At 43.6% G+C, this 121896-nt stretch overlaps 4 protein-coding genes across 6 annotated transcripts in view; 1 reads left to right on the top strand and 3 right to left on the bottom strand.

The window, feature by feature from the left end:
- The first annotated feature begins 2229 nt into the window (after positions 1-2229).
- DRP2 (dystrophin related protein 2) lies at positions 2230-43274 on the top strand. 3 transcript variants are annotated; one of them, XM_032390029.1, is made up of 23 exons: positions 2230-2885; positions 13946-14122; positions 18163-18326; positions 19926-20082; positions 21925-22045; positions 23501-23769; positions 24138-24284; positions 24719-24797; positions 26456-26516; positions 26828-26889; positions 27917-27991; positions 28625-28826; positions 29049-29134; positions 30749-30906; positions 31230-31396; positions 33567-33678; positions 35067-35203; positions 35510-35575; positions 35830-35895; positions 36755-36898; positions 38482-38719; positions 40535-40655; positions 40978-43274. In XM_032390029.1, the coding sequence occupies exons 2-23, from the start codon at positions 14006-14008 to the stop codon at positions 41100-41102; spliced, it is 2874 nt and encodes a 957-aa protein (XP_032245920.1). In that variant the 5' UTR covers positions 2230-2885; positions 13946-14005; the 3' UTR covers positions 41103-43274. The 3 variants fall into 3 exon arrangements, with proteins under 3 accessions (XP_032245920.1, XP_032245921.1, XP_032245922.1); XM_032390030.1 differs by lacking the exon at positions 2230-2885 and adding an exon at positions 2956-2976; XM_032390031.1 differs by lacking the exons at positions 2230-2885; positions 18163-18326 and having other exon boundaries at positions 13964-14122.
- A 4893-nt stretch (positions 43275-48167) lies between these two features.
- TAF7L (TATA-box binding protein associated factor 7 like) lies at positions 48168-66932 on the bottom strand. Its single transcript, XM_032390092.1, has 13 exons — positions 66674-66932; positions 63575-63642; positions 62678-62756; positions 61238-61371; positions 60243-60369; positions 59941-59996; positions 56580-56621; positions 55633-55780; positions 55181-55294; positions 54503-54754; positions 54194-54306; positions 52961-53020; positions 48168-49127 (listed from the first exon to the last, which is right to left on the bottom strand). Exons 1-13 carry the CDS (start codon positions 66930-66932, stop codon positions 49086-49088), a joined length of 1494 nt encoding a protein of 497 aa, XP_032245983.1. The 3' UTR covers positions 48168-49085.
- Positions 66933-103896: 36964 nt separating this feature from the next.
- Positions 103897-106902, bottom strand: TIMM8A (translocase of inner mitochondrial membrane 8A). The gene is made up of 2 exons (XM_032390091.1): positions 106671-106902; positions 103897-104957 (listed from the first exon to the last, which is right to left on the bottom strand). The coding sequence occupies exons 1-2, from the start codon at positions 106800-106802 to the stop codon at positions 104796-104798; spliced, it is 294 nt and encodes a 97-aa protein (XP_032245982.1). The 5' UTR covers positions 106803-106902; the 3' UTR covers positions 103897-104795.
- Positions 106903-107592: 690 nt separating this feature from the next.
- Positions 107593-121896, bottom strand: part of BTK (Bruton tyrosine kinase) — a 31963-nt gene continuing 17659 nt past the window's right edge. Inside the window, exons 6-19 of the mRNA XM_032390007.1 lie at positions 118651-118779; positions 118296-118363; positions 116940-117127; positions 116459-116521; positions 115823-115877; positions 115531-115610; positions 115237-115364; positions 114335-114409; positions 113679-113850; positions 112945-113161; positions 111833-111897; positions 111112-111230; positions 110424-110581; positions 107593-108095 (exon numbers count right to left, since the gene is read on the bottom strand). Of these exons, the coding sequence (XP_032245898.1) occupies positions 108024-108095; positions 110424-110581; positions 111112-111230; positions 111833-111897; positions 112945-113161; positions 113679-113850; positions 114335-114409; positions 115237-115364; positions 115531-115610; positions 115823-115877; positions 116459-116521; positions 116940-117127; positions 118296-118363; positions 118651-118779 (1589 nt within the window). The 3' untranslated portion in view covers positions 107593-108023. The remainder of the gene's footprint in view (positions 108096-110423; positions 110582-111111; positions 111231-111832; positions 111898-112944; positions 113162-113678; positions 113851-114334; positions 114410-115236; positions 115365-115530; positions 115611-115822; positions 115878-116458; positions 116522-116939; positions 117128-118295; positions 118364-118650; positions 118780-121896) is intronic.

Here is a 121896-nt window from a genome sequence, read left to right as displayed (position 1 = left end):
GGTCCCTGTGTCACTAACCAAAGGACGGGAGGCAGTTTGAGTAGAGGAAATAGCTTGAGAAAGGCACAAAGGATAGAATAACTATCTGGGGAATTCTTCTGCTCTAATCACATTTGTCTCAGTGACCTACCTAGGCCTGGCATCTGTTCAGGCCAGGACTGGATGAACGGAAGCCCTTAGCAGTGGTTCATCAGGTGGACGTTGCCCAGAGAGATCAGGGATAAGTCAACCTCCATCACACATCAGCTGTGTGACCTTAGACAAGTCATTTAACCTCACTATGTCACAGTGCTTTATCTGTAAAGTGGGGACGATACGAGAAGCTATTTTAAGTGTGTGGTGAGGATAACATGAGCAAATAATGTGTGCAAAGCCCTTCCCATTTTCACAGGGACCGTTGATGCCTTAAACAGAAATAAGGAAGGGAGGTCTTGTCCATCGTGATGGGGTCAGTGGGAAAGAGATTTGGGGAAGTCTTTTCTTATACCCCTCAAAACAAACTCTGTGGGCTTATTTTCGTGGAGGCAGATACTGTCCTTTTCTATCTGCAGGGTGAATGCTTTCTCTTGAGGTAGAAAAAGAAAAAGATTATTCCAAGGGCCCCTTGTGATGTGGATAAGGTCACCTGCAGCCAAAGAGGGAGCAAGTACCCCATCCTCCTCACTCTCCTTCCTCCGTCTAGACCTAGACTCTGGTTGTGTTTGGCCTACTGGTGAGCTGGTGCCAGGGTGAGTAGTGAGTCCGGGTGAGTAGGGTTTGGTGTATGTCTGTTGTGGTCATTCTGCATCTGTGCTGGCCCAAATAATTTCTCAGATTGTTCCCTCCGGTCGTTCTTCGAGCCAACTCTCCCTTCCAGGTCATTCCAAGTCAGTTGTAAAGGACTCCTGGGGCCCTAGGTCTGGATGGTGTTGAGAAGCCCTGCAAGCTGCCAGGGCTAAGCCTGGGGCTGGGACTCAGGGCCAGTCCCGGGCTAGGCTGCGGAGCTAAGAAATGCTCCGTTGAGGGTGTGTAGATTGAGAAGCTGGATGTGCTTCCAAAAGTTCCTTCAGAAATCAAAGGCCCTTTCTGTGCCTTCGTGGAGGCCTGGCTGCTCCTGGTTTGGCCAAGCAGGAAGGGCAAACAGCTCTGAAAGCCTATCTGGGGGGCGGGGAGGGGGCATTTGGTTCCCATTTTGTTTGCTTGTTTTATAGAGATTAGGCCTTATCGTTAAACTTGTACTGGAAACAGCAGCTGAAGTTTTTAAAAATCTCATCTCAAAAGAAAACACACACATAACTTACACACTAATTATTTCCTAGCTGAGGATTTTCAACAACAACAACAACAACAACAACAACAATTCTCAATCCCTGTAGACACTCTGTAAACACTAGACCCAGGTCTTATGTTCTGATCTACATTCCAGTGCCATCAGAGCTTATAGAATTTTTAGATGCAAATCACTGAAGTTAAGCAACACCCCCAACCCCCCCCATACCAATCTGTTTCTCTTCTTTCATGCACCCTGTTCTCAGAAGTGGAAGGAGGAAAGAAGAATGCTTCTCTTATCCTTTTCCCTGGCCTGAAGCTGCTAGAGCTTTACATATGAGTATGTTTGTTTGTGTAGGAGGATGGGGATGGTGACTTTTTTTTTTTTAAAGATTATTTATTTATTTGACAGAGGGAGAGAGAGTGTGTGCGTGCACACAAGCAGGGCGGGGGGCAGAGGGAGAGGGAGAAGCAGGCCCCTCAAGGAACAGGGGGCCCCACACAGGCTCGATCCCAGGACCCTGAGATCATGACCTGAGCTGAAGTCAGACACTTAACGACTGAGCCACCGAGGCGCCCCTAGCGATGGTGACTTTTTGACTGCTATTCAATCCATCCATCCATCCTTCCATCCATCCATCCATCCATGCATGCATCCACCCAATTTACTCATTTAACAAATATTAAGTAACCTACTGTGTGCCGGGCACTCTGTAAAGGGATATAATCCCCTCTGTCCATTGCGTGGATCTTCCGAATTCTCTCAGGATGTTTGGGGCTTATACCCTCTTCTCTTCAACAGGGGTGATAGAGGAGTAGGGGGCTGGTGTGGACAGAAGCGGGGAGAATGACGGGGGTCGTTGCTGAGGCGAGGCATGGAGGAAATATATTCTCTCCAATCATTCAGGGTCCACTTTGTTTCCTTCATCGTGGAGGTTTTTTCCTCCATGTAGCTCTAACAGGGGTGAGCCGAGAACTTCGGGGATGACTGGAGGTCTGCCCTGGCCCAAGGCTGTGCCTTGGGTACCAGTGACAATTCTAGAGCAGAGTGTTTCAACCTCCAACACAGAAGCCGAATCCTGGACTGGCTACTGAGGGACGCTGCCAGCTTCTGGCTCTGAAGTTGGCTTTGGCTCTGGGCTAGATCTGGGGAAGTTGGGGCCCAGGCTCCTCACTCAGCCGCTCGTATTGATCTCCGGGCCTCTTTTGTCTCCTCCTCCCCAGTGGAAGCCTCCCCCCCCCCCATCTCCCCCTCTGCCTCTCAGCCTCTTCCGCTTTCCTCCTCTGCTTCTCAAGAACTGAAATCTCCGCGAGAGCCGCTGAGGCTCTGGTAGTTTCACAAAACTGTCCTTGCGCTTTCTGCATTCGCCCAGTCAAGGGTACCTTTGCCGGAGGTCAGAGCAACGCTGTTAGTCCTGATGCGATTGCATAGCAACACCCAGGGGCTCTGAGAGCCGAGGGGGAGGGGGAGACAGCGAAGAGGGCAGCAAGGTGGGAGAGACGGAGGGAGAGTGTGCCTCCAGCAGCTGGCAGCATCCCTGTCTCAGGGACTCCTTTGCTGATTCACAGAGGCAGCCCCGCGCCGGCCTGCCGGCGGCCAGTTGCAGCCTGCTCCTCAGACCTGCCGGAATCCGAAGGTAGGCCACGGAGAGATGATGCCCCAGCCTTGCCCTTTCTCCTTATTCGGCTGGCTGAGGGGAAAGGACTGAGGGAAGGGACGCGCCGGAGGTACTGTGTGTGTGTGTGTGTGCGCGCGCGCGTGTCTGTGTGTGTGTGTGTGTGTCCCCCTACCTGCTGCCTGCATGTGCCTTTGGGGGGAAACTTGCATTAAAAACAAATGCCCACGATGAAGTGGCCACTGCTTGGACTCCGGCGGGGGGGGGGGTGCGGACAAAAAGGTGCCCAGGAACAACAGAAACTCAAGCCAATGTGAGCAACTAATGAATAAGAGGAAGGTCCACAGTTTGCTTCTTAGAGAGGAGAGGGCTATTCTTCCTTTCTTTGTTTGCTTGCTTGTTTGTTTGTTCATTTGTGTTTGTTCTCAATGACATGCCTTTCGTCCAAGGGTGGATTTCCTGGCGGGAGGGAAGGGAAGGGGTGTGGAAAGCACTGGCTGCAAAGAGAGGAGAGAGGAAACGTGGGACCTCAGAGCAGGTCTCCTGAGCAGATGAATGTCTAGTCCGCACACAGGATGCAGGAGTGCCTCCCTGGAGTAGACTGGGCTCTGCCTTAGGAGCCTGGTGCTGAAGGCGCATCCTACTCTCCGCCCTTGCTTCCTGGTTCAATCCGTCTTCCCTGAAGCCCTCTGCTTCTTCCCTTGCTTTCCTTCCTACCCCATGCGTTCAGGAGGTACCTCTGCACTCCTGAAAGTGTAGCTTGGCGTGCTGTGCAATGGGGCTCACCTCTCCTGGAGTCAAGCACCCTGCTCCTTCTGGGCTCCGTACCTTTCCTGGCACCGGGCCCAACGCCCCAGCCTGGGAAGCGGGCCCGAGACTGTGTGGGTAGCTACGGTTTATCCCGCCTTTGGTAGGCAGGCAGGGCTAGGCCTCTGGGCGTTGGGGACAAGCAGGTAGCTGGGCTGGCCTGGGGCGGGGTGGAATTGAGACAGCAGCTGCCGCCTGTTTCCATCGAGAGCACGGTGCATGCCGAATGCAAGAGAACGGACTTTTCTGTTTTCTTTTTGATCGTTCAAAAGAACCGAAAGCCTTTAAAAGGCTCTAGGTCTAGTTCACCTGAGTTCCTGACTTGTCCAAAGGAATCCTTGTTTCTAGACTAAAGGCCCTCAGGTACATCACCTTTTAAGAGGCCCTGTGGGATATGGTTCCAGAGAACTTGGGAGCCTTCTAAGGAAACCCTCCCTGAAAAGGAGGTGCTGCGAGTGAAAGTGATAAGTGTCGTGTCCCTGAAAGAAGACAGAGTCCCTCTTTTCCTGGCTGGGTCCTCGTCTTGCTTGCAGTCCTGCTTCCTGCAAACTCTTGCAGGGGGTGGGGGGAGAAGACACATGGAAAGTTGTTCCCCTAGGCACTCTGCTCTCCTGCCAAGTATCTCTGGAGCTCTGCGCCAGAGCACCCTTCAGTTCCAAAATCACCCAGAGGAGGAAGTATGGCTTGAAGCAGCAAATTTAACAGAGGCCCAAGAGCCAGAATTAGAGAGTGTATTTGCGATGCAGCACTTCTAAGTATAGATCCCCAGAAGTTTCTGATGTTCAGTCTGCCACAGAGCCAGATAGGAGGGGCTGTCACTCATGAAGCCCAAGCAGATAATCCTTCTCAACTGGCCAGGGACACTCAGAAGAAACCCATTCTATGGGGAGCTATACCGTGAGACGCCATTCCTCCCTTATAAGGGATTCTAACCCCACATCCGCAACTGAAATAGCAAGTGAGACAAATTCCTTCTTGGACAGCACTGAGCACGCTGATGTCTCACAGAACACTGTTCTGAGAGAATGTTAATAGATTCTGTTTTTAAAATAAGGAGTGGTGGTGGTGGTAGTGTGGGGGTGCATTCCGTGGTCCAATATTTTTTTTGTTTTTGAAAATGCTTCAAAACCGAATTCTCCTCTTAAGAGAGTCACAATGTATATATAAGCATATTAAAAGGCTCTGAGCTGGACTGCCATAAATAAATCCATTTACTTTTGTTTAACCCAGTAGATCCCAAACGGATTTGACCAGGGAATGCTTTTCTACATGGAAAACACTGTAGCAGACACAGTTTTGGGACTTGCTGCTCAAAAACCCAGAACCAAAAAAACCTGGGAGAAATTGTCATGTGGAAAAAAACTTATCAGATAATCTAGTCCAATACTGCCTTTTTAAATGTGAGAAAAATTGACAGACTAATCAAATTGTTCTCCTTTCCAAAGCTGATGAGTATCCGAGAGAGTGGAACCCTCATCTCCTGATTCTCGGTCTACTGCTGCTTCTCCGGCAGGTTCCCTCCTGTGAAACTAGTCCCAGGAAAATGAAACAGATTTAAGGAATATTCCTGTCACTTGGAGGGCAGCATTTGGATCTTATACATTTCTTTTGTTATTTTGTTACATCCCAAAAGTGTGGATTCTTTTCACCATGAGATTTGTTGCATTCTTTCAACCAGTGTGCTGTGAAAATTTTTTCTATGCTCAAAAAGATACAAAGAATGACATAATAAGAATCCGAATACCCACCATCCAGATTAAGAAAAAAACATCACCAGTAGACTTGAAACCCTCTGTCTATCCTTCTATGATTAAAACTCCCTCCCCCCCCACCTCCCTCCGAAGTAACCACTCTCCTGGATTTGGTGTTTATGATTCTCATGCACTTCTTTATACTTTTACTACATACGTATGTGTCTTTAAACAGCATATACCACTTCTTCGCGTGGTTTAAAAATTTATATCAATGGGATATATTCTGGTCCAATTTTTTAAAATTCACTGTTATATTTGTGAATCATCCATGTTGTGACATGTGACTCTAGGTCATATTTTTTTCGCCATTGTATAGCATTCCATTTAATGAATATGCCATGATTTATTTATCCGTTCTGCTGTTTATGGACATTTAGGCTGTTTCCAGATTTTGGCTCACAGTTAGGGCTATTATGATCAGTCTTTTATAGATATTCTTAGGTGACTGTTGGGTATATATCTAGAAAGGAATCGTTCCATCACAGGGGATGAGAATCTTCACCTTTGGGAGATATTGTCAGATTGCTGTCCAAAATGGTTTACTAACTTATACTCCCACCAGCAGTGTATAGAGGTTTCAGATGTATTGCATTAATTGGCCTTAGAATAAAATGCTCCCCATGGGGATGTATCTCTGATTCTTTTCACTGGAGAATAAACTTCATTTCTCCAGATTGCTTGACAACTAACTTCTCAGGAACCCATTTCATTCTTTCTGTTTGTAAATGAGGGGGTTGGGGGCGCCTGGGTGGCTCAGTCGGTTAAGCGTCTGCCTTGGGCTCAGGTCAGGATCCCAGGGGCCTGGGATGGAGCCCCACATCGGGCTCCCAGGGAGCCTGCTTCTCCCTCTCCCTCTGCCATTCCCCCTGCTTGTGCTCTCTGGCTCTCTCTATCTCTCTGTCCAATAAAGAAATAAAATCTTTAAAAAAAATAAATGAGGGGATTGGTCTAGATAATCTTTAAGGTCCCTTCCAGTTTGACAATCCGAGTCTCCATGATTTATTCATTAAGGGAGAGCATCTGAAGCAGAACCTCAGTTTTTGGCTCCCTTGCAAGAATTATTTTAGGAACACATAACAAGGTTCGGTACCAATGAGATGTGTGTCTTCTCTCTTAGTGCCATGCTGTCAGGTAGAAAGGCAGTGCTGTGAGAGGGGGTGCCATCATTCAGTGTTACCTTGGATTGAGAGAGGAATCTGTAGCACATGGGAGGGGGGTCTTCTTCCCACTGCCTTGTTCTTTGCCAAGCCTCTCATGATTTAAAAGTCTTCCCTATTTATTTATTTTTCTCCCAAGAATAATAAATGCTTGTTATAAAATACATACATATAAATGTATGTGTATGTATATATGTATACATATGTTTGTGTATATACACACACACATATATATATATACACATACACGAAGTGTATAAAGTCAAAGGGAGAATCCCCCTCACACAACTCCCCAGAAATAATGTTGCTGAGCGGTTTTGTGTCTCCTTGCAGGCTTTCTTCCTATGCATATGCACATGTAGATTTTTTTCAAAAGCTTTTTGCATAATTGATGTTCTCTCAGACATATTATTCTGAACTTGTTTTCTTTTATCTAAAATATATATCTTCAATATCTGTTCACATCAGTGTATATAGATCTACCTTTCTTTTTTAAAGATTTTATTTATTCATTTGAGAGAGAGAGACAAAGAGAGCACAAGCAGAGGGAGAGGCAGAGGGAAAGGGAGAAGCAGACTCCCCGCTGAGCAGGGAGCCCGATGTGGGGCTCGATCCCAGGACCCTGGGATCACGACCTGAGCCGAAGGCAGATGCTTAACCGACTGAGCCACCCAGGCGCCTGATCTACCTCTTTTTAACAGCTACATAATATTTCATCTCATGAGTGGCTGTAGTAATAGGTAAGATGTGAGTACTTACTAGATGTCAGAAACCATGAATGAGCTCCTTGCAACCAGGCTATGAGGTAGGTCTTTTCGTTATCCCTGGTTTACGGATGCAGGGACTGACGCCCAGTAAGGTCGGGGGGGCTTGTCCAAACCTGTGCTGATAAGTAGTGGAGCCAGGATGCAAACCTGGGTGTCCTGGCTCAGAGCCCACATCCCTAACTGTCACGCTGTGCCGCGTCTCTTGACAGTAGCCCACTTATCCGGTCCCCTGGTAAAGACCACTTGAGTTGATTGCAGAGTTTTGCGACTGCAAACAATACTGCAGCAGATATCCTCATCCATTTCTGCAAGTATTTCTGTAGGATAGGTGCCTAGACTGCTCTAGTTTCTAGGTAGACTTTATTCGTTCATTAAAAAAAATATATATATCTACTGAGTTCTAAAGGCACGGGAGGAGCTCAGAGGTGAGACTAGGAGAGTTGACCAGAATTTTACTTCTCGGATGTCCTAGGAAAGTCATCGAAATGTAGGATTTGCCAGCTGGGTGATCCCCCAGACCTCCAGACTCACTGCATCCTCTTAATTGCTTGTGCCTTTGCCCGGGTGTGGCATGACTGAGCCAAGTGCTTGGGCTCCCCCCTGGTGGCCCACAGCCAAAAACAAAATCTCTGCTTGCTAGGGGTCAGTGACTACAGTGCCTCAGGGCCTGGGTTCTAGAAGTTCCAGAGGCGGAATAGTGTAAACAGTGAAGAACTTGTGTTCTGGGACACATCTGCCCCGGATACAAATCCCAGCTCCTCACCCCATAATTCACAATATCACTTTGAACCGGTTACTTACTGCCTCTGTTCCGCTGTGTTCCTATCCGCACCATGAAGACAACAGCAACCCCTTCATGGGATTGTCGTGAAGATTAAGTGACTTGATTATATAGACTGATTAATGATGAAAAGCCTGGAATACAATAAGTTTTAACTGTTATTATTTATTTGGCTGTGGAAAAGCCGCTGCACTAATTTTTACAGAAAACTGCTGAAGACGTCCACGGCATGTTAGTGAGGAGTGGGAAGGAAGGGAGGAAGTGCCTGTTAAAGAGCTAATATATTGACAGGGTACAGAAGGATATTCAGTAAAAACTGCATCTCTTGTGGGTGGCACAGGGCTTTTGTGGGTGTGGGTAATGGTTCTATTTTTCAACCCCAGCAGTGACTATATGGGAATTTGCTTTATGATATTTCAGTATATTTTACACATCTGTTTTACGCACTCTTTGTTAAGTGTATTATATTTCTCAGTTTTAAAGAGAGAAAATCCCAAAAGAATGGAGGGAATTCTCCCACCTCTGTCTGGTAGTCACTTGGCTCCCTTCTCCAAAGCCAATCAATATTAACAGATTCTTTTGTATGCTTTTATTTTATCCCATGTAATTGTTTTGCATCGATAAGCACATACTCTCCTTTTGGTTTTACACAAATGTAAACTAACCACCTTATTTTTTCTTCTTTTCTTTTTACTTAAAATTATGTCCTAAGAGATACATAAAGTGTTCTTAATTACGTTTTTAACCGCTGTATAGAATTCCATTGTATGGATATACCAGTATTTATTTATTTATTTAGAAAAGATTTTATTTATTTATCTGACACAGAGAAAGAGAGACAGCCAGAGAGGGAACACAAGCAGGGGGAGTGGGAGAGGGAGAAGCAGGCTTCCCATGGAGCAGGGAGCCCGATGCGGGGCTTGATCCCAGGACCCTGGGATCATGACCTGAGCCAAAGGCAGATGCTTAAAGACTGAGCCACCCAGGTGCCCCTATACCAGTATTTATTTAACTAGTCCCCTAGTAATGGAAATTTAGGTTGTTTACTTTTTTTTTTTTTTTTGCCGTTTCAAGGCTTGCTTCAAATGCTAACATTCTGTATACATCACTTTACACAAATGCAAATAAATACATGTATCCAAAGTGTTTTCCTTTATGCCTTCTGGGATTTGTACCTACAAAGTTGAGGACCTGTACACTGACCTAGTTGGAGTTCAATTCCATAAATCAAGTCAGGAAACATTCACCGAGTGCCTGCTGTGTACTTGCCACCATCTTAAAAAAAAATACGTGAGATAGAAATAAATATCAGATATAGACCTTGTCCTCCAACAGCCAATAATTTTGCTTTCATGTTAGAATCCTGGTATTTCCCAAATGTTTTTAAAGCTTTTATCTCTGCCTAAGAGAAATAATGTCTCCCCCCCTGAATCTTTCTGGAAGGGCCTGTGTGTGGCTTTGAAAACCAGGAAGAACATTCCTAGTAGCAAAAAGCCACAGCTTGGTATCGAGCAGGATCCCTAGGGGAGGGCACCAAAGAGCTAGCTCCACCCCGAAAGCATCCTTCGCACTACTCCATGTGTACAAATCTTCTCTCTCACCTTAGCTCAAAAGGATCTCTTCCATAAATACATCCTAAATCCCTCCAATTTAAGACGAACACTTCCTCCTCTGTGACCTCTCATGGCATGGTTTCTGTGTCCCACATAAGGTATGAATCATCTTTTCTCTTAAGTTATACTTCTTAAAAATATGTCTTATCTCCTACACTTGGCCATCTGGGGACTGAGATTCATCTCCAATTCCTCCCAGCCTCTGCAAATTAAAAGGAAGGATAGGAAGAGAATTGGGGGGTGCCTGGGTGGCTCAGTCGTTAAGCGTCTGCCTTTGGCTCAGGTCACAATCCCAGGGTCCTGGGATCGAGCCCCGCATCAGGCTCCTGCTCAGCGGGGTGGGGGGGGACGAAGAGAATCAGTATGTACAGGTGGTAATGTGGGACATTATGGAGATAAATAGGCAGAAGGAAGAATGCTTTTGTAGAACAAAGGGCACTGGCCAGGGGTCAGGAGGCCCGGCTCACTTGTGTCTCAGCATCTTCGTCTCTCAAATAGGATCATAATTCTGGCTGGGCCAAACCTTACCAGGTTGCACGGAGGACCAAGAAAGACAATACGGCAGGCTCTACAAACACAGGGGATGCTAGTATTCTGATGTTTGACAACTCTTACACATTAACGTTTTACAGGCTAGCAAACCAAGGTCTAGAGAGGTGAAATGACTTGACGTCACAGTCAGTGGCAAAGCCTGAAAACAGCAGAGGATAATCAAGGTAGGACCAGAAGGGGTTTATGCCTTCTCTGCCTGCACTGGGATGAGAAGATCTGAATTCTCTGACTCCTGTTTGCTTTATTTTTGTTTTGTGAAGCATCAACCTGACATCAGGTCAGTAGAGGAATAAGAAGGAAGGAAGTTATAATTTGTAGAGAGGTGAACCTTGGAAGAGATAAAGAGATAGTTCATGAAAGAAGAAACACAACTGGTCACTAAAAATGTAGGGTTAAGCATCTTTAGTAATTAAAAAATACAGAGAACTCCTCAAGATGCCATCTTCTCTTATAAAATTGGCAAAGATATTTTAAAAATAAGAATATTCACTGTATTTGGGGCGCCTGGGTGGCTCAGTCATTGGGCATCTGCCTTCAGCTCAGGTCATGATCCTGGGGTCCTGGGACCGAGCCCCGCATCGGGCTCCCTGTTCCGCGGGAAGCCTGCTTCTCCCTCTCCCACTCCCCCTGCTTGTGTTCTCTCTCTCGCTGTGTCTCTCTCTGTCAAGTAAATAAATAAAATCTTAAAAAATAAAAATAAATAAAAATAAAAATAAGAATACTCACTGTTGGCAAGTGTGTTGGGAAACTGGCACTCCCATACATTGCTGGTGTTAGTATAAAGTGATCTAACTATTTTTTCTAGGGCAATTTAGAAGTATGCATCACAAGCCTGAAATTGGTTCATACCCTTTGGTCCAGGAATTCTCCCTTCTAGGAAATTATCATAAGAAAAGAATCACAGATATGCACAAGGCTGTTCATTGCAGTATGTCTACTCGTTAAAATTATGGTATATCCATTCAACTGAGTAGTATACAACAATGATTCCAGCTAACATTTATTGAGCAGTATACTATTGCCAGACGCTATGCGAAGTTGTTAAAACTCATTATTAATTTTAATAATTAGAATAATTCTTTGAAGGCAGTATCATTGTCATCTCCATTTTGCAGATGAGAACACTGAAGCTCAGAGAGGCTAACTCATCCCAGGCCATACTGCTATTAGGATGAAGAGTGTGGGTTTGGTTCTAGGTCTGTGTGATGCCAGAGCCCATGGCCTCGACTGTAGTGCTCTATCACAGTTACAGCCATTAGAAATCAGGTTTTAGAGGAATAGTTAGTGACATTCTAAAATGATCATGATATAAATGGCAAGTGAAAAAATCACAATACAAAATGATATATATCATAGGATGACAATTGGAGATTTATGGACATATATTTTTTTCATAGAAAAACTACTGCAAGGCTTCACGCCTATTAGTAGTAGCTATTTCTGGGTGGTAGTATTATAGGTAATTTTAATTTTCATCCTTATGATTTTTTTGGGTTTTCCAGTTTTTCTATAAAGAACATGCATGACTTGTGTAATCAGCAAAAATAAAAATGTTAATATAAAAAGAGGTCTGAAGGCAAGCCTTTTGTAGCCTTCACACTTATAACACACCTAGAGTGATACCTTGGTTTTTATCTGAATTACTAATTATTTTATGTTGGTGTCAGATAAGAGGGGGCCATCTGTTCAGCCATTCTTTGGAGAATCTCTTTGGGCATGAGGAGCTATGTAGCTGTGTAATCTCTTGAGACTTTGAGTACAAGAAAGTGTCCTTCAGACCATAAACTCTTGCATCTTTATGATCTGTAGCAGTCCCCAGTCTTGAACCAAGGACCCCTGAGGAGGATGGAAGGGCACTCAGTGCAAGAAATCCACAGATCTTTAAATGTTTAAGTGCTTTTTCTCGCTCTGTAAGTACTGAAAGTACAGCTACTATTGTAGGTATGAGTGGGTGAAGTGCGATTCTTTTTTTTTTTAATCTTAAGGGGCCCTTACACCTAAACTGTTGGGAACCACTGAAATAGAGACGAAAAATGGTGGCTCTTTAATCATCAACATCAGGAGTCAAAGATGCTCACACTCCCTACTCTTTGAATCAGGGTTTGCATGCCCAACACTAAAAGCATGCACTAAAACCACTTTTAACATTTGCAAGCATTGTCTTTGTTACTCATTCTCATCCCACTTGTATACATCCACTAAACTGTTGACTGATTTGTACATCTAACTTTTTCACTCATGTCTTCCTTTTCTCAGCTCATCCAAAGCTGAATGTGTCTCAAGCATAGCTTACTATGGCACACTGCCCTCACCCCCTACCACACCAAATTTGTTCCTTCTCCTGTCTTCCCTCTCTTGCTGTTGGCAACATTATGCACCCAGCTCCCAAATTAGAAACTTTTCACTCCTCCACCTCCTTCACCCTTCACATTCAATTGATCACCGAGCTCCATGTATTTTACCTCTTCAGTAAGTATCTCATAAGCCGTGCTCTCTGCTCCCTCCTCTCTGCAACTGCTTGCCAATTATAACAGCTTCTCAAGGGGTTCTTCCCCAGGGAGAATCACTCCACAAGGCAGCCAGAGGGCTCTTTCTGAAAGGCAAATCTGGTCGAGTCACCTTTCTGCTTAAAATCTTCAGTGCCTCCCTATTGTCTACAAAATAAAGCCCAGAATTCTCTGCTTATCATTCAAGGCATGACCCGATCTGGCCACGGCCAGCCTCGTCTACTGCTTCCCATGCCATACATTTCATTTTGTGCTGTTTAGAATTATTATTATTACCATTATTATTATTATTACTTTGTCTTATCTCCCCCGCCTAATGACAATCTTGATTTCTCATTCATGGCTCACCTCAAGTGTATTTCGTCTGGGGATACTTTTCCTGATATGACCAGGTAGAACTCACCTCATCTATCCCTTCACTCCATCCCATAAATACTTCTATTATTAATGCAAGTAGCACTTCATGGCTTGACTTTTCCCATGTCTATTCTTTCTATATGTGAACTCTTCGGGGGCAGGCACTGTGTCTTTTTCAACTCTGTGCCTCCTAAACTCTAGCCACGTGGCACTTACTGTACTCTGAACATGCTATGCTTTTTTGGGTGACATCCACTTTTGCATAGGTGGGTTCCTCTTCTGGGAACACCCTTCTCCCTTTTTCCCCTTCTCTGCATAGGCAAACATCTACTTGTCCTTTGAGACTCATCTCAAATGCCATCTCTCTGAAATCTTTGCACATTCTCAGAGTTAGCTGTTCCTCTGTCTGTGCTCCCCTAGCCTTCTGGTCAAATCTCGATTATAACACTTGCCACATAAGCATTTTATTATAGTTATGGGCTTATATGACTGCCTCCCCTCACCCTGATCTCCCCCACCCTCTTCTCTAGGCTGTGAGATCTCAGACAGCAAATCATTTTGGTGTCTCTAGCACAAAGCACAATAGATAAACAATAAATACTTCTTTGGTCAATAATTAAATAAAGTCCCTTATGGTATATGGCGGCCTGGGAAAAAAACTACTGGGTAGACCAGTAAGCTTTGAATACTTATTTACATAACCTGTCAAGGCACCGTTGGGTAAGTGTTGGGCTCGTAGGCCTTTTCTGGGTCTTGACTCTGAATCTCTCCTTGTTACTTTTCCAGGTGCTTATGGTCAACAGTCGGTGCACTGCCCATTCTCACCCCACATGAGCCTTGGTTCTGATGCAACCTATGGTCATGCAGGGATGCCCTTATACCCTCCCACGATGTCATGAATGGCGGGCAGCTGACCAGTTCCATCACAGCAGCAGCCTCCGAAGCACCTGCCCCCAGCCTCAGGTAAGAGGCTGAGAGCAAGACAAAGTCCTGTGGAGAAAGAGTGGACACAGGATCTGTGTGTGTTCTTGTGGGTGTCCATGCTTCCTAAGGCTCTGGAGCACTCTCTATATAGATGAAACCCTTTGGAGGGCATGGGACCTCTTTCTGGCTCATCCCTTGTCACTCATGAAGCCTTTTATAGGGGGCATAGGGCAAGGAAATGTGTTGGGCTGGGCAGGGCCCCCATGGCTGAGGGGGACTAGTTCCATGTTAACCTCCCAAGGGAGGTCCCAGAACAGTGACCCTTCAGGGTGTGACCTAGGACAAGGCAGGACCTTCCTTTGCCTTAGCTTCTTTATGGCATACTTTATATTCTGCACCTACAGAATATTCTCTCTCCTTCCATTGGCTCTTCCTCTCAAGTCTTTAGTCTTACAGCTCCTGGCTCAGCCCCACTTCGAGTCCCTTGACCTTCGTACCTGTCTCTCCTTTCCACTCTCCTCCCTAGGAGTAGAATGATGGTGCTATGTGTTCCTGCCTATGTATGTTGGTGGGTGGGTAGAGGACGTATGAGAGGCAGTAATCCCAAGAAGATAGCCCCTTTTCCTGACAATGAGGGAGGTCCATGGGAAGTTAACTGGACAAGGGGGAGGCATAAACATGTTTTGGCTTGTTCTACAATGTTTTGGGGTCCAGAGGCCATGAGGGTGTGAAAAAGTACTATGTCTCCTAGTATCTCACAGATGCGCTGTGGTGCTGAGTCACTGCTGGGGGTGCAGACAGCAGCAGAATATACAAGGAGGAGGAAGGGAGGGAGAACGGCAGCAGGGATGGAGAATGTGGGTGCTGGGGAGTCCATTTTTGCAGAGAACAATGAGGGAAAGGTCCAGAGAGGCATAACAGCCAGGTCTTCCTGAGCTGTCTTCCCACATCTAACCAGAGAGAAATTGCTGCCTCTAACATATTCTCAAGCCAGTGTCAACTTAGCATCCCCCAGTGTACCCACCCCTTCCCCAGAGTGGGACTGACATATAGGGTCAAGGGATGGAGAAGCCTGGGCCCTTCCAAAACGCTTGCCCTGCACATCATCCACCCCTCTCCAAGCTTCACCACCTCGGCAGAGGGACCTGAGGGCTTCACTTTGTGATTGAGAATAGTGAGACCAACCCCTCTCCTCTGCCACTGTTCAGTTTCTTCTCTTCCTTCCCAATGGCCCCGACTTTGTCTTAAAGTTTCAAGAGATCAGAAGAGAGCCCTCTGGGGATTGGGGTGAGAAGCAAACATCTTGACCACAAAAGCCAGAAGTAGAAGGCCAGTGGTAGGGAACGAAAAATGTTGTTATTCATCAGTTGCCTATTGTGTGCCTGGCTCTGCTAGGGGGACTTGTGAATATAAGAGGGAACTAGGAAGGGAGAACAGGGTAATGGGGGTATAGTAAGGGAGCCAAATGGGGATTTTGGAAACTAAAAAGTCTGAAGGGAATGACAGCCTAATATGGGTGGAGCCCAGTTCATTGTGGGCGCTCCTCTCAGAAACAAGAAAACTTGGTTGTTGCTGGGTCACAAGGAGCCATTTCGCGCTCTGGGGCATTCCCAGTCTAGGGGACTCTGTGAGACTGGCTTGAGCCCAATTATCCCAGCATAAGCAAAGCTGTGACCCGGAGCTAGAGCCCCTCCCTGCTCTTGGCCTGCCATCCCCTGCCATCCCCCATCCACCCAGAATGGCTCCACCCCAGACCCCCAGAAAGGGTCAGGCAGCTGCTCCAACTATTCCTGTAGGTGGGCCTCAGCATGGAAACAATGTGGAACTGTGGAAAGCCCAGAAGACTCTGTGGGAGATAAATGAGGATGGGAACAGAACCCTTTTTTGGTAAAAACGAAGTGTTTTCCCTCAGGGCCAAGGGGTGGGGGCCTAGCTAGGGAATGTTAACCTTTCCCCCAGGCAAGTCTGCTGGAGAAAGAGAAGAGGGGTCACTTCCAGGAGGGGCCCTGCCCTTCAGGCCTGTGGCCCAGGGCAGCACAGCAGGGCACTGGATCCTCAGAGCTGCTGGGTTCCATTCTGCCCTCTCCCTTCCCTGCAGCGGTCCAAGGGGATGCCCATAGACCCATCTATTTCCCCCTAGCCTTAGAGTGCAAGGAGAGGTCTGGGGGGTGGAAAATGACTCTCCCTCCTCTCAGCTCTTCCTCCCAAAGGCAGGGCAGAGCACCCCCTTGTTTTCACAGTGGGCTTAGACGAATCTTCTGCTGTCCAACTTCCTGACCCTGCCTTCCCATGGCTCCGTCCCCAGGTGCGCCAACACCCACTACTCACTGCCTCTGGGCACACACTTACTTAGTTAAAGACAAGGCTTATTTCCAAGCCCATCCTCCTGCCAGGCTTTGGGGAAATAGCTTACCAGAGGTTTGTCACCCAAGTGGGCTGATCTTTTCTTCTATCTCGGGGTGGGGGGGCTGGAGGCAGTGAGTCCTTGGTGTCTTCCATGGAAAGGGAGAACAGATCAAGAGAAACTACCCTGTGCATGCCCCTCCTCAGCACCATGGAATGCCCAGTCCCACTCCCGCCATCCTTGCCAGCCTGGGAGGGTCCTCCTGGCCCCGGTGTGGCAGGCCCAGTTGGGAGCGAGCTGGAATTCCCCAGGGACAAAGCTCTGATTCACCGGCTGAGCCCTGACAGAGCCGCCCCCTCCAGATTCCTGGGGGGTCAGTAAACAAACAGGGTGACAACTCCCGCCTCCTGACCTGGCTCAGCTCTGCTGGCCTCCCCTGAGGGAGCCTGCTTAGAGCCTGTTGGGACTCTGCCTGCGGCTCACCAGACACTGATTCTGGACATGAGCTGAGGGATCATCATGGAGCTGCCGAATCCTGCAATGGAGTCCCCAGGCAGCACAGGTAGGGTCAGCTCATGGGGACCCAGGGTGACTGAATTCAGAACTTTGCCCTTGAGCTGGGTTGCTCCCTCACTTCCCTTTCAGTATGTGGCTGTGAGCTGTGGTTTTAATGGGATGATTGGTTTCCTAGATTGCCTGGAGGGCCTTGTGTGGGAAGGAAGTATGGTTTTGGGGGACAGGGAGACTAGAAGAGTCTCAGCCACCCCCAGAACCATGTTCTCTCTGCAAAAGGCAAGCAGGTAGATAGGCGGATGGGCAGGTGAGTTTCCCCAGGCTGGGATTGAGTGGCACAGGCTGAGATTTCCTCCCCCATACTTTCCTTCCCTCTATCCCCCTCTGCCCCTGGCTGGGCAGTCCTGGCACTGTGCTAGAGGTAGCTAGCTACTTAAGGGCTATTTGGCACTACCCTCATTCCCCTAAACCTTATGATACCCTGCAGGGCGAGCAAGTGATAGGCTCTGAGCTTAAGGGCACAAGGCGAGCCTTTGGCAGACTCTATGGCTGGTCCTTTTAGCTGCTGACTCCGTTCAGGGTCCTTTGGAGATCAGGATCAAAAATGTGGCTTTAGCTCTTTCTCCACCCATGGAAGATGAACAGTGCTCTTTAGGACCATTTCTAGGCTTCCTGACTGGTGGAAAATGCAGGTGGGGAAGAGGGAGAGGGAACACCAAGGAAGGCCTAGATTCATTTGGGAAGTCGGACATCTATTACCAGTAGCTCTCTCTGGCTGGTCTGCTCTCTGTCTCCCTGAATCTCTGAGGCAGCCCATCAGCTTTCTTTTCTAGCAGGTTGGGTAAACTGGGGGACACTGAAGCATGACCCTACGGCTTACCTTGAATGCTGTGGTTGCCAGTGTTTGGGCTATTCTGAGCAGCTCTTATCTAAAGCAAGTACTTCCAGAATCCCATCCGGGCAGTAAGTAGTCTTGGCAGAACTCACAGTAATAAGAGTAATAATGATAATAGTGAGCAGTTCAAAGTCACTGACCTGGGCCAAGAGAGGACCTTGCAATGAACAGAGCCACAGAGTCTTCCTTTATCTCACCCCGCCCCCCCCAACACACCCTGGGACAAGCCTTTCTCTCCCCCTGTTCACATTTGTCCCATCCTTGGCTTGGTGCAGACCAGGGTGTGACACACTCCGGGGATCGCAGGATGTCTGTGTTTCTGTCCAGGTTAGAGCTGCTGCTACCGCCCCTGCGCCTCCTCAGGATGGTGCTGGGGGTTCCTGCCTAAGCCCAAAGCTCTTCAACGGGTCTGTTGGTGCCGCTGGACCCCTAGAACCACCAGCCATGAATCTGTGTTGGAATGAAATCAAAAAGAAGTCTCACAACCTCCGGTAAGGCCTGGCCCCTAGAAACAGGAGCCTTAGGCGATTGGCTGGGACAGTGTTGGGCTCCTTTTGCTGCTGCAACTTGTCATTCTCCTCTCAGCCTGTGTGTCACCCTCTCGTCAGCCTCATCATCCACTTCTCCCTTTCCTTCTCTGGACTTTGGAAAGGACCCTGGGTCGGAAGTCAGGAGATTTAGATTTGAGCCTTGGATTTTAAGTAGCTTGATTTTAAGTAGTTGTGTCACCTTGGATACATGGTTTGAGCTATCTGAATTTCACTTTTGTTTTCTTTCTTTTTTTTAAGAAAAAAAAAACAAGTGAAGGAACTGTCCTAACTACCTCACAGTGCTGTTGTGAGGATTCTTATAAGATAGGAAAATGCTTTCTGAACTTAAAAGCACTGATGTATAAATGAAGGATATGACTACTCCCTCCTCCTCTTCCTCTCGTAATTGCCCTCCATCTCAGTAGATCTTATCTGCTCTCTTTCCTGTCCTTTTATGCCTTCTACTCCCATCCATTGGTTATCAGCCCACCTATTCCTCCCCAAACTGAGGGCAAATCAGTAAGAGCATGAAAGCGATTCCTATATCAGTTGTCCCTCTTCTCCCTACCCTTCTATATAACCTACCCCTCACACTTTTCCTCTCCACTCCCTATTATCAAAGCCCAAACTCCTGCCTGTTGGTAGGCTTTGGCTGGAATGAGGTGGCATAGAGAAGTTGAAAGAATGCAGGCTCTGGAGTAAATAAACCGGAGTTCAAATCATAGCTCTACCGGTTATTTAACTGTGTGACCTTGGGCCAATTACTTAACCTCCCTACTTCATAAGGTTGCTGCTCTGAGAATTAGTGGAAGCAATCATTTAGGTAAGGGCTTAGCCCAGGTAGTAGGGAGGCAATGAATAGTTATTATTGTCAGCTATGGGGAATGGGCTTGATGGCTGTACCTAGGCTGGCCTCCAGCTTCCTACCGCTTGGTCCTCAGCTCACGTTTCATTTGTGGAGGGAGGCATACTGAGATGACTATAGTGTGCGCATTTTTCTCCTTCCATATGTCAAATCTCTAGCCTATGGTGCTGTCATCTTTTGGGACCCTTGGGCTGCGTATATTTGTGTGTGTCCTCACACATGTGAGTGCCCGCATTCAGTCACCTGACTTAGCCTTTCTACTTACTGTATCCTTTTCTGCTCAGAGGGCAGGCTCTGAGAAGCCTCTGTTGATGAGTAATTTGGCATGATTTGAGTTCCTCCAAGGCAAGACGGCAACCAGACAGCTATCTCCCCTAATGCCCTTGCTCAGTTTCCTCCCCTTCCCAGCCTGATGCTGGGCATGCAACTGAATTAACTGACGTCCACGCTGACGCTTCCCACTCATGGACCTACCCATTGGTTTTTAGTACTGCACTCCATGTGAAGGTGCCTTGAACCTCTGTGGGTGAGGAGGAGGGAGGGCTCTGGGCCTCCTCCCACTTCAACCAGAGCAGCTCCTCTTTAATTTGTTTTATGCATTAAAGTAACACGTAAGTATTTGGGGGAAAAGATGTTTTGCCACTTAAAAAAAAAAAAGAAGATTGAAAATCACTGGTCTTACGCCTTGTGTGCAGTGCTCGCCTAGAGGCCTTCTCAGACCACAGTGGAAAGCTTCAGCTCCCTCTCCAAGAGATTATTGACTGGCTCAGCCAAAAAGATGAAGAATTGTCAGCTCAGCTGCCCTTGCAAGGGGACGTGGCCCTGGTGCAACAGGAGAAGGAGACACATGCGGTAGGTTTGAGTTACGGAGGCTGCCGTGTGTAGCCTCTCAGCTGGGAAGGGATCTTTTTTGCCGGATTCTGACAGATGGGCACCTAGCCTCTGCTTAGACACCTGAAGTAACAGAAGGCTGGATCCAGTTTTACTGGTTTTTGGATAAAAATCCACCAGAGTAAGTCAAACCTTTTCTCCTTAGCCGTTTCATCAGAAATTGGCCTCCCTTTAAAATCCTGCCCTGATTTTCAGTGGGAACGTGGGAAAATGAACATACTATAATGTTAAGTGAAAAAAACATAAACATAGGATACAGAGCTATATCCAGGTGGATCTCAATTGTACAAAAATCTACATAGATGTGTGTGCACATATACACATATACAAAAACATAAGAAAGAACTATATCAAAAAGTTCACAATGGTTAATGCTAGGTGATGAAATTAGAGTTCTTTTTAATTTTCTTCTTCATACTTTTCTGAAATTTCTAGGATTTCTGTGACATATATTACCTCTTATAATCAGAAACTAGCAACAGATATTTCTTAAGAATGAATACAGAATGCACTAGAAGAAATACTTACGTGATACAACAGAGGTGTAGCTAAGGGGACAATGGCAACCATATTGCAATAGAAATGTATCAAATCAATATGTTGTATACCTTAAATTTATACAATTGTATATTCGATTATATCTCAATTTAAAAGGTGGATACAGAACAGAATACAGTACAGCAAGAAAATAAACTATAACTCCATGCCACAGCATAGATGACTCTTAAAAACAGTATGTTTAGGGGCGCCTGGGTGGCTCAGTCGTTAAGCGTCTGCCTTCGGCTCAGGTCATGATCCCGGGGTCCTGGGATCGAGCCCCGCATCGGGCTCCCTGCTCGGCGGGAAGCCTGCTTCTCCCTTTCCCACTCCCCTTGCTTGTGTTCCCTCTCTCGCTGTGTCTCTCTCTGTCAAATAAATAAATAAAATCTTTAAAAAAACAAACAAACAAAAGTATGTTTAGTGAAAAAAAACCAGATACAAAAAGAGTACTGTAATGTATAATACCATTTATATGAATTTCAAAAAGGACCAAACTAATCAGTGGTATTACAAGTCAGGACAGTGGTTACCTAAAGGGGAAGGATGAGATAGTGGCCAGAAGGGGTCATTGAGTGTGCCTTCTGGGATGCTGGTAGAGTTCTGTTTCTTGATCTCAGTACTGATTACAGATATGGAATCAGTTTATGGAAATTCCCCAAGCTGTACGCTTTTGATTTGTGTACTCTTCTCTATATTTCAACAAAAAATTTAATTAAAATTATAATATAGGGGTGCCTGGGTGGCTCAGTCGGTTAAGTATCTGCCTTCAGCTCAGGTCATGATCCTGGGGTCCTGGGATTGAGCCCCATGTCGGGCTCCCTGCTCAATGGGGAGTCTGCTTCTCTCTCTCCCTCTGCCTCTCCCTCTGCTTGTGCTCTCTCTCTCTGTCAAACAAATAAATAAAATCTTTAAAAAAATTATAATATAAATCCTGCTTATCTGGTTTTGATTTCTCTAAGCCCCTTACAGGGGACTTTCTGGGTCTTCCAGAGAACCAAGATTCCCACCCCAAATGTCCGCATTTCTCTCTATCTTGTGGCATAAACAGACCCATTTCATACTAAATAGACGTCCCAGTGTCAGAGTCATTCTTCTGGCTATAGGGAGGACTGCACCCCTTTCTGTCTGGGTAGCCCGAAGATACATGATAATGCTTAAGGATCAAGTTGCACCGAAGAGAAGAAAGGTTGTCAATTGCAGAGTGGAATTTAAAGCAATTGAAAGATTTTACTTCCCTGCTGACCATGTTGCTAAACTTCATAGGCCTTTATGGAAGATGTCAAGTCTCGGGGCCCCTATATCTACTCTGTGCTGGAGTCAGCTCAGGCCTTCCTGTCCCAGCACCCATTTGAGGAATTAGAGGAACCTCGTTCTGAGAGCAAAGGTGGGTGGTCTTCCTCTCTTTTGCTTTCTTCTTAGCTATGAACTGCTAAACACCTTCCTGCCTTCCCCAAACTCATTTTCTCAGCTGTTCTCTAGGAGGCTAATTTTCTCTTAGGGGTCCAAAGTTGGGAAGAAGCAAGATTCACATTGCAGGCAAAAGCAAAGAGAACAGAACCTGGAGTAGGGGAGACCAACGTGTGGCCCAAAGCTGTATGTGGCTCTGTGGGGCATCATGTGTGGCCTTCTAATGAGACATAAAAAGGAAAAAACACAAAAGGCTCGAACACATTGAGCTGACTCAGTGAATAAAAGTAGTAGTAGTATGTCCTTTAAAAACGTACTGCTTCATTCCAACATAGAGAGACATGCAGTGATGCTCTGATCAATAAAAAAAAAAAAAAAATCTTTCTAAAATCTAAAAAGCTGGGGCGCCTGGGTGGCTCAGTCGTTAAGCGTCTGCCTTCGGCTCAGGTCGTGATCCCAGGGTCCTGGGATCGAGCCCCGCATCGGGCTTCCTGCTCACCGGGGGGCCTGCTTCTCCCTCTCCCACTCCCCCTGCTTGTGTTCCTGTTCTCGCTGTCTCTCTCTGTCAAATAAATAAATAAAATCTTTAAAAAAAATAAATAAATAAAATAAAATCTAAAAAGCTAGGAGAAAAATTTATCATGGGTCTTTGCTACTGACCCTGGTGACTTCTGGCCCCTTTTCTCAGTAGAAGTAGGCCACTCTAGGTTTAGGTTCAAATAAGGTAGCATCGGGGGATTCATGGTGATTCGGTCTGTGGTAGCTCAGCAGGTCCTCTCCTCCAGGAAGTCTTTGCCTTTCAAGACTGGCTATGAATAGCCTGGAAGGACCCTTTGTTAATTGAGCCCTTTGGTAAAGCTGTTGACTTGCTCAGTTTACTTTCAGCCCCTCAGTAGGAGGCCAGTAGTCAATTTACTGCCCAGTGGGCCTCAGATAAGACCAGCCTGGAGTTTTGGGGGTCTGAATCTACTCCTGAGGGGAAATCTGGGGGAGGAAGAAGAAACCCCCAATTTAGGTGCCTCGGTGGAAAAGCTAGGCAAGTTATGCTAACCTCTCCTGGGCATAAAATGCCTCCTTCCTTTGGATGGAAGTGGGCAGCAGACACTAATGCAAAATAGTGCTCTAGAGTCATGTGAATAGGACTCTGGATGATTTACCTCACGGCACCTCTTAAAATATTTTACCTTGCCCATTTTTTGAGAATATGAGGAAATCCTCATAGTAGGGCAAAAGTAACAATATGGCGTCTTGACTGTGGTGGGGGATCCATGAACCTACACGTGTGATAAATCACATAGTGCTAAACACACACACACACACACACACACACACACACACACACACATTTTACAAAGGTCTCTCTTTGTCCCTGTCTTTCCCTGGGCTGCCCCTGCCAGGTTGGCCTGACCTGGCTTCCTGCTTGCTCTTACAGATACCTCTCCCAGACAGCGGATCCAGAACCTTAGCCGCTTTGTGTGGAAGCAGGCAACAGTGGCCAGTGAACTATGGGAGAAGCTGACAGCCCGCTGTGTGGACCAGCACCGCCATATTGAGCGCACTCTGGAGCAGCTGTTGGAGATCCAAGGGGCAATGGAGGAATTAAGCAATACTCTGACCCAGGCTGAGGGAGTCCGAGCCACATGGGAGCCCATTGGGGATCTCTTCATTGATTCACTCCCTGAGCACATCCAGGCTATTAAGGTATGCAGGCACCTAACCTGGCTATGGCCCACCCTGAGACCTGACACTCCTCCCAGTCCCTGCTACTGAAGCTTCACTGTTGGCCCAGACTGCAACTGAGCCTTTTCCAGTTTATGTGCTGGCTTTGGCAGCTGGTTTAGCTGGAGTCTCCTCTGTCCTCCCACTGTCTTCTCTTCCCCTGGCGTTTTCTGAGAATGGGAAAGGAAGAGAATAAGGACAGTGGCCCCCCACACCTGAATCCAAATGGCTTAATAGCAAGCACCTGTGTCATGCTGTTGGTCGTGAAGAGGGAGGAGTTGAGGTGAATGACTAATGGTTCCTCTTTCCCACTCTCTGTTTGCTGTGGGACTTGGGTTCTGGTTCTGTAGCTGTTCAAAGAAGAATTCTCCCCCATGAAAGATGGAGTGAAATTGGTGAATGATCTGGCCCACCAACTCGCCATTTCTGATGTACACTTGTCAATGGAGAATTCCCGAGCCCTGGAGCAGATCAATGTCCGGTGGAAACAGCTACAGGTAGAAGAGAAGCCTGGAGTGAGCCATAGGGAAGAGCTTTGATATAACTAGGCTTGGGGGAAATCTTCAGGCCAAAAGAAAGTGAAGGGGCATTAAAGTGGGACCTACATGGGAAAAGAATAGTAGAGAATTTCAGGCCAGGGAACAGTCTTCTCAACCTCTAGGCTGCAGGGAGTAATTGAAAAATGAAGATCTGAGAGGGACCTGTCTAAATGTAGGCATTCAGGGTGGACAGGGGCAGATGAAGAGTGACTATGGCCTGGAATTAAGGATGCTTTTCTCTGACCCTTGGGAGTGATGTGGAAGGGCTAGGAGTTGGGCAGCTGTGGGAGGAGCTAGCCTGTAAAGGACTTCACAAAGATTTCCAGAGGTGCCTGGAAATCCCACACTAAATATCTGGAATGAATTCACTGACTTTCTGCCTCTTTCCGCAGGTGTCAGTTGGTGAGAGGCTTAAGCAGCTCCAGGATGCCCACCGGGACTTCGGGCCTGGGTCACAGCACTTCCTGTCCTGTACGTGAGACAAACTAGACTTCACTTAGCAGAACCTCAGATACCTTCCAAGAGAGTCTACTCTCGTCCCTTGGGGACCTGGTGGGAGCCCAGGATATCATGGCATCCAAGAAGCAGTAAGGATAAAGCAGCATAGTTTAGCGGTTGAAAGGACAGGCTGTCACGTCGGAGAGGCCAGGGTCTGAGTCACTGCTCCTTGACTTCATAGCTGGGCAAGCTTGAAAAAAATAGCTTAACCTTTCTGGCCATCAATCTTCCCCACATGTAAAAAGAGGAGAAAATATTACCTAACTCACAGGGTTACGGGAGTCAAATAGCTTCATTTTTTCAACATTGATTGAGGACCTGATGTGGGCCCAGTAGTGTTTCAGGCACTGAAGCCGCCTCAGTGAACGAAACAGACAAAAGTCTTTAGACTTGCTGAGCTTATCCACTAGTAGGGGAAGCCAGAACGTAAACAAACAAGTACAATATATATAAGGTAAACTGGTGACCAGTGCTGTGGTAGAAGGTAAAGCAGGGAAAGCATGAAAAGGCAGTGCTGGACTCGATGAGGGAGGCATTGCAATTTTCAATAGGATGGTCAGGAAAGACCTCACTGAGAGCAGGGCAATTGAGTAGCACCCTCAAGGAGACGAAGCCATGAGCCCCGTGGATAGCTGAGGTCAGAGCACACCAGGCAGAGGGAACAGCAGCTTCTAGGACCTTAAGGCAGGGGCATGCCTGAGGAACAAGAAGGAGGCTGGTGTACAAGTAAGAAGGAGAGGAGAAAATGGGAGATCAGAAGGGTAGCAGGAGACCAGAGCACCGAGGACCCTTGTAGGGCATGGTCAGACCTTGGGATTTAACTCTAAATGGAATGGAGAGCCTTTGCAGGGTTTGGGCAGAAAGATGACATGATCTGACAGAGTCAGAGTGTTGGGGGGCAAGAGCGGGAGCAGGAAGACCTGTTAGGGAACATATTGTAATCATCCAGGTGAGGGATTATGGTGACCCAAGTCGGGGTGGCGGCAGTGGAGATGGTGAGAATGTCCGGATATGAAAATCAGCTATGTCCACAAAGCACTTAGCAGAGTCTCTGGCTCATAGTAGGAACTCAATAAACATTAATGGCGGGTAGAACTCTTGCTCTTATGATCGCTGGCATGTAGCTGTACCTCCCGTGGGCTCTTATACCCAGGGAAACTGCGGTGAGGTTGGCCAAGTCACGAAGCCTCTCCTCAAACATCTGGAAGATAAAGACATGGAGCAGAGAAGGGCATCCTTTTCCAGAATTCCTCGCCAGAGAGAAATGGGCAATACCATTCCCCATTGCCCCACAGGACCGAGAAGCTTGACCTTGTGGGGGAAGGGGTTTGGGGGTCCCCTTCGTATCCACAACAGCCGAATGGGTAGAAATGGCAGACTGCTCAAGGAAGAGTTTGTCAGGGTGGCTGAAACATGAGGGTATCAGTGACAATTTCTTCTTCCCTTGCCCTAACATCAGGGAGAGAAGTGCAGTTTTTGTCCCACCTTCAGGGGCTGTTAAGAGCTGGCAGGGCGAGTCAGGAATCCCCTTTTGGGCTTGACCGCCTGCTCAGGAGGATAGAGCAGGGGAGTCCCTGGGGGTCTGAAGAGCATAAGTGGCCAACTTCTTTCTCTCTCTTCTCTTTTACCAGCCTCTGTGCAGGTTCCCTGGGAAAGAGCAATTTCACCCAATAAAGTTCCCTACTACATCAAGTGAGTGACCATCTGAATTAGAAGCGGGTCATTCACCTGCCCAACCCCCCTCCCTTGCCTGTCTTTTTTTCTCCCTGTCCCTCCTTATCTGTTGGGATTCCTCCATCCAGTCCAGTTTTTCCTCCTACTCATCTCAAGAGCTCAAGATTCTACCTGGGTAAAGGTGAACACTTGTGCTTTGGGATCTTCATGGTTCACCCTGGGATCCTGAAGCTCCTTGCATCCAACCTATCACTGAGTGATGCACACATGTGTAGGGGGCTTGGGGGGGGTGGCATGGACCCTGGTATTATTGATGCTTCTGTTTGTAGCCACCAGGCTCAGACCACTTGCTGGGACCATCCCAAGATGACGGAATTATACCAAACCCTGGGTAAGAATTCGGGATTCCTGTATAGGGTGGAGATCTATACAGCTGTCTTTTTCCTATAAGAACAGAAGGGAATTCCATTCAACAAGCAGGTGGGGGGCAGAAGTGAGTGCCTTCTCGTTTCTCCAGCAGCCTTCCTTCCTTTCCCCTCTGCACCCCCACCCTCAACTGGAGGCTCTACATTCCTCCTGGACCATTTACTATCACATTAGGGACTTAAGCTTAGAGATGTGAACCAGCTCTGCTTTTAAAGACACTGTCCAGGCTATGATGAGTGTGACTTTCATGTGCCTTAGTGTTGGCTACTAAGAGAGAGTCATCATTAGGTTGCAAATATTGTCCATGTTGATGTGTGTAAATATTGTTCATTCATTCTCCCTGCCATAGAGTGTTCCATTATATATACCACAGTTTCTTCATCCAGTCTACTGTTGATGGACTTTTGGGTTGTTTATCATTAGGAACTCATAAAGGACAGTGCTGTTAAAGAGCTCTTGAAGACACGTTCTGTGCATGTCTTTCAGTCTACAGGTCTAACATCATTTCAGTGCATCATGAATAGACTAGGAAATTTGAAAGTGCAACAGATCCTTAGCAAGAGTCCTATTTGCTCGGAATTTGTTATGTTTTTACTTTACCAAATCTAGCAAGGCACTGTTTCCTGAAATGTTTCGTTCAGTTATTTATACATGCACACATGGGTGTCCATATTGGACCGTGATGCCAAATGAATTTCTTACCATGCGTCTTAGTCAATAAATGTTTGAAAATCACTGCTGTAGGGATACACAGCCAGCAGGTTGCAGGATACGTGACTGTTCAATTTTACGAGGTAATGCCAAGTTGTTTTCTGAGGTGATTGTATCAGTTCATGCTTCCACCAGCCCTCCTCATTTGTCCACGTCTTTTCTGACACCTGCTATTGTCAGACTTTAATCTCTTGCCAAGCTGGTGGGTGTGATACGGTATCTTGTGGTGGTTTTAATGTGCATTTCCCCGATCTGAGTGTGGCTCTTTCCATTCTTTGCAGCTGATCTGAACAACATTAAGTTCTCAGCTTACCGCACTGCCATGAAGCTACGCAGAGTCCAGAAGGCACTGCGTTGTAAGTTTCCCCTCACATCTCTCCGTGGCCTTCACCCCCACTCCCACTCTTCCTCATCTGTTTCCTGTTCTCCATTTTTATCCCACCTCAGGCCCGGGGTGTTGATTGGCTTGGCGGGAATTCTCCAAAGGCTGGGAGATGCTGGCTGTGGGTACCTGCTCTTTCCAGGCGCCCCTGATGGCTCCAAACCTTGGACTGGGATACTTCTGGCCACAAAATAGTTGCTTGACTCTCCATGTTGGGCAGGGAAGGGACAAGGAGGAGGAGGATTATGGTTATTTTGGAAACAAGTCTGGGGTTTGGGGACAATGGAAGGCGCCTGGAAATGGGACTTGACCCCTTAGGAGTTCATACAACAAAGAAGGTGAATTTACTCACCTCCTACCATCTTCTTGAAACTGATGTCAAAGAACGTAGGGGTATATACACATTTTAGGTTAATTTAGGGGGCCTTTCGCTGCCATCCCCCTCTTTGGGATAAGGGTCTTGGTGAAGGGCAATCTTGTATCCTACTTACAAATGGTGGGTCTGGAGATGGAGTCAAATTTGGTGATGGTGGTGTGTTAACTCCTTGACTAGTCTTGGGAGTTCTACTTTTGGCTATCCTTTCCCCCTGTCTCTTTTCCTTCCCAGTGGACCTGGTAACTTTAACCACAGCCCTGGAGATCTTCAATGAGCATGATCTGCAGGCCAGTGAGCATGTGATGGATGTGGTAGAGGTCATTCACTGCCTGACGGCCTTATATGAACGGCTGGAGGAAGAAAGAGGCATCCTGGTCAACGTGCCACTCTGTGTGGACATGAGCCTCAACTGGCTCCTCAATGTTTTTGATAGGTGAGGGCTTGTACCCCTGGAAGCCTCCAGGATGAAATCCAATGGGACATCGGAAGTGGGCATGGTGAGAAGGGCTTGCTCCCACAGTGGACTCAGACTTAGCTCAGCTTGGGGCATGGTTGGCACAGAGCCCTGCTGGGATCAACTCTGTGAGGGGAATTAATGCCAAGATGTTAACTCGTTCCGTATAGTCATGTTCTCAGTCTCTTCTCTTAAACCTAGTGGTCGCAGTGGGAAGATGCGGGCATTGTCCTTTAAGACCGGCATTGCATGCCTGTGCGGCACAGAAGTGAAGGAAAAATTGCAGTGTGAGTACAGCTCCAAAGTCTGGAGTGGAGTTGGGTGAAGGGAGAGGTGTAGTGGGAGGAGGAAGGGTGAAAATAAGCAGAAGGTAGGTCTTATGACTAGTCAGCAGAGTACAACTCGGGCTACATTATAATGGTGGTCCAGGCTATGCAAAGAACGCACAACAGCCAAAGGCTAAGATGGGTCTAAGGCCTGTTACTATTTCCAGTGTCACTCCAAGGGGGTTGGCTTCTTCTGATCTAATGTAATTAGTTGACCAAGTTCTGAGTTGGCATCCTGGGGTATCCAAGGGTCCGACTTCCTAGTGCCCTTCCCCTGTGGCCTATCGGGCTTAGCCCTCTCCCAGTCTGAAGCTCAAGCCATGTCACACATTCTACTGGAGACTTCCCATGTGATTGCATGGGGCGGGCAGGGGGCGCACACTAATCCCCATCGGGATTATTATTGGGAGGTGAATAGTAGGTACGCCTGTAGTTTTTAACCTCTCTGGTTTCTAGTACCTTTGCTTTTCCCTCCATCCTCCATCTTCTCTACAGCATTTTGTGCTTTTCTGTGCTAAGTGCGGTGAGTACAAGGTGCAAGTAGACACGGTCCCTGCTCAAGTTGTTGACGGTCCAGAGGTGGTGATGGAAGTCCACAGAAAGCATTTTTGAAAGTGCTAATTAGAATAATCTGAATGGCAAAGGGTATGTGCTATATCAGATCATAGAAGAGGGATGACGGATCTGGGAAAGCTTTGCAGGGAAGGAGACAGAACAAAGCAAGGTCATAGCAACGATATTATTGATTTCTCCCAACATCCCTTTGAAAAGGACTGGGCAGTGATTATTTCTCCTAAGTTTACAAGTAAGGGAACTGCAGCAGAGAGAGGTTCCTCACTTACCCAAGGTCCTCCAAGCTAGTCAGTCATGGATCCAGAACTAAAACTCAGGCCGTCTGCCTTCTACTTCTGAGTATTTTCTAAGCCATAGGCGATGTATGAGACAGACAAGAACCTTTGAAGGAGCTTTTCTAAGGTTGGGGTAGGATGGGGGTAGTTCGCACAGGGCAGATAGAGCCCCGATTCAAATATAAGTACCATGGTCTATTCCACAATCACTTAGAGGTAATTCTTAGATGATCATCTCCTGTCTGCGGATTATCCGTGCCAGTGTTTCTTTCCATTTGAGTGGAGAGTTGAGAGCTTACTGCAGTGTCAGGCTCCGTGAGCTACATGAGCAGGAGGGGACTCATGTTCAGGCACCCCTAAACCCCACGCCCCTTCATCTTGCTACTTGAGTCTGTTTTCCCAACAGTGTCATATCTGTGTCTGGCATTGGTCTCACATGCAACCTGCTCTCTGTCTACATCTCTCTCTCTCTCCCTCTGTTTCTGATGTGCCCTCTCTCTCCCTCTCTCTCTTTGTGTCTTTTTCTCTCTGAACTCAGAGAATGCTCTTTTTAGAACTCATGGGCTTCTAGAAGGTCAGGGATGGACCTTTAAGTATTCCAGTTTTGAAAGTTATTAGCTAAGTCGATGTGCTCTTTCCCTGTCTTCCTTTTCTGCTCCTTCTCCTTACACCATTCTCTGGCCATTCCTGCTTCGGGGTGGGCCATGACTTATGGTGTGGCCCACAGACCTCTTCAGCCAAGTAGCCAACTCAGGCAGCCAGTGTGACCAGCGCCACCTCGGCGTCCTGCTTCATGAGGCCATTCAGGTGCCCCGTCAGCTGGGGGAAGTGGCAGCCTTTGGGGGCAGCAATGTGGAGCCCAGTGTCCGTAGTTGCTTCCGTTTTGTGAGTATGGAACTGGGGAGGGATGATGAGAGGGAGGGTGGGAGGAAGGGAGGGAGAACTAAGAGCGAGGTTTCCGATCTGAACTACTCAGATGTAAGGGAGTTTGCTCAGATGGAATAACAAAGCAGAAGGTTCTCTGGGCTTTTAAGGCCAGAGTCCTGCGGGGGCGGGGAGCGATGCCAGCTCAACTAGCAGAAGGTGGACACCTCTGTAGAATAGGCCATAGGCCAGCCCAGGTCTTGCTGGTTCTCCTGCCCCTCTGCGGGCTGCCAATCTGGGGACAAGGGCCTCAGTCATTGTCATTGGGTTTCTTGTTTCCCTAGAGCACTGGGAAGCCAGTCATTGAAGCTTCACAGTTCCTAGAGTGGGTCAACTTGGAGCCCCAGTCCATGGTGTGGCTAGCTGTTCTGCATCGGGTCACCATTGCTGAGCAAGTGAAGCATCAGACCAAGTGCTCTATCTGTAGGCAGTGCCCCATCAAGGGCTTCAGGTAAGGAAGGCAACACCTGCTGGACTGATAATAATAAAGGGGCCACGTTACATATAGAAGCACATATTATGAAACAATGTATTCTGTAATTATATAATTACAGCTCATCTACAGCACACTGTTCTATGTTGTTTTAATCCTTTCCACTGCAGAATGTTCGACGTTTTAAAAAAATCGGCAATGGTGAAATACTTTCTTTTGTTTTCGTCTATATTACAAAGTAGTCCAGACCTACCAAGAATGTATAGAAAAGTGAAAAGGGGGTCGGCTGGGGGTGGGGAAACAGCACAGAGAGGGAAGTAGTTTGTTCATTGTGTCCCAGGGAACGTTAAGTAGAACCCAGAAGCCCCAGCATCCTGACATATAAGAACACTTCTGTACCAAATGATATGCTGGCAAATGGTTCACAAGGGACTCCCCAGAAAGCAAGAGAAACAAACAGAAACCCAAACCTGATTTGTAGTATTTGCTAATTTCCATGACGTAAATACTCCCACCGTGGCTGATGTCCAGCTACCCACAAGAGGTTGAGAAGAGATGCATTGGTTGGATACTATTTTTTAAAGATTTTATTTATTATTTGTCAGAGAGAGAGTGAGAGAGAGAGAGGGAGTGAGCACAAGCAGGGGAGAAGCAGGCAGAGGGAGAAGCAGACTCTCTGCTGAGCAAGGAGCCTGATGTGGGACTCGATCCCAGGACCCTGAGATCATGACCTGAGCTGAAGGCAAACGCTTAACCGACTGGGCCACCCAGGCATCGTCCCTGGTTGTATACTATTGACAGCATTTCCACATTACAGATACAATAGACTGAACCTCAAGAGCATAGATAATAGAAAAATAATCAGGAGGTGGTGAGTTCTGAGTAATTGTTACCTTTGTTTTTAATATCATTTACTTAATTGTGAGTTTATATATATTTTTTGTAATGGTTGTGTTTAACAACTGGCTTGGAAAAAATCCCTGAAATTTTAACAACTGGCTCTCATGAGCTGGTTTGAGCCAGCTCTAGCCCGCAGAAGTGTGCACCCACCACCAAGGCGAAGAAAGAAAGCACGATCGCAATACATTTAAAGTTTCCCTGGTTACATTCCCCTTCTCCTCCCACTACCCTGAATTTGGCTTTCATCATAAAATGCTCAAGTTTTCAACTTTTGAAAGCATGAAGGCACTCTCTTTACAAAGGCCCTGCTTTTTATAAGCAAATGAGGCACGCAGGTGTCATGTGACTTGCCCAAGTTCACACAGTTGGTGAATGTAGATCCAGGACTAGATGTTGGCTCCTCTGACTTCCATAAGTCTAGGCATTTCACCTTTCTGTACTACTAGGTCTGGGCAGTTCAGCCAGGCTTTGGACCTGCTTCTGAAGAGCTAGTCAATATTCAGTAATAATAGAATTATTATTATACTTATTTATTATTTTTTTTTTAGAGAGAGAACATGAGCAGTGGCTGGGGCGGGGCAGAGGGAGAGGGAGAGAATCTTTAAGCAGGCTGACGCCTGAGCGGAGCCCAGAGCGGAGCCTGACTCGGGGCTCAATCTCACAACCCCGAGATCCTGACCTGAGTCAAAATCAAGAGTCGGACGCTTAACTGACTGAGCCACCCAGGCACTCCGAGTTATTATTATAAACAAGTTTTGGAAATAACTTAGCCAACTTGCCCAAGGCTGGTAGAATAAGAGCCTTCGTATTGGAAGTGTAACTTCTCCAACGTAGATGGTGGTACCTGTGAGACAGGACCCTTCGGAGACATCTTCGTTTAGAAAGCTATTTGCGGGGCGCCTGGGTGGCTCAGTCGGTTAAACGTCTGTCTTTGGCTCGGATCATGATCCTGGGGTCCTGGGATCGGGCCCCGCATGGGCTCCTTGCTCAGCGGGGAGCCTGCTTCTCCCTTTCCTGCCACTCCCCCTGCTTGTGCTCTCTCTCTCTCTGTGTCAAATAAATAAATAAAATCTTTTAAAAAATGTAAAAGAAAGAAAGAAAAAAAAAAAAGAATAAGGCTAGTCATCTAGTGAGGACGCAGCCACTGTTACGTATGGGAGGTTGAGCCCATTATGACTCCATGCCTCGCCCCCTTCTAACGTGTGTGTGTATATCTGGAAGTTAGGGAAATGGGGAGGTCACTACGGTCCGCTGGATTCTCTGTCCTACCACCTCTCGTCTCCCCAAGGTACCGGAGTCTGAAACAATTTAATGTGGACATCTGCCAGACCTGCTTCCTGACAGGCAGGGCCAGCAAAGGCAACAAACTTCACTACCCCATCATGGAGTATTACACACCGGTACGGAGCCTCTGGGCGGAGCAGGTTGGGGAGGCAGCAGTCAGCTTCTAGGCCCTTGATCTGCTTGGCCGAGCATGGACTAGCTATATTCCGTTCTCCTTTGGGGAGCATTCTCCGAGCAGTCCTGGTGATTCACCAGTTTGGGGGATTCCTGGCTATAGCAGCCCAGGACACTCATGGCCATTTAAAAGGCATTTACTATTTTCCTGCAGCGCAAAGTCTCAGGAAAAAAAAATAGAGAGAGCAAGACAGTTCCAGGCAACTGGCCTTCCTTCCATTGCTCACTTTAATTTTTCCTGCCTAGCTTCCTGCATTGCTCCCATCAACCTGGTCTTCACCGGCTACTTTGTCATTTCTTCCATCCCTCCTAGTCAATTCCAAAGTTTGTGCTCAAATCAATTACTCAGTCTCTTGGAGGTAAAAAAAAAAAAAGAAAAAAAGAGTATGCTCTTTACCCGGGTCCCCAAATTAACTTGGTTTTCATTGGAGAAGAGATGACGATTTGGAGAGATGGATTATGGGGAACCGCGTTGAAAGGTGGGGAGGTGGGGTGGGAGAGAACATTGGGGGGAGCTGGCAATATGCTTGGGACTTGGGAGTATCTGTGGGGCAGAAAAGGATAAAAGAGCTTGGGGAGTAGAGTCCACTCAGGGAGCTAAGCTTGGAGTTTTGGGTCCTGAACACAACAGAGGAGAAATTCTGTGAGTGGATTTCAGGAATGCTGACCAACCTGGGCTCAGGTAGCTATGAAGGGCAGAGTTTCACCAGTTTGGGGGATTCCTGGCTATAACTTTGAGCATTCCTGCAACCTAGTCTTCACCGGCTACTTTGTCATTTCTTCCATTCCCGCTAGTCAAGTTTGTGCTCAAATCAATTACTCAGTCTCTTGGAGGTAAAAAAAAAAAAAAAAAGTCCCTCATGTTCTCACTGGATGTGTCACCCAGTGGGAACAGGGGGCTTGCCTTTATTTTTCTTCTATTATCATTTCAAAATAAACATACAGAGAAAACTGGCTTGAGATGGTAGACTGATAATCCTCTACCTCCTGCTCATCTTCTGCACCCCTAGGATTTATATAAAGATCCTTTAGAAAATAACAAATATATGCTTACTGCAAAAATTCCAATTCCTTAGAGGTGTATAAAGTCCAAAACGAAAGTCCCCCTCTCTCCTCAGCCTCGCCCCCACCTCTCCAGTCCCACTTCCCAGAGGCAGCCAGTGTTCACAGTTTGGCAGTACATCCTTCTTGACCTTTTTCTGGGAGTGGAGCGTGGTGGGCATGAACAAGAGTAGATGACCGGTCATGTTCCCTGCTCTGGGGGAGCATCCCCACTTCCCCAGCACCCCGAAGCCATTAAGATGGGTCCCTCTGCCCTGTCTGCCCCTAGACCACATCCAGTGAGAACATGAGGGACTTCGCCACGACCTTAAAGAACAAATTCCGCTCAAAGCATTACTTCAGCAGACACCCTCAGCGAGGTTATCTGCCCGTGCAGTCGGTGCTGGAGGCGGACTACAGTGAGACGTGAGTACCAGGTGCTGAGCGGAGGGGCTGCGGGCCCTGGCGGGCTGGGGGTGGGATGCACCGTGTAGGGGCGGAGGAGTATTCCGAGGCCAACCTGACTAGCAACAGGGAGGGTCAGCTTGGGCCTGGCTAGGGAGCTGGCCCGAGAAATAGATTAGAATCCAGCCCCTGCATCCTGTTCCCATCAACTCTTGGCCATCTGCCTAGTTTAGTGGGGGGGTGGGAGGGGTGGAGAGGGTGGTGATAAGGAAACAGACTGCTCAGCTGCCCATGCCTTGGTCCTCTGAGTCCGCTGCTTTCTTCTAGGCTGGCTTCTTCCCCGACGTTGCCACACGCCGACACACACTCCCGCATTGAGCATTTTGCCAGCAGGTACCACCAGGTTCGGGGGAGGGAGATTTTAAAGAGTCTAAGGGGGAGGGGGTCTTCAGTCAGGGCAAAGAGAATGGCGTCTAGACCAGGGGGGTGTGCACAGTGGGGTATGTGGCAGCCAGCGAGGCCCAACACTCCAGGGTGGTTGGGGCAGCCCCCCAAAGCTAATGATCCTATTGTGGGATTAGAGTCCTTGAGATGAAAGCAAGCCCCCACATCCTGCTTTCCCTTCTGTTCCTGCTTTTTCTTCTCAGGCTTGCTGAGATGGAAAGTCAGAATTGTTCCTTCTTTAATGACAGCCTGTCCCCAGATGACAGCATGTAAGTTTTCACAGCTGCGTATTTTCCAGAAAGAGTTCTCCTTAGGATCCCTCTGCCACCATTTGGGAAGGATATATCCTCCAGGAGAGGGACGTGTGGTGGCCAGGGTCCCAGAGGCCCCAAGGAAGGAAGGCTGCTTTCTGGGCACAGTGTTTAGTAATAGAAGCCCTCTATCGACTGACTGAGCCGCCGTATGCCCAGGTCCCTTCCTCTTGCAAGATCCCGTCCTTCCATGCCTAACTCTGAAGGAAGGAGAATATGCCCTCATCTAAAGTTGCAGAAATGAGCCATTATCTCCGCTCAAGGTGCCAAAGCCCCGTCCAGTGCCACACCCTGGGGAGACACCAGGGACTTGACTGAAGTGTGGCCAGAGGGATTCCCTGGTGCTATAGCTCAGAGAAGGGGCCCCTTATCCCTAGGGAGGTCCCTGACAAGCTCAGGGGGCTTAGGAGCTACTGGCCAATGGATGAGGCTGGCCCCGATGGAACTTAGACAGGCAGTGAGCCCCCTGGCGGGGGGGGAGGGGGGGTGAGGAAGCAAAGGAGGACGAGGTCAGGGAACAGCACACACCGGGAAGTGATTTGCTCATTGTTTCCCAGGGGGCTTTAGGTAGAACCCAGAAGCCCCAGCATCCCGAAAACACTCCCTCCTATACCCTCAACCACGACCTCTGCCACCTTTAAACACCTTTATCCCTCTTAAACCTGAATATATAGGCTTTCCCTCTCTATGTGACTTAGAAGTGAATCTTCCAGCCTATGTCTCCTGGGGCCTGAGCTGGGAGCTGAGAACTCCTGCCCTGAGATGTTTCTTGGTTCACTGCCTGGCCACCTCCTCTTCTCTCCCCACACCCGCGCAGAGATGAGGACCAGTACCTGCTGCGGCACTCCAGCCCCATTACAGACCGGGAGCCGGCCTTTGGACAGCAGGCTCCGTGCAGCATGGCCACAGAAAGCAAGGGGGAGCTAGAGAAGATCCTGGCCCACTTAGAGGATGAGAACCGGTGGGTGCGGTGATGGCACAGATCTGTGCGGGTGGGAGAGTCAAACAGTTTAATTTCGAGTCTTGACACTTCCACATCCTAGCTATGTGACTTCTACTCAGTGATCCCCCATTTCCTCATTTATAAAATAAGGATGACGATAATAGTATCTACCTCCTAGGGTCACTTGTGAATTTCCAATGAAATCAGGCATATAAATGCGTTAGCCAGTACCTGGCTTATCGTAGGGTTCAATAAATGCTAGCAATTCTAATCATAATTGGAATCCTTTTAACCCAACCCAAATATTTTCAAGTACCCAGTAGATGCAAGCAGAGAGAGTGCAAACACAGAGAATACAGAAGAGAGAATGCATGTCTCTGCCCTCGAGGAACTTTCAGTGTTGGAAAAGGAAAGAGGCACTTATCACTCACTGAAAGTAATAAAACAAGAGAAGGGTGACATTGCATGGAGTATGTGAGGACTGGAAGAGGGAAGGTGAAGATTACGAGGATGACATTAATCTCCATAAAGTACGGGTTTCGGTACTTTTCAGCCTGTGTCAAAGGGTCCAAGCCACTTTGGGGGCATTCGATAAAACCCAAAGGATTCCTCAGACCAGTGCTTCTCGAACCTTAGTGTGCATACAAGTCACTTGGGGAGCTGGGTAAAACGCAGATTTTGATTCACAGGTCTGGGGTGGGGCCTGAGTTCTGCATTTTTAACCGGCTCCCAGGGGATGCCCATGGTGCTGGCCCCCAGACTACTTGGAGTGGCAAGTCCTTAGAACAGGGCCGGTCTGCCAAGTGTTCGCTAACTGGTTCAAGACAAGATAAATACAGACATAGAAAGTCAGCTTCTAGAAACCTTTAGAGCAATTCGACATGGCCATGTGTTCCAGGCACATAATTAGTGGACTTTTCATGGAATCAGCCATAGACCCATTTGCGTGCTGTTGAACTTGTGTGGCAAGTCACGTGTGATGGGAGCTGTGTGCTGGCCTTAGGCATTTGGACCACTTATTGGTCCACAGTGATTGAACCCCCACCTCCCCTGGTTTTCTGCTACGGATAGTTTGAGAAGCACTGCGTTAGATCAGCAGTGGGCAGGCCCGGGGGAAGCATTGGTGAGAGAGCGATTCTGTTTCCTGATGACTCAACAGGGGTATTCAAAGGGGGCCAAACAGGAGGGTAGGTGGAGAGAAGAGGCAAGATGGGTGATCTTTTGTTTGTCTTCCGCTGGAATCTAAAAATCTAAAAATGGAGTAGGTGAATCTGTGGCCCTAATGCCTCATTTATTTGCAGACTATGTTTCTGCCTGATTTTAAGGTCAGAATTAATCCCTGAAGCAGCACATCAAAGCCCTGAGACCTTTGTTAGATGAAATGTCAGCTCTCTCTGCTCTGAGGCCCGAGGATGGCAGAGTAAATGACATGTGTGCTGGAGAAGAATGGATATGGCCATTCGAGCCCGAACATGGCTGGGGTGGGGGTGGGGCTGGGAGAGCAAAGGGACCGCACACCACTAGGTAGGAGGGGACATCTGGGACCCAGACAGTCAGTACTTTGTTAGGGCCATAGGTCTTGGCTCCTGTCTCCTTGGCAGGATTCTCCAGGGAGAGCTGAAGCGCTTGAAGTGGCAGCATGAGGAGGCTGCCGAGGCCCCCACCCTGGCTGAGGGCTCTGCCGAGGTAGCACAGGACCACCGCAACGAGGAGCTCCTGGCCGAGGCCCGGATCCTTCGGCAGCACAAGAGCCGCCTGGAGACACGCATGCAGATCCTCGAGGACCACAACAAGCAACTGGAGTCTCAGCTGCAGCGCTTAAGGGAGCTGCTCCTGCAGGTGAGGCTGGAGCCTGGGGGGGGGGGGGGGGGGGGGGGAGGACCAGAGCTGCTGACTGCCCCCCCCCACCTCCTGGACGTGGGGAGCTGGGGAGTGCAGCAAAGGGCAGGAACGAAAGCGCTCCTTGGCGGTGGCTGTTGTTGGATGACTTTCTGAAGAGAACTGGGCTGACGACGATTAGGGAAGGGGACTCGGGAAGGGGCCGGTGTGCTCTTGGCCAAGTCTGAGTGCTCACTTCCCCACGACCCATCTGAATCTGGTATCGAGAGGACGAAGCTCAAAGAATCATCCAAAACATTGATTTCGCTACCGTGATGTTTGCTGGAAAGAAGCAGGTTTGGACATGCTGGGGGAGACAATGATGTTTGCCGGGAAGGGAGCTCTTCGTTCCTGTTTGTCCCTTTCCTCCTTGAGGGGTTGTATATATGGCATGGTGTAGCTCTGGAGTCGGACAGCCCTGGGTTCGAATGTGGCTGTGCCAATTCATGACTGTCAGGTGTTAGGCAAGTTACTTGGCCTCACTTACCCCAGTTCCCTCATCTGTAAAACAGGGATAATAACATCCCAACTTCGTGGAATTGTGAACCTAAGATGCGATAATGTATTTAAAGAATTTAGCACGATGCCAAGAATGTAGGGAATACTTTGTAAACGTTACCTATTACAGTTGACCCTTGAACAACACAGGTTTGGACTGTGTGGGTCCACTTATATGCGGATTTTTAAAAGATTTTGTTTATTTATTTGAGAAAGAGATCGCGTGAGCATGCATGAGGGGGGGAGGGGCAGAGGCAGAGGGAGAAGCAGACTCCCCGCTGAGCAGGGAGCCCGATGTGGGGATGTGGGGCTGGATCCCAGGACCCCAGGATCATGACCTGAGCCGAAGGTAGATGCTTAACTGACTGAGCCACCCAGGTGCCCCTATATGCGGATTTTTTACTGTACAGTACTGTAAATGTATTTTCCCTTCCTTATGGTTTTCTTTTTCTTTTTTTTTTTTAGAGGGAAAGTGAGGGAGAGGGGCAGAAGGAGAGGGAGAGAGAGAGACCCTTAAGTGCGGAGCCCAACTTGGGGCTTGATTTCACAACCTCGAGATCATGACCTGAGCCAAAACCAAGAGTCAGACGCTCAACTGACTGAGCCACCCAGGCGCCCCTTATGATTTTCTTAATAACATTTTCTTTTCTTTTGCTGACTTTATTGTAAAAATGTAGTATATAATGCATACAAACTAAATGTTTAGTGTTTATGTTACCAGTAAGGCTTCTGGTCAACGGTAGGCTATTAGCAGTTAAGTTTTGGGGGAGTCAAAATTATATGTGGATTTTTGACTGCACGGGGGTGGTCAGTGCCCCTAACCCCCACATTTTTCAAGGGTCAACTGTATAATCACTATATGTACCAATAATACCACCCCATGCCTCTTCCCCAGATCCTCTGAGGGATAGCCTCTAGATGAATTCCTAAAGGTCTTAACATATATCATGAACTGAGGATCAGGTGTGTAACGCTATATTTTCAGGGAGATCCGGGTTCTAAATAGCTTAATTATAGCTGAGATGGACAGCAAGAGACCTTTAGGTGCAACTGGGAGTCTTTGACACATGTTGAAGGAGGAAGGTTAACTGGTAACTGAATATTCTAAGAAGTTTCTTCAAAGGGGAAGCCACTGTTTGGGGCACTACCGAAAACTTCTTAAAGTCCCAGGGCAAAGGGATGGGCACGAGGTCTCTAAAACCCCTTCTAAGCTCAGGAGTCTGTTAAAGTGAGGTCAGAAAAGCAAAGCCACCTAAGTCATGCCTTACCTCTTGCCAGCCACCCACCGAATCAGATGGCAATGGTTCTGCAGGCTCGTCCCTAGCTTCCTCTCCGCAGCAGTCAGAAGGCAGTCACCCCCAGGAGAAGGGACAGACCACTCCAGATACTGAAGCTGCAGGTAAGTTCCCCCTGGCCCCTCCCAGCCCCTTCCTCCATGGCTTCATCCTGCCCCAGATCTGCCCAAGGTCCTGCTAGGGCTGGACCATGGGTTTCCCCTCGTGGCTTTGAGCTTAGTGTCAGGGATACTGGCTTATCGACTGAAGCGTTTGTTTGCTTATTCTACACGTGTATATTGAGCACCTCCTATGTTCTAGGCGTTGTGCTGGGAAGACACAAACGCTGTGGGGTTTCGTCCTTCAGCGGGCAGCCTCCCGCCTCAGCCCCTTGGCCTCAGCAGGGAATCCCTAGTTCTCTCCCCAAATCTCTCTTTTCCAACTTAGATGATGTGGGGTCCAAGAGCCACGATGTCAGCCTGTGCTTGGAGGACATTATGGAGAAGCTCCGCCACGCCTTCCCCGGTGTGCAAAGCTCTGATGGGACTGCCAACCCCCTGTTGGCCTCTTGATGGAGCCAGATCCCCATCCTATAATCCACAGTCCTCTCCCGGTTCTGGTCCAAGTCTTCCTTCACGCCTTCACCCAACCTTTCCGGTCCCTCCCGGGCCCACATTCCTCAGCCAGAGTTATCTGGGCTCGGGGCAGCAGCAGGGATCTGCCCATGTGTGAAGTGGATGCTTCAGGGCTGGGAGAGGGAGAGGCATGATTCCCCCAACTCTAGAAACGTGCCCTTTAATCCTCAAGTTTGAGACCAGTCCCTTATGTATGTTTCTGTCGCGGTGCGGGCAGATGGGGAGCAGAGAAGCTGCCTTGCAGAACTAAGCAGTGCCCATTGGCCCCTTTCCCTTCTCCATGGCATTATGGAGATAAGGAAGCCGCATGACCCCACGGTTCCAGCATTAGGAACCCACAGGGGTTAGCCCTACTCTCTGGCCCAACTCAGGGAGGCAGAAGGGCATCCCCAAGACACAACCCCCCCAAAAAAAAGTGCCCCTGAAAATGTCTGGGCAGCATGTGTCCTATTACTTTAGTTTGACGGCGTCTCTCTCTAGCCATCCTGATGCTCCCTAGATGTTGTTTCCCCTTTGAATATCTTCAGTTCCTTCTGCCTCAGGCCTTGGCCGCCCTTGCTCAAGTTCATTCTGATTCTTACTTACACCATACACTTGGAAACATTAAAGAGATACTTATGGGCTTAGTTCCCACCCCACCCCCCACCCCGACCCTCCTCCTTCCTGAAGGCCTCAGCCTCCTGAGACACCAGAAGTTGCTCCGGAAATCCAGCTGAAGCCACCCTTCACTCTTCCGGGTCTGCCCTCACAGCCCTGGGGCAGAGGCAGCTGCTTGCTCAGCAAGGGGGTCTTGCTCTCCTTGGGTGAGGAAGGGGAAGCCACTCACTAGCCTGGAGGAGTGTGACTGCCCAACACTCTTGCAGGCTGTGACCCTTGTTTCTTTCAGGCGGAATCAGATGAGGCGGCTGATTGTCCCCAGCTAATCACAAGGCAGATGCAAGCAGCAGCCCTAAATAGTGGTCCCTTCCCAGGAACCGCTGGCCACAAATCAGGAAGCTGGCCACTTCCCACCCAGACAACAGCAAGGCCTTCCTTTGCATAAAACTGTTCTTTCTAACTCTGGAAGGTGAACCCGATCCTCCAAGTAAACTAACTCTTGCTAGGCTGCCTAGACCATAATCCCTTTATCCAGAAACCGTTCAGAGTAGATAGCAGGGGGTGGGGGTGGGGCGCGGGGGAGTGGGCTTGGGGAATTTGAACAGAGTCAGAGCGCACTTAGGCAGCTTTCTGCAAAAGAAGCTTTATAACCCAGAGCCCTGCAGCTGATTTAATTTGCCTAAGTTTATATACATACATATCTGTCCTGCAGAGGTACTGTACAGCGGTACTCCCCTGGCCTCACTCACACATTAAATTCTAATACCTCTTAAAGTATTAATGTTCTGCCTTGCTCTTTGTTAGCCCCAGCCTCCGGCTGGACAGAGACATGCAACCTGGCCGCTCCCCTAGGATGTCTCTCCATTCATGTTTGGGGTGAGCTGTCCTCCAGACCAAAGCAAGAGAAGCCTGTGGCCACAGTGGGATCTAACGGGAAGAGTCACTCTGTTTTCTTCACTCGTTCCAAATCTTGTTCCCTTGAGACCTGGGCCTTGGATGAACTTTTCCTGGGCTTCCCCTTAAACAACGGTTCAGGTGCCAAAACAGAACAGAGGCAAGCTCTACTCATCCCATGCAGACAAGAAGGAACAGATGGGCTTTTGTTGGCCTTTGCCAGGCTAAGACACAGAGAACACCCTCCAGCCCCTTCCAGGTCCTAAGTCTGCCTCAGGGTCTTAAAGAAAGCAGTGGCTGCCACCAAGGTCAGGAGGGTATGAGATAGGTGGGGTGCTCTGTTATAATCACGTAGTGCATCCGTCCATGGGTAGAACTGCTGGGAAGTTAGATTTCTCTGCTGCAGGGGAGGGAGGGCAGTAGCTTGGGTCCAGAAGCCTAGGATTGCTTCCTTCTCGAATGGCCAGGGAGCACTAGGCCACAGGTCTGGGGTATCAGACCTAACCATGACATCTGCCTCAGTGTTCATGAGGTGTCTGGATGGGAGGACTGGGTATCTGGATGTATGGTGAACAGGTAGTAGGCAGGCATCAGACACAGACCATGGGCATCTGTCCATGGCGGGGGTGGGGGGTTGGGGGTGGGTGTGGGGGTGGCAGAAGGAGGCCATATTTGTAGGGCCCTATTTTGTGGGCAGGAATGGGATAGAAGAAATGTGCTAAAGGTCAGGGAGCTCAGGGTCTTTGAGGCATATCCTGCCCAAGCCTTAGGAGGGCAGATGTTATGAAACAATCTTTTACCAGGGAAGTCCTAGAAAACCCTTTCTATACGCCCCCCCGCACCTCACCCAAGAGATCTTGGGCTGCTGAGGGCCTGTGGCAGCCGCAGTGGGCTAGGCATGGTAGGGAAGACGTAGATCTTGCTATGTAGGATTTGTGCTGTGGGTGGACCGAAGCAGCAGGATAAGAGTTGAATTCTCACTAGTGGGGCCGCTGACACTTTGTGTGCGGTCCTGTGTGTACCTGTGTGTGTGCCCGAGGTATGTCACTCAAGAGTCCAGTGACAGTCACTGCAACATGTGTGGGCCGTCTGCCCACAGTGAGGTAAATGGATCCTTGGGCACCGTGAATCCAAATCAGGGTGAGATTTACTGAGATGTGTTGCAGGTTGTGAGGCATCTGTCTCCTAGAGGTATCTTTTGCGATGCTGCATTAATTTATGGCCCTGTGCTGGAGGAGTGGTAAAGGGAGTTTCCGGGGAGGCAGCCTAAAGAAAACCTCTGACGTGAGATCAGCATCCATGCGAAGGAATGTGAGTGTTTGCCGGGGTGGTTGTCAAATAGTATCAGGCAATAGGTAGAATCGAAAGGCGACTGATTCTCGACGGAATCTGACAGAGGCCAAGAAAGCCGTTACGAGGGGGCCTCTGCTCCGAATGAGGGCAGAGTGGAGTCATGTTGACTGGGAACTTGTCAGAAAAGGCTGACTGGCTGCAGAACACCAAGCTGTCTGCTGTACGGTTCCCTGATGGGGGGCCCTTCCCCGGGAGGACACGTGCCCTTCCCTCCAGGATGGCAAGGCTGAGATCAAGGCTCTCAAGTGCCCATTTCCTTCAAGGCCCAAACTTTGGAAATATGTCCCTGTAGAGAAACCTGTTGTTGAGTTTCTTGGGCTCCAGGAACTGGGCTGGCAGGCCACAGTAATGAGAAACCCTGAGGTCAGGCAGAGGCCTGTGCTGGGAGAGGTTTTCCCCTCCAGGTTAATTTTAAGGAATACCCATGCTGCCTGAGGTGTGTGTTTGGGATCTGGGCTCCATCCATGTCCAGCTTCATGCCAGAACATTCCTTGAGCACGCAGTCTCAGTGGCCGGCTCATGGCCTCTGACACGGTTTCAGGCCAAGAATCTCATTAAAGTTCCCTTGACATGGGTGACAGCTGGTCCAGAAAAGTAAGCTGCCTTAAGATAAACAGTCCCGGGGGAGAGCCTGGGGGCCCTGCCCTAGGGTCGTGGCGGCTTAGCTGCTCAGCTGGGCAGCTCTATCTCTAGGCCTCCCTGTCGAAATCTTGCCCTGGGAACAAAGGAATACTTCAGCTCCTTACTCTTTTAACACCACCAGCTGCGGGAGAGGGAAAGGCTCAAGGCCAGGGCTCAGCTCCCTGCCTCCATCTCCTCCCACAGCTGCTGCATTTGGGGGAGACCTGCTGAATGTCCTTGCTGTCCCCAGGGCAGTACTGAGGCCAGAGTGGAGCCTGCTCTGCTGCTTGCTGGCTGCAAGAACTGGTCTCGGGAATGGAAGCAATGGAAGCTGGGGAAGGGATCCAGGGGACAGGGAGGTGGCAAGGGTGGCACACAAGTCTAGAAAAGTTTGGGACAAAGGGGCGGGGCTGGGAACAAACTGGTTAACTTTGCCACTCACCGTGGTGCTTTTCCCCTTTCCCTGGAACTCTGCTTTGAAAATAATAAATTTGTATTTGTTTACTTTGGTTCTTCCGGTTATACTCTGATATTCCACACCCTTCCCTTATTTGGGTGTGGGAAGAGAGCGTGGGCCAAGAAGCCACAGGAATACTAAAAAACATAGGCTACCAGATGAGTTCAACACCTGCCGGACAAGAAAGAGGGAGAGAGAGAAAGAAGAAAGGAAGGAAGGAAGGAAGGAAGGAAAGAAGATAAAAGAAAAGAAAAGAAAAAAGAAACCCACCTGCACTAGCCCCATCCACTATTGTTACCTGGATTGGTTGCCTCTCAAGGTCCCACACAAATTAGCCAGTTATCCCCTCCTAGGTGGAGCTCTCTACACCAACAGTACTTAAATACCATCCTCAACAATCTGAGGGATTTTTCACCAGCCTGAAGCAATATGAGAAAAATCAGGACAATGCAGTGAGTTTCCATAGAGTTACATTTATTCAATTTAAAGGTCTGTCCTTCATTATGGGTATTTACATATATTTGGAGTGTTAAAATGTCCCTGTAACTATGGGAATAAAACTATGAACATAGTTTTTTTAAAATGCCATTTTCTGGCAAAATAAAACCCTGTGAGTCCCTCTTCCCCACCACCAGTTTTTTTTCTCACCAATCTATAAAAGCACTGCCCAATAGAAATATAATGTAAGCCATGTACACAAATTTTCTAGCAGCCAAATTTTAAAAAAAATAAACAGGTGAAATTCATTTTTTTTAAAGGTTTTATTTATTTATTTGAGAGAGAGAGAATGAGAGCACATGAGAGGGGGGAGGGTCAGAGGGAGAAGCACACTCCCTGCCTAGCAGGGAGCCCGATGTGGGACTCGATCCAGAGACTCCAGGATCATGACCTGAGCCGAAGGCAGTCGCTTAACCAACTGAGCCACCCAGGTGCCCCCAGGTGAAATTCATTTTAACATTTAACCCAGTATATCCGAAACATCATTTCCACGTGTTATCGGTATAAAACAATTATTAAGATACTTTGTAATCCTTTTTTTTTTTTTTTAACTAAGTCCTAGAAATTGCCAAGCAGGTTGACAGATTCAGCTGGGAAAAAACCAAAACAAAACAAAGTAAGAAACCCACATATATCCCGACAATTTATTACTCATATAGACAGCAAAAGCAAGATCGGCAATGGTATCACCTCCCTGCATTCCTCGTCCCACAGGATGACGCCGCGACAGAAGGGGCCCAAGGACACGCAACATGAATGGTGGGACACCCTATTGCTGAGTGGCCAATTCCACACTGCCGCTAAGCAGTTTTATGGCCTTTACCCTGCACCCTTTGCGGGTGGTGTGGCAGGCCAAAAGCTCTGTGCCTCACCCGAATGAGGGAGGCCGATGAGAAACAGCCTCCCAGAAGCTTCCCTCGAGATAGGGAGGTGAATGAGAAATGGTCTTGCAGCGACTTCTCATGAGACGGCCTATCTTCCCGTGTTGCGGCGGGAGGATCACGGGGCATTCTGCCAAGGCCGGGGGCAGCCTGCCGTGGAGCCTCGCCTACGTGGCCTGTGTTAATAGTGCAAGGTCAGCAGGGCCCGAGCCCGGAGCAGTCCCCCTGCAGAAACCCAGAGTGTATTTTACACTCACTGCATGTCTCAGTTCGAGCTAGCCAAATGTCAAGGCCTCGAAGCCTGCGTGTGGCTGGTGGGTACCATATTGGCCAGCGCAGGTCTGTACCATGCAAAATTCAGAATCACGGGACTGTAGAAAAAGAACACCTCATGAGGTATCACGTGTGTGTGTGTGGGAGGGGGGTAAGGTGGACAGTCAGGGCGGCAGTAAGCCTTGGGGGACTGGAGGGCAGTGGTGAAGCAGTTACCCTGGGTTACGGTGAGATGCGGCAGCAAAGGGAATGGAAGGTCACTGCCGACACGTGGATTTGCCCTTGCCCCTTGGCTGCTGTCTTCCCTTCCATCCTGCCTCTCGGCAGCACAGTTCTGGCTGCTCTTGGGCTGTAGTATTGGACAAGATGCTGAACTAGGGCGCTTCTACCTCTCTCACCTCTAGGTGTCACCTCGCTAGCCTCAGTCTCTCCAGCCATGTCCCCAGGGGGCTTTCTATCTGTTTCTGCTCCAGTCCCCTGCCTTCCTTCATCTGGGAAGGCCTGTCTTCTTTGCAAACCTTGCTTCTTCCCCCACACCTTCTGCCTCTGACACTCAATTCCTTTCCCCCACTCTCCTTCTCATCTTTTAAAGCCTGGGTTTCTGAAAAAAAAAAAAAAATCGAGAATGAGAGAGAGAGAGACCGCGAGAGCACAGGGAAAGGGGCAGAGAGAGAATCCCAAGTAGGCTCCACGCTCAGCATGGAGCCTGACGTGGGGCTCAATCCCATGACCCTGAGACCATGACCTGAGCGGAAACCAAGAGTCAGACACACAACCGACTGAGCCACCCAGGCGCCCCTGAAAAAAAAAAATCGTTTTTATATCGTCTTGGTTTTCAAGCTGTCCTCTAACTTCTCTCCTAATCTTAACTTCATTTCATTTGCCCTTAACATGTCTAGCCCCCTTAGTCCCACTTCTTCCCTGCATTTGCCCCCAGCATTCCTTCCGTCTTCCATCCTCCTCCGCGGGCCCTGCCCATACACACTGACCTGCTCTTCATTGCCCCTGGCTTATTAACTTCAACTTGGAACGGGAGCACTAAAAGTGGCACAGAAAACTTGGGAGTACATTTCCTAGAGCAGCACTGACTCCATCAATTGGGACCAGACCTGGGTCTAGCTGAACGACCTCCAGAAAACCCCCAGATGCCTCTTGGTCATAAGCATTATCACCCTTGATTTCCAGATGAGAAAATAACAGAGGCTCTAAGGGATGGAGGGACTTGCCCAAGGTGAACGGCAGAGCCAGGACTCCAACCTTGTGTTCTTTCCACTACAACGTACTTTGACGCAAATACGGGAGCTGCCATTCTTATCGCTTCTCTATACTCTTTCTCGAAATTCCAGTGTTAGATGGTTGATAGGAGATGATTTGCTTGGTTCATTAGGAGTTATCCCAAGGGCTCTTTAGAAGGATGCCCCAGTACGGACACCATCTTCTGTCATTTCCTAATGGTAGAGTTTATTGCCTGTCTCTCCAGTTTCCTTTTGGATAGGAGTGCACTCCTCATGGGAGCAGTTTCATAAAGTGACAGCAATCCATTTAAAATGAGAAATTCATTTATTGCTTAAAGAACACAGACCAGAAAACTTTAACAATACAGCAGAAAACAAACAAACCCACCCAGGGTTTTTAAGGGAGGCTTCACAGGCATCTGATTTTTCCTAACCTTTTCTGGCAGGGGTTAGGATGAAGAGGCTCAGAATAAGGATAACAGCTCAGAATTTCATCTCTGCTCTAACTATTCTCTTAGCTGGCAAATAATAACCAGACACAATCCTAAAAATGCAACAGAACAAAGATAGCAGCAGCAAGAAATCATCCCTGAGCAGGAAAGCAGCTCCTATTACCTTAACAGAGACAGGACGAAACCTAGCATTAACTGCTGCGAGGTAGGCACTCAATTCACTGTGGCAGGTCCTAGCCTTTGGTAGAAATGATTCATTCCATGTCTTAGGAAATATTTAAAATTAACAGGAGAAGGGAACTGGAAACATATGCAAACCAGCTGTGTGGCCTTCAAGCGGGACTATCTGCTTTGGCAAGCGTGGCTGAATCATTTGATGGCACCAACAGAACAGAAGCAATATAAGCAATTCTCAAATTGATAAAGAGAAGCAAAGTTCCATACTGAGTTGGGTTTTTAGGTCTACTACTTTTTTATATTCTGTCCCTTTCTACGCAACCTGCTAAACTCCAAATTTGACTAGCAAACAGAGATTCAGATAAACAAATACAAATGACTCGACATAAGGCAACAAAAGGGGCAGAAACACGTACAATTCATCCAGTCTTCAGCGGTCTAGACAGTGAATCCCAGGCTCATGGGCCAGGCTGAATGCTCTCTCACTTCAAAAAATATTTCAGTTGTTCCCGTAGGGAAACGAGCTGTAGGGAGAGGCGGGAAAACGTGAAAAAGTCATCTGAAATCTTAAGTTCCGTTACTTGATCTAGAATTTACTTGTAGGAACCAAAAAGAACTACTGTGACTTGGTATTTATAAGGTTATCTTAGTCTTGCAATGTTCCAAAGCACAGCACGTGGTTGTGAATTCATGTACAATGCTGAGTGCGGTTTTTATTGCGCCAGACTTATAAAAGGAAGCTTTAAAGTTGAATCTGCTTAAAAATGAAATATGCTTGCTGTTAAGACTCTGGGCTTCTGGGAAGAGTGTACAGGGGGGGATCACTGTAGCCATATTCAAAGAGTCAGAAAATAAAGCAGCTGGGATAGCCTTTTGTCTCCCTGAACACGCTGACTCTTAAACTAGTCTTAGCTGCTGCTTCTTGCCATGTTATGAGACACTGAGAAACTGAGCCAGAGACCCGACCAGTCAGGAGCCTGATGATGTTCTAGCTGTTTGGGGTCTTTCTAAGTCAGAAGTCCTGAACCTTTCGTGGCATAGGATTTATTTATTTATTTTTTTTTTTTTTTTTACTTGAAATGGCAAAGTGACCAATAACATTAAGAGAGGTATACTATCTTTGGGGCAAAGATTGTTTCTGAGTGTTACTCAATTTAGGTCACTCCATACCAAGTGTAGATTTTCATTCTGTGAAATGAAAGGAACGGAACATTATAAAATGATTCTATGCTGCACATCACCTACCGAATTACTAGAATTGCTCCCTACGGTAATTTGGAGGCTCTTTACACTCAAATGCTGACATGATTACAACCACTGACTGTTCCAGTTCTTTCCCCTTTGTGGGCTCTTTCTCTCACCACCCCCAGGTTCAGACTTCTTGCTAAACAGTCGCCCTGGCTAACTCATCTATCCCCACAGCTTCAATGATCATTTCTCTGCATGAGCCAACCTCTGCTCTCCCATTTTCCAAAAGTGCTTCCATTGCACCGTGCTTCCAATTTAGCTCATCACCTTCTCCACCAACACCCCACAACGCCCCCTAATAATCCCCTTCCTGGTGTCTTCTGTTAGTGCCATACCATTTTCCAGGTGCTCAGGCTTTGGACTCCTCTTTGTTCTCCTTTTTGCCCCGTAAATCCAATCAATTGTTAAGCTCTGATTCCTTCTGTCACTTGGATCTTCCTCTAGTCTCTCCCCACTCTTAATTTCTCCTACCTACTGCTGGCAGAGAAGTCTTCTTGAGTTACTCCCCGGATAGAAAAGCTTTGATGGCTCATTATGCCCTATGCCAAAAGTCTCAACTCTAGCCTGTCCACTGCCCCTCTGAGCCACTGTGCTTTCTGTAGAGAACGCCCTCCTTTCCCTATATCCTTCTTAAAACCCCACCCACCTTTGAAGGCTCCAGCCAAACACCATTTCTCTATGAAGTCTTTCCCTAATCTCTATGGACAAAAGTGAGCCCTCATTCCTTTAAATTCCTGTCCCTCTCATGGATCTCTCCCCAGATGGAGGCAGAGACTGGGTGGCAAGCATTTTGTACCTCCCTGCAGAACCTAGCTTAAGGCAGGCATCCATCTACGCTGACTAAATGAACTAACATAAAGGACTGTGGGTGAATAAAGTTTACAGCTACATTTCTGTGTTGAAAATAGCACTTCCCAGGGGCGCCTGGGTGGCTCAGTTGGTTAAGCGACTGCCTTCGGCTCAGGTCATGATCTCAGGGTCCTGGGATCGAGCCCCGCATCGGGCTCCCTGCTCGGCGGGAAGCCTGCTTCTCCCTCTCCCACTCCCCCTGTTTGTGTTCCCTCTCTCGCTGCCTCTCTCTGTCAAATAAATAAATAAAATATTTAAAAAAAAATAAAAAAAAAAAAAAAAGAAAATAGCACTTCCCCAATACTATTTATGTGAATGAAAACAAAGACGTTTGGTGGGTGCTAAAGCAATTTGGCACTAATTGTTCACATGGTTGTTTATAAGCAGTACTTGGTTAAGTGATCTGCTGAGGGGAAGGGAATATATGGAAGAATTCCCCTCGCCTTGCTGGCATGTGGAATGGGGATGAGGGATGGTGTCTCTACCTTCAGAGCCTCATGCGAAGCCCATCAGCATATGACCTCCGGTTCCTTTAAAACTGTTACCCTCAATTTTCTAGGGCTGAAGTCAGCATACATTTTCTGTACAGCTACTTGACCCTCACTTATCCCAAGTTACCCTCTTCTCTTTGCACTCTGGTCACTCTCTTGTGGCTTTAAATAATACAGTTGTTCAAGTTAGAAATCTGGCATGCATCCTTAACACTTCCTTCAACACCCACTAATTCACCCAAGTCCTATCAATTCTATTTTTAAAATACATTCTCTCATATATGAATGTTTGTGGCAGCATTATTCATGATAGCTGAAAAGGGGACACCACCCAACTGTCCATCGATGGATGAATGGATAAACAAAACATGGTATGTGTGGTATGGTATGCACACACACACACACACACACACACACACACACACACACACACCATGGAATACTAGGATATTATTCACCCACAAAATGGAATAAACTACTGATACATGCCACAACATGGATTAAATTTGAAAACATTACGCTAAGAGAAAGAACCAGATACAAAAGACCACATATTATGTGTTTCCCTTTAGATAAAATAAGCAGAATAGGGACAGTAGATGAGTAGAAAGTACATTTGTGGTTGCCTAGGTCCGGCAGGTGGGAGGAATCCAGAAGAAATGGGGAGTGGCTGCTAATGAGTACAGGTTTCTTTCTGGGGTGATGAAAATGTTCTAAAATTGATTGTGGTGATGGCTGCATGATTCTGTGAATACACTAAAAGCCACTGAACTGTACAGTTCAAATGTGTGGTATGTGTGTTATATCTCAACAAAGCTGTCATAGAAACCTTTTTATTGCAGTTAAAAAATATTATATTCTTCCCAAATCCACCACCACCACCTTAGTTCAAGTTGTCACCACCTCTTATGAGAGACCACCACACAGCCTCCTAAGTGGCCTCCCTGCTTCTAGTCCTCCCCCCTGTAATCCATTCTCCCGATAATAATCAGGGTGTTCTTTAAAAAGCTTAAATTAAATGTGACCCTCCTATCGCTTCTCGGCCTTTTGGCTAGGATCAAGTGTAAACGTGACTCTCCTGCTTAAAACTCTTCATGGGTTTCCCACCGCACTTCACACGAGAACCCATCCTCCTCACCGTGGCCTGCAAGGGACCATACGCTATGGCCTCTGCCTACTTCGGCAACCTCATGTTAAGTCACTCTCTTCCTTGCTTTAAATACTCCAGAGGTCCTCCAAGAGGCCAGGTTCTTCCCCAGTGTGGGACCTGGCATATGCTTCACCCAAGAGGCTCTCCATTCCCTCTTTACCTGGACTTATCCTGTAGGTCAAAGCTGAAATATCACTTCCTCAGAAAGGCCGATCATTTTAATTTAATTCAATTTAATGCACAACTCTTTTTACTCAAATAGAACCACGGATTTTTTTTTTCTCCTTCACAGCACTTCTTCACGATTTGCACGTTTAGATCTGTCTGTTAATTTGTTCACTGCCAGTCTTCTGTGCTAGACAGTTAGCTCCATGAGGACAAGCGCTCTGTCTTATTCAACGCTGTCTGTACATCTTGTGCTTTTCACTTAATAGACATTCGATATCTGTTGAGTGAGTGAATTTTCACAAAAACCTTGTTCCGACCTGCTACCCTTCATTTAGAAGATTTGGCCATTACTACTCCTGCGACAGGAGCGGCCAGAAATGACCCTGGGGGTGGGGGTGGGGAAGTCTTTGTATCAAATGTTTCCCGGGTGATTTGAAAACACACTTCTCACCTGCTCATTTTTTTGTATTTCCTGTAACTCAAGCTGCTCCAGGACAGACTGTAAATGAGTCTGGAAAACAAATTGTATAAATGATGAGTGCTGAGTCTCAAGGGAAAAGAGAACCAAGCGAGACAAAGAGTTCGGCAAATAATTTGAAAAGAAAATGGTCAGTTGTAACACAAGAGCACTCTTTTTAAAGGATTTAGAGTCTAAGAACTTGTACCCCCTAACTACAGAACCATCTGATTGGATTTTATAACCCTACACACAGCATTTTTTTTCTTGCCCTAAAATAAATGGTTGGAGTGCCTTCACGGTACCTTTCTTTAGTTTTAGCACAAATCCTTTGACTGTGGTGAACTATTTAAAAAGCTGGCTTGGAATGTGATGCTGACTCATTCATTTCCCTGCACTAGGGCAGAAGAGTACTATTCCCAACTAGTACTTCATGCAACATCCTAATAATACCATACAGCTGTATCTTCCAAAGTGTGTCCACATCTATCATCTTACTTGGTTATTCTAAAGGACAACACTCTAAAGAGGTATAGTTCTGTGTCACGTTGCTCCATTTTGATGACTACAGCTCTCCAGAAAATGAAATCTGGCAAGGAATCTTCCAGATTCTTCAGAATTTCCCTCACTATAAAAAAGGATGCAAACATGGCCTAAACATACATTTTCCTTTGGTTGAAATATGTGTTAACAAAAATAAAGCAAGATAATTATTCTTGTTAAGGCATGCATCATAACATTTAAAAATGAATTTAGTTAATTTTCTTTCACTGCAATGAATACATTTTGGTACAAACAACAGGATTCAATCTATGTCTTACCACTTACTGTGGTCCTCGGCAAGTTACTTAACCTCTTTGAATTTCCAATTCCTTATCTATCAAATAGGACTAGTGACAGTACCTGTGTTTCAGGAATGCAAGGATGAAATGAGATGATACGTAGAAAATGGTTAGCTCTTTATGTGCCTTTCACATAACAAATGCTCAGCATCGGTAATTATTATCTCAGGTCTCCTGGTCTCTTCCCAAAATTGCTTATGCGAGATGATCAAAATTACTCAGGTAAAAGGAATAGGGCTATGTTTTATTAGGGGTTTCTAAGAGGTTGTTTTAGGTGTGCAAATGAATAAGAATGCTGCACAGAGATAACATGAGTAGAAACACAAAGATGGGATTTTGAAAGTAAGATTTCAAGATATCTTTATCCCAGCCAACAGGAATTTACCTTGAGCATCAGGTTTTCCACTTTCATTATGAGATGCCTCTGTCTTTGTGCTTTGCATCGAATCACTTGGAGCTTTTTCTCCATGTAATGAATCTGCTTCTGAATATCCATGACTAACAGAGATAGACAGAAATTTTATCTAAACATAGCCTAAACTAGTGGACCGAGATCAAAATCAACTAAAACTCCACTACACATTTCAGCAATAACTTCTCAAACTTAGCCTTGCATCTAACACGTGTTTAGAGTCCATCTTCAGCACTGCCACCCACTCTGTCCCATCCCTTTGGTTTTTCCTCTGTAACTTACCTATTGAACTGGCTCCTTCCTTTGCCTCATACTGGCCAGATGCAAAGAACTTGGCTTGTAGCTCCCTTTCCAGATCCTCTTCATAATAATCTTCCTCAACTTCGTACTCATCATCATAGTCATCCTCTTCATCCTCATCCTCCTCATCCTCATCGTCATCATCCTCATCCTCATCCTCATCCTCATCCTCATCCTCATCATCATCACTGTTACTGCTAGAATCACTGAACACCTCCCGAAGCATACCATAATCTATTGGTTTTAAGGAAGAGGAAGATAAAACTCTATGAATCTTCAAATGACTCCCACTCTAGCTGCAGTTATACTCCCTCCCCTCAAATTCACTCAACCAATGAATTTTATAAATAATTTTCTTGACGGAAGATTATTCCCTTCCTAGAACAATGACAGGAAATGCAAAACACTAACATTCATTCATGTATTCAATGATCAAGACATTTAGAGTATCAAAGGGCCTCTAGGAATTTAGGATACCAGGGATGGGTGGGAGATTAGAACATCAATCTAAAACCCCTGAAGCACTGAGGGACCAATAAGAGGAAAGAAGGGCAAAGGCCTCCTTTTTCTGTGATTGGCCTGTGAGTCTACGGAGACTGGCCTTTTACACAGTCAACACCTGCACTTTCTGAAGCTCCTGTTTCGCTTTTATAGACATACCTGATGAGACACGATCCTGCTTATAGTCACTCATTCCTGAGGATATTGCAAAGCCTGGGATAGAGCCTTGACTCTCTATTTCCTTGGTTTCATCTTCAGCAATTACTTCCCATCCTGAAAGGTGGGTCAGTTAAGGAACAAGCAGAAAGAAAGGAGAAGGCCCAGTTGAAAGGGAAGAAGCTCTCTGGCTGAAAATGCTATTTAATTTAGTCCAACTTCAGGCCATTTGTATCTGAATTCCTAGTATGAAGAAGTACCTTATACTGAGTTACACAAGTAAATACATTTCTATCATGTGAATTTACTGTTCCTAGCTAGGAAATAACATCTCCAAAAAATCTTAAGTTCCACACATCACAATTCGCACACGAATACCAGAAGTGAGGGCTTGGTCAGCAAGTGCACGTGGGGTGGAAGAGACTACATGGAAAATATTTAGTATAAAAGGATACGAGCACTGACAGCTTCAGCATCTGAACCCAGAAGTCTTTTCACTTCCTTTTCCACATCGGGAGACTCGATGTACTGAACCAAAGTGGGGGAAGGGGGAATATCAGTAAGGTCATCTAACACCCCGTGTTTTGCAGGAATGCCCTTTACCTACGTACAAATGAATTCAAATAATTAGGCCTCTTCAACATGCATACAACCAAATTTCAACTTTAAATAATGCTATTTACGAAGGAATCTTTGACCAGGGTCTAGGTTTTTGTACGATAAGCTTATTTTTTTCCCCATTCAAACAAATTACTTGAGACATTTAATCTTTTCAATCTGCAACTCTGTGTTAAAGACCTCTCTCAAAGGCACAACCCTTGGGTCTCGGTTATTAATTATTTGCCCTGGCCCATGTTGGCAAAGAACTACAATTCCTTATTTGTTATTTAACAGTAAGTTGGTCTAAAGATCCAAATTCCCAGGGTTCACTTCTCCACATCTTTATTATTAAAGATTTTCCTATAAAAACTGGGTCTTAGCTACATGTTCTCCCTTAAATCCAATTTTAGACAATTATCTCCACAGCAACCAATTCGTCATGCCACAAATAGAAATTAGAACTTTGAGGGGGAATAAGCAATTGCAAAAAACTGCTGGTAAAAGTGAACCCTGGCTTCCAAGAAATGGCTTTTAAAATAAGCACCAGAGGAAAAAAAAGCAGATTAGAATACAGAGTCACTAGCCAAATTGTATCTTTTCCTCTAGGAGTTAGCACACATTAAACAATGAATCCATTTTTAAGTGAATCAAATTCAGTGTCTGTGCATGACAGCAGCAGTTAGAGATACGAAGGCAGGCTTAAAAGTAACCTTTATGGTTTCTTTGATTTGCTTGAAAGTAATAAGCAATGAAATAAAACCCACCAAGGGTCAACAATAAAGTTATATTATGATTGCTCTACCTCCGGAAAGCTGATTTCTTCAATTTGTTTGAAATCAGTCAGCTACGAAATAAAACACAAACAATGAAGTTATATTACGATTGTTCTCCTTCACTAAAGCTTAAAGAATTGTAAAATTATTCTTAACTTAGTTTTATATTTAGTAGGCACTCAGTACATGCTGTTGACTGACAGTAGAAAAGCCAAGGCAACTGTGTTCATAGAGTGAGAGAGTCAACGCAATAAAGCTGTCAATTCTCCCCAAATTGATCTCTATATAGGTTTAATGCAATTCCTACCAAAATTCCAACAAGGTTTTCTATAGACATAGAAAACTTTTTCTAAACTTCAAACATACTCTAAAATTTATGTGGAAAGGTAAAGGCTCTAGAATGGCTACAAGAATCTTGACAAAGAAAAATAAAGAACAGTCTTGCTGATTTCAAGACTTATATAGCTGCACTGTGATATCAGAAGAAGGATCAACATATAGATCAATGGAACAGAATAGGGAACCCAGAAACAGACACGCACAAATATGCTCAAGTGATTTTTGACAAGGTGCAAAAGCAATACAATGGCAGAAGGATAGTCTTTTTAACAAATGGTGTGGGAGGAACTGGACATGCAAAATGCAAGAAAAAAAATGAACCTTGAACTAGGGGTGTCTGGGTGGCTCAGTCGGTTAAGCATCTGCCTTCAGCTCAGGTCATGATCCCAGGGTCCTGCTCAGTGGGGAGTCTGCTTCTCCCTCTGCCCCTCCCCTCACTCGTTCTCTCAATCTCTCTCTCTCTCTCTCTCAAATAAATTTAAAAAACCTTCAAAAATTAGCTCAAAAATGGATTGCAGGCTTAAATGTAAAATGTTAAACTTTAGAAAAAAAGAAATAGAAAATCTTCAGGATCTGGGCTAGGCAAAGAGTTCTTAAACCTGATGCAAAGGCAAGATCCTTAAAAGGAAAAATCAATACTTTGGACTTAACCAAACAAAAAACTTTTTGCTCTTTGAAAGACCCTGTGGAGAAGATGAAAAGACAAACTATAGACTAGGAGAAAATATTTGCAAATATCTACAAATTTCTACAGACAAGACTAGTATTTGGAATATTAAAAGAACTCTTAAAACTCAATAATAACAAATCCATTTAGAAAATGGGCAAAAGGCACGAACAGACATTTCACTAAAGTGAACTATATGGATGGCAAAAAAACATATGAGAAGATATTTGACACCATTAACTATCAGGGAAATACAAATTAATACCACAATTAGATCACTACATCTATCAGAATGGCTAAAATAAAAAAAATAGTGACAGACACCTAATTCTGATGAGAATGTAGAGTAGCTGGATCACACCTACGCTGCTGGTGGGAATGTACAATGTTAAAGCCACTTTGGGGGGCGCCTGGGTGGCTCAGTCGTTAAGCGTCTGCCTTCGGCTCAGGTCATGATCCCAGGGTCCTGGGATCGAGCCCTGCATCGGGCTCCCTGCTCAGTGGAAAGCCTGCTTCTCCCTCTCCCACTCCCCCTGCTTGTGTTCTCTCTCTCGCTGTGTCTCTCTCTGTCAGATAAATAAATAAAATCTTTAAAAAAAAAAAAAAAGCCACTTTGGAAACAGTATGGTAGTTTCTTATAAAACTCAGCATTCAAGGGGCACCTGGTGGCTCAGTCGGTTAAGCGTCTGACTCTTGATTTCGGCTCAGATCAGGATCTCAGGGTTGTGAGATCAAGGCCCACGGTCGGGCTCTGCACCGGGCATGGAGCCTGCTTAAGATTCTCTCTCTCAGGGTGCCCGGGTGGCGCAGTCAGTTGAGCATCCGACTCTTGGTTTCGGCTCAGGTTATGATCTCATGGGTCGGGGGATGGAGCCCAGCATCAGGCTCCACACTTAGTGAGGAGCCTGCTTGTGTCTCTCCCTCTCCCTCTGCTCCTCCCCCCTCCACCCGCCCGTGCTCTCTCTAATAAATCTTAAAAAAAAAAAAGATTCTCACTCACCCTCTCCTTCTGCCCCTCCCCCTTCTGAAAACAAAACAAAACTAAACATTCAAGTACCAGAGGACCCAGCAATTGCACTCCTGGGCATTTATCCCAAAGATACAAATATTTATGTTCACACAAAAACCTGCTTGCAACTTTATTTATAATAGTAAAAAACTGCAAACAACTCAAATGTCCTCCAATGGGTGAACAGTTCAACAAGCTGTGGTACATCCGTAAGATGGAATACTACTCAGCATTGACAGGAACGAACTACTGATACATGCAACAACTTGCATGGATCTTAAGGGAATTATGTTTAGTTGGGGGGGGGAAGCCAGTAAAATGTTACACATTGTATGACTCCAACTATATGACATTCTGAAAATGACATTACAGAGATGGAGAACACAACAGTGATTGCCAGGGGTTAGAGACTGTGGGAGTGGGGTAGGAGGGAGATGAGTGTGACTATAAAAGGGCGATGGGGTGCCTGGGTCGCTCAGTCGGTTGAGCGTCTGACTCTTGGTTTCAGCTCGGGTCATGATCTCAGGGTCTTGAGATCAAGCCCCGCATCGGGCTCCACACTCAGCGGTGGGTCTGCTTGAAGATTCTCTCCCTCTGCCCCTTCCCCCGTTCATTCTCTTTCTCTAAAATAAATAAATAAATCTTTAAAAAATCTTTAAAAAATGGGTGAGATGAGGGATCCTTGTGGTAACAGAACTGCACAGTATTTTGACTGTGTAGGCAGATACACGAACATACACATGGGATAAAACTGCACAGAACTAAACATACACACACACACACACACAAACACAAGTACAAGTAAAACTGGAGAAATTTTAATAAGATTGGTGAATTGTATAATATCAATTTCCTGTTTGTGATAATGTACCATAGTTTTGCAAAAAGTCACAATGATGAAAACTGGATAAAGGGTACATGGTATCTCTCTTTTATTTCTTACAACTGCATGTGAACCTACAATTATTTCAAAATCAAAAGTTAATTTAAAAAAGAAGAAGCCAAGCCACAATAATCCTGTAGCTTGCCCAAGGTTCTACAAGTCTGAGGTAAGGTTAGGAATATAACCACAGTTCTCAATTCTCAGGTTCTAGATGGGTTCACCGTAAAAGTAGGTCTTGCAATTGAAAACTGAAAGCATTAGCAGAAGTTTCAAATTCATGACACATCCAGATCCCTAAATGATCAGGTCTGGTTTTTGTTCACTATAGAATCCCAACTGCTACCACACAGTGCCTGGCATTTAGCTCACAATAACATATTGAACATATAAAGGAATGAACAAATTAATCCCCAACTGACTGTCTCCCTTTCCTCCCCACTCATAATCCTCTTCCAATCCACCCAGTAGACACAGAAGTAGCATGCAACTAACCTTTTTTGTTGTTTTGCGGAACCTTTTCTTTCTGACATTCTTAAGTGGTGGAGTAACTAAAATAAATTCAACATGGTGAAATGTATATATGACTGTTGGTAGTCACACATCTATCTGAATTTGATAAAGAGAAAGGTCACGCTATAAGCCACTAGCTCATGACATGACCTGTTCCTTGAAGAGTGTCTGGATGCCTAACGAACCAAACACCTAAGTGTGGTAACAGGTCCCTGGCTCATGAGTAATTAGGATTCAGCAGATAAATGTAGTCAGCCAGAATGAGCAAGGGGCTGGTGACTTACTGCCATGCTTCCAGACATATTGTTTCTGTCTCTTTTTTTCATTTTTCCTGATTACTTTAAGATCAGTAGAGGTAACTGGTTCTTCCGGAGAAGGATGGAGATCACCATCAGCAGTGCACACAAGCATCTACATTTAACAAAGATAAAGAAGTTGATTACAGCCACAAATCTTGGGTTAGTAATGAATTGTGATGATTTTTACTACCAGAAATCCTGGAGCACAGAAGTAAGGAGAATGTTACTTGGCATTTCCAGAAAACCAAGTATTAATATACATACATATTCATTCTCTCTGTCTGTCTTGGCAGCATTGTATATGGATTCTGGGTTTTCTTTTTATTTGTTTGTTTGTTTTAGCTCAAATGCTTACCACTGCAGAGGAAATATGTTCAAAACAAATACGTCTTAGCATTTTGATTTAGAAGACAAACAAGAAATCAACAACAAGATGATGAAAAGAACAAATATAATCTCCAGAGTTCACAGCATCTTGCTTTAGCAGAAAGTTCAGAAGATCCCAGATCCTCGGGCGCCTGGGTGGCTCAGATGGTTAAGCGTCTGCCTTCAGCTCAGGTCATGATCCCAGACTCCTGGGATTGAGTCCTGCATCGGGCTCCCTGCTCAGCGGGGAGCCTGCTTCTCCCTCTGCCTCTCTCTCTCTCTGTCTCTTATGAATAAATAAATAAAATCTTTAAAAAAAAAAAAAAAAAAGAAGATCCCAGATCCTCATTTTTTTCAGATGAAAATCATTATAAATGGCAAACATAAACCTTTATTATCTAAAAGCTATTTGGATAAAATTAAGTAGTCAAAAGTTATGGCTCAAACACCAAACCAGAACACGACATTGTATTCCTGTGCAATTGAGCTGGAATTAGAAATGATAAGCAGCCGTTCACCAAGTGGGAAGGAGCACTGAAAGAAAGAGAAAAGTAGGGAGAAAGGGATTCCTTGAACGATGTAAGAGCTAGTAGATTAAGAAAACTCGTCCATACCTGAGAAATATCTGCTGTTTTATAAAAAGTTTTTTTATCAAGACTTTTCAGGCTTCCAATAACGCATGGCAAATCAACCACCTTTGCAGCTAGCGAGACATCTTCTACCTGAACAACTGCATGACGTCCATCAGCTGAAGAGAGGTAGGAAAAATTAAAGTTGACATCTTCCCAATGCATTCTTAAGCTTCCTAGAGTTTGAGTAATGAAGACTTACGTGGGACAGACTAGTCTTTCAGCGAACCCTACTATTTCTCATAATGCTAGAATTGTGTATGTAATTAGTAACTTCCCAGAGAAAAGAAGGCAGGGTATATGTTTATGCTACTTGATCAAAAGTAGCTAAGTTTCTTTGTAATCACTGTGAACTAAATGCGGATGAAGTGGTAAGTGCTTCATTCTCCTCCTGAAGGGCAAACTCCATTCAAACCCATTCATTTTGACACCATCAGAAGCACTCACTTACGTCATTGCACATGGGTATGTCGAGTGAAGGGTTGAGTGAAGGAAGGGTTGATCCCAGAATGGTGCTAGTAAATCTGAAGTTACAATCTCTAGTTACCTTCACAAAGATATTAGTCTACACAATATCCATATACGGTAGGAATATATATATATATATATATTCATATACTGACAACCTGACTCCTGCCCAGATGTCTCAAACATGAATGTCCTTTAACACAAGAAGATTCAAGTGAAATCTTCTAATAGTAAGTGAAAAAGAAAAAAATGCAGAATGATGTTGGACATGATTCTTTTTGTGTCTTTAATTCTTTAAAGTAACTTTAAAGATATAGATGATTTAAATGTTGGTATTGTGCATAAAAATTTTGTCTGTAAGGAAACACAAGGAGAAACAATTATTATTAGTTATCTTTGGCATTAACATTGGAGCACTGCAAAGGAGAGGTTCACTCTTCTTTTTGAACTCTTCTGTTTTATTTGAATTTTCTAACCATGAACTTGTATTACCTTTTTAAAAATGTTAATAAGGGCTACCTGAGTGATGGTATTATAGACCATTTTAAATTTTCTTCTTTATATACTTCTCTGTACTTAAAACACCTAATAAATATTATTTAAAAGAGAGAAAGATATGTCACTTTTATAAACAAAGAACAGTATTCATTTGTCATTCCCCTGGACAGTTAGAAATCACAAAGCCAAACAGCAGTAGACAAATCGCACAGTTGGCCCCCATGTTTTTCCTTATACACACTATAATAATTACCTCAAATTACATAATTTCTACTTCCTTTCCTCAGTAAGAAGCTATGAAAGTGACTTAAAGCTTCTTAAGACTTCTTAGAGTCTATCGAGGCAGAGACCATATTCTGTTCTTTGTCATATCCTTAGTATCTAGTATAGTGTCTGGCACATAGCAATCCCAGAATAAATTACTGTTCAATGTATGGTAAATGGACAGTCACTACTTACAAGATAAGTCAATTTTGAGTTTATCCTTCATGGCAACACTTCTAGAATGTAGTATCTTCCTGACAGTAGATGCATGTTCCTAAAAAGAAGGGAGGTTGAAAAATCAGAAGGATGAATTGTCTACTTGGCAACTAATAGAAGAGATATGTCACAGACAGTCCTCCCTTAAATAAAGCCTTAAACCTGCCAAACGTTAAGAACAATGCCATGCACCATGGCATACCGTGCACTGTGTAAGACAAGTTAGGATGAGGCTGACTCTAGTCTCAGTGTTGTTTCTTAGTAGCTACAGTTAATGCCTTCTTCTAGCTCTACATTCCTGCCTCTCACGGCTGCCCTTCAGTTGTAGTTGCTAAGGAAAGGCTTAGCTGCAGTTTACTGGGTATATTAAGTAGCCCTAATTGGGAAAATACCTTTCTGAAACCCGTCTTTAATATAGCTTTCTTAGACTAAATACGACTTGAATCCAGGTATCAAAGGGAGAAGAGACCCTAACACAATGTTAAGATGAGCTTCAACAGCCTGGCATGGTGATAAATTTGAGGAAATAGTGATGGTCCTTCTCACTGCCCCTTTGGAGGTGACAGGATTTTAAAAGAGTCTTATCTTGGCTGTCCAGTGAACAGGCTGTTAGCACCTCTGGTAAGTGACTGAATCCCTCACTGTCACAGCCGTTTGCCAGGAAATCAGCCCACATGATAGGCAGCATGTACAGGATGAAAGAAATTCTGCTAAAAGAGTACACACTAGGATAGGACTGTTGAATAGAATGTGATTCCTAGGAAACAAATGTCCTTAGTTTTTATAGCATACCTTAAATAGAAATACCACAGAATCCAAGCAGAGCTAATACATATGCACTGAAGATATTTGGTCTGAGATACAAGGGTTTCTTACCGGAGGCAGACGCAATATAAACTGGTTCTCAAGTTCGTGAGGAGGTTCATCCTGGCTTTTACTCATCTCTTTGTTTTTGAGTTCATGAAAGCAAAAACAAAATCGACAGAAAGTGACCAAAAACTCATCTTGCTCCCTCTGCTGACCACTTCTGGTAGCACTGGTTACATTATACAAGATCTTGCCCATAACCCTCACTGGAATGATGTGTGCACAGCTCTGAAGTATCTTATTTGACATAACTTGATTATTTCTAAAAGTCACCTTATCTCCCCTCTAATATATGCAGACTTTCCAAGGATAGTCCAAATTACATGATAACAAATGAAGTAATAGTTGTTATGAAACATGATTTAGTCTTCTTAATGATATTCTTAGACTCTTAGGTAAAGGACCACAATTCATCAACTCAGTGGTGGCTACCAAAGCAAACTACATGCCTCTGCAGGGAAGAGTGCCAACCAAAGGCCAAAATCAACCAAAACCACGGGCAGAAATGTTCTATGATGATTTGAAGGAAAGAGCATAATTTTTAATATTTCATTCACCTTAATGGATTGGTAGGAATTAAGCCCATGGGATAGCAGGTAGCTTTTACAACTCTAAAGTCAGCATCAACGGCTCTGGGCTATCTTGGAGAAAAGTTAGGAGTCCAGTTCTTATGGCTAGGCCATCTATATGAGTACACTTAAGTTCACGGAATAGACACTTTCTTGAAGGGGTGATATAAAAGATCAGAAAACCCAATTAATCAATTCATTACTAACATTTACTGTGTACATTCTATATGCCAGGCACTTCACTGAGTGCATTAGGTCTATTATTTCATTTAATCCTCATAACCACCACTTACTTGAAATGCCCCTAAAAGTTATTTAAAGGAATCTTAAGATGGATCCCTTTATTTAAAAAAAAAAAAAAAAACTTCTGTAAAGTGAATAATCTCATCAACGTTCATCTTAATTTTTAATTTTACTTTCCATCTATTTGGGATATATCTGTAAGTGACTTGCATGTTGGGCTCACACTTCTGAGGAAATTTTTTCTCAAAAGGTGGAAAGAAAGCAATATACATATATGAAACCTGACAAGGTCTTCCTATGCTCTAAGGACATTATGCTATACACCAAGTTATAAAATATTATACCTTAAATTAGATTAAAATCTCCAGTTAAGCACAGCTCCCAATACTCCCAATACACAGTAAACCATATGAATCTCACTTAAAAGCATTGGAACCATTTTTAAAAACACATGCAAGTGAGTCTGAGATCCTATTATGGTGAAATCATTCACCAGTCCTTTAGTATGACTTCGGAAACTACCAGAAAGGCACTGAAAGCAAAAGAGAGGTCAGCCGTGGAAAAGGAGACACCCAGGATGAGAAAAAGATTGATTATTTGTGATAGTCGATTCTTCTCTTCCTGCTTATATAGTTATATATTTATATATATACACACACACAGAGAGAGAGAGAGAGAGAGAAAGAAAGAAAGAAACTGTGAACATAAGGAAAAAATTAATTAAAATAAATTAAATAAAAATCTTGGGGCTGGGCACACTGCCTAACAGAACGAAAAGTAGCAAATATAAGGTTGGGGGCAGAAATACAGATTATTTGAAGAACTAGCTGCTAAGCAAGATTTTATCAGATCAGAAGTAACTTTTAGAGTTTTCAGCAGAACTAAGACTAGGGCATTTTGTTCATTTCAATGCCTTTCTGGCAACTCCTCTCTTAAGAGAGAAAGAATGTAAGAATCAAAACTATCTCAGAGAAGGTGGACGACCCTAGGTGAAACGAGTTTTAATTATTTGTAAAATTTGTTACCTTTTACTTTCATTTACCCAATGAACCCGGTGTACCGTATATCTTTTAAAAAAAGGCATCCATTTTTTTTTTTTTTTTTTCAGACAAGCACTCTTCGATAAGTAATTAAACTAACAGGACCGCTCTCCACCATTCATCCCCAGCTCCATCTCGTTTCAGCGAAATCAGAATTGGAATTAGAATTACAGCTAGCTGGAGGGTGCCTAACAGCATGCTCCAGGCAGCACAAGTCAGCACAAGCGTAAATTGGTATTTTCTCAAGTTCATAGCCGCTGGCTGCAATTTGGAGGCAATGACCACCCCATCCTTATCCCAGGGGCACTCAGCTTCCAAGGAAGAGTCCAGCTCCTAGGCCCTGATCCAATTTTCCTGGAAAACCTCCCGCGGGGCCCAGGGTCCCGAGCCTTCGCGCCTCGCCGTCCAGGCGGGCTGGGGAGGGAAGTGCGGCGCGCGGTAGCTGGGCGCTGACCCGGCCGGGGAACCCTCTGCCGGCCCCGACTCACCCGCTGCTCCGCTGACTCGCGCCAGGACCGGAGAGGCTGCGCGCGGGGAGCGGGGCGGCGGGGGGACCCGCCTCTCTTCTCTGGGTTGGGGGTGGGGGCGGGTTCCGGCGAGGGCGTGAGTGGGCTCACGGGCAGCGGGCGTGGAGGCGGGCTGCGGACCGACGGCGTGGCGACAGGTAGGAGCCGCGCGCGCCGCCCCTCCCCGCCTAGCCACGCCTCCTGGGCCGCGGCCCGACTGGACCCGCGGGTGGCCTCGTGAAGGCGGCCAGTTCACCGCGTGCCAGGGCGGGGGGGCTTGAAAGGCGCTGAGCGCGGCGGGGACCTTGCTGAGCAAAGCTTCCAAACAAACTCCTTTTACAGGGAGGCGACCTTCGGGGCGGCCGCGGGAGTCTTAGCGGTACATAGTGGCATTTGTAAAAGGGGCGGTACATTCGCTTGCTCCTCGAAGCCGTTAGGTTGGACCGATTTGTTCCTTGGCGAGACGACCTCGCCTGGTGACAAATACGCCGCCGCGCAAAACCATTAAATAACTGGAATCCGCGCCCAAACTACTCTCACCTAATTAGCCGCTCTCTTCTCCTCAAGAGAGTCACCACTGTACATCTTTCAGACAGGGACACCAGTGACACGGCTTATTTCTCCTAAAGGGAGTCTCAGTTCAAATAAACTTTTAGCAGTTTTCTCCCCCAAAATATCCTTAACCTATGAGGAAAAATAAATACATACATACATACATACATACATACATACATACATAAAGCCCCTTACCTTTCCCTTCTGGTAAGTTTTCCGGAGGAGCTGTGGCACCAGCCTGGGCGCCGCTGTCGGCATCCGCTTGGGTGACATGGTCGGCAGCAGTTTGGGTGACTTGGTAGCTGGCATTTTCGGCGCCCTGGACGCCGACGGTTTCCGCCCCGTTGTCGACAGAAATTTGGGGATCTTGCAAGCCGGTTACTTCTGATGTTGAAACTCTCAGTGTGGAATCATTTTCTAACGGATCCGGAGGCTGTCCCTCAGGGTGCTCCATGGTCTACTCCTCGAGGTTGTAAAATGGCTTCCGACTTAGTCATGTGACCCTGAAGGTTCCAGAACTTTAATTGATGTCAAAGGTATCCTCCTTAAAGACATAGGGATAATATTAAGGGACATTACCGGTGCCTGTTAAAGAAGATGGCGGTGAAATCTCTACTGCCTAATACATATCTAAACTTAATCATATGGGATAAATATTTTTGGAAGACTCATTATTGTACAGTCATTTCTTCTGGGTAAGATTTTCATTCAGTGAAGCTAAATTATCCAAAGTTTCAGACCTAGACAAAATTGTTTTGGTCCCTTTTGGAATCCATCCACTGATCTTTATATCAAGGCTTGTAATACAAAATAGACCAATGGCTCAGTCAGTAGAGCTGTAGTGTACTATATTCTTGAAAGCATTTATATCACATAATATTTCTTTAATGTAGTGTACTATATTCTTGAAAGCATTTATATCACATAATATTTCTTTAATAATTCAAAGGAGGGGGGTGCCTGGGTGGTTCAGTGGGTTAGGCATCTGCCTCAGGTCATGATCCCGGCGTCCTGCGTGCTCAGCGCCACCTAGGGCTCCCTGCCCAGCGGGAGCGCGCTTCTCCTTAGGCCTCAGCCTGCGGCTCCCCTTGCTTGTGTGCTCTCTCTCTCCCTCTCTCTCTCGCTCTCTGTGTGTGTCAAGTAAATAAATAAAATCTAAAAAAAAAATAATTCAAAGGAAAAATTCCTTTTTTGGTAACTGAAATAGCTGAGTAATTGTGTTTTGAATCATATAGACCATGTGAATTATGTAATTAACATTCCTTGTGATAGCTGCTAGGGAAGCTCAGAACCAATTTTACAATCCACCTCGAACCACTGTGAACTTTATTGGCATATGCTGATCTTTCTGTTATCTTAAATAACCATATCCCCTCTGGGGCGCTTGGGTGGCTCAGTCGTTTAGCATCTGCCTTCGGCTCAGGTCATGATCCCAGGGTCCTGGGATCGAGCCCGGCATCGGGCTCCCTGCTCAGCGGGGGGGGGGGGGGGTGTCCTGCTTCTCCCTCTTCCACTCTCCCTGCTTCTGTTCCCTCTTTCGCTGTGTCTCTCTCTGTCAAATAAATAAATAAAATCTTCAAAAAAAAAAAAAATAACCATATTCTCTCCCAATCCCCTAATTATTTTTATCTTGTGCAGTAACACTGAAGGCTGCTTCAAAACGTTTTTTTTATTTTTTAAAGATTTTATTTATTTATTTGACAGAGAGAGAGAGCACAAACAGGAACAGCAGGCAGAGGGAGAAGCAGACTCTCCGCTGAGCAGCAGGGAGCCCAACACGGGGCTCGATCCCAGGACCCTGGGATCACGACCTGAGCCAAAGGCAGAGGCTTAACCTACTGAGCCACCCAGGTGCCCCAGGTTTTTATTTTTTATTTTTTAAAGTAATCTCTACACCCATTGTGGGGCTCAAACTCAAGACCCTGAGATCAAGAGTCTACTGACTGAGCCAGCCAGGCACCCCTCAAAACTTTTTTAAAAAGAGAATCAGAGAGGGGCGCCTGGGTGGCTCAGTCAGTTAAGCATCTGTCTTGGGCTGAGGTCATGACCCCAGGGACCTAGGACGGATAGCCCCATGTAGGGCTCTCGGCTCTGCCGGGAGCCTGCTTCTCCCTCTCCCTCTGCCTGCAGCTCCCCCTGCTTGTGATCTCTTTCTGTCAAATAAATAAATAAAATATTTTTTTAAAAAGAGAGAATCAGAGAGGTGCCTGGCTGGCTCAGTCAGTAGAGTGTGTGACTCTTGATCTTGGGAGTCCTGAGTTCAAGCCCCACTTGGGTGTAGAGATCACTTTAATCACTTTAAAAACATTAAAAGAGGAGAGTCAGATATAAATAGTAGATAAATAAAAATAGTACTCTGACAAGTGTTATGGGGTACATCCCTATAGGAAGGGAACATAGTAACTATTCACGTATAAATTCAATCATCCAACAAATGTTAGTTGGAAATCTCACGTGCCAGACTAGATTTTAAATATTTATTAGATGCTTAAAATATGGTAAGAGTTTCATGGAAGGAGGCAAAAATTACCCTTAAGATACAGGCATACATATATGTAATTTTTCCTCTATTGCCAGATTTCCAGCCCCTTCTTAAGGAAGAAGGGGATAAAATGTGCAAGAAGAAAAAGGGCATGAAAATTGTGGTTCATCTTGCTAGAAGAGAGCTGATCCAAGAAGTAGCACTGATGTACAGATAAAAAACCTGTCATACGCATATTATCATATTGTCAAATAGATACAGAATATATTTCTGGGCTCTGTTCTGTCATGTTGCTGTCTTTCCAATAAGTTCTTCTGGACCCCATCCTCTCCCCCAACTGTGACTTTGATCAATTTCATCATTATAGCAAGTATGCAGTTGCATGTTTTCCTTCAACAGAAATGTATTCAGTTATGTGCCAGAAACCACTCTAAGATTAATAATAGCTAACATTCATTGAGCACTTATTAGATGCTAAGCTCCTTACTAAGCACTTTGTATGTATTATTTCATCTAACCCCCACAATTGCTCTGTGAGTTTGGTGTGACTATGAACCTGGGGTTTTTTTCCAGATAAACTGAGATTTGGAAAGGTTAATTAACTTGACCCATGTCACACATGTAGTAAATGGTGGAGCCAATACGTAATGTAATCCCAGGTCCCTTGACTGTGTTGATGTTTACAAAGACTTCCCCTACACAATTAGATGTACAGTTATTCCCCCATTTTCTGCTCCCCCCAGCCCCTAGTAACTTCTATTCCACTTTCTGCTTCTATGAGTTTGCCTGCTCTAGGTACCTCATATAAGTAGAGTCATAATATTTGTCCTTTTGTATCTGGATTCTTTCACTTACTCATACAATGAGTTGGGAAGTATTTTCTCCTCGTATATTTTGGAATAGTTTGGAAAATGTAGGAATTAATATGTTTAATGTTTGGTAGAATTAATCAGTGAGGCCATCTGATTCAGAGTTTTTCTTTGTTGGGAGGTTTTTGATACTGACTTCATCTCCTTATTGGTAATAAATCTGTTGAGATTTTCTATTTCTTTATAATTCAGTTTCAGCAGCTGTGTGTTTCTAGGAATCTTTCCATCTCATCTAGGCTCTCCAACTTGCTGATATATAATTGTTAATAGCATTCTCTTGTAATCCTTTTTATTTCTGTAAAATCGACAGTAATGTCCCCAGCTTCTTTTCTGGTGTTATTGATTTAAGTCTTCTCTCTTTTTTGTCTTAGTCTAGCTAAAGATTTTTCAATTTTGTTGATAACTTCAAAAAATCTACTTTTGGTTTCATTGATTTTCTCCATTGTTTTTCTATTCTCTATTTTATTTATCTTTGCTCTAATCTTTAATATTTTCTTCCCTCTGTTAGCTTTAGGTTTAGTTTGTTCTTCTTTTTCTTGTTCTTTAAAGTGTAAAGTAAGGTTGTTGATTTAAGATGTTTCTAAATGTGTTTTTAGCTAAAACTTTCCCTCTTAGCACTACTTCTGCTACATCCCATAAGTTTTATTATGTTGTGTTTTCATTTTCATTGGTCTCAAGTTATTTTCTAATTTTCCTTGTGATTTCTTCTTTTGCCCAATAGTTATTTATTCTGCCAATCTTTCTGCCTTTTGACTGAAGAATTTAATCCATTTGCATTTAAAGTAAATTCTAATAAGAAAGGACTTCTGACATCTTGCTATTTGTTTTCTACATGACTTATAGGGTTTTTTTTTTTTTTGTCCCTGATTTCCCTTTGTGTTTAGTTCCTTTTTTGTAGTGACACGTTTTGGTTCCCTTCCCTTTCTTCTATAGATATTTCCTTAGTGGTTACCATGGGGAACACATATAACATCTTAAAGTTATAAAAATCTAATTTTAATTGATACCAACTCGACTTCAATTGTATAAAAAATTCTACTTCTATTTATAGCTCTGTCCTACCCTTTATGTTCTCAATGTCACAAATTACACCTTTATAAATTGTGTGCTCAATAACATAGACTTATAATTATTGCTCTGTGTTTGTCTTTTAAATACTGTAGAAGATGAAAAGAGGAGTTACAAACCAAAAATATGATAATACTGGCTTTTGCATTTGCCTCTGTAGCTACCTTTGCTTTGTTCCTTATTTTATCATATGGCTTTGAGTTATTGTCTAATGTCCTTTCATTTCAGCCTGAAGGACTCTGTAGCATTTCTTGTAGGGCAGGTCTATTAGTAACAAATTAAGTTTTTTGTTTATCTGGGAATGTCTTAATTTCTACTTAATTTCTGAAGTGTAGTTTGACAGATACAGAATTCTTGCTTGACAAGTTTTTTTTTCAACACTTTGAATATGTGACCCCATTGCCTTCTGGCCTCCATGATTTCTGAAGAGAAATAGACTGTTAATCATATTGAGTCTGTCATGTACATCATGAGTTGCTTCTTTCTTTATGCTTTCAAAATTATCTCTTTGGCTTTGGCTTTTGACCATCTGACTATAATGTATCTGTGTGGGTCCCTTGAGTTTATCCTGCTTGGAGTTTGTTAGCTTCTTGGCCTGTAGATTCATGTATTTCATCAAATTTGAGAAGGTATCAGCTATACTTTCTTCAAATATTCTTTATTCCCCCCTTTCTCTCTTCTCTCCCTCTGGAAATCCCATTATTTATATGTTAATATGTTTGATAGTGTCCCACTAGTTCCTTAGGCTCTATTAATTTTTCTTCATTCTTTTTTCTTCCTGCTCCTGAGAGTGGATAATCTGGATTGATCTATCTCCAGTTTCACTGACTCTTTCTTCTGCTAGCCCAAATCTTGCTCAAAACTCTCTCCTCTAGGGAATTTTTCTTTTTTTTTAATTTTTATTTTATTTATTTTTAAATTTAAATTCAATTAATTAACATATAATGTATTATTGGTTTCAGAGGTAGAGGTCAGTGATTCATCAGTCTTATATAATACCCAGTGCTCATTACATTGCATGCCCTCCTTAATGTCCATCACCCAGTTACCCCATCCCCCCACCCCCTCCCCTCCAGTACCCTCAGTTTGTTTCCTATGATTAAGAGTCTCTTATGGTTTGTCTCCCTCTCTGATTTTGTCTTGTTTTATTTTTTCCTCTCTTCTCCTATGATCCTCTGTTTTGTATCTTAAATTCCACATATGAGTGAGATCATATGAAAATTGTCTTTCTCTGATTGATTTATTTCGCTTAGCATAATACTCTCTAGTTCCATCCATGTCCTTGCAAATAGCAAGATTTCATTACTTTGATGGCTGAGTACTATTCCATTGTGTGTGTGTGTGTGTGTGTGTGTGTGTGTGTATGTATATGTGTGTGTGTATATATATAATCACTTCTTCTTTATCCATTTATCTGTTGATGGACACCTGGGCTCTTTCCATAGTTTGGCTATTGTGGACATTGCTGCTTTAAACATTGGTGTGCAGGTGCCCCTTCGGATCACTACATTTGTATCTTTGGGGTAACACCCAGTAGTGCAATTGCTGGGTTGTAGGGTAGCTCTATTTTCAACTTTTTGAGGAACCTCCATACTGTTTTCCAGAGTGGCTGTACCAGCTTGCATTCCCACCAACAGTGTAAGAGGGTTCCCCTTTCTCCATATCCTTGCGAACATCTGTCATTTCCTGACTTGTTAATTTTAACCATTCTGACTGGTGTGAGGTGGTATCTCATTGTGGTTTTGATTTGTATTTTCTAGGGAATTTTTCATTTCACTTATTGTACTTTTCAACTCCAGAATTTCTTTTTGGTTCCTTTTTATAATTTCTATCTCTTTATTGATAATCTCTATTTGGTTTGACATTCTTCTACTGGTTTCCTATAATTCTTTGCTCTTGGCTTCCTTTAGCTCTTTGGATGTATTTAAGACAGTTGATTTAAAGTCTTTGTCTAGTAAATCCAATGTTTCTTCAAGGAGCTTCTTCAGGAAGTTTCTATTAATTTCTTTTTATCTTTGAATTGGCCATACTTTCTGCTTTCTTTGCATGCCTTGCAATTTTTGTTGAAAACTGGATGTTCTAAATATTATAATATGGGAACCCTTGGAATATTATTTTCCCCACTCCCCAGGGTGTGTTTTTGCTTGTTGTTGTAGGTGGTTATTGTTTGTTTGTTTAATAGTCTAAACTATTTTTGTAAAGTCTCTATTCTGGAATATGGCCAATGAAACTTGTATTCCATTAGCTTAGTGGTCAACTAGTATTTTGACAGAATTTCCTTAAATGTCTGGAATCATGGAAAGAAAAACAGAAGAGGAAAAAGAGAAAGAAAAAAGTACTCTCCCAATTTTTGGAGACTGGTTCTGTGTTGGGGGACTCTTTCGATGCTTAGCCAAACCCAGTTACAATTCTGCGTTAACCTTCAGTTCTCACTGGCACAAATCCTGAAGGTCAGCCAGAGTGAAAGCGTAGGTCTTCTCAGGCCTTTTCTGAGCATGTGTGCAGCTCTGCGCATGCATGTGGCTTTCTCAATTTCCCAGTATACATGAGAGCTGTTAAAAACACTTATTCTCCCACATATTTCCTTTTGCAGCCTCCCATCTAATTAGTTGTTTTGTGAAGAGATGGAACCCTGGGATTCCCTAGTCTGCAATTTTTGGTGATGTCACTCAACAAGCATAGTTGCTGTAAATTTGTTATTATCTTCCAGAGTTCTTAAAAAGCTGATTTTGAGAGTGTTTGCCAGTTTATTTCCTGCTTTTGTGAAGAGAAGGACTTTTGGAGTTTCCTACTCTGTCATTTTTGCTGATGTCACTCAAACACAGGAATTTTTTGTATCTGGACAAATTGCCCATCCCAGTATTTTATCCCACCAGAGAATCATTGCTGGAAGGAAACAAAGTCTGGTCACTCTGTTGTCTATATTAGCCTAGTGTTGGCTCTCAGCTCCAGCATTTTCATTGGAGGAAGCTCTATCTTAAAGAAGATAGGACTTATTAAAATGACCAGCAGTACTTCTATTAGAGAAATCTCTACATTAAAAAAGAAAAAAGATTATTTAGGGGCACCTGGATGCCTCAGTCAGAAGAGCGTGCATCTCTTGATCTTGGGGTTGTGAGTTCAAGCCCCATGTTGGGTGTAGAGATTACTTAAAAATAAATAAACTTTTAAAGAATAATCAAAAAATAAAAATAAAAAGGTTATTTAGCTTTTCTTCTCTCCCTCTTGCTTTTCTTTCCATTAGCACATTTCCTTCCTTTTACTTGTCTGTATTTTCCTGTTTCTTTGCAGTTAACATACATGTCAATTTTATAATCTGAAAAAAATCAAGCTTCTTCAAAAACAGGTAAATATCTTGTTTCATAATTGGAATAAAAGAAGTTTCATGAATGTGATAGGAAGCATCCAAGCTCCTTACTAATGCTCATGAAGAACATTACATTTTTCAATTATCTTTTCACCTGAGGAAAAATATAAATAGTTGAAGTATTACTTTATTATATTACAGTGTTCTAGAATTGATAGTTAATAAATTTTTGGCCTTTCTTTAGGTCATGGTGGTCATACATACCTGAAAGAATGGTTCTGGTGGGTTGAACTAATATTCAGTAAGCACTCTTCAGTTTATAACCTATTGGAATTACATTTAACCCAATGCTCATATTAAAAAAACTGAGTTTATTTTTTTCGGAGATCACAGTCAGGTTTAGAATAAGCCAACAGAGATTCAGGATTTCTCTTTTTCTCAGATATTTTCAGTAAAATATCATTTCCTCCCATAATTACCTGTATACTCATATACACAGAAATAGTCACATAAACATTATTTACTTTTCTATAATAAAAAATTATCTCAAGAGTCTATTTTTGTCTCTGCCCTACATTCAGATCCGTTTCTGTGTAGCTAAGTCAAAAGCAAATTTAACTTCAGCTCTCGTTGACTTGGCTTAGAGTTATAGCTGAGTCTCACTGTTCAAGGCCTACACTATGGGTAAACAACTTTCCCAGAAAAGGTCTCCAAATGAGGGAGCATTTTGGGAACAAATAACAGAAAGAGATAAGGATAATGTTGATGTCAGACTCTAGAAATTGAGACTGTCTGTGAACCTTTCAATAAAATCCTGCCTTTTTGGTCTTCTTTTCTGGCAGAAGTAGAGCTTTCTTAATCATAGTGAAATAGAAATTAAATGCTTATCTACTGCTCATTTCTCTGGAAAACATGATGTATTTTCTTCTCATTTACCAGTCATTTACACGTATTTGCGGATACTTTGATTGGTGGGTCATAACATGTTAGAAATTATCAGCCTAAAAAAACCTATCAATCTTGGCTCACTGGAATAATGATAACTACTAGAGCATCAGTAAGAACTATCCTATTTTATAGCTACTGTGGAATTTTATTGAATTGGGAAAAAACATAGCACTAAACTGGAATTTGGTAGATGTTCAGAGTTTATTTAGCACAAATGTATGTATAAGAGCTTTTGATTCTTTACATGGGCTGGACTTGACTTGAGGAAGTGCAGTGTATGTAAAAAATAGTACAGATATGCCAAGTTTTGTTTATAGTCATGTTCCCTCACTTAGTCATGAACTTCATGTCTCCTTTGCAGTGGGAATTGGAACAGCTACCAATTTTGTAGCCTGTGCCTTTGCACTAGCATCCCCTGGGTGCACTGAGTATATTAGTCAGGTAAGCAGAATTAAGATGCTTTATCTGGGACTTCTGTTAACATCATCATAATTTTTATTCTATCTTTCTCATTCTTATTTTTAATTTTTATACTCCCAAATTAGTTCTGATAGTATTTTACTTCTGCCAAAGATGGTCTTTTATTTTCCTTATCTCTTCATTTAGGAGAAATTTTAAATTTTATTGTGTTTAGAAGATACTATATATTTCAACAAATATTTGCCCTTATATAAAGCCCTCCAACTATAACATTCCTTAAATTGTTACTTGTACAATAACATTTCTTTAGTTAATTTATCTGCCTTACATGCCCTTTGCTGCTTCTTACTTTGTTCCTAGGACCATTTTTATTCCTATCAGCCATTTTTATTCCTATCAAAACACTGGGGAAAAAAATCTGTATGGTATAAGGAAATTGTAGTAGACTTGGTCATTTTTACCAAGAATTTTTCCAAGAGTTGCCTAACCTATGTTTGGTTTATTTACTTTTTATCTGTTTCACCCTAGTTCACTTTTATCTTCATACTTTTTTTTAAAGATTTTATTTATTTATTTGAGAGAGAATGAGATAGAGAGAGAGCATGAGAGGGGGGAGGGTCAGAGGGAGAAGCAGACTCCCTGCCGAGCAGGGAGCCCGATGCGGGACTCGATCCCGGGACTCCAGGATCATGACCTGAGCCGAAGGCAGTCGCTTAACCAACTGAGCCACCCAGGTGCCCCTATCTTCATACTTTTTGAATGAAGTAATTGATTATGCATAGAAAGATGGGCTACATCCTGAGTGTTCTGGGCTCTACAGTAATAATGATCTATGCCCAAAAGGGGCAGCAGAATTCTACCTTGTCATAGGTGGTGGAGAAATTGAAAGATCCAAATACTGACTGAAGAAACTAAAACATAATTTCTGGTTAAAAATCACTTCAAAATTTTTATTTTAAAATTACTTAATAATAAGTATGACCAAATATGGTTTATTCCAGTAATGAGGGTGGTTAGATATAAGAAAATCTATCATCATAATCCATTGTATCACCAAATTAAAGGAGAAAGCCCTATGATCACGTTCATAGTGAAAAGGAATTTGATAAAATTCAGCAGGAATTCCTAATAAAAACTCTAAGTAAAATAGGAATAGAAAAACCCTAAATAATAGTATATTTACCAAAAACCAACAACAAAGAGTATCCTAAGTAGCAAAAGACAAAACATTTTGTTTAAAAGCAGGAACTATACAGGGGCACCATGGTGGCTCAGTTGGTTAAGCATCTGACACTTGGTTTTGGCTCAGGTCATGATCTCATGGGTCATGAGACTGAGCCCCACATTGGGCTCTGCACTCAGCGGGGAGTCTACTTGAGATTCTTTCCCTCAGTCCTTCGTCCCACTCACTCTCTCTCTTTCTCTCTCTCTGAAAGAAATAAATATATAAATCTTTTTAAAAACCAAAGAACTAGGGGCGCCTGGGTGGCTCAGTCGTTAAGCATCTGCCGTCGGCTCAGGTCATGGTCCCAGGGTCCTGGGATCGAGCCCCGCATCGGGCTCTCCACTCCGCGGGAAGCCTGCTTCTCCCTTCCCCACTCCCCCTGCTTGTGTTTCCTCTCTCACTGTGTGTCTCTCTCTCTCTGTCAAATAAATAAATAAAATCTTTAAAAAAAAAAAACCCAAAGAACTATACAGATATCCCTACTATTATTATTATTCAACATTAGATATTTCATACCTGTGCTGTTCAGTATGATCGCTACCAGTCATATGTGGCTATCTACATTTAAATTAATTAAAATTACATAAAATTTTAAATGTAGTTCTTCGGTCTCACTAGACACATTGAAAGTGCTCAGTAGCTACATGTGTCTAGTTGCTACTCTATGAGACAGCACAGCTATAGAACATTTCCATCCTCACAGAACATTCCACTAGACAGTGCTATTCTGAGAATGAAGTAAGATAAGAAAATCTGTGTATATACTGTGAAAGATGAGATTAAATGATCTTTTTTTCCTCGTGTATACTTATATACATGGCAAACCCAAGACTTCAGTAACAAAAACTCTGTAATTATTAAAAGAGTTTGGATTCAAGATAAATACACACAATAAACAATTTTCTGTACCATAGCTATACATACCTAGAAATGGAAATGAGAAAAAATGTCACACTTACCATAGCAGAAAAAAAGAGCCCCTAAGCCAGACAAAGGAATACAAATACTGCGTGATTTCACCTATATGTGAAATCCAAAAAAATCAAGCTCATAAAAACAGAGAGTAGAATGGTGGCTCCCAGGGTCTGGGGAGAGGACATGGGGGAAACGGAGAGATGCTGGTCAAAGGTGACAGAGGTTCATTAATGTAGGATGAATATGTTCTGGAGATCTAATGTCTAGAATGACGACTATAGTTAGTAATACTGTATTGTATTCTTGAAATTTACTAAGAGATTTTCCTAAGTTTTTATGTAAATTCCCGTTAGTTACCATACAGTATAATGTTAGTTTCAGGTGTATGATATAGTGATTCAACACTCCCATACAACACCTGGTGCTCATCACAAGTGCCCTCCTTAATTCCCTTCACCTATTTCACCCATCCCCCCACCCACCTCCCCTCTGATAACCATCAGTTTGTTTTCTATAGTTAAGAGTCTGTTCTGGGTGCCTGGATGGCTCAGTTGTTGGGCATCTGCCTTCTGCTCCGGTCATGATCCCAGGGTCCTGGGATTGAGCCCCGCATCGGGCTCCCTGTTCGGCGGGAAACCTGCTTCTCCCTCTCCCACTCCCCCTGCTTGTGTTTCTGCTCTCACTATCTCTCTGTCAAATAAATAAAATAAATCTTTAAAAAGAAAAAAAAGAGTCTGTTTCTTGGTTTGCCTCACTCTCTTTTTTTTCCCTTTGCTCATTTGTTTTGTTTCTTAAATTCCACATATGAGTGAAATCATATGGTATTTGTCTTTCTCTGACTGGCTTATTTCACTTAGTATAATGCTCTCAGCTCCATTCCATGTCATTGCAAATGGCAAGATTTCGTTCTTTTTTATGGCTGAGTAATATTCCTGTGTGTGTGTGTGTAACACATCTTCTTTTTTTCTCATTTATTTTTTTAATTAACATATAACGTATTATTTGTTTCAGGTGTAACACATCTTCTTTATCCATTCATTAGTCAATGGACACTTGGGCTGTTTCCATAGTTTGGCTATTGTAGATAATGCTGCTATAAACATAGGTGTTCATGCATCCCTTTGAATTAGTATTTTTGTATTCCTTGGGTAAATACCCAGTAGTGCAATTGCTGGATCATAGGGTACTTCTATTTTTAACTTTTTGAGGAACCTCCATACTGTTTTCCAGAGTGGCTGCACCAGCTTGCATTCCCACCAACAGTGCAAGAGGGTTCCCCTTTCTCCGCATCCTCGCCAACACCTGTAGTTTCTTATCCTGTTGATTTTAGCCATTCTGACAGGTGTAAGGGGATAGTTTTGATTTGTATTTCCCTCATAATAAGTGATATTGAGCATCTTTTCATGTGTCTGTCTTCTTTGGAAAAATGTCTATTCATGTCTTCTGCTCATTTTTAATCAGATTATTTGTTTTTTGGGTGTTGAGTTTTATAAGTTCATAATAGATTTTGGATACTAACCCTTCATCATATACGTCATTTCAAATATCTTCTCCCATTCCATAGGTTGTCATTTGGTTTTGTTGATTGTTTCATTTCCTGTGCAGAAGCTTTTTATTGTGACAGAATCCCAGTGGTTTATTCTTGCTTTTGTTTCTCTTGCTTCAGGAGACATATCCAGAAAGAAGTTGGCTATGGCCAAATTCAAAGACATTACTGCCTGTGATCTCCTCTAGGATTTTTATGGTTTCAGGTCTTACATTTAGGTCTTTAATCCACTTTGAATTTATTTTTGTGTATGGTGGGAAAGTGGCCCATGTTCATTCTTTTGCATGTTGCTGTCCAGTCCTCCCAACACCATTTGTTGAAGATGCTGTCTCTTTCCCATTGGATATTCTTTCCTGCTTTGTCAAAGACTAATTGACCTTATAGTTGTGGGTTATTTCTGGATTTTCTATTCTGTTCCATTGATCCGTGTATCTGTTTTTGTGCCGGTACCATACTGTTTTGATCTCTACAACTTTGTAATATAACTTAAGTCCAGAATTGTGATACCTCCAGCTTTGCTTTGCTTTTTCAAGGTTACTTTGGCTATTTGGAGTCTTTTGTGGTTCCATACAAATTTTAGGATTGTTTGTTCTAGCTCTGTGAAAAATGTTGTTGGTATTTTGATAGGGATTGCATTAAATGTGTAGATTGCTTTGGGTAGTATAGACATTTTAACAGTATTTGTTCTTCCAATCCATGAGCATGGAATATCTTTCCATTTCTTTGTGTCATCTTAAATTTCTTTCATCAGTGTTTTATAGTTTTCAGAGTACAGGGCTTTCATTTCTTTGGTTAGGTTTATTCCTAGGTGTTTTATTGTTTTAGGTACAATTATTGATTCCTTAATTTCTCTTTCTGCTGCTTCATTGTTGGTGTATAGAAATGCAACAGATTTCTGTACAGTGCTTTTGTATCCTGTGACTTTACTGAATTCATTTATCAATTCTAATAGTTTTTTGGTGGAGTCTTTAGGGTTTTCTGTATATAGTATCATGTCATCTGCAAATGGTGAAAGTTTGACTTCTTCCTTGCTGATTTAGATGCCTTTTATTTCTTTTTTGCTGTGGCTAGGAATTCCAGTACTATGTTGAATAAAAGTGGTAAGAGTGGATATCCCTGTCTTGTTCCTGACTGTAGAGGAAAATTCTCAGTTTTTCCCCATGGAGGATATTAGCTGTGGGATTTTCATATATGGCCTTTATTATGTTGACATATGTTCCCTCTAAACCTACTTTATTGAGGGTTTTTTTTTTTATCATGAATGGATGTTGTACTTTGTCAAATTGTTTCTCTGCATCTATTGAGATGATCATATGTTTCTTATCCTTTCTTTTACTTATGTGGTATATCACGTTGATTGATTTGTGAATATTGAACCACCCTTGCAACCTAGCAATAATTCCCACTTGATCATGGTAAATGATTTTTTAAGTGTATTGTTGGATTTGGTTTGTTAGTATTTTTTAAAAGATTTTGTTTGTAAAGATTTTGTTTATTTATTTGACAGAGAGAGAGAGCACAAGCAGGTGGAGCGGCAGACAGAGGGAGAGGGAGAAGCAGGCTCCCTGCGGAGCAGGGAGCCCCACGCGGGGCTTGATCCCAGGACCCTGGGATCATGACCCGAGCTGAAGGCAGATGCTTAACTGATTGAACCACCCAAGAGCTCCTCGGTTTGTTAGTATTTTATTGAGAATTTTTGCATCCATATTCATCAAGGATATTGGCCTATAGTTCTCTTTTTTAGTGGAGTCTTTATCTGGTTTTGGTATCAGAGTAATGCTGGCCTCATAGAATGAATTTGGAAGTTTTCCTTCCTTTTCTATTGTTTGGAATAGTTTGAGAAGAATGGGTATTAACTTCTTTAAATAGTAGAATTCACCTGTGAAGCCATTTGGCCCTGGACTTTTGTTTGTTGGGAGTTTTTTTTTTATTACTGATTCAGTTTCTTTGCTGGTTTTCAGTCTGTTCAAATTTTATATTTTCTCCTGTTTCAGTTTTGGTAGTTTATATGTTTCTAGGAATTTATCCATTTCTTCCAGGTTGTCCAATTTGTTGGCATATAGTTTTTCATAATAATCTCTCGTAATTGTTTGTATTTCCATGGTGTTGGTTGTTATTTCTCCTCTCTCATTTGTGATTTTATTTATTTGGGTCCTTTCCCTCTTCTTTTTGATAAGTCTGGCGAGGAGTTTATCAATTTTATTAATTTTTCCAAAGAGCCGGCTCCTGGTTTAATTGTTCTGTTCTCTTGTTTTTTAGTTTCCATATCATTTATTTCTGCCCTAATCATTATTTTCTTCCTTCTGCTGGCTTTAGGTTTTGTTTGTTGTTCTTTTTCTAGCTCCTTTAGGTGTCAGGATAGGTTATTTGAGATTTTTCTTGCTTCTTGAGTTAGGCCTGTATTGCTATATACTTCCCTCTTAGGACCACATTTGCTGCATCCCAAAGGTTTTGGACTGTTGTGTTTTCATTTTCATTTGTTTCCATGTATTTTTTAATTTCTTCTTTGATTTCCTGGTTGACCCATTCATTGTTTAGTAGCATGTTGTTTAACCTCCATGTATTAGTGGTCTTTCAAAATGCTTTCTTGTGTTTGACTTCCAGTTTCATTGTGTTGTGGTCAGAAAAGGGGCATGGTATGATTTCACTCTTTTTTGTATTTGTTGAGGTCTGATTTGTGACCTAATATGTGATGTATTCTGGAGAATGTCCCATATGCATTTGAAAAGAATGTGTATTCTGCTGTTTTAGGATGGAATGTTCTGAATATATCTGTTAAGTCCATCTGGTCCAGTGTATCATTCAAAGCCATCGTTTCCTTATTGATTTTCTGTTTAGATGATCTCTCCATTGATGTAAGTGGGGTGTTAAAATCCCCTATTATTATTGTATTAGGATGAATTAGGTCCTTTATGTTTGTTATTGTTTTATATATTTGGTTGCTCCCATGTTGAGTGCATAGATATTTACAATTGCTATATCTTCTTGTTGGATTGTCCCCTTTATTATGATATAGTGCCCTTCTTTGTCTCTTGTTACACTCTGTTTTAAAGTCTAGTTTGTCCAATGTAAGTATTGCTACTCCAGCTTTCTTTTGACAGCCATTTGTATGATAAATCTCTCCACCCCTCACTTTCAATCTGCAGGTGTCTTTAGGTCTAAAACGAGTCTCTTGTAGGCAGCATACAGATGGGTCTCTTTTCATCCATTCTGACACCCTATGTCCTTTCATTGGAGCATTTAGTCCATTTACATATAGAGTAATTATTAATAGATATGTATTTAGTGCCATTTTATTACTTGTTTTGTCATTGTTTCTGGAGATTTCTCTGATCCTTTCTTGTCTTTGTCACTTTTGGTCTCTTCATTCAAAGAGTCCCCTTTAATATTTCTTGCAGGGCTAGTTTAGTGGTCACAAATTCCTTTAGTTTTTGTTTGTCTAGGAAACTCTATCTCTTCTTGTATTCTGAATGATAACCTTAATGGGTAGCTTATTCTTGGCTGCAGATTTTTCCCATTCAGCACTTTGAATATATCATGCCACTCACTTCTGGCTTGCCAACTTTCTGTTGAGAAATTTCCAGCTAGCCTTATGGGTCCTCCCTTGTAAGTTAAGGACTACTTTTGACTTGCTGCTTTTAAGATTTTTTCTTTATTACTATATTTTGCAAATTTAACTACAGTATGTCCTGGTGTTGGCCTGCTTTTGTTGATTTTGATGGGGATTCTCTGTGCCTCCTGGGTCTAGATGCCTGTTTCCTTCCCCAGATTAGGAAAGTTTCACCTATTATTTCTTCAAATAATTTTTCTGCTGCCTTTTCTCTCTTCTTCTTCTTCTGGGACTCCTATAATACGAATGTTATTACGTTTGATGGTGTCACTGAGATCCCTTAGCCTTATTCTCATGTTGCATAATTCTTTCTCTCTTCTGTTCAGCTTCATTATTTTCTATTATTTCATCTTCTAGGTCACTAATTCATTCCTCTGCCTCTTTCAATCTGCTGTTCATTCCCTCAAGCCCATTTCCAATCTTATTTGTTGCACTCTTCATCTCTGATTCTTTTTTAATTTTTATGTCTGTGGTATGGGTCTCACTGATGTCTTCTATTCCTTTCTCAAGCTCTGTATCTTATGATTATTGTTTTTAATTCCCCATCAGACATGTTACTTATATCTGTTTCACCTAGATCTCTGGCCGTGGCCTTATCTTGTTCTTTCATTTGGGATAAATTCCTCTGTCCTGGCATTTTGTCTAAGTCTCTCCCTTCTTCTCTGTGTTAGAAAAGCCAGTTATGTCTCCTGCTCCTTCTTCATTGTGGTCTCTTCTCTTCCTTTATTTGTGGTTTGTTCTGTCCAAAATTTACTAAGAGATTTAATCTTAAATGTTCTCACCACACAAACACACATACACACACAAAACATAACTATGTGAAGTGACATATATGTCAATTAACTTGATTGTGGCAATAATTTCACAATGTATACATATATCAAAACATCATCTTGTACACCTTAAATATATACAAATTTCATTTGTCAAGTATGCCTCAATACAGATGGTAAAAAATGTTTAAAGAACTTATAAAATATTTGGAATACATTTAAACATAAACACACAGGACTTATTTGAAAAAAAACTATAAAGGACTTCTAGTACTATGTTGAACAACAGTGGTGAGAGTGGGCACCCTTGACGTGTTCCTGATCTTAAGGGAAAGGCTCTCAGCTTTTCCCCATTGAGGATGATATTCGCTGTGGGTTTTTCATAGATGGATTTTATGAGCTTGAGGAATGTTCCCTCTATCCCTATACTCTGGAGAGTTTTAATCAGGAAAGGATGTTGTATTTTGTCAAATGCTTTTTCTGCATCAATTGAGAGGACCATATGGTTCTTCTCCCTCCTCTTATTAATGTGTTCTATCACATTGATTGATTTGCGAATGTTGAACCACCCTTGCATCCCGGGGATAAATCCCACTTGGTCATGGTGGATGATCCTTTTAATGTATTGTTGGATCCTATTAGCTAGGATTTTGTTGAGGATTTTGGAATCCATATTCATCAGGGATATCGGTCTGAAATTCTCCTTTTTGATGGGGTCTTTGCCTGGTTTGGGGATTAAGGTAATGCTGGCCTCATAGAATGAGCTTGGAAGTTTTCCTTCTGTTTCTATTTTTTGAAACAGCTTCAGTAGAATAGGTATTATTTCTTCTTTGAATGTTTGGTAGAATTCCCCAGGGAATCCATCAGGCCCTGGACTCTTGTTTTTTGGGAGGTTTTTGATCACTGCTTCAATCTCATTACTGGTTATTGGCCTATTCAGGTTGTCCATTTCTTCCTGTTTCAGTCTTGGCAGCTTATAGGTCTCCAGGATGGCCTCCATTTCATCCAGATTGCTCAGTTTATTGGCATATAGTTGTTGATAATAATTTCTAATAATTGTTTCTATTTCCTTGGTGTTAGTCGTGAACTCTCCCCTTTCATTCATAATTTTATTAATTTGGGTCCTTTCTCTTTTCTTTTGGATAAGTCTGGCCAGTGGTTTATCAATCTTATTAATTCTTTCAAAGAACCAACTTCTGGTTTCGTTAATCTGATCTACTGTGTTTCTGGTTTCTAATTCATTGATTTCTGCTCTAATTTTAATTATTTCTCTTCTAATGCATGGCTTAGGAGTCGTTTGTTGCTTTTTCTCTAGTTCTTTAAGGTGTAGAGTTAGTTGGTGAATTCGGGATTTTTCTATTTTTTTGAGTGAGGCTTGGATGGTTCTGTATTTCCCCCTTAGGACCGCCTTTGCAGTATCCCATAGGTTTTGGACCGATGTGTTTTCATTCTCATTGATTTCCATGAATTGTTTAAGTTCTTCTTTGATTTCTTGGTTGACCCAAACATTCTGGAGCAGACTGGTCTTTAGCTTCCAAGTGTTTGAATTTCTGCCAAATTTTTTCTTGTGATTGAGTTCCAGTTTTAGAGCATTGTGGTCTGAGAATATGCAGGGAATAATCTCAATCTTTTGGTATCGGTTGAGACCTGATTTGTGACCCAGTATATGGTCTATTCTGGAGTTCCATGTGCACTCGAGAAGAGTGAGTATTCTGTTGTTTTAGGGTGGAATGTTCTTAAATATCTATGAGGTCCATCTGGTCCAATGTATCATTCAAAGCTCTTGTTGCCTTGTTGATTTTCTGCTTAGATGATCTGTCCATTGCTGAGACTGGAGTATTGAGATCTCCTACAATTCACGTATTGTTATCAATATGACTCTTTATTTTGGTTAACAGTTGGCTTATGTAGATGGCTGCTCCCATGTTGGGGGCATAGATATTTACAATTGTTAGATCTTCTTGTTGGATAGACCCTTTAAGAATGATATAGTGTCCTTCTGTGTCTCTTATTACAGACTTTAGTTTAAAATCTAATTCGTCTGATATAAGAATTGCTACCCCAGCTTTCTTTTGAGGTCTGCTGGCATGGAAGATGGATCTCCATCCCTTCACTTTCAGTCTGGATGTATCTTTAGGTTCAAAATGAGTCTCTTGTAGACAGCATATGGATGGGTCCTGTCTTTTTATCCAATCTGCAACCCTGTGCCGTTTTATGGGAGCATTTAGGCCATTCACGTTGAGAGTGATTATTGAAAGATATGCAGAAGAATGAAACTCGACCATTCTCTAACACCACTCACAAAGATAAACTCAAAGTGGATGAAAGACCTCAATGTGAGACAGGAATCCATCCAAATCCTAGAGGAGAACATAGGCAGTAACCTCTTTGACATTGGCCACAGCAACTTCTTTCAAGATACATCTCCAAAAGCTAGTGAAACAAAAGCAAAAATGAACTTTGGGGACTTCATCAAGATAAAAAGCTTCTGCACAGCAAAGGAAACAGTCAACAAAACAAAGAGGCAACCCACAGAATGGGAGAAGATATTTGCAAATGACACTACAGATAAAGGGCTGGTATCCAAAATCTATAAAGAACTTCTCAAACTCAACACCCAAAAAACAAATAATCAAGTCAAAAAGTGGGCAGAAGAGATGAACAGACACTTCTCTGAAGAAGACATACAAATGGCTAACAGACACATGTAAAAATGTTCATCATCATTAGCCATCAGGGAAATCCAAATCAAAACCACACTGAGATACCACCTTACACCAGTTAGAATGGCCAAAATGGACAGGGCAAGAAACAACAAATGTTGGAGAGGTTGTGGAGAAAGGGGAACCCTCTTACACTGTTGGTGGGAATGCAAGTTGGTACAGCCACTTTAGAAAACAGTGTGGAGGTTCCTCAAAAATTTAAAAATAGAGCTACCCTATGACCCAGCAATTGCACTCCTGGGTATTTACCCCAACGATACAGATGTAGTGAAAAGAAGGGCCATATGCACCCCAATGTTCATAGCAGCAATGCCCGCAATAGCCAAACTGTGGAAAGAGCCGAGATGCCCTTCAACAGATGAATGGATAAAGAAGATGTGGTCCATATATACAATGGAATATTACTCAGCCATCAGAAAAGATGAATACCCAACTTTTACATCAACATGGATGGGACTGGAGGAGATTATGCTAAGTCAAATAAGTCAAGCAGAGAAAGTCAATTATCATATGGTTTCACTTATTTGTGGAATATAAGGAATAACATGGAGGACATTAGGAGAAGGAAGGGAAAAACGGCGGGGGGCGGAATTGGAGGGAGAGATGAACCATGAGAGACTATGGACCTGAGAAACAAACAGGGTTCTAGAGGGGAGGGGGGAGGGGGGATTGGTTAGCCCAGTGATGGGTATTAAGGAGGGCACGTACTGCATGGAGCACTGGGTGTTATACGAAAACAATGGATCGTGGATCACTACATCAAAAACTAATAATGTATTGTATGGTGACTAACATAATATAATAAAATTAAAAACTACAAAAAAAAATAAAAAAATAAAATGTTTAAAACATCAAAAAAAACTATAAAATCTCATTATAAATATTTTATAAATATGAAACAATCTCATGAACTCATGAAAAGCCACATGCAGTCTTCTCAAATGGGGAGACTTAATGTCATAAAAATGTTGATTCTCCTGGAATTAACATATGAATGTAATGCAATTCTTTTTTTTTTTTTTTAAAGATTTTTTTTTTTTTTTTTTTTTTTTTATTTGACAGAGAGAGAGATAGCGAGAGCAGGAACACAAGCAGAGGGAGTGGGAGAGGGAGAAGCAGGCCTCCCGCCGAGCAGGGAGCTGGACGTGGGACCTGATCCCAGGACCCTGGGATCATGACCTGAGCCGAAGGCAGACGCCCAATGACTGAGCCACCCAGGCACCCCGAATGTAATGCAATTCTGATTAGAATCCCCACAAGATTTTTTTTAGAGGGAATTGGATATAATGAGTAGCCAAGAAAAGTATAAAAAATAAGAACACTGAGGGAGGGTTTGCCTTCCTAGGTATTAGGAAATACTATTAAGCCAGTGTGATCCAATCAGCATAATAGTAATACAAGATTAGACAGGTCAATGTAACAGAATAACAAATCCAGAATGAGACTCCAGGGTATGTGAAAAGTTAATGTATGACCAAGTCAGTAGTTCAGTGGGAAAAGGGTAGATTATTTAATAATTGAAACTGGCACAATTGGCTATCCATTTGGAAGAAAATAAAAATGGATTCTTACACAATTTCAAAAATAAATTCCAGATGTCTTAATACTTAATATAAAAGTAAAATGGTACACATGGAGAGTCTGGCAGATTGGGGGTACAGGGCAGTGGCAGAAGAAATCTTTCTAATAATGACTGGATATGGCTTATGGATATAATAAGCTACCTAAAAGAAGAGCTAGACCTATTCAACTATACAAATATTAGAAGTATATTTTTTTCAAAAAAGAAAAATAAATTAGTTCATTCTGGTATTTCCAGTTCAAAATTAAGATCATAGAATTTGTACTCAACTTTTTTGATTTTATAATTGTATCTCTTTTCTCTTATGCTGAAATCTCAGTTGCTAGTGACATTAACATAATTATTTATTTACTTTATTCTACTAAATATCTAATAGTTTTAAAATATCAATTCTAGTATTATTGCTAACAAATATGATTATTGAATTAATTTAATATTTCTGTGTGATTATTTTTGTCTTTGGAGCATAGCCCATCAGTTTAGTCAAATTGCTGTGCTTTAAAGAAAACTGGAATAATTCTCTGTGTAGTTCTGCCAACAGCTAATATATATTTAGAGTCGTTTGTTGTATTTTTGTTTTGTTTTGTTTTGTTTTCAACTTTTATGGGCTTTTGGTTTAAGTTTTGTTATAATCATGAAAAAAATTTACATGATTCCAAAGTCAAAACTATGAAAGACACATTCAGAGAAGTCTGACAGCCTGTTCCTTCTTCTTAGATGTAACTGTTTTTATTAGCTCTTAGTTTATACTTTCATTGTTTATTTTTGAAAACATAAATAGCTATATATGTTCTTATATCCCCCCTTTATTTCATAAAAATTAACATACTGTAAAACTGCTCTGCACTCTGCTTTTTCACTTAACGGTATATACTGGAGATCACGCCTTAGCAGCATATAGAAACCTTTCTTATTTATTTTTACAGCTGTATGGTCTTCTGTTGTTCCAATGTACCATATTTTACCCAGAAAATCTCCTATGATGGAAATTTGGGTGATTTAAGACTGGCTATATGAGGAAAGGGTATTGTGAAATAATAGAAAACATATATGTTGATCTCTGTCCCCAGTTCCTGGCATAAAGCTCCTAAAACCCTTGTAATTTTCTAAGTGATAAGAGCATCAGTAGGATTTTTTCCCCTAATATTTGGTTTTTAACCCCAGTTCCTGACACAGAGCTCCTATATCCCTTGTAATTTCCTGGGTGATAAGGCTGTCTTTTATTCTAACAAGGCAACACTTAGTGGACTCCTGAATGCCTTCATGATTGGAGCTAGCCATCAGAAAAACCAGGCCATGATTACAAGCTTAGAACTTTCGTCCCGGCCCCCCATCCTCCAGGAAGGGGAAAGGGGCTGGAAACGGAATCAACAATCCATCATCCTATGTAATGAAGCCTCCATAAAAATCCCAATCATATAGGGCTTAAAGAGCTTCTGAGTTTTACACATTTACATACCTGGGGGGAGGGTGGCACATCCCAACTCAACAGGGACGAAAGCTCCTGTGTTCAGGACCCTTCGGACCTTGCCCTATGTTTCTCTTCATCTAGCTCAGTCATAGCATTTATTATATCCTTTACAATAAACCGTTAAACCTAATTAAGTGTTTCCCTGAGTTCCATGAGCCATTCTAGCAAATTATCAAACCAAAGGAAGGGGTCATGGGAACCCCAATTTATAGCTGGTCAGTCAGAAGTTCAGGTGACAACCTGGGACTTTGAACTGGTGTCTGAAGTGGGGCAGTCTTGTGGGAGTGAGCCCTTAACTTGTGGGATCTGATGCCAACTCTAGGTAGTGTTGGAACCGAATTGAATTGTAAGACACCCACCTGGTGTCAGAGAATTGCCTGATGTGTGGAAAACCCACACATCTGGTGTCAGAAGTATTATGCGGTAGTAGTGTGAGAGTAAAGAGAAACACAGGAAGAAGAGTATTTTTTTTCCATGTAAGTATTCTTACACATTGATGGTAGAAATATTTAGTATCATAGTCATGGTAAGCAATCTGGCAATATCAAAAATGTTAAAGATGCATATAATACGATCCCATTTTTTAAAACAATCTATGATCAAAATCATATCTATCTGTCTATCTTTCTATCTATCCTTATCTACGTACGGGGGAGTAGAAAGATATATATTAAGTTGTTAATATGTGTGACAAGGGTAGAAATGAAGAAGAGTTGGGGTAGCCAAGCCAAAAAAAAGGAAAAAGAAAAGAAAAGAGAGGGAAGAAAAGAAAAGAAAAAAAAAAAAAGACTGTGGTTAATAAATAAAGCATCCATGTATTCACATTTACACATTTAGGTAAAATTGTGTGGATATATGTGAAAATATTTTTTAATTATTTAGAAAATATAATGGGGGAAAAAAGATCCCATGTCCTATAGCAGTGTAAAACTTTAAACATTTTTCTTTGTTTAAAGATTTTATTTATTTATTTGAGAGAAAGAGCTAGCAAGCGAGAGAGCATGAGCGGGGTGAGGGGCAGAGGGAGAAGCAGACTCCCTGCTGAGCAGGGAGCTCGATGCAGGCCTCCATCCAGGGCTCGATCCTGGGACTCCGGGATCATGACCTGATCCAAAGGCAGACACTTAACCAACTGAGCCACCCAGGCACCCAGCAGTGTAAAATTTTAGCTTGCTTAGGAATAAAAATACATGTAAGGGCCTATATGGAAAGAACTTTGAATCTTTAATGAGAAACATAAAAGAAGACTTGAAAGAAGTATGCCATGTTTCGTGAGGGCAAGCCTCAGTATTGCAAAAATATCTGTTCTCAAATTATTTGCAATTATAATGCAAGCCCAATAGGATTTTTATTTTGGAATTTGGTAAAATATTCTGAATTTCATCTAGGAGAAGAAACAGCCAATTTTTGGAGAGAACAGTGAGGGGTACTTGCTCTACTAGATAGTAAGATGTATTCTAAAGTTAACAATAAATAAGATAGTATAGCAACGGCATAAGAATAGGCAGTGGATAGGGTGACCAAACATCCCAGTTTGCCTGGGAGTGATGGGTTGCCCAGGACACAAAACTTTCAGTGCCCAAACTGAGACAGTTCTGAACAAACTAGAATGGTTGGTCATCCCAACAGTGGAAAAGAATGGAAAGCCCAGAAACAAACCTTAATAGGTAAGAGGGAATCACAAATCAGTGGGAAAAGGAAGGATTTTGGGGTGCCTGGGTGGCTCAGTCAGTTAAGCATCTATCTTCAGCTCAGGTCATGATCCCGGGATCCTGGGATGGAGTCCCGCATTGGGCTCCCTGCTCCACAGGGAACCTGCCTCTTCCTCTCCCCACCCCCTGCTTGTGCATGCTCTCTCTCAAATAAATAAATAAAATCTTAAATAGAAGAAGGATTTTGTAAGAGAGGGTTTCAGAGAAATGGCAACTATTTGGAAAAAAATTAATTAGGCCCCTACTTCATACCATATACCAAAATAAACTCCATATGGATTGGCGAATTAGATATAAATATGAAAAGTGAAACCGTGAAACAATAAGAAATTATATAGGTAAACATTTCCCTCATTTGGGTATAAGGAAAAACTTTCTAAGTATAAAGACAGCAGAAGATATCACAGAAGAAAATGTTGATATAATTGAATTTAATATATATATTCTATATATAGAATTTAATTTTTTATACACATTAGAAAACAACACACATAAATGAGAAAAGCAGATTATAAATTGGAAGTAAAAGATTTGTAAAAATATGTGATAGACAAAAACAGCCACAGCCAAAGGAGCCTAAGGACACATGACGACTAAATGTATTGTATCTTGGATGAGATTTGGAAGCAAAAAAGGACAATAGGTGAAAAATAAGGAAATATGAATAAAGTATGGACTTCAGTTAATAATAATGTATGAATATTGGTTCATTAATTGTGACAAATGTACCATACTAATGTAAGCTGTTGACAGCAGGGGAAACTGGGTGTGGGGTATATGAAACTTCTCGGTACAATCGTCACCATTTTTCTTTCTTTTTTTTTTTTAAAGATTTTAAGTAATCTCTACACCCAGCATGGGGCTCAAACTCATGACCCCGAGATCAAGAGTCACACACTCCACCAACTGAGCGAGCCAGCCAGGTGTCCCATTCACAACTTCTGGAACTCTAAAGCTATTCTAAAATAAAAAAGATTGTTAAACTATATATATGATAAAAATACAGAGAACAAACTGATGGTTGCCAGAGGCGCAGGGGTGGGGAGGATAGGCAAAATGGGTGAAGGGGAGAGGGAGATACAGTTTTGGAATGAATAAGTCATGGGGATAAAAGAGACAGCACAGGGAATAGTCAATGGTATTGTAATAGCGTTGAATGGTAACACATGGTAGCGAGTGTAGCATAATATGTAGACTTACAGAGACTTGTGGAATCACTATGTTGTACACCTGAAACTAATGTAACATTGTGCATCAACTATACTTCATAAAAAAGTACATGAGAATGACAAAAAAAGAATATATATATGTGAGGGTGTGTATGATAACACTGACCAATATATAATATATAACTATATACGAAAGTTAATATATGACAATATAGTATATGTAACATGTATACACATATAACATATAGTATATATAACATGCAAACAAATTAGAAAAATGAACATCTTTAAAGAAACAATTGATATGCAAAAGCATATCAATAGGTGGTCAATATGTGAAAAGAAATGTTCAACCTTACTCTCATACAGTACCAATGGTATGTAAATGATTTTGACCTTTCTGGAAAGGAGCTTGCCAGCATATAAGAGCTTTAAGATGTTCATACGTTTTGACTTAGTAAGTCCACTTCAGAGTAACTACCTTAAAGGGTTTATCTAACTTGCACACAGTGTTTTATGTGCGAATATATTCTTCACTGGGTTATTTGTGATAGGAAGTAAGTGGAAACCAGCATCTAAATGTGCAACATTTGGGGAATATGGTGGTGAGCTTTATGATCTGTACATATTCTGAAGCCATTCAAATATATCGAAGAAGAGTGAGGCATAACAATCAAGAGCATAGGTTTGGTTTTTTTAAATATTTTATTTATTTATTTGAGAGAGCGTGCGTGAGCACAAGTGGGGTAAGGGGCAGAGAGAGAAGCAGGCTCTCCGCTGAGCAGGTCTCCAGAATCACGACCTGAGCGGAAGGCAGACGCTTAACCGACTGAGCCACCCAGGCACCAAGAGCATAAGTTTTGGAAAACGGATCTGGATTCAAGTTGAAGCACCATCATTGGCTGAGTGATTTGAGGCAAATCACTTCATAGTCTTTCTAAGCCCCACTTACCTGTAATCTAGGGGCAATAAGAGTTTCAGGCCATGCGGTTTCGTGAAGGTTCGGCAAGTTTTTTCATGTGTTTAGCACAGTGCCTGGCAGGTAGCTCAGTAAATAGTAACTCACAATAACCCTAGGATGTAGGTTTTTACAGATGAGAAAATGGGATCCGAGAGAGGACGAGTCGCTTACCCAAGTTCACATATTCACATGGCTAGTAAGTGGGAGCTGGGCTTCAAACACAGAAATTTGGACTTCGAAACCCATGTTCATGACCAAAACTCTAAAATGTCAGCTGTTATTTGTGCTGTTGCAGCATCTGCTGCTTTCCTGACACGGGACAATGACTATGGGAAAATATTGAGCAAAAAAAAGTAGAATACAAGACTCTATGTAGTATTATTCTGATTTTTCTTTGAAATTTATATATATGTATATCCATATATATATATGGATAAAAGGCTAGAAGAAAATATGCCAACATATTAAAATTATTATCTTTTAAGTAAAGCATTTAGAACAGTCCTGGCACATAAAAAATGGAACGTATTATCATTATGGTCATTTGTTTCGATGTTCTGAAGATTTGCCAAAATGGTCTAAATGTGAATTTAGTAGTATTTATCTTGCTCAGGACTCAGACTTCCTGAATCTGAGAATTCACATCTTTAATTCACTGGTTCTGGAACACCCCCAGTCATTACTTCTTTGAATATTACTTTTTTCCCCCATTTGTCCTCTATGTGTCTTCACCTCTCTTTCATATTTTTATTTCTTTATCTCTCTGTGCTGTTTTCTGTATATCTATATTCCAGTTTACCACTTTTTCTCTCTAGCTGTGCTCAATCTGTGGTTTAATCTGTCCATTGAGGTTTTAGTTTTAAAACTATTTTTTTCATTTCTAGAATTATTTCTTAAAAATTTGGGATAGTGAAAAAAGCAGAAATCAACAAATGTTGATTTAACAGCAGGTAGATTGAAATGAGATCCTTTCTGCTGATGAAAAAAAATTATTTGGTCTGTTTTTAAAAAAAAAAAATCGTCCTTTTCTCATGTTTTCTTTTTTTTAAGATTTTATTTATTTATTTGACAGAGAGAGACACAGCGAGAGAGGGAACACAAGCAGGGGGAGCCGGAGAGGGAGAAGCAGGCTTCCCGCCGAGCAAGGAGCCTGATGCGGGGCTTGATCCCATGACCCTGGGATCATGACCTGAGCTGAAGGCAGCCGCTAAACGACTGAGCCACCCAGGCGCCCGTCTCATGTTTTCAATTATGTCTGTAATCATTTTACACGGAGTTCTAGTGTTAGATGATTCTAACACTGAAGAGTTATCTGAAGATTTGGAGTCTAATCCTGCTGTTGTGTCTTCAGGCATTGGCTACTGATGGGGTATTGCTTCATGTGTTCTGTAATATTCTTATTATAAATTGTGTTCAGTGTGGCTTTACCTGTGGGGATCTTGTGGAAGATTCATTCCCCTAGAGCTGTTTTATGTTGCTTCTGCCAGGTAGTTCAAGGGATAACAACAGCTAGGAACCACTCTCTACTAATATTTTGACCTGTAGCATTCTTGGACCTTGCAGGATACGTTTTAAATCCCAAACACATGTGAAAGCAGGCTTGCGATTACAAATCCTCATAGGGAGACCTTTTTTCTGCCTTCCCAGATACCAGGCTGTCTTCCCTATGCTAGTGAGTGGATTTTTGTCTGGTTCACCCTTATTGTAGGGGCAGTCCTTGAAAGTTTCAACTTTCTACAGGTGTCTTAGTTCCAACCCCCTGTCTTAGGCCCAAGGCTCTGTTTACTGCCTCGGCATAGTCTTCAAAACCTAAGCCACCTGCATCCCACCATTAAAGCGGCTAAAGCTTCAGCTCCTGCTAAATGCTCTGGTTTAGGGTTTCCCACTTTGTGTTTGGACCCTTAATGATTTCCTTTACTTACTTGCAAACTCAGCTATACATTTGAAAGGATGCTATATTTTATTCTGTATTTCTCCATGTTTTACAGTATGGACAGACTTCCAGGTTATTTTCACCACGTTACTGGAAATGGACATGAAAGATAATTTTTAAAGGAAAATAATCTTAGGATGGCAGGCAACACTGGCTTAGATGTTACTCCGTTATTGAGGAGGCCATCCCCCTTTCACAGAAGAGTGTAAATGGACTTTTTTCTGCCCTACTCCATTTTTAAATATTTTTTGCTTGCCTAAAAAAGGAAACAAAACTGTCAACCTACCAGTTACCTGAGGTCTGCTGCCTCTTTTATTAATCTTTTTATCCAAGTCTTGGTACATTTGGCAGAATACCAGATTTCTTGCCAGTTTCTTGCCAAGGACTATAGTGAAGGTGGGGAGGATACCTCTCACATATGTGTGTTTATTATGGATGGGTCATTTTTAATATGAGAAAATTGATCAGATGAATGGTTCTCCAGTTTTTTGGTGAGCTCTGTTACAGAAGTAAAAGCTGTTTGGCATGCCTTTTAGAAAGGAGAGAGTGATTTATCTCCTTTCACACATTTCAAGAATGAATGTATAATATAATATGGATACAGAATAGGTTGTAAATGGGTGAATCTTGAATGGTTGGTCATCCTCATTTTTTCCCCTCTTCTCTGAGTCATCAAAACCCAGCCTATCTACCTTGTAATTACCTTTCTACCTTAAAAATCTATCCAGTCTCCACCTCTAGTCTTGTCCTTCAGTCCTTGGCCCTGTTGTGATTGTAATCTGCCTGAAACACGTGCTTAAAATACTTTAGATGTTCCCTCATCACCTTCAAAATGAAATGCAAACTCCTTAGCATAGCATAAATAGTCCATGTCTACCTCGTGATTCTTATCTCGAGATTCTCCAGTATCTACCTTGCATTTCAGTTGCACCAGATTACTAGCACTTCCCCCAAATTCTACATAGTCTTATTAGGCCCAAGAAAATACTTAACGAAAATATTACTGGTTTTAATGAAAATATTATTGATGAATTTGCTTTCATTAAAGCCAGAAAAGTAAACTTTAATAAATTCTGGTGTTGGCATAAATAAAATATTTAGCCTTAATGCTGTGAGTTTTAATGTATCTACTTTGCAATTTTTCGACTGCTTTAATGTTCTGGAAAAAATTAACCATTCAGGAATACATAAAAACATGTATATGGGGCCCACATTTTTTCCTTTTGCCTCAAGCTCCAGTACGGCTCAATATGGCACTTTTGTTGATCTTGTCCTTATTTAAAATTTTGATACTCTGTTCATCATGGATTTTTGCATTAATTTTAGTTGACAAATGCGGAATTATCTAGATTATGGAGGTTTTCTTTTTGTATCCCCTTAAATTCTGTGCACACGGTGAGTGCCTTATTCATCCCACACTTATCCCACACTTGCTTGAGATCCTTAGGTATATAAATAATCCATCTGAAACTAGTGGGCATCTGAAAGTATTGCAGTTGAAATATAGAGCTTTTATTCCTGGAAGTGGTTTCCATCTTACCTCCCCACTTTTTATTTTTCTTATTTTTATATTTTATTTATTTATTTATTTATTTATTTATTTATTTATTTATTTATTTATAGTACAGAGTTCAGAGTTCTGAAGTGGGAAGAAATTTTATTTTTAAAATAATATTTATTTTTTTGAATAGGTAATACATTCAAATGATTCAAAATTCAAAAGGCATACAGAAAAGATGTCAAGTCTCTCCCCATCCTTACCCTCTAACCACCTAGCCCCTCTTCTTGGAGGCAACCAACATTTCACAATATCCTTCAAGAGATAATTTATGCTTATTCAAGCAAATGTGTACATATATTTTAATCTCCCCCCTTTTACACAAATGGTAGCATGCTGTGTCATGAATCTTGCTCTTTTAATTTAACTATGTACTGGAGTTCAATCCATATTGGTACATATATAGGGGTTCCTTATCCATTTTTATAGCTGCATAGTTAAGTCACTCATTGTAGGAACATTATTTAATCAACATCTCAATGAGAGACACTTGGGTTGTTTCCAGTGCATAACTTTGTCATTTTGAACATGTGAGTATATCTATAGGATGAATTCCTACAAGTCAGATTTCTGGAATAGGTTTATGCATATATAATTTGGTAGATATTGTTAAACTGTTGTCCATGGAGATGGTACCAATTTATACCCCCACCAGGAATGTAAGGACAACTGTTTCCTTACACTGGCCACACAACAGTTATGTTATCAGGCTTTTGCTTTGCCAGTCTAAGAGGTGAGAGGTGATATTTCAGTGCAGGTTTTTAAATTTCTCTTAAATATAAACATCTTTTTACACGTTCAAAGCCATTTGTATTTCCATTTCTTTGAATTGTCTCTTTATATCCTTTGTCCATTTTTCTACTGAATGGTCTTTTGTTATTGATTTGTAGGGGCCCTTTATGTAATTAGTCCTTTGTAGAAAAGTTTCAAATATTTGTTTCCTGTTTTTCTTTTAACTTTGCTAATGGAAGTTTTTGCTCTTCAGAACTTTTCTTATGTAGACAAAACTAACAACCTTTTATTTTATGGCTTTTGAGTTTTGTGTGAAATGGGGAAGCTTGGTGAAAGCTCACTCAATAAAGATGGAGGGGGGATCTTAATAATCACTATATCAGTAAGGAAGAGAATGTGAATCAGTTGACCGTTAGAAATTTCTAAAATTCCAGTCTTTGCAATTTCCCCATATTTATTCTGTATTTTGTCCCCATGTCTATTTCCCCAGAGTGATTAAAACAAAGCCCTTGACATGTTGAGGGCCTATGTGCTTGTCTTGAATAGGAAGAATGGGGTGAATTGGGAATAATAGTTAATCTGGTAGGAAGAAGAATCCCAAAGTGTTGGCAGCTTTAAGAGGAAAAGAAAGCATCCCTGGGACCTGCCTGGGGGAAGAAAAAAGAAGAAAGTGCTTGAAAAATGGGGATCAGCTCTTTCGACCTGGTGGTGTAACCTGCCACACAATGATAATGAAAGAGAGCTGTTTAGAAAAAGAACTAGATAAAAAGAAAATTAAAAGAACTAGACAGTGTCGATAATGTTTCCTTTTTTGTGACAAGGTACAACTAGCAATATCATGACCACATTAGGTTTTTAATTTGGACAACACTGGCTTAGTACACAAGTCAGTCACATTATATAGAAAATGGCTTAAGCCTTAAGGAAATGACTATAGGTCTCAAGTACAGTTTAACAAATATTGCTGAGTCCCTGAATCCCGTTTCCTTCTTTTTCTTTTTTGTCATTCGACTCCTGCCTCCTTTCCTTATCAAAGTACAGTATTAAAACCCAAATGGTATTTTATCTTACTTTTTCTTTGGCTTTTTTCTCAACTTTCCTGTTAGAGGTTTACAGAACATTAGGTGTGCCCATGTGGCTCAGTTGGTTAAGCATCTGCCTTTGGCTCAGGTCATGATCTTGGGGTCCTGGGATGGAGCCCCCATGTCGGGCTCCCTGCTCAGTGGGGAATCTGTTTCTCCCTCTCCCTTTGCCCTTCCCCTCCCCCCCAGCTCGTGCTCTCTAATAAATAAAATATTTTTTAAGAAGTTTATAGAACATAGAACATTGTATCTATGAGTAATCTTTTAAGTATTTCTGACTTTAGGGGTATGCTTATGTTCCTTAAATCGGAAGATGGCAAGAAACATTTCCAGGGGTTACCCAGACACTGGAACTATGGAACTGGGGATAGCCATTTGTGTACCTTCCTCTCTGCAGCCTGTTCAGTGTGATCAGTTGATACCTTCTCTCTCCCTGCTCACCTTTGCTGCCCTTTGCACCTCAAGGCATCCCCTTATTGGCACATTATCCTATACCCTACCTCCTTTCCTGTTTTACTCCCTTTCCACGTTACTCCAGATTTCTCTCACAGCTCCCCCAAATTCCTAATATGTCCCCACTTGCACTATTTGAATCCAGTCTTCCACAGTCTTTTGGCTCAATTAGCGAAATACTCTTACTACCGTTCTCTCTGCCTTAACCCAGCTACCATTTAGCTGTTAAAGTGATCGAAATACATCCATGATGGTAAGGGGAGGACTTTCATTTATTTTAAACAATTCTATACTGTTTGAAAGTTTTAAAACATGCATGTAGTACTGTTGTCTTTTTTAAAAAGTACAAATATCCTTATATTATTCCACTGTTTAAAATCCTCCAATAGTTTCCATTGATTGCGAGATAAAACTCAAAATTCTTAATATCATATGCTCCATTAGCTCTGCCACTTCAATTAGTCAACTTCATTAAGTGACTTGTTTTCTCTTGTTCTCCCAGGTAATGGCTCCACCAGGGTTATCAAAGATGCTCAGTTCTGAAAAATAGTAGTAAAGAGCTACCATTTAAACATCTAGAGTGTGTCAAGTGCTTTACATGTGATTTCTTCTTTCAACCCTGTAAGGTGGGCATTACCTTTTCAGTTTTATAGGTAAAGAAACTGAAGATCGGAGGCTAAGTGACGTCCCTAAGGTCACACAGGTGTTGGCAGGTGGAATCAGGATTTGAACCCAGTTCTGCCTAACTCTGAAACTCTAAAGCCTATGCTCTTTCCACCATACCATGCTCTCTAGAATGAAATGTTCCTTTTAAAGAAACATTACTTCCTATCTTTAGGTAGGAAGTTTAGGAGGTAGTTTAGTGTAGTAGTTCAAACCATTAGTTCTGGGGTCAAACTGCCTGGATTCAAATACCATCCCTCTAACTTATTAGCTGTGTAACCTTGAATAAGTTCAAATTTCTGAGCCTCACCTTCTCCATCTGTAAATGGGTATGGTGATAATAGTTCTTCTCTCATAGAGTTATAATTTTTAAAAAGATGACCCATGTAAAATACTTAGCACAGTATGTGGCAAATAGTATGCATACCCTCAGCGAAGCACAGCTATTATCATTATATTGCAGATAGATCTCAGAATTCTGTTGGCCCTTTTGTTCATCTAGAGTTCCTGATCAATACATCTGAATCCTGGCTTGCTATATCCTAATTGTCCCTTCTATGTATGTCTGTGTAACAGAAAAGTACCATAATTATATTGTATAGGTTTTGCCTTCTTGAGTGATTTTTTTAAGATATAGCTTTAGGGGCACCTGGGTGGCTCAGTCTGTTAAGCGTCTGCCTTTGGCTCAGGTTGTGATCCCAGGGTCCTGGGATCGAGCCCCACATTGGGCTCCCTGCTCCACAGGGAGCCTGCTTCCCCCTCTGCCTCTCTGTCTCTCATGAATAAATGAATAAAATCTTTAAAAAATAGTTTTAGAGGGGCACCTGGGTGGCTCAGTCGTTAAGCATCTGCCTTCAGCTCAGGTCATGATCCCAGGGTCCTGGGATCGAGCCCCGCATTGGGCTCCCTGCTCAGCAGGAAGCCTGCTTCTCCCTCTCCCACTCCCCCTGCTTGTGTTCCCTCTCTCGCTGTGTCTCTTTGTCAAATAAAAATCTTTAAAAAAAAAGAATGCATTAAAAATAGTTTTAGATACACAATACAAATTTTATTAGTTCATACATTAAATGGCTAATTGCTGAAATGTTCCTCATTTGCTAAGGTATCATAGAATGTAATGATTTAATTGTCAAATTGCTTTAGCATTTCTTATAGGAGTTACTCAAAGTAGTAATTCAATTTTCTTTTATCGCAGCATTTGTCATTTTGACTGTGTGTAGTGACCAGTTCCACTTGCTTGTCTTCACAGTGGGACCTCCTGATGGCCTGGGTAACCTCCTAGTGTGTATTCTTATCTGCTCTTCTGTTGGCTCACTTTCCGTGTCAGGTATCAAGTTTGGGCATTGCCTTGAAGCAGCTGTTTTAGGGAAGCCAATCACAAAGCCAGCCCTCAACTGGATACTCTTGTCTTGTGATTGGTGTAGCATTCAAATGAACTATCTGAACAAGGCCTTGGATATACTTTCAGTACCTATGCAGACATGGCCATGTGGTGTCTGCTTCTCCCAACACCTGGCATCACCTTCTCTGCCATTCTTTCAAGGAATGGCAGCGTAGGCCCTCAACAACCTTGGTTAGTACCACCTATGGTTTCCTTACCATAGTTCTCGGCCTTTTTTCCTCCACACCTTTTGAAATGTCCCTTGTGGTCTGTATCTGTTGCCCTTTGACTGGAGATCAATTAATCTGAACAATACTCTTACTCTTCCATGGAATAATGCAAGTTACCAGACTTTTCTGCATCTGCCTCTTTTGAGTCCAGAAGATGAAGCTAGAAGAGAGTATGAAGAGTCTTAAAAGAAGCACTACCGGGTGGTCTTTGAAATAAAATCGTCCTAGGCCAAGATTTTTTATTAAGGTACTGATAGGAGTGAGAAGTGGGGTTTTTTTTAATTTTAAAAAAATTAAAATAAAAATTTTTAAAAAAGGACCGATTGCTTTGCATGTGAATGTTATCTTACATGGGGTTAACTGACTTATATTTTTTTAAAGATTTTATTTATTTATTTGAGAGAGAGAGAGAACAAGCAGTGGGGAGGGGCAGAGGGAAAGAGAGAGAGAGAGAGAAGCAGACTTCCCACTGAGCAGGAAGACTGACGTGGGGCTCAAGCCCAGGACCCTGGGATCATGACCTGAGCTGAAGGCAGGCTCTTAACCAACTGAACCACCCAGGTGTCCTCTGGCTTGTTACATTTTTAAATCTAAACTCCGTCTGGAGATTTGTTACCATAAATAAATACAAAGTTCTTGCTTGACTTCCTTGTATCTGTTATCCCTAATGTTCATTCATAGACTCATGGGCAGGGGCCTGAGGGATAGTCTTGGTCCAGTTTTCACAGTATGTTTAGTAAAACCCTAGAGGTCCTAAGACAGTGCCTCAGGTACCACAGGAGTGGGTGAAGTGGGGGTGGGGGTGACAACAGTGGGCCTCTTTCCAAAACAGCTTTGCTTTTCTATTTTATATATTAGGCTTCCAAGTAAGATTTCATTTCAGGGAAAGAGTCTGCTAATTCAATCCTTTTGTTTCATACTTGGAGTCTTAAGGCATTCTACCCTGAATACTAAAATGAGAACTTTGAGGGTTATTAGGGCTGACAGTACCACCTTTCTATCAAGATTCTGAAGTTTCTGAGATTGACAAAGCAAAAAGCTCAAATTGTTGCTCTGGTATACTTAACCTCCTTGATGATGGGGACAATGTTCTACCTTTTCTTTCTCCCATTATCTTGTACCTAGTAGTACTGAACATACACTTGGTGCTCAAGCATACTGTATAAATCCAACAGACCCTCTCTCTCATTATGTACATTAGCTGAGCAAGCAGTTAACATTGTAAAAAAAAAAAGTTACGTTTGTCTAAATGTGACTAGAGTATTTTAATACTATATGAAGGAAGAGTAAGAAGGAATGATAGTTAATAATAAAACAGTAATATATACGAAAAAGGAGGAATAAGGAAGAATGAATAAGAAGGCAAAGATTAAAGGACCCTTCCTTTATGACTTGAGGTTTTCCATGAACACACTAAATTTTGTAGGAAAAAAAACAAACAAAGGGGATATACAGATACAAAGTACATGCTAGACACCTACCTTAAGAGCCTGATTTTTCTTGGACTTTAAAATGCCATTATTCTTACTACTGTACATGTACAGGTTCTCCAAACAGCAGCCGGACCCTCCTAAAACTTAAGTTATATCACATCACTCATCTGCTAAAAACCCTCACATGGCTCCCCATCTTGCTTGCTAAAAGCCAAGTCCTTGCAATGGCCTACAACTCCCTACATCATCAGTGCACTTACCTGCCTCCCAGCCCCAATCCGTCTCATGCTTATGTCTCTGACTTTATTTCTTACCATTCTCCTTACTCATTTTACTCCAGCCCTACTGACCTTTTGACTGTTTTACCTTAGCGTCACGGCATGCTGCTCTGACCTTGGGGCCTTTGGACCTGCTGTCATCTCTGCCTGCAATGTTCTTCCCAGATACCAACATGGCTTGGTCATTTAATTCTTTCAGGTCTCAGCAAACTGCCACGTTCCCAAGGAGGCCTTCTCTAACCATCGCATCTCAACAACAGCCCCACAAACATTCCCTAATATCCCAGACTCTGCTTTTTCTCCATGGCACTCATTAAACGGACATATTTATGGGTTTGTTGCCTGTCTCCCCTCTCCTAGAACATAAGCTCCACATGGGCAGGGACTTTGTTTTTTGTGCACTCGTGAAGCCCTGGCACCAAAAACAGTGTCTGGCACAGAAAAATCACTTAAACTTTCGTAAATTTTTTCACCAGGATTTAAAAAAAAAAATTCCTTGTGGTACCTATATGGTGGAAAGCTAAAAGGACTTGAGGCTTCTAGAAATGTGTATTTCCCCAACCTTCAGGGATCAGAACTAGAGGCTCCCAACACATAGTTCCATGTTAGGTCTACACTCCAGTCTACTAGCATCTGAAGTTGGGAGGGGAATCCAGTCATTATAACCTCATCCACTCCACTCAGGGAGCTGTCAGCACTGAATCCCTTCCCTCCCCATCTCATCTCAAGGTTCTCCTTTCTCACAAAAAGGTCAGACAAGACATCCCTGGAATACCGTGCTGTTCCCTGCACAGATCAAGTACCCAGACAGGCTACACTTCAGTCTTGGAACCAGCCTACACCAAATCTCTCCAGGGTGCAGGTGATAACCAGAATAGAAAGCCTTCTGAATCAGAGTTGAATTTTGTAGAAGCCTTTATTTCAGTGATCAAAAGAATGCAATAAATGGAGTCTACACTGATTAACATTAGGCATGCACCTCTACCTGAAACTGCTGTTAGTTTTTGCCTGGCCTAAATCTTTATAACCTATTTAGGCACATCTTTGAATTTTTCGGACCCTGATATACAGGGTAAGTAAGCTTCTTCCTTATGGCAGTTTAGTAATGAGAATTATGCTCACTGACTAGATTCCTTTGTAACTAAAGGCCTCTAGACACTCAGGCTACCTGTGCTACCTCAAGACCATACCTTATACATTAAAGAAAATCACAGCATAAGGGAGGGAGAGAATCTAGAAAGCTGAGTGTATTGTATGAACATCCCATAGATTTTTTTCCAGCACTGATAGTCAAAACACTAGTTAAGGAGGCCTATAGTTAAGTACCAAATTACTCTTCTCCCACTGCTTCCCTTTCTGAGAGACACAAAGATGTATATCCAATCTCCCCAGAAATCTGAAATGAATCCACACAAATGACAGATTTGTGTGGTCCCACAATCAAATTATAGAAAGCAGTTCCACTATCAAAATTATAGGAAGCAGTTAATGGGACTTTGAGAAAGCACAGTCCCACATACAGTAATATGCATCTAGTAGAGTTTTCCATTCATCTGTCAATTGTTTTCACAAGATTAGCATTAAAAAACACAATCAAGTACACATATGACCCTCAAAACCCACCCCCCCACACACACACACACAAAAATGGTCTTTGTTCATTCTCAGATGACAGGATGTCCCAAGAGTGACAAAGGTGGGAGCCAATTCCCCCATAGCCTTTTCTTCTTCAACTATCCCATCAACCGCTCTTCATTCTTGAACTACCTTCCTTTTCCAAAGAGGTAATGCTGAGATCAGTCAGAAAGGCTTTCTGAGAAAACTGGCTTGGATTTCTGGGTCTGTTCCAGTCGATTCAAGATGAATTGGCTTGTATCAATGAAGCGCTCAACACAGTTCACAAAACAGGCCTCAGCCCGACTGTCCAACTTTGGCCCAGGCTTGTCCATGCACTTCTCCTGCTCAGGACAAGATACAGAAACACAAAGAGAACTTGAGAAAAAATTCGGGGTGGGGGAGGGAGGGAAAGCTAACTTCTTGTTATTTATAGGAAAAACTTGACCTAAAAACAGTATCTGATATGTTACTATTTCACATTGGCATGTGGCAAGCAGTTACATTAAATTCTCACAACAACCTTACAAAACAGACACTATCATTAATCCTCATTTTACAAAGAGGGAAACCGTGGCAGAGATATTTTGCCCAAAGTTATTGGAACAGAAAATGGTGGAGCTATTATAGAGCAAAAAAAAGGGGGGGGGGGCACCTGGGTAGCTCAGTCATTAAGCATCTGCCTTCGGCTCAGGTCATGATCCCAGGGTCCTGGGATCGAGCCGAGCGGGGAGTCCGCTTCTCCCTCTCCCACTCCCCCTGCTTGTGTTCCCTCTCTAGCTCTCTCTCTCTGTCAAATAAATAAATAAAATCTTTTTAAAAAAAGGGAGGGGGGAGCAAAATACAAGTGGAGTAACCTTTCACTGAATCTGGTTATAACTCCACAATGTTGCCACCATTAAATGCCTTTAGAGTAACTGCAGGGGAAAAAGGGTGAAAGAATAAATCGCGTGACACCCTAAAACCTACCAAAGAAAAAAAGGAATTTATTACCCAGGATTCTATAACCTTGTCTACTTAAGCCAGAAGTTCTTGAATACTCTCAAGATGAATGGAAAATTGTACGAATTTTCCTAAAGGGCCCACGGCTTACAGATTCTTAAAGGAGTCCTTAACCACACCCGCTTCTGGCCAAAGAATCATAGATTTTTTTTTTTTTAAAGAATCAAAGCACCAAGGAGTACAGAGGTAAGCATCTGTTAGGGTCAGAGTCCAGCAATACCATAGGTTTATGTGAAAGGGACTACGGAACTGATGACTGTATATAGTTCAAGTAAGTGGTTCAAATGAATTTTGTTCGTTATTCTCTGCTGTGTACACAAGCCTCAGACTCGCCACTTCCAAGGAAAATTATCCTTAGCCTCTAAATCCTGAGGGTTTTTTTTTTCTTTCACAAGGCATGGCGGTTATGCTGTCCTTGGCAGCCAGAGAACACTTTGATCCCCAGCTGCAAATGCTTCCGCCCTTTTGCCAAAGTCCCCTCACAGAGCATACTCAATTCCTCAACCTTCAAACCTGAAAGAGCTTGGTATTACACAACAATCCAACACGAAAGCAAGTGTGTGTGTGGGGGGGAGGGAGATTACGCCACTTTTACAGTTAGTGGGCTAGAGCCACTCATTTCTCACGGGCAACAGCAACTGGGTAATCCAGGTAAACCCTGAGAAGTCCAGGAACAGGAGACTCACTCCCTGGGAATCGGCGCTCAAAAAAAAAAAAAAAAAAATTCTCAGTATTGGTGGCTCTCAACAGTCTTGGTGACCAGCACTAGGCAGCTTCAACCTCAGGTGCCTAAAGTGCTGCTTGGGACAGGGGCAAAAGTCGGCTGTGATCCCCAGTCCTCGGCACCAACAAAGCCAAGGTCTGGGGTGAGAGTCCCCCGAGAAGCGGAGTCACCTTTTCTACCTTCCGGCTTGATCTGAGAAACCTGAAGAAACCAAGGGGATGCTAACCGGTCCTCCCGCTCCCCGAATCCCGGACGTCCTGGGGAGTCCCGCCGGGCAAGGGCAGGGGGGGAAGCAGGTACAGTGGCCAGGTCCCAGCCCCAGGCTCCTTACCCAACAAAGTTCCGTCATCTGGTGCACCAGTTGCTGGAAGCGTTGCTTCTGAGTCTCCACCTCGATGAAATGTTGCAGCTGTGGGTCCACCGAGCCCAAACCCGCCGCGGACGAAGACGAGGAGGAATCCATCCCAGCGCCGCCACGCGTGCCGAGACGAACTCCGCACCAACTCACCGACCTTCACGTGTCTCCGCCACGGAACCGGAACCACAACCTGCCGTCTCTGGGCCCGCCCTGTGAGCGCACTGCGCCGGCGTGCGGCCCCGGGCGCGACCCCGCCCCCCCACTCCGCATCCCCTCCCGTCCCGCCCCCCCCGCCGCTCCTCCCAGCCGCCGGTGCGCCCCGCTCCCGCCAGCGACCCCGCAGCAGCGCCCCACGTGAGCCCTGAGGCCTCGGGGCTTGCAGCCCAGTGCTGCGGCGCTGACAAGACGTTATTCCCAAAAGAAAGGGAAAAAAGTAAAAAAGGAAGTTACTTAACACCACGTGGCCGGTTTCCGGCCGGCCCAACAGCCCCGCCCCTGCCCACTTCCAAATTGGCCCGCGCTTTTCCCGCTGCGATGCTGGTGCTTTCTTGGCCCAGACTGCTTGGCCCGTCTCTTAGCCATCCGGTTTTCTTTGAGGGTGTTTTGCCTCCTGATGGAGGAGAAAGAGGCTCCGATAGAATTTGTCCCCAACTTTCAGATTCATTCCGGTAATATTACATGCCCGCTGTGTGCCAGGCACTGGTGCTTTGCTTGTGAGTTTGTCTCTGACTCAGAGCCAGAATTTTCCAAGAGCCAGAGGGGTTAAATTGCTGAGGATCTTGAGTTCTCAAAGTAGGAATATGCCAAACCAATGCCACACAACAGTTTTCTGGAACACTGAGATAGGGCGCTCCAGGGAGGTTGCATGATTAATCGAGATAGCAAGAAAACTTCATGCTTTCCAGTAATTTTATTTGATCAAAACACCCTCCCCTCCCATTTTTATGACACCATTTTATTCTTGCCAAATTCTGCCTCCCTCCCCCCAAGCTCTAATGCCTACCCAAAGAGCTGTTGGACCCCTTGTCAGGCTATTTACACCCCTCCCTCCCCCAAACTTTCCATCCCAAATTCAGTCTGTCTTAATACTCCTGGAAAATTGTCTCTCTGAGGACAATACCAGGCACAATAATTCCTTGGTTTTTGCTCAGAAGGTACTATCTCAGAGAATCAAAGAAGAGAGTCATTCCTAGATGTAGAGAGGGGCCTTTGTGTACTCATTGAGAGCACAAGGCTCCAGGGCCTGTAAGCCTGGGAATTCCTCCGAAGAAGTGAAATTGGGGCTTGTGGAGAAGAGGAATGGAACCAAGAAGCTTATTGGTGAGCTCAGGATTCTTCATCCATGACATCTAGGATGTTGCTCAGAAGAATTTTGAAAGTGGGACGTTCCTCTGCTTTCTAAAACCAAAGAAAAAGCAGGATGTTACAGTGGGCTAGAATCCAGAATTCAAGGGAAATGCAATGAGTAAGCAGAAATGTTTATTAAGTATATACTATATGCCCTGTAGCATACCCTGTCAATTACACACACACACACACACACACACACACACACACACAAGAAAGAAAAAGGAAAAGAAATTAAAGTGCTCCATGAAGTCCTTGTTCACTTTTCATCTTTAGTAACCCAGGTTATTAATGTGATGAGGACAATTTGCAAATTAAACTGGCAAACACTGATTAAAAACTGAGGGCGAATTCATTACAGACTTGTATACCAGTACATCATTATTTTGGATCCTCAAATGAAAAATGGCTAACTAAACAAGTTTAAATGTCTGCCAGAATTGAAATCTTGTAAACTTTCAAACACTGTTTTATCATACCGTAGCCAAAGTTTTACAGAGGAATTAACATCTCAAGACCATGGGCTGCATCACTGAACAGGGATCCCGAGCACCTGGGACATTTTATTACCACTGTCTGGCCTCTAGACTAAGGCCCTTTGTGACAGCCATGATCCATAAACCCCTAGGGTTTTACTAAACATACTGTGAAAACTGGACCAAGACTATCCCTCAGGCCCCTGCCCATGAGTCTATGAATGAACATTAGGGATAACAGATACAAGGAAGTCAAGCAAGAACTTTGTATTTATTTATGGTAACAAATCTCCAGACGGAGTTTAGATTTAAAAATGTAACAAGCCAGAGGACACCTGGGTGGTTCAGTTGGTTAAGAGCCTGCCTTCAGCTCAGGTCATGATCCCAGGGTCCTGGGCTTGAGCCCCACATCAGTCTTCCTGCTCAGTGGGAAGTCTGCTTCTCTCTCTCTCTCTCTCTCTCTCTTTCCCTCTGCCCCTCCCCACTGCTTGTTCTCTCTCTCTCTCAAATAAATAAAATCTTTAAAATAAAATCATCAATTTCTTGTTCCTTTGAATCAGTGGTTCTTAAACCTAGCTGAGTATCAGAATTTCTTGGGAAGTTTAAAAGGACATTTCTGGGTTCTGCTTCAGACATACCTAATTGGAATCTCTGAGGATAAGGCCCAGTCATTTGCAGTTTTAAGAGTTCCCCAGGGATTCTGATATGCACCCAGTTTCAAGAGTATTACTTTAGGGCGCCTGGGTGGCTCAGTTCGTTAAGCGACTGCCTTCGGCTCAGGTCATGATCCTGGAGTCCCGGGATCGAGTCCCGCATCGGGCTCCCTGCTCGGCAGGGAGTCTGCTTCTCCCTCTGACTCTCCTCCCTCTCATGCTCTCTGTCTCTCATTCTCTCTCTCTCAAATAAATAAAATCTTTAAAAAAAAAAAAAAAGAGTATTACTTTAAACGGGCTGTGGAGAAAGGGCCTGTCTGAAATAGTTAAACTAGCGGAGTGAGGGTGTCCTAGTTGGGAGGGAGCACAGTCAGTCCCCCTTAATCCTGCGTGGCACAGGCGAGAGAAGGGAAATGGTTGTCCCTTTCTCCACACTTCCTCTGTGACCTCAGTTATTTGTTGAAGGGAAAGGAGCCATGCTCTGATCCAAGTCCCCACTTTTCAGCCCCCCAAGAGGGCTCCAGATTCACATATGTGCTTGTTGGACACCATCCTGCTCTGTTTCTAGCACTGCAGCATTCATTTCCTACTAGAGATTTCGGTTGCCAAATTAAGGTTGCCAAGGACCTACCGAAAAGTGGAGAAAGCACCTCTGAAAGAACCCAAGGTGAGAGCAATAAAACATTTTAGTAATAGTGGGACAGGCTCCCTGTTTTCAAAATACCACATCTACCCACATAACCCGTGATGCACCCCATTTAAAAAAAAAAAAAAATGACCACGACCTATTTTAGTTCCCTTTCAGGAGGGTTTTTTTTTTTTTTTTAATTCCAGTTAGGATCACAGCCAAAAAAGATTGGCAGTTAGTTAGTCTAATAGAAGAAAGGGCTAATGACTTCCAAAGGAATGAACATACATTTTAATGGCTTTTCTTTTGAAGTGTCCATACATTTGGCCGAATGCCTCTAGCTGCCTGCTTATGCTAGGCGACACGGCCCCACCGCATCCCCTCCCCCTGAAGCTGAGTTGGTAATGGGGTCTGCTGAGGATACTCTAGTGGGAACTAGATGAGCCTGGGAAAGCCTCCGGCCATGAAAGGACTGGGGTACAGGTGGGGTCCCAGGATGTGTGTGGCTATCTGTGTGCCCAGCTGCCACACGGCCGGGGAGAGTGGGGCCTGGGGGCCTGGCTGGCTAAATGGGAAAGGAGGCTCAAGGAAATAATTTGAGAGGTCCCCCCAAAACACTTACCTCATGCCAGCAGCTGTACATGATGGTATATACCCTCTCTGAAGCTAGATGAGGTCTATAGAGACGTAGGCCTTGGGCAATGTGCTCAGCAGTTTCACTGTTAGTAAATCTTTCATATGGCATCTTCCCCAGAGAGTAAATCTCCCACATCAAAACCCCTAGGAAATGAAAAAAATGCAGTAAGTCGATTTGCAGTCTCTTTGGGTAGTTGGGCTCCTTGTCTTCCTAGATCAACCTCAAATACTAGATTTCAGCTGATTCCCCACTCTGTGAATTTTACATTTTTGTCCAAACTTCTGCTCTCGTACTGACCATGCTGGAGGGTAGTCAGGGTTGGACTGGACAATTAGCTCCTCTGGAGTGAGACAGCCTCTTATTTGTCTTTGTAATTAGAGGGTCTGGCAGCATCCCTTGGTACATAATCAGTATTCAGAAGCTGTGGAATACTGAACAAATTGTTTGTTCCTCTCAATATATTGTAAGTTCCAAGAAGGCAGGGATCATGTCTAGGTTACTCTTTTTATCCTCAGGAACCCCTGTGGTGCCTGACAATAGCAAGCACTTCCTAAGGGTTAGGGGAAGGAAAACAACACATCATAATCTCTCTGTGCAGGTTGCAAAGTGTCAATTTCCCCATTGCATTCCTCTTCCTTTGAGCTGTATAATCTGTGTAATTCCCTCCACTTACCAAAAGCCCAGATGTCAGATTTGCTGCTGAACTTGCTATACATAAGGACTTCGGGTGGAGACCACCGGACTGGAAACTTGGAGCCTACTGAGCTTGTATATTCATCATCCAGGACATACCTGCCGAGGGGTCAGGACTTGTTACTGTTACAATTTTGGAGAGCTTGACATTTACTTACATTTTCTTGACACAGTTGCAGGTGCCGAGGAAATACATGCTTGCAGGCCCCCCGGTGTCTTTTACAAATGTTACTTTTAGTGTATTCCTGTTTTCGTATCTGATTTAGCTTTCCTCATTGACGATATGGTTACGGCAAAGATGACGTGAAATAACATCTATTAGGTACTCCCCTCCTCTTCTCTGTCCCCCTCTCTGTTTTATCCTTCCTTCTGTGCTGCCCTTGCCAGTGGGAATTAGACTGATTAGGAAAGAAGGAGGCATGGGGGGGGGGGGGGGCAAAGACAACAGGATTAACAGATCAAGATAAGGTATTGGGGAATCTTAGCTTTAAAAAGACGGAGGGAGAAAGGCGAGGAGAGGGATATTACAATAAAACAAAAGGAGGAAGAATTCAGAGAAAGAAAAGGGATAGAAAGAGAGTGGAAAAGACTAGAATGAGGGGGAAAACAGAAAGGGAGAGGATTCAAACCAATAATGCTGCCTCATGTTTGTACTGTGCTATTTTTACTTTTAGAGGGAAAGATGAAAAAGGCACACCCACCTGGAGAGGCCGAAGTCAGATACTTTAACAACTCCTTGATCATTTACCAAACAGTTTCGAGCCGCCTGTAATACAACAGTTACCAGTGAGACTCTGTCCCCAGCACACAGGTTAAAGGCACCAAGCTTCTGCCCACCAGGGGAATGAAGCCAGGGAAGCCTCATCTCTTTCAACTCAAGAGACACTTTCCCACCCAGCAGGAGTCAGGTGATGCCACTGAGAAACTCGGATGCATTTCCACTACATCTAAAGCGACCTGATGTATAGACAGAAGTAAAGCATCGGAGGGCATGCAGGATGATCTCATTCACACCGACGATTCCCTGACACCCCGTCCTCTACTGAATTGCTGAGAGAATGAGGGAGAACCCAAGGCAAGTGTGTTTTGTTTTGTTGTGTTTGCTTTCCTGCCAGTGGGGCTAAGACAATTTGAGCCTTGGCCTGGCTGCCATAGACAGGGGCACAAAACTCCGAGGCCTCTAGAGGCCAGGCAGCCAAACTGATAGAGGGAAGTGGGGTGGGTAGATTACAGGAAAATGCAGAGCATGCCCTTTGGTCCGAAGGAGGTGAGCTGCTCCCCAGCTCCAGGGGACCGTTAGCATGGCCTGTGAGAATGAGCCTGATGTTTCAGGGTGGCCAAGATTGTCAAGAGAGGCTGGAAATTCAGTTTTTTCAGATGTGTTTTTCAGTGTTTGCTAGCTAATATATAACATTGAAAAAAACAACAACAACAACGAATGTTACCCACAGACCCCCAGGATATGACTCTGATGTAACCAAGTGATGACTCTGTGCCAGGAGCAGCCCCATTGGGAGGCGGGGTTGCCCTTCTGTCCTGAGTGGGGGACCCCACCATTTCCTTGTTGCCGTAGGGGGCTAGGCATGAGTCACGGCTCTAGCTTCCATCATGGCGCGACTTGTAGCGTTGAGGCTGGAGATCCTCGACTGGCTGACCACTGGGGCACGGGCTCACCTAACTCTCAATGTTTTCTGGATAAAACTGAAATGATGGTCCCGGCCACCCTCCTCATCCAGGTATGATCTATCTTTCTTCCGCTGTTGCTTCTACCCCCTCAGTCCTCGGTCCCAGGCCAATCCTTCTGAGGTCCTACCAGGTCCCGGTGAAGGAATTGCTTTGACTCCAGGTATTCCATGGCTTCGCAGACATCCTTGCACATCTCCAGCAGCTGCTGAGTCTGGAAGCGGTTGCGCATTTCCCTCAGGTAGTTCAGGAGGCAGCCATTGGCCATGTACTCGGTGATGATGAAGATGGGGCGCTGTTTGGTGCAGACGCCATACAACTGTACCAGCTTCTCATGGGAAAGATTCCTACGGGAGAAGCAACAAACCAGTCCTCCCTCTCTGGCTCTCCATACCAATGAGAAGGGGCTGGAGAGGAAAGGGGTTGGTCTGGAAGTAGAGCATCAGATAAGGGCCCATGATAACAAGTTGAGCTTCCTCCTTCCCACCCTGAACCCCAAAAGTGCCTACTATGTGAGGGCGGGCAGGGATACGGAGCCCAAACAGAACAGAAAATAAGCTCAGGGCCGACTTAACACTAAGGTTAGTCAGAATCCGTCTTCCCTTTGAAAGTCCCATTTTTCATGTTTATCCCCAAATGCTACTGAGGTAGTACACACCCAAGACCAACACTGTTATCCACCAATATCTAAGGCAGAGAAATGGTTACCTTAGCAGTTAGTACTCCCGCCAATCAAAGATTGACCTCAGGCCCTGGTCCCAAATCTCTCTCACTCTAAGTCACCTTAAGCCACAGTGGAAACTGTCCTGGTAATTCCTAGACTCCAGCAACTGGGTTGAGGGTTGAGTTTGGGCTGTAACTCACATCATGACTTTGGCTTCTTCAATGAACTCATCCTCGGACATGGAGCCTTCTTTGATCATCTTGATGGCCACGTCGTACTGGCCTCTCCATTTCCCATACTTCACTACCCCAAACTGTCCAGTCCCCAGCTCCTTCAAGAAGGTCAGGTCCTTTGGATCGATTTCCCATGATCCTATAACAACAAAGCCTTGATATGATTTTTTGGGGAATCGTGTATGTGTAATTCCTACAATAGATAAGAATCCCTACTGGGGGTAGAAATAGGCAAGCTGTAAAAGGGAAATGCTCAGGAGTACTAATCTATCTTTGCTCAGGTAAATCTCAGGGACGGGGTGGTTACTGGTTGGAGGAATTGGCATTTTAGGTGCCAGGCAGCCATAAAGAAAGGAGAAACTAGACAACCCCTTAAAATCCCTTCATGATTATGTTTTTTTTAATCACACAATTAAAAAATAATCCCTTTATGAATCTGTGTGTTTGCAGTCCCAGTAGGAGCCACCAGAGGGAGAAAAAGTACTAAATAACTTGTTTGGCCCTGACTTAATCTTCCTTGAGGCGGTTGGTGCGGAACAGTGTGCTGCAAGGTCTAGTTGGGTCTGCCAAAGTGGTCCTTGTCACTGGCCCATCCACCCTACCCTAGAGAAATAAGCAGTTACCGTAACCCAGGCCCGCAGTGGAAGGTGCATTCTTGTTTTGTTGAGACACTGGATATTTGAGCCTAGATATGAGCCCTGAAACATACAGAGGAGAGGGTCATGCTGCTGGAGCAGCGTAGGAGGTGGGCTGCTGCACACAGCCTCACGTAAAGCCTGACACTTCTCACAGTCATCTTTCCGATACAGTTTGAATCCCAGGGGATCTCCACGAACCCCAATGTTTCCGGAAGCTTCTCCTCTCACAAAAGAATTTTCAGAAGGAAAAAAAAGACAGAAAATACTCATTGAAATACACTCCCCAACTAAATATATCCCCACCTCCCAACCCAGGCTTAGCTCACATCCAACTTCTGCTTTTGACACTGCAGAGTGTCATTGGGACCCCCTAAAATGACGGCCTTGAGACTGCCTTGCGTGGAGGTAGCAGATAGCAGCAAGTCTTCTGAGTGAAGCTTATCCCATGTCTTCATGCCCTCACCAATCTCCAGGTTTTCAAATGTCCACCCTACTTAGACGCTGTCTTCGGGTATTGTCCAACCTGTATGTTCTTTGAGGGCAAGGACCTTGACTGATAATTTCACTGTGTTCTCCTCCAGTACCAAGAAAATTGCTGTGTTTACAGTAGGACCTCAACGAGTACTTGCTCATTTGTTAATTACCAGGATCTTCTATGTCTTTCCTGAGCACTGAGCATCAGTCACCCGATAAGAAGTCACTCCCTACCGGCTGTAAAGTGGGCCTTTGACCGCCTCTTTACTTGATCTCGCCCTGGCATCATTGGGGTTCTCTTTCACCAAATTTGCCCTGCCCTATGAGGCTTTTTCTTCCCCTCACCGCCTTGTCCCAAATTGCCTCTCCTGGTTCTTGTCACATCCTTTTTCTCTGGTGCCCCTGATACTCACCGGCAGAGTTATGCTGATGGTAGTTGATGAGCTCAGGGATGGTGCTAAAAAGGTGCTTCTCTGCCAGGTAATACTGGCTCTGAGGTGTGGAGCAGACAACGTAATGGCGGATCACCCCTTGAGGGTCCCTGAAGAAGTGGAGGCTGAGTCAGTGACTTGGGAACAAGGGTCAGCAGGACGCAAGAAGTAAAGTGAGATGAATTTTGAGTGTTAAGGGGCAGAGACAGTAGGAGGGGCCCACCATGAAAATACCTCTGTCCGTTGTCCCCAGGGCCTTGAAACAGTAACACTCACCCTGTTGATTTAGCAAACACAGACACAGTGTATTTTCCAGCTTTGCTGGAGTCTCTGACAATGAAACCTCCTTCTTTCCCCTGAAACGATGAAAAAGAAGCCAACTTTAAGGAGGAAGTGGCACTCACACCTGCATTCCACCTGCCCAAACTTGAGAGAAAAATTGAAGCCCTAATTTTACTGCCCTTCCATAAAATGGCAGTCTTGACACCTCCTTGCCTTGAGGTGACAGAGAGCAGCAAGCCCTCGCTTGTGCAAGGAGAATGCCGTTTGCCTGTGGTCACACCCTTACCTCTTGCTTTAGCAGTTGCTCAGCTTGACTCCGGGTCATGTGTTTGGAATACCACCTGTAAAGGGAGAATGCTTCAGTGGCTCTTAGGCCGTGGTGTTAGCAGCTTAGAGGTCAGAGCGCCTTCCACAGTTCATCTATGCCAGTGGTTCAGTCAGCTCACTCAACTCCTTATTGAGTACCTATCGTATGCATAGCACCCTGCATCCCTTTCCCAGAGCCTGGTTGGAAATGAAGAGGAGAGGACAAAAGGCAGGTGGCAGAGGGGTGCTGGGACAGGATCAGGGACAGGGCACCCAAGGACAATCCATTTCCACGATTAGGGAGAAAGGACAGTGACAGAAGTTTGACATTTTCACCCTTGTAAATGTTTCCTATCCAGTTGTCAAATCCTTTTCTTTGAGTGGCTCTTCTGGATTTGGGGGGGAGGGCATGGTGACCTCTCCAGCTCTCATAAGCAAAGGGTGTTTGGTGTGAGGATAAGACAGAGCTACTAACTTAGGGTGGTAGCATCATCTGACCCCATTGGCACTGACTTTAGTAAATATCTTGAAATAAATGTATTGAAAGTATAAACATGTATACCCTATCTTCGGTTCCTCTGGGAAGACTGTGTGCTAGGCACATAAGCATACTCACTCATACATTTCTATGGAGTCTTCTGCTTCGGTGACATAGTTACTAGGGATGTAGCCTTCCTGTCTGTAGAGGAGACAATTTGTTAGATCATCCAGCACTTCTCATCCTTGGGGGTGGAGACAGATTCATAGGCCTGCATCTCTGAGCTCAGAACCAATCTCAAATGGAGATCTATAAGCCACGCCCCTCCCTCAAAGAAGACCATGTCACTGATGCATGGCTAGGCCAGTGAAGCGTGTAGCTTCTGCGCATGTGGCACTGATTACATGTGCATGACAACATATGGGCCAGACCCTACTGGCTCAGAGATGTGGCCACGAGGAGAGCACTCTGGGAAATATTTGGCAGGACAGCATATTCCCTTTGGGGTGGGAAAAACAATTGCTGATTGGGATACTGAGTAGGGGAATTACGCTGCATGCTTCTGCACACGTGTGGAGAGGGTGGGCAGAAAGTTCCAGAAGAGCTGGAGTGGACTCACCCATTTTTATCCCGCGCTCTCCACCAGGGTAAGTTGCTCTCCTCCAGGATAAAATACTCGTCACCCTTTCGTAGCTGCAGATCATTTGCATTCATTGGCATGTAATCATAAAGGGCTACAACCTTTTTCAGCTCACTCGCAGAGACAGGTGCTGCTGTTGGCTCAGGGGGCAGTGGCTTTTTCAAGATCTGTGTTGTTGGGGAAAAAAGTAGGGGTGTTTGGCTAGATATCAAGCACCCTCCTCTTCTCCCCCAACTCTCTGGCTTACTAGAGACACCAGTCTAACCTAAATCAGGCATTTAAAAAAAAAAAGGTTTATTCAGCATTCATTCAACGATTCTCAAGTATCTATGCTGGGCTCTCAGCCTGGAGTGCACATCCGAATCATCTAGAGAGCGGTTAACAATCCCAGGCAGTTTCCTATACCAGTTATGTCAAAATCTCTGGGGGTGGGGCCCAAAGCATCAATATTTTTAAAGCTTCCTGGACAAAAACCATGAACAGCCACGATCAGGAAACCTTGGCACTAAACTAGTACATGGATCTACTAAGTGGCTCTGAATCTTGGTTTCCTTGTTTTAAAATGAGCATAATAACGCCTGCTTACTTACAAAATATGAGAAAGTGCTCTTTAGACTTCAAAAAGTAACCAAAAAAATCAATTTTTAAAATACTATATTAGTGGTAGAATCAAGTATTGGATATATGGGTGTTTACTGTGAAATTCTTACAACTTTGTATTTGAAAATATTTTTCATTTTAAAAAACCCGGTCTTTGTTTCATTTTAAACAGGTGATTGGATTAAATTGTTGCCAAGAACTTCCTAATAGCCCTCTATCTTACCGCTGAAGAGTGGTAAGATTTGTCCTTTTTAGGACAAATCCCATTTCTCCACAAGAACACCAATGAACACTGCCAAGTCCCATGGGAGTTCTGAGACTGGTGTGTTTTCAGGGTGTGACTGGAAGGTTCTTTCTTTTTTTTTTTAATTTCTATTTTTTTTAAGATTGTATTTATTTGACAGAGAGAGACACAGCAAGAGAGGGAACACAAGCAGGGGGAGTGGGAGAGGGAGACGCAGGCTTCCCGCAGAGCAGGGAGCCCGATGCGGGGCTCGATCCCAGGACCCTGGGATCGTGACCTGAGCCGAAGGCAGACGCTTAACAACTGAGCCACCCAGGCGCCCCTCTTTTTTTTTTTAATTTAAATTTTATTTTTTAAGTAATCTCTCTGCCCAACATGGGGCTTGAACTCACAACCCCAAGATCAAGAGTCACACGCTCTACTGACTGAGCCAGCCAAGCACCCGTGTAAGTTTCTATTTAAGTAGTATCTGCACCAATTTTCCTGTATACCTGGTCCTCCTCCGGCGTGGGAGGAAGGGGCTTTTTTGTCTTTCTGTGCGAACTCCCAGGTTTTAAGCCTGCAAAGTAAGAAACCAGTGTTGATATAGAATGCGTCTTAGGAAAGGGCCCAGGGACAGGTTTGATCAGGGGCTTAGCTTTTGTATACAGTGCCTTTAGGAAAGTTAGGAAAAGTCTGAGTGCATACAGCCCTGTGCCAAGTCACACGGTTTGGAGAGCAGAGCGCCAGTGGGATGTCAGCCCCAACCTATCCCCTTCCCCAGGCCCCTTTGTGCATTGGCCAACCCTTTAAAGAGTGACCGATAGAATCAAAAGAGGGAGGAATTATACTGATCAGATCTCTTACTTCCATTCCTGTTCTCCAAAATTTGGCAGCCCATCGCGTTTTTGGCTGTCTGAGAGCAGCAGAGATACTGCCCATCGATCCAGAAGCAAGGGTGGTATTTCTGTACCAGATCACTGTTGTACCGGATGACTGTAGCAGGGAGAAAAGAGAGAAAGAGATCACATCTGACATTCTGAAGAATCCACCATTTGCATGTTTTCCTCTTTGACTAAGGTTAGTGGTGAGCTTCGAACAACTGCCCCTTCCTCTCCCACCCGAAGAAAGCAGGCAACAGAACCAGTTAGCTCACATCCCTGGCCCTGGGAAGTTCTTGTGCAGTTCTCTGCAGTGGGCTGTCATGATGACTATCTCCTGACTACCAAGATAAGCATATCTGATGTCGCCAGAGCCCAAGAGAAAAAAAAAAGAAAAAAAAAAATATATATATAGAATAGTTTGTTTTCCCAGTAACCATTTCAATCTTCTTGTAAGGCAAAGTGTTGATTATGGTGTTCTTTCCCAGATACAGGAAACAATGTGCCCAAGCCAAACTCTCACTCCAGTTCTCAGCACACCAATGTCCCAGCTACCTGAGTGATCTTTTAGAGATATTTGCTTTCGTGAGAATGTCTGCGTCAGGCTTTCAGTGTTGAGAGAATAGTCAACAGAATGGCACTCAGGAGCAAATGAAGTGATTCTGCTTCTAGCATAAACATGGTTCCATTCTTCCTAGGGCCTCTGAGGTGGGTTGAGCTCATTGTGGGAGATGAACACAGCACCTCCATTTCCTTCACAGAGTCATGAGGCTCAAACGGTCTCCCAGAAGTCAGAGTACTTTGTAAAGAATAGAGTGGTTTGCAGATAGGAGGAATTGGTATCACTTGTTTTAATACTGTGGCATCTCAAGAATCTTAGCACGAACTCAATTAGACAAGTCATCCTGGGATCGTGTTGTCAGATAACAGAGAAGCAAAGACAACTGAAATAACTGACAACAGCTAGCATTGGGGCAAAAAGACCTCAACCAGTCTAAGAATATGCACATTTGAGGGGCACCTGGGTGGCTCAATCCGTTACGCATCAGCCTTTCGGCTCAGATCATGATCCCAGAGTCCTGAGGTCGGGCTCCTTGCTCAGTGGGGAGTCTGCTTCTCCCTCTCTCTCTGCCCCTCCCCCCGCTCATGCTCCCTCTCTCTCTCTCTCTCTCAAATAAATAAATAAAAAATCTTTAAAAAAAAGAAATGTACCTACACATTTCAGTGTTTACTGTTAAGAGGAAGCCCACATAACTTTTTTAAAAGATAAAAACAAGGCACAACTTTCCTCTATAGAGACCAACTCAAGTTCTTAAGAGCTTGCTAGTCACACTCCATTCACTTAAGACTTTGGGGGAAGCCTAGAAGCTTCTGGTGGCCAGGTGCATTTTACAGGCAAATGAACAAAAGTGCTGTTTTTTTTTTTTTAAAGTGCTATTTTGATGCTTTTCTAAACATGGATTTGAAGACTTCTAACCACTAGTCCCCTGCCCACCCTAACCCCTTACTTTCTCAGCACTCCCCTTCACCATCATACCAAGCACAGGGTGGTAGGAGCTATTCAGATGGAGGTACAAGCTATAAGGGGCTGCACTGTCTGTAGAGAATTTTATTTTATTTTATTTTAAAGATTTTAAAGATTTTTATTTATTTATTTGAGAGAGAGAGTGAGAGAGAGCATGAGGGGGGGAGGGGCAGTGGGAGAGGGAGAAGCAGACTCTCTGCTGAGCATGGAGCCTGATGACAAGGGGCTCCACATGGGGCTTGATCCCAGATTCCAGGAACCTGAAGGCAGACACTTAACCGACTGAGCCGTCTATAGAGGCGCCCATCTATAGAGGATTTTAAAACAATAATAAAACCAACCAAAAGTCTGTCTTTTATTATTACCAGGCACTGGCAATTCTGAACAACGTTCCAGATACCAGCCAGGACTGATTGCTCTCCCTACCTCCACTTTCTGCCCCTCCTTCCCCTCACCATTATTCTTCACCCAGGGAATTTGAAGACCCTCCGGTGCAGGCCTAGACCCTGGTAGACCTGCCAAGAATTTTTAATCAACACCCGACTGCTCTGCTAAACTAAGCTATGCTAATATGCTAACGGGGGCACATAGTGCTTTCTGCCCTCTCTACCTCCAGCGGATCCTAAGGAGCTCACCCAATGTTCCCAAATACTGCCTGCCTCTTAAAAGACCCCGTGAAGATGACCCCCTTTCTTTTGTTGGCCAATTTGGTATTTCCAGAGCTGGTATTTCCAGCTACTTAGGAGAGAATCGCAGAAGTAGAGTGTCTGTTATGGACTAAATGTTTGTGTGTCCCCCCCGCCCCAAAATGCATATGATAAAGCCCTCAAGGTAATAGTATTAGGAGATGGAGACTTAGGGAGGTGATTAGGTCACAAGAGCAGAGCCCTCATGATGGGAGTAGTGCCTTTATAAGAAGAGACTTGAGAGAGATTCTCTCTGTCTCTCTTTGCCATATGAGAAAGGAGCCATTCTGCAAGCCAGGCAGATAGTTCTCACCAGAAACCAAATCCACTGGCACATTCATCTTGAACGCCCCGCTTCCAGAACTGTGATAAATCAATAGTTGTTGTTTAAGCCACCTGCTCTATGGTATTTTTTTTTATTATTATTACAGCCCGAGCTGACCACACAGTGTCCAAGGGAGAGGACCAGGAAAGACTACTGCACCAATGCATAGGGCCAGTCCTGTCTGGGAGGCACTAATGGTTGGTGCACACTCTCCAAGTCCTGGATGGCTGCTCTCTCATATTCATATTTATCAGGATAATATCTAAAACTCTGTTTCAGGCACGCATGAAGTATTCCTCCCTATATTGGTTGTTGGAGTTTTGCCAATGCCCCCTCTTTCTTTTGTTGTTGGTGAGCTCAGGCCTTTTGCTTATTTTTGACATTGCAATTAGGAGATGATCTACAGAGCTTGACCAAACAAAGATTCTAAAGCGAATGCAGACACGTATTGGTGGTGCTATACCATTAAAGTGTGCACTGCCGTGTTCGGGGACATGGAAGAAGAGAGCCCACCGCAAAGGCCTCGGGGTGCAACCGTTGCATAGAAAGTGCCACTGAAAAAAGATGGCGGCTGGATATGGGGTACCTGAGGCCCTACTTTTATTTATTTTTATTTTTATTTTTTAAAAAATTTTAAAGATTTTATTTATTTAATTGGACAGAGACAGAGAGAGCACAAGCGGGGGGAGCGGCAGG

Source organism: Phoca vitulina, unplaced genomic scaffold (assembly GCF_004348235.1).
Source record: "Phoca vitulina isolate PV1807 unplaced genomic scaffold, GSC_HSeal_1.0 scaffold57, whole genome shotgun sequence".
Lineage (NCBI taxonomy): Eukaryota > Metazoa > Chordata > Mammalia > Carnivora > Phocidae > Phoca > Phoca vitulina.
The sequence above is the reverse complement of the archived record's forward strand: the minus strand, read 5'-3'. Positions and strand labels throughout refer to the sequence as shown.

Bases quoted from the DNA above. Each gene is read 5' to 3' on its own strand.
- DRP2 (XM_032390029.1), top strand. From the start codon at position 14,006: ATGCAACCTATGGTCATGCAGGGATGCCCTTATACCCTCCCACGATGT. The intron at 22,046-23,500 runs GTGGGTGGTCTT...TTGCTCTTACAG, and splicing joins ACCTCGTTCTGAGAGCAAAG to ATACCTCTCCCAGACAGCGG. The intron at 35,896-36,754 runs GTAAGTTTTCAC...ACACCCGCGCAG, and splicing joins CTGTCCCCAGATGACAGCAT to AGATGAGGACCAGTACCTGC.
- TIMM8A (XM_032390091.1), bottom strand. From the start codon at position 106,802: ATGGATTCCTCCTCGTCTTCGTCCGCGGCGGGTTTGGGCTCGGTGGAC. The intron at 104,958-106,670 runs GTAAGGAGCCTG...TGTCCTGAGCAG, and splicing joins AGATGACGGAACTTTGTTGG to GAGAAGTGCATGGACAAGCC.
- TAF7L (XM_032390092.1), bottom strand. From the start codon at position 66,932: ATGGAGCACCCTGAGGGACAGCCTCCGGATCCGTTAGAAAATGATTCC. The intron at 55,295-55,632 runs GTATCCTTTTAT...CCCACCTTTCAG, and splicing joins TGCTGAAGCTGTCAGTGCTC to GATGGGAAGTAATTGCTGAA. The intron at 49,128-52,960 runs GTGAGAAGTGTG...CTCTCCCTACAG, and splicing joins AAATACAAAAAAATGAGCAG to CTCGTTTCCCTACGGGAACA.